This window comes from Periophthalmus magnuspinnatus, chromosome 17, assembly GCF_009829125.3.
Source record: "Periophthalmus magnuspinnatus isolate fPerMag1 chromosome 17, fPerMag1.2.pri, whole genome shotgun sequence".
Classification (NCBI taxonomy): domain Eukaryota; kingdom Metazoa; phylum Chordata; class Actinopteri; order Gobiiformes; family Gobiidae; genus Periophthalmus; species Periophthalmus magnuspinnatus.
In genome coordinates, this window is record NC_047142.1 from 4,589,479 (window position 1) to 4,728,413 (window position 138,935).

General features: G+C 40.2%; 13 protein-coding genes across 19 annotated transcripts; 10 read left to right on the forward strand and 3 right to left on the reverse strand.

Annotated features, from left to right (window-relative positions):
• The first annotated feature begins 689 nt into the window (after positions 1–689).
• Positions 690–2,619, forward strand: LOC117385045 (uncharacterized). Of its 2 annotated transcripts, XM_033982278.2 has the most exons (6): positions 690–882; positions 1,089–1,253; positions 1,332–1,589; positions 1,797–1,895; positions 1,994–2,011; positions 2,089–2,619. In XM_033982278.2, the coding sequence occupies exons 1-6, from the start codon at positions 813–815 to the stop codon at positions 2,172–2,174; spliced, it is 696 nt and encodes a 231-aa protein (XP_033838169.2). In that variant the 5' UTR covers positions 690–812; the 3' UTR covers positions 2,175–2,619. The 2 variants fall into 2 exon arrangements, with proteins under 2 accessions (XP_033838169.2, XP_055084675.1); XM_055228700.1 differs by lacking the exon at positions 1,994–2,011.
• A 688-nt stretch (positions 2,620–3,307) lies between these two features.
• Positions 3,308–5,834, forward strand: cdc20 (cell division cycle 20 homolog). 2 transcript variants are annotated; one of them, XM_055228696.1, is made up of 11 exons: positions 3,308–3,370; positions 3,554–3,783; positions 3,855–3,991; positions 4,062–4,149; positions 4,237–4,362; positions 4,432–4,628; positions 4,693–4,787; positions 4,857–5,094; positions 5,165–5,290; positions 5,369–5,486; positions 5,582–5,834. In XM_055228696.1, the coding sequence occupies exons 2-11, from the start codon at positions 3,594–3,596 to the stop codon at positions 5,758–5,760; spliced, it is 1,494 nt and encodes a 497-aa protein (XP_055084671.1). In that variant the 5' UTR covers positions 3,308–3,370; positions 3,554–3,593; the 3' UTR covers positions 5,761–5,834. The 2 variants fall into 2 exon arrangements, with proteins under 2 accessions (XP_055084671.1, XP_033838163.1); XM_033982272.2 differs by having other exon boundaries at positions 3,591–3,783.
• Positions 5,835–6,628: 794 nt separating this feature from the next.
• Positions 6,629–11,735, reverse strand: elovl1a (ELOVL fatty acid elongase 1a). The gene is made up of 8 exons (XM_033982273.2): positions 11,405–11,735; positions 10,758–10,850; positions 10,468–10,658; positions 10,316–10,396; positions 9,474–9,530; positions 9,288–9,393; positions 7,716–7,855; positions 6,629–7,629 (listed from the first exon to the last, which is right to left on the reverse strand). The coding sequence occupies exons 2-8, from the start codon at positions 10,816–10,818 to the stop codon at positions 7,321–7,323; spliced, it is 945 nt and encodes a 314-aa protein (XP_033838164.1). The 5' UTR covers positions 10,819–10,850; positions 11,405–11,735; the 3' UTR covers positions 6,629–7,320.
• Positions 11,736–14,054: 2,319 nt separating this feature from the next.
• LOC117385043 (bcl-2-related ovarian killer protein homolog B) lies at positions 14,055–21,029 on the forward strand. Its single transcript, XM_033982275.2, has 5 exons — positions 14,055–14,455; positions 15,564–15,836; positions 16,724–16,852; positions 19,680–19,843; positions 20,102–21,029. Exons 2-5 carry the CDS (start codon positions 15,614–15,616, stop codon positions 20,225–20,227), a joined length of 642 nt encoding a protein of 213 aa, XP_033838166.1. The 5' UTR covers positions 14,055–14,455; positions 15,564–15,613; the 3' UTR covers positions 20,228–21,029.
• Positions 21,007–26,031, reverse strand: thap4 (THAP domain containing 4). Its single transcript, XM_033982277.2, has 5 exons — positions 25,933–26,031; positions 22,655–22,808; positions 22,457–22,566; positions 22,238–22,341; positions 21,007–21,664 (listed from the first exon to the last, which is right to left on the reverse strand). Exons 1-5 carry the CDS (start codon positions 25,955–25,957, stop codon positions 21,545–21,547), a joined length of 513 nt encoding a protein of 170 aa, XP_033838168.1. The 5' UTR covers positions 25,958–26,031; the 3' UTR covers positions 21,007–21,544.
• Positions 26,032–26,193: 162 nt separating this feature from the next.
• Positions 26,194–28,608, reverse strand: agxtb (alanine--glyoxylate and serine--pyruvate aminotransferase b). Its single transcript, XM_033983142.2, has 11 exons — positions 28,278–28,608; positions 27,980–28,172; positions 27,805–27,869; positions 27,627–27,727; positions 27,475–27,545; positions 27,310–27,394; positions 27,132–27,230; positions 26,994–27,063; positions 26,799–26,894; positions 26,594–26,722; positions 26,194–26,516 (listed from the first exon to the last, which is right to left on the reverse strand). The coding sequence occupies exons 1-11, from the start codon at positions 28,548–28,550 to the stop codon at positions 26,409–26,411; spliced, it is 1,290 nt and encodes a 429-aa protein (XP_033839033.1). The 5' UTR covers positions 28,551–28,608; the 3' UTR covers positions 26,194–26,408.
• A 1,846-nt stretch (positions 28,609–30,454) lies between these two features.
• Positions 30,455–48,960, forward strand: kif1ab (kinesin family member 1Ab). 3 transcript variants are annotated; one of them, XM_033983137.2, is made up of 48 exons: positions 30,455–31,480; positions 32,105–32,272; positions 33,569–33,642; positions 33,761–33,940; positions 34,283–34,351; positions 34,426–34,604; positions 34,682–34,793; positions 34,969–35,046; positions 35,141–35,206; positions 35,295–35,312; positions 35,395–35,473; positions 35,555–35,633; positions 35,786–35,928; positions 36,879–37,078; positions 37,166–37,245; positions 37,588–37,663; positions 37,729–37,808; positions 37,882–37,988; positions 38,077–38,160; positions 38,253–38,433; positions 38,941–39,013; positions 39,089–39,179; positions 39,264–39,412; positions 39,886–40,064; positions 40,142–40,279; positions 40,366–40,484; positions 40,656–40,741; positions 40,845–40,974; positions 41,067–41,250; positions 41,535–41,625; positions 41,718–41,836; positions 41,926–41,981; positions 42,064–42,172; positions 42,270–42,336; positions 42,419–42,503; positions 42,578–42,683; positions 42,828–42,851; positions 42,929–43,043; positions 43,113–43,246; positions 43,331–43,392; positions 43,468–43,613; positions 43,693–43,881; positions 43,972–44,043; positions 44,584–44,693; positions 45,536–45,655; positions 45,737–45,929; positions 46,014–46,132; positions 46,585–48,960. In XM_033983137.2, the coding sequence occupies exons 2-48, from the start codon at positions 32,167–32,169 to the stop codon at positions 46,649–46,651; spliced, it is 5,124 nt and encodes a 1,707-aa protein (XP_033839028.1). In that variant the 5' UTR covers positions 30,455–31,480; positions 32,105–32,166; the 3' UTR covers positions 46,652–48,960. The 3 variants fall into 3 exon arrangements, with proteins under 3 accessions (XP_033839028.1, XP_033839032.1, XP_033839030.1); XM_033983141.2 differs by having other exon boundaries at positions 36,948–37,078; XM_033983139.2 differs by having other exon boundaries at positions 31,183–31,480; positions 43,972–44,016.
• A 3,408-nt stretch (positions 48,961–52,368) lies between these two features.
• On the forward strand, positions 52,369–56,635 carry espnlb (espin like b). The gene is made up of 6 exons (XM_033982793.1): positions 52,369–52,383; positions 52,459–52,579; positions 52,662–52,780; positions 53,638–53,802; positions 55,184–55,526; positions 55,620–56,635. The coding sequence occupies exons 1-6, from the start codon at positions 52,369–52,371 to the stop codon at positions 56,633–56,635; spliced, it is 1,779 nt and encodes a 592-aa protein (XP_033838684.1).
• Positions 56,636–57,233: 598 nt separating this feature from the next.
• Positions 57,234–62,469, forward strand: rab6bb (RAB6B, member RAS oncogene family b). The gene is made up of 8 exons (XM_033983144.2): positions 57,234–57,431; positions 58,870–58,928; positions 59,244–59,297; positions 59,663–59,768; positions 59,857–59,968; positions 60,294–60,387; positions 60,575–60,641; positions 61,520–62,469. Exons 1-8 carry the CDS (start codon positions 57,362–57,364, stop codon positions 61,582–61,584), a joined length of 627 nt encoding a protein of 208 aa, XP_033839035.1. The 5' UTR covers positions 57,234–57,361; the 3' UTR covers positions 61,585–62,469.
• Positions 62,470–64,464: 1,995 nt separating this feature from the next.
• Positions 64,465–74,901, forward strand: aire (autoimmune regulator). The gene is made up of 13 exons (XM_055228601.1): positions 64,465–64,611; positions 64,689–64,863; positions 65,425–65,571; positions 66,085–66,147; positions 66,231–66,329; positions 66,405–66,508; positions 66,595–66,716; positions 66,812–66,881; positions 69,989–70,087; positions 70,158–70,267; positions 73,112–73,184; positions 73,274–73,366; positions 74,821–74,901. Exons 1-13 carry the CDS (start codon positions 64,465–64,467, stop codon positions 74,899–74,901), a joined length of 1,383 nt encoding a protein of 460 aa, XP_055084576.1.
• Positions 74,902–91,647: 16,746 nt separating this feature from the next.
• amotl2b (angiomotin like 2b) lies at positions 91,648–98,634 on the forward strand. Its single transcript, XM_033982255.2, has 11 exons — positions 91,648–91,839; positions 92,315–93,034; positions 93,371–93,530; positions 94,790–94,934; positions 95,012–95,101; positions 95,627–95,922; positions 96,469–96,644; positions 96,734–96,835; positions 96,934–97,124; positions 97,295–97,426; positions 97,645–98,634. The coding sequence occupies exons 2-11, from the start codon at positions 92,373–92,375 to the stop codon at positions 97,725–97,727; spliced, it is 2,037 nt and encodes a 678-aa protein (XP_033838146.1). The 5' UTR covers positions 91,648–91,839; positions 92,315–92,372; the 3' UTR covers positions 97,728–98,634.
• A 6,946-nt stretch (positions 98,635–105,580) lies between these two features.
• LOC117385027 (zinc finger protein 852-like) lies at positions 105,581–111,258 on the forward strand. Of its 2 annotated transcripts, none has more exons than XM_055228699.1 (4): positions 105,581–105,672; positions 107,039–107,247; positions 109,929–110,015; positions 110,079–111,258. In XM_055228699.1, exons 1-4 carry the CDS (start codon positions 105,603–105,605, stop codon positions 111,093–111,095), a joined length of 1,383 nt encoding a protein of 460 aa, XP_055084674.1. In that variant the 5' UTR covers positions 105,581–105,602; the 3' UTR covers positions 111,096–111,258. The 2 variants fall into 2 exon arrangements, with proteins under 2 accessions (XP_055084674.1, XP_033838148.1); XM_033982257.2 differs by having other exon boundaries at positions 105,600–105,781; positions 110,079–111,210.
• Positions 111,259–111,586: 328 nt separating this feature from the next.
• On the forward strand, positions 111,587–114,771 carry LOC129457042 (zinc finger protein 852-like). Of its 2 annotated transcripts, none has more exons than XM_055228698.1 (4): positions 111,587–111,805; positions 112,807–112,951; positions 113,154–113,240; positions 113,306–114,771. In XM_055228698.1, the coding sequence occupies exons 2-4, from the start codon at positions 112,826–112,828 to the stop codon at positions 114,500–114,502; spliced, it is 1,410 nt and encodes a 469-aa protein (XP_055084673.1). In that variant the 5' UTR covers positions 111,587–111,805; positions 112,807–112,825; the 3' UTR covers positions 114,503–114,771. The 2 variants fall into 2 exon arrangements, with proteins under 2 accessions (XP_055084673.1, XP_055084672.1); XM_055228697.1 differs by having other exon boundaries at positions 111,587–111,696.
• Positions 114,772–138,935: the final 24,164 nt, after the last annotated feature.

Below are 138,935 nucleotides of genomic sequence, written 5' to 3' on the forward strand. Positions count from 1 at the left end.
GGACTAAACCAGGGCTAAATCAGGACTAAACCAGGACTACACATGGGGAATCAGTGTTTCAGTTTTATGCAGTTAAAACCTGGAACAGTTTTCCTGAATATGTGAGACAGGCCTCTACTTTGACAATGTTTAAACCCAGGCTCAAAGCGGTTCTGTTTATCTGTGCATATAACTGAAAGGGGTTTATTCTGCACTTTGCTCCTTTAGTGTTAATTTCATGATGATTATTTGTGATTATTTATGTTTTGATTTGTTGCATTGTACTTTTAACGTATTTCTCTCCTGTAAAGCACTTTAATTAATTTCAGTTACCTTGTGTACGAATTGAGCAATACAAATAAACTTGCCCTGTCTTGCCTCTTTGACACTTGCACCAGAAACAAACATTCTTACAATCTTAAACAAAACAAAACAGTCCAAGACAACAACCAGCTAAAAGAAAAACTGACTTCATGTACTTGTTGCTTCATCCTTGAGCCTCCTGTGCTCAGTGGCTTTTACTTTAGCTGCACAGTTAAACCATTTACAAACCCACACCATGTTTAACCATAACACCCAGACCTGGATCAGGCTTATAGCAAATCATCTGCCAAGCTCCTCCCCCTACAAGTGCTTCTACAGTGGCCAATCGGGTGAGAGCTTGTGTGTACATTTAAATGTAGTCCAGGCAAACACTCTGCATTCTTCGGAGACGGGTTGTGAGATGCAGTGGCTGCTCCTTTTTGCTACAATGAGATAAGGTTTTAACCAAAATAGGAAGTCGTGCAGTGCTTCTGTGACAGTGAGAGGCTCCTGCTCAGCGTGGATCTAACATGACCTTTTTTTTCTACGCTTTTGTATTGTCATTATACCATATAACACTATGCTTTACTGCTCCAATAGGTAATGTATTGTATGTTACTTACACTTGCAGAAAAGGCTCTATCTTACCAACAGTTATAGCTTAAAGTGGATATTTCCTGTTGTTGAGGATGCAGGAAACTGTTGCAATTATAAGTTCTGAATATGGTTTATGATCTCTGCTTAGAGTGAATGACACTACTTATGCTTTATTTTTGTTAACCTGCATGTAACCTTTCTTTATTTAGAAACTGTGATAGTTCAGGTCCAGGTGGGTGCTGAGCCTGTCATGCAACAGGTTTTTCTAAATGGAGTTGCATTCACGGGACAAAACCTGGAAATAAACAACATTCTTCAAAGTATGGCTGATGCAGTTCTTCCACTTAGAGGAGTCAGTCAGACAGCAGAACTAAGTAAGTATGCAATGAGGCTGTTAAACTGCCCATATTTACATGAAGAACACAGCACTAGAAGATTATGTTGTTCCCAAGGAAACCATACTGTGCTTCGATCCCGTGACTGCATTCTGGAGGGGTCTCAGCTGCACTGGACTGACAGAGTGTTTTTAGATGGAAAGGTTCATCTCAGTCTGGAGTCTTCTGATACTTGGACGGCCCATGTGCCACAAGCGCGGGTCTTAAAGGAAAAGTGGGATCAGGAAGTTGAGCGAACAAAAATGGAGAGAGTACGTCTTCAGGAGGGATGCATCCAGCTGATGAAAGAATTAAAGTTTACTGAGGAGCAAAAAGGTAACAGCAGCCTATAGCATAACTTGGTGTAGACTGATGTTTGTCAAAAAGGGAACTGTTTGCAGATTAAACAGAAGCAAGTGACATTTATACTAAGATTAGATCACCTGTTGCACTATGTCTCAGGAAACTGTTATAGGAAACACTGAATAAGATGCTCTTGTGCAGCTACAACTGTTTAGTTTCATTTTCTTGTGTTTTTCTTAGTTTCACACATTCCATTGCCGCAGTTACTGATCCCTCTTTTGGCAGTTCTGGCTTTTACTGGTCTAATTGTAATCAGTCTCCGTCTTTCCAAAATTGTGGGTGAGTAATTGCACTTTTATTAAGTTCAGCCAGATGATAACATGCCACATGATTGTGTTATGGGCTCTCATGGTCATGTGGTTTCCCTCCCTGTTTAGGTCCGAGGCAGCCTGGAGGTAAAACAACAACTCTCTCTGTGTGTTTTAGTCTTCTTTCTAATATGCTATATGCTAACTTTTCTTTTGTTCTGTAGGTGTTATTGGATCAGTTATACATTATCCAAAAGACATGCCTGAAGAAACGCATGACATAAAAGGATTTGGCTACCACACTATCTAAAGGATTATAAAGACCATCCAAAACTACAAGAAAAAGTTTATGTGTTTCTGTGTGAGGGGTCAAAGAGTTTTCAGGAGCAGTACAAGCAATGCATAAGTATTCACAAGTGTAAGAAAACGCATCAAAATATGACATATTTTCACAGTATAGCAGCACTTTATTTATATCATTATTGTTATCAACCACTGCTGTAAATGCTTTGTCTTGAATATGAAATTTTGAGCCTTTATGAATTTTAATATTACAAGATTTGTTTGACTTTATAACACACGTACTGGAAGGATACTAGAAATGTGCATAACACGGGGTGGAAATAAATAAGAATTAGTTCATCCCTTTCAAACAAAACCTTCAGTTTAAAGATATTTTGTATATGTGATACATTCAATGTGTATTCATACATTTTGTTTTCATTCTTTTCTTGGACAGGTATAAAAAACCCTCTATCAATGCTCAAAATAAACAAATTATATTTTGATTTATCAGATCTCTTTATGTCATGAGGCTGTATTTAATTTTTTATTTCATCAATACACGTTGTATTAACTCTACTACTGGATTATTGCAGATATGTTTGTTAATCTTTTGATGAAAAATAAACACATTTTGTAAAATAATTGATTTCATAAAAGTGTGTTTATCCAAACCATTGTTGAATTTGACTTAATGGAGACGTGAAATAAATATTTTTAATGTATAGTAAAAGAAAATATATAATATGTCAACAGGACATAAAGTTGTAGGAGTGAGGGAGCGACTTCTTCAGTTCTGCTCAGGTCACTGCTGAACACTGCCTTATATCTGTCTGAAGGGCAGAGCTAACTACTCTGAAACTAAAAACACCCGTTGTTTACAGTTTCTGTTTGTAGCTTGTAGGTTAAAAATTACCTAGTCTAGTTTATGTAGGTTTAATACTTAGGTTTCTTCAAGAAGACCTGCGTGCATATTAATATTTTGTCCAGCAGATGGCAATAATCGTTTTAAACAGCAAAGTGTTCTGCGCATGCGTTGTTATCCACCAATCACAACACCGCATTTGAAGCTGTTGCCATAGTATCAACAACGGCCACGCAGGAAGTGACCAATCAGCGTCCAGTATTCAGACATTTAAACCGTGTGAATGTTCCGGGAGGAGATTCAAAAACCTGACAAGAAAAGTGGCGTGTCTTTGCGAGTGAACAAGCGTTGTTTCCGAGGTAGGTTCAAAATATAATGCAGATAAATACGGATAAACAGTTACAAGCAACGTTTATGCAATAGCTTTACGCGTTGTTTACTATTTAGCAGCTATTGTTTAGCGTTAACGTTATGTCAGGCTTATTAATCTGAAGCTAGCTCCTGGGTAACATCTAATTATTTTTGTATCTGATTTGATACAGCTTTATCTTGTGTTTCCTGGTGGTTCAGAGCCCACAGAAGATGGCCCAGTTCGGCTTTGAGAACGACATTCACAGCATTTTGAAGCTGGACATGCCCATCACAAACGCCCCGATGGCGAGATGGCAGAGGAAGGCCAGCTCCTCCACCACAGCAGCAGGGAACGGCCTGTCTCCTGGGAAGTCTGTAAATGTGTCTCTGAGCTCCTCCAAAACGCCCAGCAAGACCCCAGGTTAGTCTTGTTTCAGTAGCTTGTTTGGAGTGTTTTGAAACTGCTGCATGTTCATTCAAATTCTATTTCAGGGAAGGGCAAAAAACAAACTCCTTCCAAAATGGGTGGCGACCGTTTTATCCCCATCAGAAACAGTAAACAGATGGACGTGGCCACTTTTTTGCTCACTAAAGAAAATGAACCTGACAACCCAACTACTACTTCAGCAGTAAGTACGGTAAATGCAATGGTTAAACTGCTATTAATGTTTAAACTGACCCTTTTTAACTAATGACCAGAAAGCCATGTCGGTGACCTTAAATGGATATGATCTTGAAGATGCCAAGATCCTACATCTTGGAGGAAAGCCTCTAAATGCACCAGAAGGTATTTCACTGAAACGCCTCCTTGAACTGTCTTTATCATTCTATAAAGGTTTGGCAGCCATGTTGAATGTATGACCCTGTATTACAGGCTACCAAAACAATCTGAAGGTTCTTTACAGTCAGGGTACAACTCCTGCCTCAACCAAAAAGACTAGATACATCTCCTCAACACCTGACAAAATCTTGGATGCTCCTCAACTTCGTAATGATTTCTGTAAGTAAAGTTCAAACATGTTGTGTTTTGTGGAGATGCTTTTGTTAACTTATGATTTTTAAATTGCAGATCTAAATCTACTTGACTGGAGCAGTCGAAACATGCTTGCTGTCGCACTCCACAACAGTGTTTATCTGTGGGATGCAACTCAAGGAGATGTAATTCTTCTAATGAAGCTGGAGCGTGAGGAGGATTATATTTGTTCTGTGTCCTGGACCAAAGAAGGAAGCTATCTTGCAATTGGCACCAGTGATTGCAAAGTTCAGGTACATTCAATTCTTTTTTTTTTTTTAAAATGCCCCTCAAGACTGATCACCTTTTTTGCCTTAGTTATGGGATGTTGAGAACCAGAAAAGACTTCGCAGCATGGCTAGCCACACAGCCAGAGTTGCTAGTCTCAGTTGGAATGACTACATTCTTTCAAGGTAGTGTAAAAGTACAAATGTGGTTTTTCATCCCTCTACGTAAAGCTAAGGTTTACTTTTATTTAACAGTGGCTCCAGATCGGGACACGTCCATCATCATGATGTGAGAATGGCACAACACCACATATTCTCACTGACCGCACACTCACAAGAAGTATGCGGGCTCAAGTGGTCACCCGACGGCAGATATCTGGCCAGCGGAGGCAATGACAATCTGGTGTGTGTATGGCCCCGTGTCTCGGATGGTAGTATGGGCAATGAGAGCCAGGCTGTTCGCAGTTGGAGTGAACACCAAGGAGCTGTTAAGGTCTGTACTTTTTATTTGTAAATGCTACAGAAATAGTTGAATATTTTATAGTGTGCATTTTTCTTTGTAGGCCTTGGCTTGGTGTCCGTGGCAACCAAATATCCTTGCATCTGGGGGTGGCACGAGTGACCGTCACATACGCATCTGGAATGTCAACAGTGGCTCTTGCATCAGTTCAATAGACTCTCAGTCCCAGGTAAAGCTAATAGATCTTTAAACTTGAAATGTAACTGCATGCTGCAAGAGGAAGCACTAAACTTGACGTTCTTTTCAGGTATCTTCTCTTGTATTTGCACCAAATTACAAAGAGCTGGTTTCTGCTCATGGATACGCACACAATAATGTTGTTGTCTGGAAGTATCCTTCACTCACAAAGGTGGCAGAGCTCAGTGGTGAGTTTTTTTTTTTTTGTTTTTTTTGTTTTTGTTTTTTGCGTAAACTTGGAGATATTAAATATTTACTTGCTTAAATTTTTTTTTGTCTTTAGGACATGCAGACCGAGTGCTCAGTGTAGTTCTAAGCCCAGACAACTCTACAATGGCAACTGTTGCTGGTGATGAGACTATTCAAATATGGAAGAGTTTTGAAGTGGATCCTGTTAAAAAGAAAGCCATGGATCGGTTGGTAAAACCAACAACTACTGGTTTGCACCACTCCATCAGATAATGAGTCTTAGATTTTTTTTTTTCACAGTACTAAATGAACTATTTTTATTTAACCTATAATAAACATTTTGGCCATAACTTTATGGCCTAACTTCTCCCGTTGATGGTGTAAAGGTTATTTGTTTTGGCAAGTGCACATTTAGGGGTTTATTTCACTGTTCCTTTTTAAAACCTTAACTTTTCATTGTGTAATTGAGATGATTTGCTAGGTAATAAATGTTTCTCACTTTTTTTTATTTTTTTTTTATTTAACATTGTTTGAAACAAGACATAAGTAATTTCAATGTGTAGCCTGGGAACATGACATTCTAAGCTGCCCTAGAAATGGTCTTAAAAACTAAATCTACTTTTTTGCTACTAAACTGTATATGGTGTTTTAAAAACATTGTCTCCTGTTCCTGCTTTTTTTATTTTCTTTGTTCTTGAGGATTGGCCACCTGCTTGTCTCCGTGCAGGACAATCACCCACAGTGAAGGTTAGGTCTGTTCTGTGGAGAGGTGACTTTGCTCACAGCAAAGTACAGGACTCTTTTGCTGAGCACATGAAAACGAGTAGGAGGTCGACCCCCATTGGAGAAATTCCACTTGTGCTATACTGAGCTCCATATAGGACAGAAATGGAATTTCTCAAACACCCACCACCCTCCCTTAAATAGAAATTATCTACACTTTAGAAATGTGAGTATTGAAACATAACTTCTGCAGAAATAGAAAGTTAAAACCACACTTTGGAACATTCTCAGTGGAGATGGACTTTTAAGCCACTACTGTGGAAAATTATGACCAAATGGTAATTCCATGGAGAAAAATGGGAGGCCAAGTAAGAGGTTTGTGGAGATGCAAGCCCACTCAGTCATGACTGTAATAAAATAAAATGAAAAAAATGTGCTTTTATTGTCTATTTTTTGGCAAAAAAAAATCACATACTGGGGCTTTAATTTAAAGCATTGACTGGTTCATAAGGTTAGCCATCTAACAGTAATGAGAAAATGCTTTTACATACTCGCTGGGAGTAAAACTTTTATTTTACATAAACTGCAAAACCCTCCTTGCCTCACAGGGCAAGTATGTTATTTCACATTTCAGTCTAAAAAAAAGTCCACTTTGTGACTGCTTTTAACATTTTCTTAATGAAAACATTTAGGTTTACTAATTTTATAAAACAAACTTGAAACATCATTTTATTTCAAAAGTTAAATAAACAAAAAACAATTAAAAATGTTCCGACATTCATTTGGTATTTACATGTGCTGTTTTCAGTGGAAATTGTGCAATACTCCAAAACATAAGCTGTCATGTAGTCTTCCAGTCAGAGTCAGATTCAAGCCCGAGTTTAAATTGGAGAGAAGCAACAGTTGAGTGACCAATACAATAATTAGTTACATACAATAAAACACAATTGGCCACACAGAATGCCGTTCACATACCCCTGAGGTGCACTCCACGCTCGCATGGACACAGTGCTGCTGTGGAATTTTTGGGGAGCAACATAATCTCAGGCAGTGTTAAATATGACTGTCCTAAAATAACCACTTCAAAATGTAGATTCTTCTTACTTCAAGTCAAATTTCCTTTACTTTGGCCATGAATATTTTCCCATTGCTGTGCTGGGGGACATGCCCGTTACCCACGTGGACGCCATTGGCCACAACTGTAACAGCGTCTTGTGTCGGTCCATTCATCTCTTTGGTGCTCTTTGAGGCCGGAAGTCGTTTGCCTCTTATGTAAGCTTGCACCCAAAAGTGAGAGAACAGGACAAAGAAGAAAACGCCATACATCCAGATGAGGTGAATCCACAGGGGAAACTGATAGTCACATTTTTCCATAAAGTAGTACTGGGTGATATGAACGGACACCAGGATAAACTGAATCTGTTGAGAGAAATATGACAAAATAAGATATATCTATGCTATTTTTGGTTAGTTTTATACAAATTAACAAAACATGAAGCACGTACTAGCTGGATGGCCGTCATATGCTTCTTCCACCACAGGTATTTCTGAAAGCGTGGGCCGGCGGCAGACAGTCCATAGTAGAAATACATAATGACGTGGACGGCAGAATTCACCATAGCATGAAAAGAGCCCATTCCTCCAGCTGAAAGAGAAGATATTTGAATGCATTATAATGGAAGTATATGTAACCTGTGCCCTTACAGTTTTAAAAAAAGGTAAACCTAAACAATCACAAGTGAACTGTGGCTGCCAGTGTGTAAAAAGCAAAGGGAAAATACCGGTTTTTCTCATTCTCAGTATGTGGACAGAGTAGAGCAGAAGAGGCACCGGTTAGGGATTAACTGCAGCTGCTGGACATCAGAGAAAGACTTTTTTTTTTTGGTTTAAATCACCTGGATTTCAGCACTGAACCCAAATGAGACTCATATGGGGCTCATTCTGCTTTCTAATTGGAGAATTATCTTGAACCAAAACACCAAATAAACTCCAAATTTTTTGTCATTACGAATAAATTAGCATTGCAGTTGTTAGTTAGATTTCATTTGAACATGTCTATGTCAGGTCTAAGGACACAGTTAGGTCATGTTTATGGGATTTCAAATCAAAATGTCACAGTTACAAGTAGAAATACTCGCAAAAGGCCCTATTTTTAATGCACTTTAGACATCACTTGCCCCACACAGACACGCACACAAATAGTATTAGATTGAGTACAGGGCAGAAATGATGTGGGGGAGGTTATCCAATTATTCAGTCAAAGAAAAAGGAAAAAGGAAGAGAGGAAAAGGGAGAAAAAAAGAGAAATGGATAGAAAAAAATTAAATAAAAGAGGAAGGAAGAAAATAAAGGAGGGAGAGGAAAAAAAGGAAAATAAAAAGGGAAGAAAGAAAAAGGAAAAAATAAAACAGAATAGAGACTCAACCCTGAAACTGAATGTCAAAAATAGTTTTAACGTCATAACTTTACTCACTCATTCATTTGACCTGATCAATAATAAAACATTAGCTCATTGTAAGACCCCAGTCCACCCCCTCAACCCACCCCCCTCAACAACCCGCCCCCTCAACCCACCCAAAGCTCTGACCATTGTTTTATTTCTGTTTCTTGTCCTTTGCTTTGTACCAGGTTTATCATTTTCTTGTCTGTTTCTTTGTCTCCTTTGCATGTTTATGTCTCTTGTCAAGTCCTGTTATGTTTAGTACTATACCGTTTTTTTTATACATAAATAAAAAAAAATGTCACAGTTCCTTAAACATTTGCGCTAAGATTGTATGGATAAAGTAAACAGCTTTTGTTAGTTTATATTATGAGTAATGTATGAGTTTACTGGGTGGAGCTTTCAGCATATTTTCATGTTTTGTTTCTAATTCTTACATTATTTGGTGGGTTTCACCTGTGGTAATTCAGTCAAGTGGTAGTTTTTGTGAAATTTGAAAAACAAAAGCTGAAAACTACAGAAAGTAAAGTTCTAAAAGTCTCTGTTTATCCACCAACAACCTGTTTATCCAGGTCGTTGGTCCTTCATAAACTTTTCTGACATGAAATGTGTTTAAACTGCATGTACGTCTGCTCACCAGGAGTAAGAGCGACGCCCCACCACCAACTCCAAGGCATAACTGAGTGGTGAAAAACATGGAGAAATGTTATCTGGTTTTGTTTCTTCCTTAGCACAAAGAACACCTAAAATAAAACAAACATCAGACACATTTACCACAAACAAACAGTCACAATGTTTTCCACACAGTTTACCGCTTACTCACCGTATCCAGAAGTTCAATATATTTAGAAATATAAAACATCCATGCTACTCGAACCATCTATGGAAGAAACAGAAAACAACGAATAAGCAAAAACACAATCAGTCCACAGATGTGTGTAAAGATGTGTAACGGTACTGGACACGTGAGCAGGGAAAGTTCACATTTTCAGCGTGTTGCATGTGTCCAATTTCTCAATATAGAAGGGTTCCTGAAGATTTACTTACCATCAAACTCTTTTCAGTGAAGTACTTTGACTGTCAGTGTCCGATTGTTGTTGTTTTTTTTTGTTGTAATTTAACATCATCACGTATAACTTTATATTTGGACATTTTGGTCTGATTTCTTTGCATTTGTGGCTTACTAAGGTCACTGAAAAACTTTATATTGCTGGTCTCATGTGTTCAATTCTATATTTAAACAGTAAAATCCAGACTGAAATATAAAGTGCACTATGTCACTTTCTAGGTGGGGAGTTTGCCATCTGCTTGTCTCCACGGAAACATTAAAACCATCTTGCTTTCATCCAGTTGCAGCCGTTTTTATAGCTTGGGAAAAACAAATTCTTAGCGTGAGCTGGGTCGCCTCTCCTCAGATCCGACCTGTAACTCAGCCTTGTGGCGTCTCCATGGAGATAAACAACTTTAATACTCCAAGACGTCCGTGTGATCCCTCAGTCGTCCAGGTCCGACCCACACGGACGCAGTTTAAACCTCGTCTTTTGCTTTAACACTTCAAGGCAACGTAATCGCATCTCCGTGAAGACGAGAAGGTGGGAAACTCTCAGCCAGAAAAGTTACATAGTGCACCTTTATTTGCTCAGTAAAACAGTGTTCGTGCGTTACCCTGAGGCTTTGCGGCGTGCTGGAGAGGTCAATGAGGTCGCATCTCCATGTAAATGTTGTAGCCCATCCTGACATCAAGAACTAAGAAGAAGTTTGTGTCAGATATCGGATTTGTTTTGTGTTTGTTGTTGTTTTTTTTTTTGCAAACATACCTCATAGACAATGTAAGCGTTGAATAAAACCATGGACAGATTGTAGATTATCATAGCTGCATTTAAACGGAGAGGTTTGCGGTTGGCCATGAGCTGCGGCCCGGCGTAGACAGCGAAGAAGACGTAGGTCAGCAGTATAACAGTCATATCTATTGGAGTTTGCATTAGTGGGTAATCCCGAACTCTGACATCTACAAACAAACAAAAAACATGCACATTTAAAGCTTTACATGTACATTTCTTTTGCAGTTTATTGACTTAACTGCATGTTTAATGAATACGCAACTCACCTATTTTTTCATAAAAGTAATCATTGATTTTTACAATGCCTGATGCAATTTGCCGCGACATCTTGACAAGTTTCCTTCTCTCCCAGTATCACCCTAAAAAGAACATACAAAAATACTTACAAGATTGTGTAAATATTCCTAAATAAGTCATTTCCGCAGCGGTGAGCACACAGCAGCCTCACCACCTGCTCTCTTCACTAAATAAACAGTGGGCAGATGTACGTTTGTGTTGAAAATGTTTCTACTGTCATTAAAACCGCATGTTTGGGACAGCAACAAAAGAATACTGCGGGGGATAATGGCTCATTTTTGAAAGCTTTGTGTGGACTCTTTGTGAAAAAAAGTGACAGAAGAATCAATGAATCAACGTGTGCTTTACAGAAGTTGTAAAGTTGTCAGATTAAAACAATGAAATACTCTCATGCTGACTAACAGAGCTTGTCAAACAGGTGAGGCAGAGATCAGGCCCATATGCCCAGCCTGAGCGATGAGCATGGGCAGCTACAGCGTACAGTCAAATAAGTTTCTACACCATTAGACAAAGAAAAAAAGCTAAAAACTAGTAACTGTACCTGTGTGCCCCATAAAGCACCCGCCCACGTTCACTCGCTTCTGTGAAAAACATGGTCAAGTATAAAGTGACTTACCTCCTGAGCCCTGATCTCTGGCACTATCAGAGAGCAGCTGCACAGCCAGGGTAAAGAGCACACAGTCTGTATCCAAGGACCAGTTAAACCAGGCCCGCAGTCCACCCGCTCAAATCAATGCTCCAGCAGCGCTCACAATGCAATGACAAAGATATGATTAGATTCTTGTGTTAAATGAGCAACAGGGTGGAGTGAGGGAAGGTTGGGAAATGGATGAGCACAAGTCTAAGCGATGTCTCAACTGACTGACTGAACAGATTCTACTCATTTTTAAACCCAGGGCATTACTAGAAATCTTGCTGGTTTCACAACCACACCCTGCTTCAAGGCTGGCTCCACCTTCTCACTCAGACTTTCATGGCCTCTCATTGGACTGGCAGTTCAGTGAATGGGATGGGGTCAGAGAGCTGTCCGCCCTGGTTAAAGCAACCTTGGCCCTATATAATCAACCAATGTTTAAAAAAAAAAAAGGTTGTATTTTTAAGCTTCTCTATTAAGATGTTGTGTTTTTTTTTACCTAATTGAGGAAATAAGTTTTATCAGCTTACCCAGGCCTCAAAAACACACCCAGCAGAATCAACAATCAAATTAATATTGATAAGGAAATATGTAGGGCAAAGTTGAAGTGGAGTAAATTATCATACTCCCACAAACATGACGTCACTTTCCACCCATCCCTTCCCACCCTGTGCTAGGGCTGGGTCTGCTATGTGGAGTTCTCCAGTGGCTCTGGTTTAACCTGTTTGCCAAGGGCCAGTGATGATGCTGGGCGTGTGGCCTGGAGTCTCCCAGATGTGTCTGTAGCATCGAACGGCTGCCTGGAATGAAAGGAATCTGTACTGCAGAACAAAGGGAGCAGTTATATCCGATTATATCCTTTAAACTTTGTGCACAATTTCAGATATAGAGTGATAACTGACATCTACGTTAACCCTTTACAGGCCTATTTACATCATGTCCACTTACAATATAAAATCCTGAGGCATTAACAGAGTGGAAAAACACAGTATAGAGTAGATACTTATGCCATACCTCTAAATGCATGTGAGCTTCAGTTAAAGTGGAGGGTGTGGGATGTGATGTGTTTGTCATTGTGCTATTGTTAAAATATATGCCACAGTCAGCTGTCCCACATGTCATTGTTTATTATCACATTTGTAAAACAATCGTGTTTATTGTATAGAAACGGACAACAGCACCCAGTAAATGTGAGCTATTGTCCTGCTGACATCCTCCTCATGGTTTTCAATTAACCAATTTAATAATTTAAACAGGAATTTAGCTGAAATTGACAAAAGAAAATGTGAGGTTTGAAAAATATAGCCTAATTCATCTGATATATATAAAAAAATGTCTGACCACTGGAATCTCTTTGTCACAAGCTGAGGTCCCACTGCAGGATCAAGGACACTGGAATCAACAGCTTTTTTTTTTTTTTTGTTCACTCATTTGGAAGTAATGTCCCTTAATGTTTTAGTCTCTGTGTGTAGAATAAAGAGCTTTGCAATTATTTTTTTAAAGAAAAGAGGAAAAAACGAAGAAAGAAAGGAAAGGAAAATAATAAGGGAAGAAAGGATAGATAGATAGATAAATAAATAAATAAATGAAAGAAAGAAAATGGAGACTCAACTCTGAAACTGAATGTCAAAACTAGTTTTAACTTCATAACTAAACTCATTCTGATCAATAATAAAACATTAGCTCATTATAAGCCCCCAGCTCAACACTTTTGTACTGTACAGTTAAAAAAATCTTTGCAATATTTAATCTATTTCTCTCTCTCTCTCTCTCTCTATATATATATATATATATATATATATATATATATATATATAGAGAGAGAGAGAGAGAGAGAGAGAGATTAAATATTGCGAAAATAGATTTATTTATTTAGTTTTATTTATTTATTTATATATATATATATATATATATATATATATATATATATATATATATATATATATATATATATATATATATATATATATATATATATATATATATATATATATATATATATATATATATATATATATATATATATATATATAGTAAAAATAAACCATGACGTAAACTCACCGTGACTCATGATCCAAAGATTAAACAGCGACACCATGTGGCCAAACAAGGGCATAAAGGGCTTTATGTGCAATTTACAGCATATTTCATAAGATTTTTTTATTGCTTAAGTGAAGGGTAAATTTTGGCTAAACTTTAACCTTAGTTTATGAAAATATTGTCTTAAACTCTGTTGGTTTATGCAGCAGAGGGATGTAAAGAACAACCTTATAAACCAAATGTAATGAACCTTATAGACCTGAGATAAGTCATGCTTTTGTTAGAACTGTTTAAAATGTTGAGAATGGCTCTGAATCCAAAAGGAAGTTCCCTGACTGAGCTCGTCTTCAGGTCAGAACATCTATATTGGTCTGTAGAGGATTAGGAGCGACACTTTTGGCTCCAGATCGACACACTTATGTAAACTGTGCCTCAGGTTCACTGCATTAGGAGTGCACAAGCCACGGGATATTTAGTAAAAATGAACACACCTTTGTGCCTAGAGGCTGAAAAGGGGCTGGTGTCTGACATAAGTTGAATAGATTTCGTTTTGTGGCCACGTTCAGGTGAATTTGTTGAGTTCATGCGCGCTTGGTTTAAGTTTTTGGAGGTGCTTCTTTCTCCACGTTCCCCCACAGAGCTCCACCTTCTCTGGATGCCTCTAACTTATAAACCAAACGCACCTCTGAGCGTCGATGTGAAGGTGGACCCGCAGGTAGGCGTCCTCCCCGTGCGTCCTCAGCTGCGTCCTCCCGCTGAGGCCAAGTCGTGCGCTTTTTACCCAAAGCGAGGATCACACTGAACAGAGAACTACAACAGCAGCGCCCAAAACTTCACAAAGCTTTATCTTTCGTCTTTTTAGGCTGATGAAACACAATCACCACAGCGGGGGAAGTAGACTGTAGTGATTTTGGAGCGTTTAGCACCGTGGCCCGAGCCTCTTTGGACATAAACACAACATGAACAACGCGCGTAAACAGCCCTAAAATGAAGGTAAGCGCTGATTCTTCAAGCTGAAACGTGTTAAGGTGTAATTGTTGAGTTTAGTTTAGAGACTCTTCCACATTTTACTTAATTATTCTGTGTTTTTCTCCATGGTAAATCTGTGTGAGAGTGCGTCTTGCATAACACTCAAGATGTGGAGCAATATCTTTGTCCCACTCACAACAAAAACGCCTACAGTTCATTCTTATATAACTTTGATCAGATAGATATAGAATCACCTACAAATTAATTCATCTTACAAAAGAAAACATGATTTGTACCAGATTTAGCTCCATCTCCTGTCCACCTGCGGACCCAGAGCAGGTGGACACACATTAAAACACATATTTCTTTACGATTACATTAAAAGTGTTGTGGAAAGATCACAATTCTACATGAAAAGTGATCCATTTGTGAAGCCCGGTGAGTTTTGAAATGCAAGTTTGGTTTATTCTTTGTTACAGCAGATACAGACAGGACAAGGACACCTGCCCTGGACACAGACTGGTCTCCCTCGGGGTCCTAAGTCTCTCTGAGTTTGTCTCCTTGAGCATCTCTCCCACTGATTCTTAGTTTTGAGTGTTTATTCCAGAATGACAAAGCTACGTACATTTCAGAGCAGTGACTTTTGTTTCACAGACATGAGATAGTGAACTTTTACACTTAAAGTCAGCTAAGACAACGAAGACTTTCCTGGAGGACGATGGGACAGAGACTTTGCACGTGTTAATGTCTGGTCTGGGTCTGAGAGACTGACACGGATTAAATACGTTTAACGACATATGATAAGAATATTTTCTTCACAACATTAATAAACTTCAATTTCCATCACAATAAGACTAATAAGAGATCAGTTTATCATTGGAATTAGCAGTTAAATACAATAAAAGGTGTCCAGGTCTAATACAGTATGTTTCCTACAGTGCAAACCAATATAAAAAGTCATTATGTGCAGGTTTTCAATCATCAAAGTCATGTTTTTACTTTTTAATTCTTCCATTTCTTTTTCAGCGCGGTAAACAGACCATAGATGCTAGGTATTATCACAGTATTCTGAATGTCCTGTGATGTTTTCTAAGTAAAAGATTTGTAAAAGAAGCACGCTTTTCTCCCCCAGGTGCCTTGTCTCATCCTTTGACGCTGATCTCCAGTCCGCATCCCTCTGGCATGGACGTCCTTTGGCGTTCTAAGGGCTTTGCCGCAGAGGTTCTGGATGTGTTTGACCGCTCGCTGACAGATAAAGAACTGGTGTCACAGTCGAAAGCTTTGTGCAAAGACTATATTGTTTCAAGACTTAACCAAAATGGACTGGGTTGGTCGAAAGCTGAGCTGAATTTCTCCTGTTCGAACGCATCGGTCTATGAGGCGTCTATGGTGCTTCTCTGTCTGGGTAAGAGTTAGACATAATAAAGCAGGTTAATAGCATTAGCTGGACACTGCGTTACAACAATCCGTTCTGGTGTTGGTCCTAGGCACATTACATCTACTCTCATCGTGTCTGGGAAGAATACTTTGAAAATGTGTTTAGTTACAGAATACATGGTCCAATCAGGGTACTGTATTCTGAATATATATAGAATATCTTTGCACAGAGTTGCATTTAAATTGTAGTGTAAAGACGCAACATGGTACTGTCACTAATTGGAGAAGGAAAAATCACACATACACTCTCCACACGAGCAGATTTGTCCATTTTTCTCCCCGATTATGTTTAGTTTGAAGCCTAAATTACATGATCAAACGCCATATTCTAGCCTTTTGACATTAGATTTTAGATTTCAGACTTTTCTACAAACACCTGCAACTGTTTTTAATGATTTATATGGACTTGTATGTAACAGGGCTCCCATGAAAATGAGAGTTCAACTGTTCTCATTGGGTTCCCCTGTAGAAATAAAGATAAAGAAAGACAGAAAAAAAGAAAAATAACTGTTCTGAATACCACCAAATGAAAGAGTAACTGTTACGGGAATGCAAAAAAAATTAGTACTCTCAGTGCATATTCTCATTATTCTGTCACTTCCCAACACTGACTATAACTTACTAAAGCGTTATATATATTTTTAAATAGTTTGCAACCTGAATTGGTCCCTATATGTCCTGTAATTTAAGCAACATGACATCTTGATCTTTACGAACACTAAAGTTTGTGTCTGTGTCTATGTCCAAGTCCAAACCCCAGGGCTGCGTTTCTTTTCCCCCAGTTTAGTTTAGTTTAATAATTATCACTGACCATGAACGTTGTTGCTGTCTTCTCTTCCTTCCTCTGTTGCCCAGGCGACGAGCTGGAGTGTATACAGCCCAGTTTGTACAGAAACGTGGCGCGGCAGCTGAACATCTCTGTTGCCATGGCGAACATGGTGTCGGATGCTTTCATCGGTGTGGCCACGGAGATTTTCTCAACAGGTTGGTGCTGTCATGACAAACGTACTGTAATTTTTGATGCATTAGGCTAAAAAAAAAAGAAGACTTAGGCTCATTATTGCATATTCATTTTCGGGCCTATAGCAGTAAAAGTTTAGGGTTTAGACATAAGAGGATGCTTTTTTTTTTTTTTAAATAATGAAAGGTTCAGTAGTTTGATGAGATGCTAAATTATTTTAAAGAGTCTTAAACTGGGCAATCAGGACAGCGCTGTGCTTCTGCTTTCAGTCGTACAAAGATATACAGATACTTTTGCTAACATAACATAACAAGCTCCACATGTTTCTAGGGTCACAAGGTCAAATGGTAGAAAAATAGGGACGCTGTTGAATATTCTGTGACATGAAGGGATGATTTTTATTTTTTTTATTATTTTTTTTGTTTTTATCAATCATAAAACACAGAGATTGGAAAAGCAACAGGTTCTAACATATTATAACCCTCAAAGCCTGTACTGTACCCAAAAGTCTGGATTTGTTTACAGATATACAGAATATATCCTCATTAATGTAAATGTCACTTTATAAGTCATGTGACACTGATTGAAAACGTGGGACATTTTCTAGAAACATGGAATTTATTTATTTTTATTTATTTATTCATTTATATTTATTTATTGTTATTTATGTATTTATTTATTTTTATTTATTTATTTATTTTATTTTATTTATGTTTTTTAGCACATGTACACCTAAAGCACATCTCACAATCTATTCTTACACAAGCTCAAAAAGGAGTAGGAAGAAGAAAACTTGTCAAGTCCCTCCCCTATCTTCCATCAGGACACAAATTAAACTCTTTGTTCTACTTCCTATTCACACGTCACATCGAAACTGAACAGTCGCAATTACAAACAGACTGCAATTATAACGAGGAACATAATGTCAAGTACACGCAACAAAGTATTCTGTAGGTTTGAGGCCTTTTCTCAAATACAAATGCGTCTGGACTGGATGTTTAAAATGGGAACTTCAGACAGAGTATCCTAATAATAAGTACATAAATTATGAAATATTAGTAAAAACCTGCAAACAAACATGCAAGTTCCTTTGAGATTTACAGTGAGTCTGCACAGAATTAGACATGCCCCATTGACCTGGGCCTTTTTGATGGAAAGATAAAATAGCAGCTGGTCTGATATAATGTCCATGTTCGGAGCGCGGTTGTGCTTGTTTAGACGTCACATGGATGTTGTTTTTAGACACAGCGTGGGATTCCGCATAAATAAAAACAAAGCGTTGAACTTGGACTGGCCCGGCCTTATGTGGTGGTTAAAATGGCTATAAATAGAACGCGCCGGGTGATTCGTTATACTGGAAATCTAAAATAGCTTTGTAGTCAAGACTTGGACGATGTCAGGGAGTTAAATGACTAAGATTATGTAATGAGAATCCATCATAATTATGTTCTGGTTATGTCTGGACTAGTTTGTGTGTCTTCCCTTTATCCTTTTTGATGTTCAGACTATTCTTGGCGTTCTTCTCAGTAAGGAGCGAGGCATAATTCTGTAGCCTTATTGGTCAAGGGATCTCCTTTAATCTCGCAAAGACTTCTATCTCCTTATACCGCAGCTACCTCAGACAGTGTGGGTCAGCAGCGAGAGCAAGCCGTGCTAAAGCAGGTTAAGAGCATTAGCTGGTCACTACATCCCTGACGGTCATTATAACAATCTGTTCTGGCCTTAAAATCCGGATGCCTCCAATTAGCAGAGTACATTATATTCAGGTTAGTTACATTCACTGAAATCGTCCGTGTTGCAATTGAGTTTTATGGCAGCAAATACAGATACAGATTTTCTAACTACTTGCGTCACAGCCTCCTACACACGAGAAGGCAAGTCTGGTCAAGTTAATTTGAACTGTAGCTCGGTAAGGCGCGTTATCAGCCGCTCAAACGCAGTGCTTTGTTGACTTTAACCTGGCGTTTACAGCGTATTTATGAGCAAAGATACGATGGCTGTGGTAAAATCGTATGTCAGGTCATAGCAGTGGTGGAAGAAGTGCTCAGTTTTGTTAAGTGAAATTACAGATTCCGCAGCACAATCTTCCCAAGTAAAAGTGTTAAAGCACCTGTTTAAAAATGTACTTAAAGAGTAAAAAGTAAATGTATTCACAGAAACAGCTGATTTTATTGATATATTTTTGTTTTCTCAGATTATAAACGTGTTAAAAATATACCTCTGTGCCTTTTTCAGCAGGTCTCAAAAAATATAAAAAATACTTTGTACTTTCTACTCCTTTACCTTTTTAAACAGGACTGAAAAGTAATGTACCTTCTTTCAAATCTACTGAAGTAAAAGTAAAAAGCATCCACTAAAACACATGTGTCAAACTCGAGGCCTGCGTGCCAAATGTGGTCCGCCATGTCATTTTATGTGACCCATGACAAGGTAGATTAAAAGTTATGACTGCCGTAAAATGTCAGTTTATCAGATACGCAATTATACAGCCATATTTTTTATGTTCATGGACATGCATGTGCAATATTTGTAACCCAAATAAGTAATAAAAACAGAAACAGTTAATGAACGAGTTAAAAAAAGTTGTTTATTTTACATTACATATGGCTGGCCCTTTGAGGGGAACCATTTTGTTGATGTGGCCCTTGGTGAAAATGGGTTTGATATCTCTGCACTAAAGCATCCACAATGTACTTAAGTAAAAATGGACTAAAATACAATGCTTTACTACTTTTACTTCATTATGCTCCATCTTCATACACAGTGACGTATCAGACCTGGCTTATAAAATGTAATATTACTGTTTTTTGGGGTGTTTTTTTTGCAATAATGACAGTTATTTTGTTCCAGGTGTAACATGGGGAAAGATCGTGGCCATGTACGCAGTAGCAGGGGCTCTGGCAGTGGACTGTGTGAGACAAGGACATGTGTCTAATGTTCATGCCATTGTGGACAGTCTAGGCCAGTTTGTTCGCAAGTACCTGGTTCACTGGTTGAAGCGGCGTGGAGGATGGGTGAGTACACATATTTATTTATTTATTGCACATTTTCAAGATAAAAAAATGCTGCATATGCTTTCAAGGTTGTGGTAATGTTTCAACAGGAAGTAGTATAATAATTCTATGATTCCAGAGTAATTGTTATCAACATTCTATTCATCAATGTCAAGATGAATTGAAGCTCATGTTTGTTTTTCGTTGCTCACTTACAAATCTTTGGTCTACCATGCCAGTTTTTCACAGAAGTTAAATAATTATTCATTTTTTTCCCAGATGGAGATCAATAAATGTGTGGTGAGAAAAGACTTGATACCGGAGAACCACTGGATGTATTCTGTTATAGACTCTTTGAAATACTTCCTCACATCAGTGTACGTTTACATCATGAAGGAGCCTTAAAGACCCACCAGGCCACCGTAGCCAGTGTTTGCTGAGACTGGTATCTTAGCAAAAACATGGGACTATAGAAGGATACTTCAGCTGCTGAATCATTAGCAACTGTTTCATCAGTGTATGGTGTTCTTCATAAAGTTACCAGGTGGTGTTGTTTTTCATTCAAAGAGTAATACTGAAGCATCAACTCCAGTTCCATTTCAATCCATTTCTGTCCTGGCTGTTATTGGAACAATGTTGTACCGAATATGTTGCTTGGGAGGCAGTTTTCTGATCACCTGTTAATGCTTCCATACTGTTTTAGCTTGAGCTTTGGAGGGCTGACCGTACAGTGAAAGTGTGTGTCATTTAATCAGAGGCTGATTGAGTTCAACATCTCTGTGTCAAGGGCTCATGTGACAGTTGTGTGGAGTAGTGTGATATTTCATAGATACATGTTATGAGGATTATGAACTTTGAACTCAACCAAACGAGCACAAATTGTAATCATGCGGGTACAGGATGTTGTTCTGACCAAAGATGATGTGGCAGAGGAAAGTGAAGCAAATGATGAGCTACTAGCTCTGGGCTAAATGGTACAAGCCCATTTTTATCTTGTAAATAGTATTTATGGATTTTTTTTTTCACTTTGAATGTAATTTTGCATTTGGACATTTCCTCATTTTTACAACTGCAGTGTACAGCCATCCCCAAGGGCTTGTCAGGATGATTGTGCAGTTTACATTGAGTCGCCTTTTTCAGTGTTAATTTATAACTGTGTGCGTGTAAAGGTATATTCCACAATAAACCATTCCAAATGATTTATTCACCTTTGCATTCACTTGTCAATTATAATCAAGTGAAGTAAAAAACAACTTTCATACACAAAATGGAAATAGAAAAATAGAAATAGAAATATTGTGTAGTAAAAGTACAATGAAAGTTGTACCAAAAATGTATTTCAAAGAATATTTCAGAAAATATTCACAAATCCTTTGAATTTTTTATGGTAACATTTAACAACATTTTAACATGCTTTATGAAGGTCTAGCATGTGCATAATGGTAGAAATTATACTAAAGGTGATTATCTGAAGAAGTAAGTCGTTTGGACAAAAACAAATGCTTAATTTTTATTTTCTAAGAATACACATTCACATGTATAAAGTTAAATAAACAATACACCAGCTGCCATGAGCTCCAGCGTGAGAAACATTTACGAATATAGGATAATAGTGCAAATATTCTGAAATTGTAATCAATGCCTCCACCAGTGTGATTGCAAAGGAAAGAGCATATGACTGGCCATAAGTTATATGAGGTCAGTATCTGCTCAGTTGTTGGCTCAGGAGGATGTTCGCTGATAAGTGATGTGCAAGTGCTGCGTCAATGGCTGGTTGTTTGTCGCCATAGAAACTGTCTGTTCCAACTTCCCATCTGGCTGAAGACGAAACACTCTAGAAATCTGAAAGATAAAAATAAGCATGTAATGTTCCTGCTACACGGTGGTGGAATGCATTACATGGCTTAAAAATAACTCAATTACAAGTACAGCTGCCAAATTATGCACTGAAATAAAAGTATAAATTATGAATGAAAAATAATATGCAAATACTCCTTGTTATTTTCTTATTTCCTCATTTCAGCTTTAAGGTGAATTAAGTTGTTTTAAAATGCAGTCAACATTTTCTGGCTAATCAGAGCAAGCAATTCAGTGCGTGTTTGTAAATATAAAGAGCAGAGAAGCAGAGACATCAGTGAGACAAAAGGAGCTCTTGTGACAGTTCAGACTCATGCCGCTGCCCCGTCATGCCCATCTCCGCCCAGTACCACATTGAACACTGCTTTGGGCTGATTGGGACTTGAGCTGTACTGAGTATGTCTATGATTTTACATCTAGCTGATTACAAGAACAAAACCATGTTTAAAAATCAACTCAAAAAAGTTGGTTACAGTAAGGTGAATGTTTGTGTGTTTTGTTGTAGGGGCTATTATAACACATTTTATTAATTTTATTATTATTATTAACACATTTTACCTGCTGGACTTGGGGTTCTTTGGCAAAAGAAATCCTGGACAAAGCACAGCTCTGGAGTTTCAGTTGTTTATCTGTAAGCACCCCCTCTTCGATGTCAACCAGACCTGTATATTGGTACACATTTCATAATTGATATATTATTAAGATATTAATGTTTTGTCAGTAGAAAGACATATCTGACAATGCTTTACTTAAAACAGTGTGACTGAAAATTAACACCTGTATTTTGTGCATTTATGAACGCCACATGGTTTGTGCCAGGCTTCATTCGTATGAAGCCAGACTCTCGGTGAAGAGGCTTCTTAGTTTCTATGTGAAAGGCATTAAACCTGTAGAATTTAAAAGATTATGGCAGATTATTATAGCACAAACATGCGACAAACAATGCACACTGCACAGATCTGATTTGTAACTCACATAAAGTTTATGACTGGCTGCCCAACATGGGTGAAGTGTAGTGTCTCTGTGTAACGGAAAGGCTTGATAGTTGGGAAAGTGCCCTCTCCAGGTTCATCTGACTCCCATGTCCCCAGCAGCCATTCAAGAGGAGCCACAGCTGCATTCAGTGGCACTGGGAGTAAATAAACACAGTGTGCACTTCAGATCATAAATACTGTAGGGACACACATATCCTACCGCTTGGGTTATTTATGTAGGGTTTGCCACACCAATATTAAGAAAGAAGACAAATTTGGCAAATACTTACATTTAGTTTAGTTTCAGTCATAAGAAATATATTTAATTTTGCATAACTCCTTATTGCTAAATGTCTGTGTTCACTTGATCATAACAAAAATAAACAAAATTGCACAACACAAAGCAAACTGATCGCAAAGAATTGTAATTCCACAGATACTGGTCACACAAATGGCGTCATTTGTCTATCTTTAAGTTGGAGCGCGTATACAGAAATCGTAGCGCGCAGTATCTAAAAGTGAGCGGTGAAAATGTGAAAGCAAAGCGCGCATGTGTGTGACCGCGCGCTGTTTACCCTCCAGCGCCCTCTCTCTTTCTACCTGTGTACAGTTTTTATTTTCTTCAGCGAGCGCCCGCTTTGGTTATTTTTTCTTCAACAGAAATACGTCATCAGAACAAGACTTGAACAGACGATCACAGATCCAAGTTATTGGGGAAAATCATGGATTAGGGTAAAATCCATAACAAAACTTAATTATAAAGAATTAAACCATATTTTTGGCATGCATTTGAAAGAAAACTTTTTTTTTTAAAGTTCTAAACCATGAATTTGTATTATAAAGTATATATTTGTGCACTACACCATTAAATGATTATTTTCTAAATTACATTAGTGTAATTATATTGATTTATACACAGGTCAGATTGTACTGTCTCGGCCTATTGCTTTTGTACATTGTACCTGCTGCAGCTACACACGTTAAAAAGCACAATTGTTTGATTTCATCACCAAATTCACCTTTCTGGAGTAGCCATCCACATTTACAAATATCACAATATTGTATTTAAAAAGTACATAATAAATGTTACTATACATAAAGTAAAAAAAATTATAAATGTAGAGAATATCAGATTAAAAAACACATGACTTTGGTTTAAAAATCACACTTATGTATCACAGCTGCTCTGAGGCAGATATAAAAAATACCTGATTTAAAAAAAAAAAAAAGCAGTAACTGCAGCTTACAGTATTTATGTCACTAAATAAAGTGAAGTTAGGTGCTTGTGTGTAGGTGGGTGTGTGTAGGTGCTTGTGTGTAGGTGGGTGTGTGTAGGTGCTTGTGTGTAGGTGGGTGTGTGCAGATGGGTGTGTGTAGGTGCTTGTGTGTAGGGGGGTGTGTGTAGGTGGGTGTGTGTAGGTGGGTGTGTGTAGATGGGTGTGTGTAGGTGCTTGTGTGTAGGGGGGTGGGTGCTTTATAAATAAAGTTTGATTATTAGATTGATAAAATCAGTAGATTAGTATATTAGTATTCAGTGTACTCTATCATTGCTGTAGAAGTGGTGCACATATGTTATGCTGTTTGTAGTGAGTAGTGTATAATGTCCACAGTTTTCTCTAGGTAAAGTATTTTGCAAACCTTATTAGTTTGTGATTTATATCAATGTGCACCAGTGACAAAGGCCCCCAGACAACAGCAACAACAGCAGCAACTTTGCTGTCCAGTTCTTCATCAGACATTGACAAGTATGCTGTTTTGGTTGAAATGCCCTCTTCTTTCATCCTTCTGAAAATGGTAATCTCACTAACATCTAAAAGACTGGCCACACACGTTACAGGCAAAGATATTTCAAGGAGATTTTGAAGGAAGTCAGATGCAAACACAAATTTAGGTCTTCCTCTTTCCCCTTGCTCCAAGCTAAAGTAAGTGGGACGTTGCTCATCTTCAATGGCAGACTGAACAAGTCTACCTAAATACTCCAGACCCTCAATAATGGCTTTAGGAATGTGGAATATGTGGGAAGCTGCATCAATCAGGATGCATTCTTGATTGCACGCATACTCCAGATAATCCAGATCCACAGTGGGCTGATGCAGGGCCCACTGAAGTCTGATCTTTAGCCGCTCCAGTATTCCATTAAGTATTTCCTACAAAATACAAAGTTCATGCTTTACAACACACATAGGTCTACATCTTTGTTGCAATAATCCTTTCACAAATACACATATGACATGCATACATATTGCATAATTCATGCCAGCATCAGTATCATAGCCTATCTCAACACGTAAAAGTGGATAGATCCTCTACTTTAGATCCTCGTTTTAAATATCACATGATATCATGATCATTTTGTATCTTTTTTTTTTTTAAACATGAAACTATCACATATTTCGTGAAACCATCATGTGATTTTGAGATAGTATTATGTCTAAAGTACTGCAGATGTTTGTTTTTAAGTTCAGATTTGGCAGTTATATGCTGATATTAAATTGTACAGACTGTAAAATTACAAATTCTGTGATAAAGAATAAACTTACGTTTGGGTTGTCCATGACTTCTCGATATCAACTCAACGTCTCACTTCTGAGTCTGATGATGACGATAAATCTGTGATCGTCTGTTCAAGTCTTGTTCTGACGACGTATTTCTGTTGAAGAAAAAATAACCAAAGCGGGCGCTCGCTGAAGAAAATAAAAACTGTAGCGCGCACAGGTAGAAAGAGAGAGGGCGCTGGAGGGTAAACAGCGCGCAGTCACACACGTGCGCGCTTTGCTTTCACATTTTCACCGCTCACTTTTAGATACTGCGCGCTACGATTTCTGTATACGCGCTCCAACTTAAAGATAGACAAATGACGCCATAGTTTCTTACAGATTAGTTTGCTGGGCTAAAGGCGATATGTTTTTATGCAGTAGGTGGCGCTGTGTTTACACTACAGTCTGGTCTGTGGTTTGCACAGAGGGTAAATAATCTCTATCAGTGAGTCATATCCGCTCAGATCGATCAAAATTCGTCACGACTGTGTCAGATTAATCACGTAAATAAGAAATCCAATGGTATAAATATAAATAAAAAGATAGAAGAAGCAGTGACTCCGGTTACTTTCGTTTTCAGTGTGCTCCATTAAGCTTTTAGCTGTTGCAGTGCTAACAGTAATTCAATTTTTGCCATGTTAGTTTAAAATGAACATGTTTAAACTCAGTCGTTGCTTTCTGCTCCATGTCTTAAACTCGGACAGATAAACGCTGCTTTTCACTTTCACTCGCTGTAACTTACCCGAGCTACTTACGGGACAGGTCATGGTCGGATTAGCACCAGGACAGGGCTGTGTGATGTTGACAGTTTGGAGACAGATTGTTGAACAGTTTGTTGAACAGTTGCAGGGCGAGTTTGGAGCGTAACCTGATGTGACCTGACGTAACCTGACGTGACCTGACGTGACCTGTGACGTAGTTCGCAGACTACGCTGGGGAATCTTGGGAAATGTAGTGCGAACAATGTAAACTCTGTCAGTTCATGAGTCAAAACCTTGACCGGTTGAGAAAAATAAATGTATTTATTTCCAACGTTTCAGCATTTAGCAGAATGCATTGGACACTTTGATTAGAACACAAACAGGGGATGTAAAGGCTATTAGAACACAAACAGGGGATGTAAAGGCTATTAGAACACAAACAGGGGATGTAAAGGCACACACAGTAGTTTCTTTGTTATTTTTGATAGTCTATGATAGTCAAGTATGAGTCAGTCCTTCAGGCCTTGCTCTTTTTGCAGTTCTTAAGAGCGTCTGCTAGAGCGTGCAGAGCCATGTCGGCATTATGCTTCTCACAGTTGTATCCCATTAGTCCAATTCGCATCACCTAAAAGAGAGTGGTTTAATACATTAGAGAGATGCATGTGAAACAAATGTGACTCTAAAAACTAATTTTAAACACACCATGCCAATGGATGGCCCCAGGCCCCCGGTCATCTCGATCTGGTGGTTTTTCATGATGTACATCAGCAACTCCCTCCAGTCATAGCCTTCAGGGATAGCAATGGTTGTCACTGAGGGAAGCCTCAAGTCCTGCAAAATGTATCTCATCATGTATCTGATCTTTTTTATGACATAGTGATAAAACCACATATTCTGTATGTCTTACCCTGTCAGGAATAAAGAGCTTGAGACCCAAGTCTTCCAGGCCTCTGTAAAGGTAGGCTGCCACCTCTTTGTGTTTCTTCCACGATGCCTCCAGACCCTGGTGGAGAGTTGTTTTTCTTTTAAATTCATTTTAACAAAAATTAATAAATCACTTCAATTAATCTTCGAGTCTTGCCAGGTTTTGCCTGCTACTTACCCTTTCGGCCAGAATTGCCAAACTCTCTCTTAGTGCAAAAAAGCCAGACACTGGACCAGTGTGGTGATATCTAAAGGTAAAGACACATTAGCAAAGATCATGTTTTTTCAGTGTTGTTCCTTGCTGTTGGACACTTACACTCTGGCTGGTTTTTCATCACAGCCCCAATAATTAGACAAATGGGTCATGTCAAAGAGGTAGGACACTGGTTTGTTTTTTCTGTTAAACATCTTTTGACTGCATAAATTAAGATAGAAAAATCAACATTATTGTTACAAAAAATATTGCAAGAGAAGAGAACTGTCACACAACTTACCATGCTCTTTCATTAAAGGAAATTGGTGCTGTTCCTGGAGGTGCATTTAGTGCTTTTTGTGAACCAGTGTACAGAATGTCAATATCTAAAGACAACAAACACAAAGTACATCACATGTTACAACACTGAATGTGTGTTTAGCTCTTCTTTATTTATTTATATTACTTTGCTGGTCCATAAAAATAGGTGCTGCTCCTAGTGAGGCGACTGTATCCACAAGAAAGAGGCAGTCATGTCTAGGACGATTAATGACACTTAGGAACTATATCAATACAACAACACATACAAAAATGTATATAGTTTTTAAATAATCCTACTTTCGGCAGATGTCACCAATACCATCTACTGGATGACAGAGTCCAGCTGAAGATTCCCCATGTGTGAGAAAAAACAGCACAGGCTTGTGTTTCTCAATAACCTGAAAAAGAAAAAAGGATTGAACCATGTGTTGTTGTTTTTTTACAAACTGTACTTAATTTGGCAAATAGTGCCAACCTGTTCTATTTCTTTATTGGAGAAATATCCTCCAGGAGACTTGACCATTCTATGGACATTGGCACCTGTAAAGAAACAAAAACAAATTAGAGGAAAAAAAACTGCTGTCAACCGACTTCAGTTGTTCAATTCGATTACTTTGGTGTCATGCGTAAATGTGTGCGTAAAGACGTACCCATTCTTTCTGCTATTTCAGCCACACGCTCTCCCCAAATCCCATTAATGGCAATAACTACGTTTTCCCCGGGCTCCACTGTGTTGAACACCGCGCACTCCATGGCCGCGTGCCCGGAGCCGCTCATGGCTATGGTCATGTTGTTTTCTGTCTGGAATGCATACTGTATCCCCTTCTTTATGTCGTTCATAATCTACAGTTGTGAAGAGATATGTTATGATTCAGGATGTTTAGAACTCTTATTCTTATTCTACCTACATTTCCACCTGACCACTGTGGTACCCCTTTAAAGACATACCTCATACATTTCTGGGTGCAAGTGACCAATAATTGGCCTTCCACCTGCAGCTAAAATTCTTGGAGGTACGTTTGAAGGTCCTGGTCCAAAGAGGTACCGCAGGGGTGCTTCGAGAGGCCGGAGCATACATGCTGGAGGCGGTATCGTGACAGAGGACATGGGACGCTCCTGGCGCTGTACCAGAGGCGCGCTCCTCGCGACCACAGACCCATCGAGGGCGGCAGTCTGCTGCGCCACCTGCGCGATGCGACGGAACAAGGCGCGCTGCATCATGGCACAACTCCTGCAGGTGAGCTCCACACACTCAGGAACACAAGACTGAGTGGGACGGGCAGTTTTGGGTGTTTTAAACAAACTGGTCTTTGACCCTGGGGCTGGGGCAGGTGTGCGTCACGAGAAGCAAGGGGCATAATGTCAAAAGCTGTAGTAGCATACATCATTTAATAGATAAGATTTAGATTATGTTGGTTTGACTTGTATAATAATAATAATAATCATAATCATAATCATGCTACTACTACTACTACTACTACTACTACTACTACTACTACTACTACTACTACTACTGATAATAATAATAATAATAATAATAATAATAATAATAATAATAATAATAATAATAATAATAATAACCTAGCTATACTTGAGAGGCTGCTTATTTACGTTTGAAGCCTTAAACAAATAAAAATAGCTGTACCATTAGCATGTCTATATAAACCTTTAGAAAAATAGACAAAATAAATGAAATGATCATAATAATGGTGATAGTAATTATTGGCATTTGGGAAAGTAAGTTGTAATTAGGATGTTTTTGTACTGAGGTAATATGATTAAAAACAACACATTGTCAAATATCCTACTTGAAACAAAAGGTTACTATGAAACACTAGATCTATATTCTACAGGTCCATCTGAGAGACTTAAAGACCTTTAAACTTTCTGAACTGTGTTGGATCATACAGGACGAGTGCTTATCGGCTCAGAACCAGTTCAAGTCAGTTCCATGCGCTTTATTGATTTTGTCTGTTGCCCACATGAAACGGTAACAGAGAGGTGTCTCCTCTCCAACAGCCAATCTGCTCCTTCCCAGAAGAAGAGGTGACGTCACACTGACACAAACTAACTTCAGCCAGAGCTCATGTAAGAGTTTGCTTAGGACCATGCCTCAACAGGTTATAACTGCTCTGAAGATAGTACAAGTCCCTTCACCAGTGATCAGATGTACAGCAGGGTAAACAAAGGTGCAGCTACAGTAACCAGAAAGACACTGTAAAAAATTACAATATTCAATTGGACTTTTTAATATCATGCTGTTTTCACCTGCACACAAACTCCCAGTGTGTTCATTGATAGGTTACCTTTTAGTATCAATGCTGCAGTAATACACTATTTATTCAAGAAGTCCCTTGCTATTTTTGATCATGTTATCATACCGAAACTTGATACTGCCCCAGGATGTCATCAACGTTCCTTGTGGGTAGGCCAAAAGCTAACTGGAGGCACTACTCGGTCTGAAGCAATGTTACTCAAGTTAGACTTAGCTGAGGTTTGTTTTAACACAGTCTGACCATGAAGAAGCGACTAAGTTAAAGTACAACAATAAAGCGTTTAAGTAGACAAGTCCTTTTTTTAAGATAGTCATGCTCACTCTTTTTGTTGAAAATCAAACACTAGGACAAAGAACGCTTATATTTGTTCCTGAAAATGTGTTTAAATCCATTTTGTTTGTTTTTTTCTTGATAACTAAACTCTTAGCATTAGGTAACCGTTTTTTGGTTGTGTCTGCTGTGTCACCATGGTAACTGTAGAACCACGCCCACCCCAGTTTGATGTGTAATAATGATCTGTGGCGATACCAGTAAAAAAGTAGACTATTAATTAAAAAAAAACTTATTGTTCAAATTCAAATGTTCAAATTTTCCATCCAGAACAAGCTACGGTTTTAAAAATTTGAACATGAAATATGCCCCTCTATATAAATTAGCCTACATAAAGACACTAAGGCTAGCAAGAATGTCCAGTAGGCTAATAAGCTAATATGCTACAAAACAAATGGTTCAAATTGTACTTTGTCTCTTGGCTGGTTTCCTCAGGCATGTTGTTACTTTTTTTTCAGTGTGCTTGTGTAACCACTCCACGATAAAACTATCCCCCTGTGAGCTCCAAACGAGGTAAATCATTACTCTTTTTCTAAATAGTCTGGATGTGTTGCAGCCCACTGGCCTTTGCTCCGGACATTAGCACAAAAGCTAGCTTAAAGTGCATATGACAGCTTATCATGTTTTTCTAACTGTTAGCCTACTTGGTTAATGGCGGGATAATACCTGTGGCTAATATTTATCATAGTTTTACATCAGTTAAGTGGCAGTTTGTGGGGGAAAAAAAGTTGATAAGAAGCGTAAAACTACAAAAATACTACCTTTATCTTTGTTATCAAGGCTTTTTGACACCACATGGTCTTAGTGTAATGCTAGCTTACTATTCTTAGGCGTCTTTATGAGCTGTTATCCTTTAACCAAGTTTAATTTAACAGTTGTGGCAAATATTTATCATAGTTTTACATCAGTTAAGTGGCAGTTTATGGGGAAAAAGTGTATAAGTAAAGTAGGCCAACGAAAATACTACCTTTACCTATGTTATAAATGCTATTTGACACTGCATGGTCATAATGTAATCCTAGGCTACTATTCTTGGGTATGTTTTGTGAGCTACTAGCCTATATCCAAGTTATTTCACAGTTGTGGATCAATAAAGTTGTTCCCAGCTCGGCAAACAAACCCCGTGTGTTTGTGCTGTGTGTCATAGGCCCGTGTGTGCAGCAGTGCTCGGTGCTGATGATGCTGATGCTGATGTCACTACCGCCTCGCAGCATCCCTGCCTCAGCAGCGCGGCCATTTTCCTCATCTCCAGATTGACACAGTGACGACGGGCGGCTGGGGCGTCCTGCTCCCATCTTCGGCTCGTTCATCCGTGTGCCTGCCCGCTCCTCTTCCCTCCTACTCGCCATTTTTGTGAATATTGACGCATCACACATCGCCGGCGGATGCTCCATGTTTGGACGCACCTAAAGGACCGATGCTGCTGTGGGCTGAGCTCTGACTGGGAAAGGCGCATTCACCGCTGTCCGCTATAGGAGCCTGTTGGATGAGGTTGTTTTGAATGGCCACTGGATTCAGCTCCTGCGCTCGAGTCTGAGTGTTGAGGTAAGGACGATTCTTTTGTGGACATTGTCGGAGCATAAAAAAGATTTCACGCCTTGGAAATGAACGAGCATCTGTTATTAGGCCGAGACTGAACGCGACGTCAAATATTGGCCTATCTTTGGTAACATTTTGGTTTATATGCTGTTATGTAGTTGTTTCTCTAACAATCTTCAAACAAGCGCAGATTGTTGTGTAAAATGCAGTGATTAGCTTGACCTCGTTTCTGACGCAGTATCAGTCTGTACGTACAGGGGACTCAGGTGTTTGTGTTTACAAGGCCTGTTTTGAGGTGTGGTCTGCAAGAGATAGCCTAGATATTTCAGATTATTTCATTTAGCATATTTTCATGTATTTATTTGTGAGAATGTTATAATGACTTGCTGAATCCAGTCTCTGTTGCTCAAGGCCTAATGATGCTTTGTCTAAAGCAGGCTTACAGTACACATACAGGCCTAATTAAATATAGGCTACTGATGTAAGAGCCAGGCCAGAGGTAGCCAGGATGCTCAAAGAATAAGCAACCATATGAGTAGAGAAAACAGTGATGACGGATGCTTGAACACATGATGTTAATGGTTCATTAAACAGGTCATACTGTATTTTGCTGCGTGTGTTTGTGGGCAGGTGACTGGTGTGTAGCTCCACAGATCCCATCACTTCAGCTCGCTCTCTCAGCCTCAGTCATCATGGCGGGGGCTTCTGTCAAAGTGGCTGTGAGGGTCCGGCCCTTTAACTCCAGGGAGATTGGGAAGGAGAGCAAATGCATCATCCAGATGTCAGGAAACACAACAAGTGAGTGGCATTTTTCATGACAATTATGCTGTTTGTGGTATTGTAGTAAACATAGAAAATGTGAATGTGATGTATGAGTGAGAGTTTGGTGGTGGTTGGAGGGGTTGATTGCTCAGATTGACAGCCCTCGATTTCATCACTATACCCCCAGGGCAGCTGTGGCTACAGAATTAGCTTACCACCTCATATGACGTGAATGAAAAGAGACAACAAAGTAGCGCTTTGAGAGGCTGTAAAGTGCAATACAAGTGTAGGGCATTATTTTTTTCCCTATATTTTTATATGAGCATAAAGATAATGAATACTATTGGGAAACGTTTAGTTGTTCTTTGTTGCTGATGTGAAAATATATTGTCTAAGAAACACACATTGGAGCCTTCATACCCTTGGCACACATGTAGGCCTACTTCAGTTTGTGTGAAATAAATCTATAGTCACCACTCAATATCCACTTTCTGTAATATGACACTGTAATCACTGCACAAAATGTGGGTCAATCAGAGCATCCATAGGTGCGATTCCATTATCACTGCACCATTTCCCTTTTTCTTTTTCTTTTTTTTTTGAGAACAGCACAATCTGTAATATATGACTGACAATACATATTACATAATATATGTATGTTCTCTAAATATGTTTTGGTTAAACCTTTCTCCACTATGTAAACTCTGTAACCTGCATAACTTGGCACTGGCCTGTAGTTATTTGTCATGCAACAGTGGTGAATGGCTCAAAGCCTCTTGTTAGTCGGGGCAGTGAACAAAAGCCTCAGTCAGGCCTGCCCCAGTGAAGCCTGCTCTGTGTATGGGATCTATCAATCATTTCATTCCTCAACACACAAGGTGCACTGAATCAAAAAATGCCTTTTGTCAGGGTCAAAGCTCAGCACATCCATATGTTTACAGTGAATTGGTGAAAAACAATGTACAAGTTTTGGTCCTTTCTCCAATTTATACATCACTGATGTTAGATCTAGGCCAAGAGGACACATGGTTATATGTTTTTGATTTGTTTCCTAATTCAGAACATGCACAATGTTATGATTTTCTTTATAGATGCTGGATGTCTTTCAAATGCTATTATCTTTAATTATCTAGCACCTTTAATAGCACACCAGTTGTGCACATGCATTTGCACTGGCAATGCCTCCCTGACTCATTATGCAAATTTGATAGGCAATAATAGTTTTTGGGTGTTTTTTGGAGCTGTGACCACCATAAGCCCTCATTTGTAGCCCTCTTTGTGGAGAAATGCTTTTCTAAATGCCATGTAACCTGGTCTATTTTCTCTGTTCAGCAATCTTAAACCCCAAACAACCAAAGGAAAACAAGAGCTTCAACTTTGACTTCTCTTATTGGTCGCACACAACTGTAAGTTTATCAACAAAACTGGACACTGCTGTTTTTTATACATTTAGACAATTCAGACTTCACTTTTACATTTAGACAATTCAGACTTCACTTTTTTTCTTTTTTTCTTTGTCTGCAGCCTGAGGACATCAACTATGCGTCACAGGTGCAGGTGTACAAAGACATTGGAGAAGAAATGCTGCTCCATGCATTTGAAGGGTACAACGTGTGTATATTTGCATATGGACAGACAGGAGCAGGAAAGAGCTACACCATGATGGGACGCCAGGAGCAAGACCAGCAGGGCATTATACCTCTGGTAAATGAGGCTTCAAAATGTCTTTGAGCTTAATATTATTCTGCCATTAGCTTAATATAATACTGATCCAATATGTGTATTTTATTGATTTATTTATTTTTTTATCATTTTACTATGATTAAGTTGATTCAGTTTACTGTACTTAGATAGGATAGGCAAAATAAGCATTGATTCAGCCTAGTCTAGCCTAGTCTATACTCTTAAGTCCAAATTCAGCATTTATCATAACGCTGCAGTAGTGAATTCATGTCCAGTTGTTCTTTTCTGGCACCAGTTCCTAAAAGTATAATTAAACTGAAACAGCAAAAATCTAATTGTATTGAAATCTTATGTCTTTTCAAGCTCTGCGAGGACCTCTTCACAAAGATCAGTGACAGCAATAATGATAATAACATGTCATATTCTGTAGAGGTAAGTTCATCTTCTGAAACACAAATCCCAAGAGTAGGACTTCTTTTTGTAAGTTGCTTTTTCTGATCTTCCAGGTGAGCTATATGGAGATTTACTGTGAGCGTGTGCGTGACCTGCTGAACCCCAAAAACAAAGGAAACCTGCGGGTCAGGGAACATCCTCTGATGGGACCCTATGTGGAGGATCTGTCCAAACTTGCAGTTACCTCTTACAATGACATTCAAGACCTAATGGACTCCGGAAACAAAGCAAGGTAAAGAAATTCAAACAGAAATTGTATAGACCTCTGCTTAACTCCCAATAAGCAAACTTTTTTCTGTCTTTTTTAAGAACGGTGGCTGCTACCAACATGAATGAGACAAGTAGCCGCTCTCATGCTGTGTTCAACATTATCTTCACACAGAAGAAATATGACTCTGAAACAGACAACACATCAGAAAAGGTTGAATACATTTAAGAGCAACATATTGCTTCACTGTTTTGATAATTATATAGTCATATTTTTAAATAAAGATAACCTCATGGTACCTTCTGGCCTCACATGAACATAAATAAGTAGTTTGAACTGTTAATATTTACTTTTCAAGAAGTATCAATTTGCATGCGTGCCATTGCAGGTTAGCAAAATTAGCCTTGTGGACTTAGCTGGGAGTGAAAGGGCTGACTCAACAGGAGCAAAAGGGACCAGACTGAAAGTACGTGTGGATTCAACTTTTTTATAATGTGTTGGCAGAAATATGTACGAAGACGTTATTATTTATTTAGTATTGACAATTTATGCTCTTGTAGGAGGGAGCAAACATCAACAAATCACTGACTACATTAGGAAAAGTTATTTCAGCTTTGGCTGAAGTGGTAGGTCTTTTTATATTTTTTATTTATTTATGTTCTGTTGCAAATTATTGTTATATTGTTCTAATGTTGGTGTTTTTTTCTGTTGTAGGATTCTGCACCAAATAAAGTAGGTTTATACATAGTTCATATTGTAAACACAAACAACACGTCTATGACTTTCAATTGAATACAACTTGTATGTTGTGTAGAACAAGAAAAAGAAGAAAGTGGAGAGTTTTATTCCATACAGAGATTCTGTGCTGACTTGGCTTCTGAGAGAAAATTTGGGTATGTAAAATTGAAATAGAAATGACAAACAATATAGTTATATGTGATTGTTAATATGAACACTTGAATGGATGTCCATAGGAGGAAACTCACGTACAGCTATGGTGGCTGCACTCAGTCCTGCAGATATTAACTATGATGAGACACTGAGTACTCTGCGGTAAGACAAACATCAATGAAAATCAATCTATTAATTTTACTATAATACGAGTCAACAATATAGAATTAGAAAAGGCCATTTTAATTTGCATATTCATGAATGTACAATTTAAAAATCCTCTTTCCTCATCACCTTTTGGCCTTTTTCTGTAGGTATGCTGACCGTGCCAAACAAATCCGCTGTAATGCAGTGATCAACGAGGATCCCAACAACCGCCTGGTGCGTGAGCTGAAGGAGGAAGTGGCTCGTCTCAAAGACCTGCTGTATGCACAGGGCCTGGGAGACATCATCGAGAGTGAGTCCCTCTGAAGCATTAAAGCACACATACCAGACAATATACGCAAGTTTTTCAATTTGTATGTACCGTAGTGTGATCCAAGATCATATTTTGTCTTGATTCGGTAAGTGCAGACAGAGTAGGTGCCTCTCATGTATATTGTCTTTTCTCTGTCCTATTAGCATATCGCTGTCCCGGCCCCATCATCCATGGTTTGAAATGTGTGTAATGAAAACAGCAAGCCTCTGCTTTGCAACTAATATTTATCATTTTGAACATTTTCAAGCCAACAACAGAGAAACTCACCCCAGGAAGCCAACATGAAACCTGAAACCAAATATGTTTCTCAATATGATTTTCTTTGAAATAGTAATTTAATTTCAATTAAAGTCATATTTAGAAATTAAGTTAACAAACAAATGAACAAAAGGCCTTTTATTTTTAGTCTAAATTTCCATGGTAACTCATAAAGCCTGGAAGAATAGGCCAGAAATATGGACGCCATTTTAGATCAGAACATCCTGGGTCTCTGTGTGTGGAGCTCAATGAAGCCATGAGTCAGGTGCTGAGCCACTGCCAGGAGCCACTCTGAGGCTGAACAGCTCATACATGATGCATCATGCACCACAGTTAATATTCATTCTACACATTTATTTTATTGTATTTAGTTCACCATGCCAGTAAGCCTGCTGAATGTGCACCTCTTAAAGTATCAGAATAGACGCCTTGAACATTCTTTTGTGAATATCAAAGCTTATTTTTACTTTGAAATGGCTTTTAAAGCTGCTTATTTGACATCATTTAAATTTCTCTTCTTTTTGTACTCCCCGATGTTTCCCTGGGTTTCCTTTTTTTCCCTTTAATCCTTTTTTCGTGTATGTTCCTTAATCCCTTATGTATTACTTCTCCGGCGTCTGCTCCTACCTTTTCTTGTGCTGACTCCCATGCAACGCCTCTCTTTCTGACAGACCTGTGCGATTACAAAAACTTTATGAATAATCGCCAGGCTGTCAATCAAAGGGGTGATCTCTCCACAGTGACCCACGCTATGACTGGAATGAGCCCATCGCCGTCACTGTCGGTCTTATCCAGCCGCGCAGGGTCCATCAGCAACCTCCATGATCGCATTTTCAGCCCAGCCAGCGAGGAGGCCATCGAACGACTCAAGGTATCAAATCATTATGAAGTCAATTTAATGCAGAGTCTGAGCATAATAAGCAAGGGTTGTAAAATGTTTGTATGATTATCTGTACAGGAAACTGAGAAAATTATAGCAGAGCTTAATGAGACCTGGGAGGAGAAACTAAGGCGAACAGAAGCCATTCGTATGGAAAGGTAAACCCACTGCATTCATTATGGCATATCCTAGAATGTTTGTCATCAGATCGTTTGTGTTTCCAAAATATATTTTCCTAGTGCATGTTTTTGGCCAAGGTATATTTGGCTAAATATACCTATAACAAAACACCGGGAGTAGTCCCCGGGAAAGACCTAGGACATGCTGGAGGGACTATGTCCTTCAGGGTCCCACCAGAAGAGCTGCAGGAAGTGTCCCGACTTAAACTGCTGCCTCTGTAACCCAGCCTCAGAGAAGCAGAAGAAAATGGATGGGTGGACAAAACAGTTCAATATGGTTTCTCTTAAGTTTTGTTTCTGTTTTTTTATTCACATTTGCAGAGAGGCCTTGCTTGCTGAAATGGGTGTGGCTATGAGAGAAGATGGAGGCACTGTGGGTGTCTTCTCACCTAAGAAGGTAATATTGTCTTTTATGATGATGATGAATAGCATTTCTTAATATTAACTTTAAAATTCTTGTAGACGCCTCATTTGGTAAACCTGAACGAGGATCCACTGATGTCTGAGTGTTTACTATATTACATCAAAGATGGCATTACCAAGTAAGATTTTTGCCTTATACGTATAAATATTATTAGATTTTCAGGTTAACGTGATTATCTTGTCTTATTCCAGGGTTGGCCGTGAAAATGCAAAAACTCGGCAAGACATCGTTCTTAGTGGCCATTTGATTAGAGATGAACACTGCACCTTTGGAAGCACAACTGGCCCACAAGGCGAAAGTATGAGCTGGCTCTCCACGAAATGACCCAGAAAATTATGATGCTTGTAACTTTTGCATTATTATTATTTCATTATTATTTCAATCAGGTTGTGTCATCTTGGAGCCTTGTGAAGAAGCAGAAATATATGTCAATGGAAAAAGGGTGACTTCTCCCATTGTCCTAAGATCAGGTAGGAGCTTAAACTGTCAACAACTAGCAACACAAGAGGACAAAGTTAAAACATTATTCAATCATCAATTTAATATACATACTTTTGAACAGGAAATCGTATAATCATGGGAAAGAGCCATGTGTTCCGCTTCAATGATCCGGAGCAGGCACGTATGGAGAGAGAGAGGACACCATGTGCAGAGACGCCTGTGGAGCCGGTGGACTGGGCCTTCGCTCAGAGAGAACTCCTGGAGAAACAGGGCATCGACATGAAGCAGGAGATGGAGCAGAGGTGGGGAATAGCTAATGTAATGTTAATATGCAGTTAATTTGACTAGTTTAAAGGTACAAAAAATAATATTGAAGAAGACATGTTGTTCCTGAGTCTACTATATAGTTATAATTTATGACACCACATGGATATTTCACATCTCACCAATTAAGAAAATAAAATTGGAGAACAAAGTAAGTACTGAGCAGTGGCATTGAAAACGGGGGTTGATTGGAACTAGCTCCGTCAACCGAAATTTCGGGACCTGGGGAAAGAAACTTCACATGGGTCCCCCTCTAATATATATTAATAGGAACAGGGTCCACTTCTGGGTTCCAAAGACCCTGGGGCCCGGGACAACAGATCCCTTTTTTCCGGGGGGTCCCCATTTACTCCCCTGACTAGATAAATGACATCTTGAATACAAGAGTGTCAAGATTATTCAAACATGCATGAATCACACTAAATACAACTTATATATTGCACTTTATCAATGAATACAACAATATCGTCATTCTTACTCTACAGACTGCAAGAGCTTGAGGATCAGTACAGAAAAGAAAGAGAAGAAGCCAGTAACTTACTTGAGCAACAGAGACTGGTAAAGTTTAGTTATTTTTTTAGATATGAAACAATAAATCACTCTATTGACAAATTTGAATGTAATTTCCATTAGGACTATGAGAGTAAACTAGAAGCTTTACAAAAACAAGTGGACTCTCGGTACTTGGAGTCTCCTGAGGAAGAGGAGGAACCAGAAGAAGAAGGTCACTAGAGCTATTGACTTTTGTGTATTTTTGGATAATTGACTCGCTCAATGTATTTAACCTTGGATATGTTCACACTTTCAGTTCCATGGACGAAACATGACACCGAGTTGGCTCTGTGGGCCTTCCGAAAGTGGCGCTTCTACCAGTTCACCTCTCTCAGGGACCTTCTGTGGGGCAACGCTATATTCCTAAAAGAAGCCAACGCTATCAGTGTGGAACTCAAGAAAAAGGTTTTTGTCAAGAAAATAGTAGAATCATTGGTGAACAAGTAGCTGTGTTTTCTGTTTTATTAACGCCAGCTGACTCTATACATATTTCATTTTGATGCCATGTAATAGAAGAAAAAGTTTGTCAGTTCATGGGAGAGACTGTGAAGTTGTTGGTGGCTATTGAGGGCAAGTTAACTAACATGTAGGAGTTGTACTTTGGTGCTACGCCATGGAGAGGAAGCCACAGGAAGCTAGAGACCTGAACACAGGACTTATGAGCTCGTACTTCCTGGTTCTTGTCAGAATCCGAGCTGCAGAATTCTGGAAGTACTGAACGGAGCCAGTCTAATTGCATTTGAATTAGTGAGGGTTTCTTGAAAAGTCTTTATTTATCCAGAGACCTTTGTGATCCAGCTGGGATGTAAATTATTAGAACAACCAGTGAGCAGCCAACAGTGAATTCAGCATCTCATGAGCGATATTCTTGTCCACAGGTGCAGTTCCAGTTTGTTCTTTTGACGGACACACTCTACTCCCCACTGCCTCCTGACCTCCTGCCCCCGAATGTGGCCCAAGAGAGGGAGAGACGACCGTTCCCTCGCACTATTGTCGCGGTGGAGGTACAGGACCAGAAGAACGGAGCCACACATTACTGGACTTTGGAAAAACTCAGGTAACAAAATTTTTTCATAATGTATTAACATGTATGGTTACTTTTGCGTAATTGTGTTTTTCTCCTGGTATATGCAGGCAGAGGCTGGACCTGATGAGAGAAATGTACGATCGAGCTGCAGAGTTGCCCAGTAGTGCAGTGGAGGACTGTGATCCTGCTCTCACAGGAGGGGACCCTTTCTACGATCGCTTCCCCTGGTTCCGTCTGGTTGGCCGGTTAGTGTCCAGTGCCTGGTTAGATTTAATACAGACCTCTGTAGTGCATGAGTGGTTGTGTGATTCACTCCTATTCTTGTCTTTAGGGCATTTGTTTACCTGAGTAACCTGCTGTACCCTGTCCCCCTGGTTCACCGAGTGGCCATAGTCAGTGAGAAAGGAGAGGTCAAAGGTTTCCTCAGAGTCGCTGTGCAGGCCATATCTGGTAAGTTATCAGTTGTTATGCACTTTCTGTCACCTATTGTGCTTGTGCCTGCTATATAGTTGTAATCTATGACTCCCGTGGATCTTTATGTTATAATTTGCACATTTTAATATGAATTAATATTAATCTAAAATGACTTAATAAAAGAAACAATTAATGACTGTTTTTCAGCTGATGAGGAGGCACCTGATTATGGCTCAGGTGTGAGGCAGTCAGGCACTGCCAAAATTTCATTTGAAGATAAACAATTTGAAAAGGTACATTCAGTACTTTATTTTATTAATCTCATACGGCATAAAAAGAAACATGACGGTGTTGCAAGAAGGATTTAAAATACCTTGTTTTGATTTGCCCTCTCAGTTCCAGACAGAGTCATGCCCCAGTGGTCTCTCACACTCGTCTCAGGAGGAGCTGCGAATTGTCGAGGGAGAGGGGCAAAATGTAGAGATGGGAATTTCAGCAGATGAAGTCAACAACAATACATGTGCCGGTAGAACAAGAATAAATCAAATAAAAATTACTATTATTTAATTTCAATTATATATCAATTTATACCTCTTTTTGTTTCGTCTTGATTTTTAGCCGAAGTGGAGCCTCCTCGGAGTCCTGCAAAGAGCCTGGGCTTAGGCCTGGACCTCCCTCTGGACCTGTCCCCAGAAAAGGCTCTGTCCCACCTTAAGATCGGCAGCACATTCACCTTCAGGGTCACAGTCTTACAGGCATCCAGCATCTCCGCAGAGTACGCCGACATCTTCTGTCAGTTTAAGTAAGTCTCTCTTTTGTAATAGTCTACACTTCAACTGTATAATGGTCAATGATTATAGTCAAATATTATCAACACGGTAGTGTAGTTAAGATTTACAAACCCATAAGCTGATGAATGGATTCTTGCCATCTGCATGTTGTGTCCTCTGGCAAGACACGTCACCTCCCTTGTTAAGTACGAAGGGGTGTGTGATTGATCAGAACTACCACCACTAAGAGTAGGAAGTGATTATTGCAATTTAAAGATTTGTGTGACTAATACAATATCTTTTTGTGTTATTTTAGTTTCATCCATCGTCATGACGAAGCATTCTCCACAGAGCCTCTGAAGAACACAGGCAGAGGACCACCTTTGGGCTTTTACCATGTACAAAATGTAAAAAGATATATATATATATATATATTTATTTTAACATTGAATATGTTAATGTTGGTTTGATTTATATTAATTATTGTTTATCACATTAGATCACAGTGGAAGTGACAAAATCCTTTGTAGAGTACATCAAGACTCAGCCCATAGTCTTTGAGGTCTTTGGTCACTATCAGAAGCAGCCTTTCCCTCCCCTCTGCAAAGATCTCATCAGGTTTGGATGTTGTTGATAAAAATGTAACAATATGTTCAGTTTAGACATCAAATCTGAATACATTTTCACATTTTCTTGTGTTTACTCAGTCCTTTAAGACCTTCCAGGAGGCAGTTTCCCAGAGTCATGCCACTATCCAAACCAGGTTAATAGAACATACATTTATTTTTGTTACTGTGTAAAGTGTAAGTGTTTAACTATCCTCTCAAATGCACTTTCTCTTTCAGTGCCAGCCACCAAGCTCAGCACTTTGACACGCTCCACTGCAGGACCTTGTCATGCCAAATATGACCTTATGGCTTTCTTTGAGATCTGTGAGCTGGAGGCCAACGGAGAGTGAGCAGAATCTTAATGTCGACCTAAAATAGAATACACTGTACACTGTGTTTTCAATACCCGTCTAACTGTGAATGAAATATTCTAACTTTCTTAGATACATTCCAGCTGTTGTTGATCACAGGGGAGGCATGCCTTGCCATGGGACTTTCCTTTTGCATCAGGTAAACATATTTTTGTGTTTTATGTGTGTGTATTTATGTATGTATTTACATTTACATTTATATTTAATGTTGTACTCTGCAGGGCATTCAAAGGAGAATTACAGTGACAATTGCTCATGAAAATGGAAACGACTTTGAGTGGAAGGAGGTCAAAGAGTTGGTTATTGGTGAGTTGAAAAAACCTCTAAGCCTAACCTCTTGAGTCACTGGGCTTATGTCCTTATGGCCTGTCTGTGTTTAGGTCGCATTCGAAACACTCCAGAGGCCGATGAAACAATCATAGATCCAAATATCCTCTCCCTCAACATCCTGTCTTCTGGATATTACTGGCCAAAACATGACGACAAGTAAAACCTTTTTATCTATATAATCTGCTTTTCAGTTTAAGTTTACATCTCAATATTTTTTTTGTTTTAACTGTCATTACAATAGAAATGCATTATTTGCCACACTAATACCTTTTGCTAACACACTGTTTTCCATATGTGCAGCATCTCCTTGGGGGTTGATCATAGGTATACTCACATTTAAAATGTCAAGTGGTGTCATGCTCGGTAATAGCAAATATTGAGCTTTTATTTTCTTCTGGCAGAACATTTTACCGATTTGAAGCAGCGTGGGACAGCTCCATGCACAACTCTTTACTCCTGAACAGAGTCACTCCTTATGGAGAAAAGATCTACATCACACTGTCTGCTTATTTAGAGGTATATTATTAACTGTGTAAACCAGAAAAATGTTTGTTATGGTTTATTTACACTGTAACTTTAACCTAGATGGAGAACTGCACTCAGCCGACTGTAATCACCAAAGACTTCTGCATGGTGTTTTACGCACGAGACACAAAACTGCCAGCCTCTCGCTCAATCAGAAACTTGTTCAGCACTGGCTGCTTCAGGCCGTCAGAGAGGTAAAGTGTTACATCATCCTGTTCACTAATATTATTAACTGACACACTTCACTGCATATAACACTCTCATTTGAACATCTTCAGTAATCGTGTCACTGGAGTCTATGAGATCACTCTATGCCACGTGGCAGACAATGGCAGCCCTGGTGAGAGAAACAGTTCTGTAAAACATTTCAGCATAAATACACAGTGCTTATTTTAAATATTGACGTGTATTGCAGGTATGCAGCGGCGTCGCAGGCGTGTGTTGGACACCTCTGTGGCTTATGTCCGAGGAGAAGAGAATCTGGCTGGATGGAGACCACGCAGTGACAGTCTTATCCTTGACCACCAGTGGGAGCTAGAGAAACTCAGCCTGCTGCAGGAGGTTAGCTGTAGAGAACAGATAGTGTTCAAAACAATGCAGATGATTTGTTTTCTTAAAGCAAACCTGTGTTTGTGCTCAGGTGGAGAAGACTAGGCATTACCTGCTGCTCAGAGAGAAGCTTGAGGCCACTTTGCTCGCAGGACAGGACGCTCTATACAAGAGCAGTGACATAAGTGACTTAGCGAAGAGCCCTGTCCTCAGCCAAAGTCCAGTTTGCAGTCCTGCCCCAGACAGTCCCAATCAGAGGCAGCGCGAGCTGGCTGCTAAGGTGACTGTGCATTCTCAGCAATACTTGGTTTTCAGATATTTTCACGTTTTCTACACTGAAAATCTTCTCCCTCCTATGTGCTTTTTGCAGTGTCTGCGCCTGCTGATGCACACCTTCAACAGAGAGTACAGCCAGGTGAGCAGCAGTGCCAGTGAGAGCAAGGTGAGCCCCAGCCTAGCCCCCTAACCACCCGCTTGTCCTGCTACTACAAAGCCCCTCTGTCCACATTTCCCACATCTCCTGTGATTAATACCTCCCGCTCATGACTAAATACAAACAAACAACTGTACTGTCCCCTGCCATCCATTTGGAGTCTTATTGCCATTCCATATTATTGTATATTCTTTTCTTTCCTTATGCTGTCTAAAGTGATGCCATTATTAATTCCAGCTTTTGGTTTGTGGCACACTTAACACAGTTTTCTCTGTTTCCCCTTGATCTTCCCACCCTTTAAACTGACGCTCCCTGCATGTCCTTTAACACACTGACCAGCATGGGGCTCCTAGATAGAACAATGTTATGTGTGTTCTCAAACTGTAACACACAATGCTTAAGATTCATGTGTCTAATGGAACTGTTCTTTTGAATGCATGTGTGTGTGCTCAACTGTTTGCTGCTCTGTTCTCCTCTGTGTCTGTCCATGTTGTGTTTGGACTTGTTTGTGTGCTGCTTTGCGCATGTGAACGTGTGTGTGTGTTTTAGCTCTCGGATCTGTCTGCCTCGTTGATGAGAGAGTCGTCTTCCTCTGGACTTAGCACCTTAACCCCATCCTCCACTTGTCCTTCGTTGATTGAGGGAAACTTTGACATCAGGTATTGCACCAGTTTTAGCTGTTCATACAATTCAGTACGATTTTCAACTTTTACCTAGAACAGTTTAATGGTAAATCAAATTGATTTAGATTAATACCAAAACCATCCTCAGTGTATTTCTACAAGTTGAAAATTTTGTCCAGTGGTGGAAGAAATATTCAATTTTGTTACTTAAGTAAAAGTACAGATATTGAAACAAAAAAATACTCAAGTAGATTTTTTCATGTGATAATTTTACTTTTAATTAAGTAGAAGTATTAAAGTACCCCTTGAAAAATGTACTTAAGGAGTAAAAAGTAAAAGTATTATAGATTATGTAATAGTGATTTAGTGATTTTGGTAAAGATTTGTGCTGAATTATGTTCAACTGAAACAAATGAATCAATAGTTTTTTTCTAGCTGTTTTTATTTGTATATTTTTGTTTGCTCAAACTACAAACGTGGTAAAAAAAAATATCAGACTTTTCAGCAGCTCTCAAAGTAAGGTAGTAAGTAAGAAACTATACTTTTACTCTACAGTCCAGTTCAAAAATGTAGTGGAGTTGAAAAAACAGATACCTGCTGTTCCTGTAGAATTTGAGACCAAATTTGAACTTACAGTAAAATACTTTTACTTTATTATGTTCCAACACTGATTTTTACCTTTATGCTTTGGAAATGAATATTTTAAAAAAGAAGTATTGTTTATAGAGTAAAACTGAATTTCCACCAAAGATTATTTGGTTAAATGCTGGCTCAATATGACCTACTGACTGTAATAGCAGAGTGCACCGTCTTTATCACTGGATGGGTTCATTTTAAAACCTTCTGTTTAATCTGCACTTCTCATGCATTATGTGTAGACTCACTGAGCCCAGCTCAGGGGCTTCCACTCCAGACCTGGACCCCTACAGTCCAGTCGACCGAAAGAAAGTCCTTCGAGGCTACACCTTTGTTCCCGACATTCAAGAAATCCGTGTCAGGTAAAAAAATAGTTCTCATATTTGAATCAATACAACCCTTCAAAATAATGGCACTTATTGACTGTCAAATGATGTCTTTAGCCCAATTGTCTCAAAGAAAGGATACCTACACTTCCTGGAGCCCCACACTAGTGGCTGGGTGAAGCGATATGTGGTGGTACGTCGACCCTACGTCTACTTGTATCGCAGTGAGAGGGACAGTGTGGAGAGAGCTGTCATAAACCTGTCGTCTGCCAAAGTCGAATACAGTGAAGACAAACAAACCTTACTGCGGGTATGACCACGCTCCACTTTGAATAATAAAATCCTGCACAAAGACCTGAGTCACAGTTAACCTCAGATTGTCTCATATTGGCAGACTCCTAACACATTCGCTGTGTGCACTGAGCATCGTGGGATATTACTCCAGGCCACCAATGACAAAGAGATGCACGACTGGCTATATGCGTTTAACCCTCTGTTAGCTGGAACCATCAGGTAAGAGTTTGGATCAGCCATAAAGATCCTATATTACGCAAAATGGAGTCTTCTCTTGTGAACTTTAAGACATGTTACAATGCTGTTACCTCCCGCAAAACATGTGTGGAGTTGTGTTTTGTTTCACACATTTGATTATTAACCCTTTATTATTAGTCTTGTCTACATCTCCAAAGCTCAAAAATGTTCTGTTCCACCTTGTGATGTCATGAAGAGGTAGTTTTCAAGTTAACAGTTGTCAAGTTTTACATTTTGAGAGACAAACCCAGCCTAAATATGCAGGGTTTTTGTGTTAAACATGTGCGAATGAAACAAAACACAACTCCAGGTCTGTTTTTGAAGATGAAACAACATTATAACATAGATAAAGTTTGTTTGTTTTTTCAAATCTGAGTAGAATACACTGAGTAATGTTATAGACACATGTTTTAACAGTTTAATATTGTTTTTAGGTCAAAGCTGTCAAGAAGAAAGTCTGTGCAGTCCGCTCCCCCTGTGGCATCTCCTCAGAGGATTTAAAGTTCTCGTGGAAATTTTAAAACCTTCATTCTGGAACCTTTCTCTGTAATACAACCTTATACATGAAAAAGAATACTAACCTACTCATGACCTAACCCCAAAAAACGTTCCTGTTTTGCAGTTGTCCTCAGTACCCCTGCATGGTCTTACTTGTAGATACATAAGGCGAACTAACCACCCAAAGTGTATGTAGTCTAATCATATGTGTATAGAGATAGTGGTGCACACTACGTGATCAACCTGACCTAATAGTCCCAGTAAATATCACTGATACATGTATTCTTTATAATATAATGCCAACAGAAAATAGGAAGTAGGCATAGAGCGATCTGCTTTGTAGCCAACAAGCGGGATGGTTCTGGGAGTGTAAAATACAATAACAGCATTGCATAATCCTGTATCTTTCACATACTGTTACCTCAGTTTGTAATGGCTTGGTGCTCTACTGGTCATTTAACATAAAGTAGCATAAGCATTTTGAAGGGGTAATTATTGTTGTAATGTGCTCAGAAATACTGCACTGTTGTTTTTGCCTTGTCTTTAATGTTAAGATTTTTTTTAACGCAATCTTGTGTGTATATTTGAATGAAAATATTTATTATAGCTGTACACAGAGGTTTTGTTGCATGGCACTTTAACATATCAGTTTTATTATTTATTTTATTGTTTTACCAAAGGATTCTTTTAATGTCGGGTTATGTTGGCAGACCCTTGACGCTATACCAGTTGATACGAGGTCTGTTATGAAAGGTGGTTGTTTACGATGAGCCAGAATGTGGAGAAAAAAAAGATGAAGCACTTGTTTACTTTAGAACATGTCAGTGGAGGTTATTCATGAGTAGCAAAAGACGAAGTTTAAATCTGTCAACTGGGCAAATCATTGTAAGAGTGAAGACGTTTCGCTGCTCATCCAAGCCGCTTCTTCAGTTCTGAGTAGCTAAATGAGAAGTCGTTGGACCTTATGTCGTTATGGTGTAACTGCTTTGGCCATTTGTGTTGTCCATGCACCAGATAGTGCCTCCCTTTTATCATTATCGTTTAGCTGGTCCTAAATATATCACTGTTTGAAATCAACAGAGAAAAGGATTTGCGTATGAAATAGGCTGTTTATATTGAAGATTAGTAAAAGTCTAGTTCATGTTATGTAGTGCGTCGGTATATGTGAAATACTGCACCCATGTCTTACTAGTAACGACTCCCCTCAAACATTTAGAATTGAAGCTGTTCAGTTTTGCTTGTTATATCGCTACAATTCAAAAATAAAGAAAAGATGATAATAATAATGCAACTTTCTATCGACGTGAGGATAAAACATGGTCAGCCAGCCATTTTATTTTTCCTTCTTTGTCCTAAACATTTATGAATTTTGGGCTGTGTTTCTCAGGCCAGCCAACCTGCAGGACGATATAGCCCAAAAAGCAAAATTATTTCTCAAATTATTTCCATTAAAAATTGACACAGTGAGTCGTATGACAAAATGCTTAGAATTTGATGACCAGTGTGTTGGATAAAACGTTTTTGATAAATATTGTTTCGAAATACCGGTAATAATGCCAGGTTAATGTATAAATACTTTTTTTGTGTGTTTATTATTTAGTAGGATTTTTATTTCTGAGAATGTAAGAAAAGACAGTGAGACTTTGTGAACTGAAAAGCGAAGATTTTTTTGCTAACTCAATCAAAGCTCTGTACCAATGTGCAATGTTTCTAGCTGATGCTTTGCTACATGACTTAGTTTTCCATGTAAAGCACGTAATGGGACAGTTATAGGGCACTGGCCAGTTAATAGCTAAAGGGTTTCATTACTTTTTTGGCTGCTTTCTAACTGTTATCGCTTTGGATCGTAGCATGTGGGTCCACTTCTCTTGAACTGTACTGTTTTTAAGTCCCTTTTCCTGCCTTATCGCTTGCTAATGACAACAGCTCCTTACCCTGAAGTGCTACTTGTAAGTATTATCCCTGACCCTTGTAATGACGACTGACTGAAAACCTCCCTCTCGGCTCTGTCTTGTACATAAATAGAGATTTCTGTGTTGGTTTGTTCTCACAGACGATATCAGGTCTGTGTTTACCCTGATGTAAATGACCCACTGCTTTGTTGACTGTCAGCCTGGATAGTGTGGACCTGGGTGGAGCCTTGCAGATTCTAGCACAGTGTGGTGAAAGTGGGAACTGTACAAGAAAAGATGAGGTCCAGCCGGTAAAGACATCTCACCTTTCTCTTTGGAGTGTTCTTTCTCATGTCTGTGGACACATAACAAAAAGTTGTTAACGAAACTGCAAATAAAAGAGTATGTGTTTAAACCTCAGCTAGGTCTCGTGTATCGTGATTCTGCTTTGTTTTCTTTTTATAAGGGTTTTATATTTTAATTTATTATTATTATTTATTATAATATAATTATAACTAAACAAACAAAACATTATTACTTTCACCAGGGGAGTACATTTCTGTTGAAGGGCTTGGTCCCATAATGACGTTCACCATTGAAAATATAGGACATACTGTATTTTTCAGATGATAAGTTGCACTTTTTTTTATAGTTTGGCCAGGGATGCGACTTGTATGTGAAATATAAGGTTTTATTGTTCATTATTATGCATTTTTTGGCTGGTGTGACTTATACTTCGTTGCGACTTATACTCCGGGGAAACTTATACTCCGGTGAAACTTATACTCAGGTGGGACTTGGACTTATACTCAGGTGGGACTTATACTTCGGTGCGACTTATACTCCAGGGCGACATACTCCGGTGCGACTTATACTCCAGAGAGACTTAAACTCCGGGGTAACTTATTCTTCGGTGCGACTTATACTCCGGGGCGACATAGATTGGCGACAAGGTTTGCGGTTCGAATACTGCTCTCGATGTGGAAAAAAAAAAAATCATTGATAGAGTTAAATCCATTCACCTATAGGTTGGCGGTGCGATTCCAGCTCTTGATATAAAGCGAGTGTTTGAGTCTTGAAGGTGGCCATATAAAAATGAAAAACCTTTATCAAATGACACATTTACAGTAGCAAAAACTGTTAACACGATTTATGTTACGTAATTCCCTCTACAAAATGTTACTAAATGCTGTTAAACACACATGTGCACTCTGAAGTAATTCACACTTTAAACTCCTGCCTCGTCTCCATCAGGACTGTAACAGAACACACAGATGACCCTCACACACACACGGTGATCATCTGTGTGTGCTGTAACAGATTGTACTGGAGCTCATATGGGAGGCTGTTCTGCGGCATTTGTACAGCCCTCTATTATTGATTGTGCACTCTCCACGTACTCAGATGAAGCAGGGCCGGTCGGATTAGTCCAACTCCACCAGAAACAGGAGAAAGGCAGAGGGAGAGGGCAGCTGTGTCCAGTCAACAGCCGGAAAACGTGAAGAGGTGTGAACTTCGGACACCAAAGCAACCCGTTTCTGTCTATTTCTGACGCAGAGGGTTTTTTTTTTATGTATTCTAATGGCACTCCGACAGCTGCACCATCTGACGCAAAGGAAACTCCGCCAATTTTTGTAAATGTCAGCACCTGCACCTGTCTTTAATGTTTCATATGGACTTGTATACTGTTTGTTTTGTTTGTTTTCTGCTTGAATTGTATTTTAAGTAGGGCACCCATGAAAAAGTAGTCCCAAGTGATCTCAGTGGGTTCCCCTGTATAAATAAAGAAAGAACCAGGAGGTGGTGGTGGTGGAGGAGGGGCTGATGGCGCAGACTGGCAGCCTCATACCAGACTCTATCAGGGCAGCTTTGGCTACTATAGTTGTTTACCACCTCTGGGTTTGGAGTGAATGAATAATACACCGTAAAGCGTCTTTTAGGGTCCAAAACAAAGCTAAATAAATCAAATGCATTATTATTATTATTATTATTATTATTATTATTATTATTATTATTATTATTATTATTATTATTATTATTATTATCATTATCATTATTTATTTATTTATTTATTTATTTATTTATTTAGTTAGTTAGTTAGTTAGTTAGTTATTTATTTAGTTATTTATTTATTTTGTTATTTAGTTTATTTATTTTTAGTTGTTTTGTTTTTTTTTCCTTGGAATGAGACGGTGTTGGTCCAGTCATGTGCCATTCACAGTTTTGGAGATGCCGCATGCAGTGATGGAAAAAGAACAAAATTTTGTGACTTAAGTAAAAGTATGGACACTGGAGCATATAAAAAACATAAGTAAAAGTATCACATAAAAAAAATAAAAAATATCTACTTAAGTTAAAGTATTGAAGTACCTATTTAAAAATGTACTTAAAGAGTAAAAAGTAAAAGTATTTCGTGCAGATTTTGAGGTCTTCAAATGTGATTTTGATGAAGATTTGTGCTGAATTTTGTTCAACAGAAACAACTGAATCAATAGTGTTTTCTAGCTGTTTTTATTTGCATATTTTATTTGCTCAAACTACAAACGTGTTAAAATTAAGCGTCTCAGCCTTTTCAGCAGGTTTTAACCAATCTTAAAAAATACAAACTTACTTTTTAGTCCAGTTAAAAAATGTAGCGGAGTAGAAAATACAGATACTGCTCTCAAATGAAGTGAAATAAAAGTACAGATACCTAAAATGTGCATTTAAGTACTGTACTTTACTAGTTTGTTACATTCCTCCACTGGCAGCACGATCGCAGTCTGAACCTTACAGCTTTTCACAACCCGTCAATATTTGTCATTTTTTTCCAACTTCTTTCTGCAGTCCGTGACAGCAGAACATGAACTGTCCACTCACTGCACACACTTTCCCTCCAGTGCACAGTATATTATCACTCACATACATTCACATAGCCATACTTCCACATGTAGGTCACCCAATCCCACCTTTTCAATAATGCACACAAAGAAAGGACCCCCATCTGAGGTTTGGAGCCGCGCGCCGCTGCTCCAGGATACAGGGGGTTCTTCGGCTTCCACCTGCCAAAAGAGACACAGCGAGATGTTCAAGTTATGTTTTTTGTTTTACACGCTTTTGTCCAACTGGAAGAGCTGAACAGATAATCTAGCAATGTGAGTATGCTTTAAATTACTTTGAATGGATGGAGAGTACTAGATTTGTGTTGTAGCAGGAGATTTAACAGGTATCACGAGTCGACTGACCTAACGCACACCAAAATATCAATGTTTTTTACAATAACACAGCAGTATATTCATTATTTTTATGTGTTAGACTTAAAAACTCTTATACAAACGTGAATAATTGAGGGATTATTTAGTGAATCTATGAAATAATGTGAAACTTTGAGTGGACACAGAATCAAAAATACACAAATGCCAAAAATATATAATAAAAATGTCTCATATGAGTTTAATCCTGTTTAGTGCACAGTGAAATCATCCCTTTTGTTACTGTCAGTGAGGACTCAGATTCCTAAATGCCAGGTTGTTCAAAATGCTCTGAATCATTTGAGGTTACCCGACGCAGCATATCCGATGTCTCCAAACTCAAACATGCTTTCTCCAGCTCTCTGTGTGGGCTACGCTACATTCATTACATTGGCTTCCTGTTTCACCATTTTGTGTATTCTTCTCCGTCACTACAGGAGCATTATGTATGTTACTGACAGGGAGGTCTGTGACTAAAGTGCTGTTAACACTCATAGGACATGTGATGCTGTGTCAGATTTCTCCACTGCGGGATGTGTTTTAGTGCAAATATTGTGTTTTTGTTTGTTTCAGATAAAAGACTAATTCAAAAATCCACATGGAGAACATCAAGGTGACCAAATAACTAAAGAATCGTTTCAGTTTCGTGCTAAATATTCCTCACCTATGTTGTGTTTGGTGTCCCTAGCAGCCGGTGAAGGAGGTGCCCCCCCTGCCTCGGCTTCCTGTGACTTCATCCTACGGGAATCCTGCTGCCGGCTCCAAAAAACACCCAGGATCCCTTCAGCATGTGCAGGTGGCCTCATCAGGTGAGTCTGTGCTCATTTGAAGCACGTACAAACATAGAAACATGCTGTAATCATCTGTCATCTCCTGAACACATTTACACAGTGGTATCATCGTTCAACTATTTGAGACCTCCGGAGAGAGATCTTACGCCAACATCCCACATGAAAGCTGTTAAGTCCATGAGACAGGCAGGACTAACAGCAGTTTTTACCGGACAAAATGTAAGTTTTAAACCCAAACAAATGCATAATCACATAGAAGTGGCAATATTACAAGTGAGAATAAATAAAAAAAAGTGTGAAGTCATGATGGTTTTGCACATAAATTAAACTGGCTTTTTATATTGAGGGGATCCAGAATACACACTTTTGCAATACTTTACAAAGATGTGAGTCTGGTCACAGGTGAATCTCCTCAATTTCAAATGTTTGTGATTGACGGGTGGATTAGCCAACTGAGTCCCTAAAAAAATAAAGGAAAAAATATCACAGGGGGCTGAAAAACACTGTAGAGTCAATGGACAAAGCACCAAACACTGAAATAAATGTGTAGATCATATGTGACCAATGAGCTCCTTTATTACACATGTGTCACTGAAAAAAAACCTGATTGCACGATCACCTTTGACCGAGCTTAAGACGCAGTTGAGGCTGTGGGGACCAGACTGATATCAATCTGTATAAGAAATACAGAGAGAGATCGTTCTAGATTTGCCAAGCACGTTGAGGAGTACAATGTTACCACTATTTTTTTTTTCTTTGTGCAAATATAAAACATTAAACATACTTCAAAAATCAAAGGCTGGAGGACAAATACGTTGTCTGTTCATCCTAAAAACATGACACTGATTGGATGTTTTGTCTATATCACCGATTTATCGACAAGTCCTAATCTTTAGACATTTTAAGCCTAAATTGTGAACCGTCTATCTGCGTAACAGTTCAACATTTGCTTCTATACAGTGGGATTTTTACACAAATGAACGCAGTTGTTTTAAAAAGAGACTTCATTAGTAGTCTCACTATAAGCTCGTCTTAATCGCCTGTTGTTTGCTCTGCAGCTGAGGTCTGGTGATGAGGAGGCAGTGGAGAAGACGCCCGTCCCTGATGTGATCCTCGGGGACATCGATGCCTTGGTGCCGACTCACGATGAGGCTGGACTTCCCATCGTGGAGTGGAAGAGACAGGTGATGGTGCGACAGCTACAGGTCAGGCTGATGGACCAAGAGGAAGACATTAAACAGGTACCAGGAGTCCTATACCACATATATCTGCTTTATAGATATGTACGGAAATAGGGATGGGGCAATAAACAATAAACAATCATATTTATTGTGATATAAAGGAGCGATAATCGTATAATCGTAAAAATCGTCATTGTATCACGAGAATGTGTAGAACAAACCGGCTTATTCATAGTGTTCTCCTCTAGGTCATAGTTGTTTTCACTGATAACAAAGTACAATTATATAAAAGCTGTTTATACATGGAACTTATTCATAACATTTAAATTATAATTAGTAAGTATTCATGACATCTTTATCAAATTGTATAATTTTTTTGGCATAACAATTAAACTATATACAAACAAACATAAACATAACAGAACAGCTCCAGGACAAAAAGAAGAAAACAAAACAGCCATGAGCATTCACACAGACAGTGGCTCCCTCTTTTCTGCATCACTCGAGGAAAAACTAAAACTAAAACACAACTGTGCCCACACCAGTGCATCTTTCCCACAATCAGGGAATAATTTAGCTCCATAAAATGCTTCTTTATAAAGGAAAAGTAGATATTTATATAACTAATACAGTATAAGTGTATGCAGCACTTGTGCACATCTGTACATCCACATTAAACTTAGACTTAGACAAATTTTGATAACAATATGACTTAACCACTCAGTTGCGTTTTGTACATATCACAACAAGGAGGCTTTAAGATCAGACATGGGTTGGTTCCAGGGATGAATAGTTTTCTCTTTTGTGCGTGCGTTTTAAATAAACATTATCGATAAATGACATTGCCCTTTGGCGGTGAGATAAGGAATGAGTGGGTTTCCATCCGACTGCAACCATTTTTTCGCAGCTGTTTGGCCACATTCAAAACATTTTTAAACTTTCAGCAGCTTCAGTCATTATCGGTATATTATCGTTAATCAAATTTATTTAGGCCATGATAATCGTAATGCAAAATTTCAGTAATGTCCCATGTCTGTACAGCAAATACTCTTAAATATTTTTTATCCTGGATGCAAATCAAGGACATAGATCTAAAGCAACACTGTGTAACTTTCCGGAGGTGGGACGTCATCAGCTTGATTCCATGGAGAGTTGAAGCCATATTTTGGAACGTTCTCCATAGAAATAGATGCGTTTTGTGCAATATTGTGGAACATATATATATTTATTTTTAAAAATGGAAAATCATGCTTTTGTTTTAGTTTATTTTTCTGCTAAAAAGTAAAAATGAAAAATTTTTAAAAGTGTCTATTTAAGGAGGCAGTACACAAATGATGGATGATGATGAAAGGCGATATTGCATCACAAAGCAAAACCAGTAAAGTAAAACAAAAACTGAATAAGAAATATCCTAAATTACATTCTTTTCCATTTATTACAGAGCACGACATCTACCCAACCTACATTTGATGACTATAAATACTCTGAAGCCCACAATGCCGTCCTGGGTCCTTTTGGCGAGCTGCTAAGTGAAGATGACATCGTCTATCTCGAAAAACAGATTGAAAACGTCTCCTTCCAGAAGAGCTGTCAGGTCTATGAGCTGGAGCTGACCCGGCTAACCAAAGAGCTAAAGGCCATTTTCCCCGACCCTATCGTCAACATTTCCCTCAACACAGAAGCCCTCCAGCAAATGGACGCCGAGGGACGCCGCACTCTGCAAAGTTGGTGCAGCCGCGTCTCTGAAATGGTCAAGAACATTTCGCTGCTTCTCGCTCATTTGAGTCAAATAACTGAGGAGAAAGACAGAGAAGAAAAGCAACACGATGGAAAAGACAGTTTAGGAGCAGAGCGAGGAAATGTTGGGGATCTAGAAGGTCAAAAAACAGGTCAAAGTGGTTGTAGGATACCCCACATCGGCATGGTGACAGCGTTCAGTCATCGTTTAGAGGCTAAAGCCCAGAGGGAGAAGGTGCAAGAAGAAATCCAGCAGTCTGGCGTGTCAGTGAGCAGTCTCCGGACCAACTTTGAAGGTCAGATCGGAGGTTTGTATCCCTTCGCAGGCGTTCTGAAAGAAGATACGGGAAAGAGTTATTCACCTGACATGAAAAACATACCAGTGATGGAGAGCAGCAGTTTGAGGAAAGAGCGAATTGTCGTGTTGTTTCTGAGTCACTGGAAGAAGTCGGCTTATGCCATATCAAAGAGATCGGCCAAGACAAAACAGAGTAAACATCAAGGAACCACACAGCAAAAAGGGAGCTCCATGCTGCACTTCTGTCAGCAAAAATGCGCCGTTGACAAGATGCTGAACTCGTGGAAGACTAGGCTAGACATCAACGCTACCCACAGGACACATAACAACAAACTCCCATCTGTAACTTACTCTCCTGAGCAGTTCGTACCGGATGCGAACGGCGATGTGGTGACCTACGACAGCTTAACCCTCGATCTGTTCATGCTGGGGTACTTCCACATCCTCGAGCAGCCGCTGTCAGCAGAGGAGAGGAAAATGAGGCATCTTCTGTGCTTTGAGGTGTTCGATCACGTTGGAGCGTTCCCCTGGGAGACGGTGAGAGACTTCCACAAAGCCGTTCTTCACGAGATTCAGACCGGAAGGCGACAATGGTGCGATGGGTTCGACGATATTAAAGCTCACTTCTTCGGGGACTCCAAAGCGTACTGCTACCCTGACATCTCGGTGTTGCAGGAGTCCAGGCTGGTGCCCAGTGTGAGAGTCCACTCCTCTGGTCCCGATGAGCGCGTGGGCGGCGCAGACGTGTCCTATTACAACAATGAAGAAGACATTTGTAAATATATTGATCGGAGCTTCGCCTTCTGGAAAGAGAAGGAGGCAGAGCTGTTTGACTTTGAGCATACGACCAAAGGGTAAAAGAAACATTTTATTGCAGTGTCTTAGTCTGATTTTGTAACTTCAAACCATAATAAAAATGTTTCTTTATTTAAGTGATACTGAGCTGTACATTTGATCCCATCTCTAGTTTCAGATGCTTCAACTCGAAGAACAGTTTATGATTAGAAAGATTGTTTTTAATTCAAGCCTTTCCTCTTCATTTTTGTCTTTTTTATATATTTTGGAAAGCAACACAAACGTCTACATTCATATAAAATGTGTCTGATGGGAGAAATACTGCTGTTTTCCAACTTTAATCCTCTGTGCACAGCTCCCAAAAACTAAAAAACAAGTGTTACTTTTCCTCCCTTTTAATTTTCTTGTAAAAGGTTTAAAATAACTAATCTAATCTTGGGAAGTTAGCAAAAGTTAATATAAAATATGTTTGATGGAAAAAATGCTGCTGTTTTCCAACTTTAATCCTCTATGCACATCTCTGAAAACTTTCCCACTTTTTCATTCTCTTGTAAAAGGTTTAAAATAAGTGATCTAATGCTGCTGTATCCACTGAGCCCCTGAAAGGTACAGAGACTTGCAATAGGTGAGGTCGCGCATGCGCAGTGCCGGTGTAAATTGACAGGAGGATGCTGAGCTGCATTCCCATCATTTTGTGAGGAAGATTTCTGCGCGCACTACAACAACCGACGAGACGCAGAGCCACTGGAAAAACAGGATAATCCAAGTTGAGGCTTTTTATCCAGCGCCATGTCATCTGGAGGAGATCTGGGGAACCCCCTCAGGAAATTTAAACTCGTTTTTCTGGGAGAGCAAAGCGGTGAGCATCGTTGAGGTTTGGTTACTGACGCTTAACATACGTAAGCTTTACAGTGAAGGCCATTTGTGTTGGAAAATGTGGCTGTGATTGTGTCCAGGTGTGAGCATTTCTGGGTTTTTTGGTTTTTTTTTTGTTAGACATCAGTGACACTAATGTGGCTGGGACATGATTAAAAGGAAAAACATTTGGATAGAAACGGAAGAGGAGGAAAGATAAGGCGCGTGCAGACACAAATGAAGCCTTTAATTATTCAGGATAAGCATCATCCCTCAAGGACAAACACAAATGATGTCGTATAGCCACTTTTCTCTGCGCAAAGTGTCACATTTGGCTCGAGATGATGCTGCTTTGAGATGAAATGTTTGGACGCTTGCTGCAGTGACTGACGATTACGCGCGTCTTTTTTCCTACTTTAACGCCCGGATAATAGCTTAAATCTTGTGTTTTAATGTTGAAAAGCGTCTGTGGTTATACAAGGTGTGCCATTTTGGGAGGTCTGGAGGAGATAACGCACGGTTCCCTCCATGTGTCAGCTCGGGACACACCCTAGGCTCCGGCTGCCAGTGTCTGTAGCCTCTCCAAAACATCGCACCTTCGCTTCCGTCCCATAAAAAGACAAATCAAAGGGACCTGACAGCGCCACAGCTTTACACAGCACCCTCAATAATCCATGTATGTTGTGGACAGGCGCTGTGTACGTGATAGCACAAATTCAGGATCGATAGGTCTTAAAGCTGCTTCACTATCTTGACATCCAAGGTGGCAGCAGTGACATAAACGCCATAAAAAGCAGTAAAAACCCAATGGTATCGCTCTGAAATGACGAATGTGGAGCTGTGGCATATAGATGTGAAGTGTGTGTGTGTGTGTGTGTGTTTGTGTGTGTTGCATGTGTGTGAGGGAGGCTCGTGGGGGTTTGTGTGGCCCGTGGTGCAATGTTGCTGTCCATGGTGCTGAATCGAGGCCTGGCCACTGCCCATCTCTGGCAGGCAGCAGACACGCAGCCTCCGACCCACTGTTTTCGTAGCCTAGGCCACAGAGAAATGCTTTGTTTTGACGTTTACTTTAATTTATGAGTTGAAAATGTAATGTAAAGAATGTAAAAAAGGCGTTAATTGCTGGGAATATCACGTAAACCCGTTGTGAATAGTAATCCCCAGTGTTGTCCTTGTTCTACTGTCCATTAAAACTGCGAATATTGCTGTCTGCCCTTGTTGTTTACTAAAGTTGTTTGTAGAACCTTGCAATACTACGACAATAGAATAATCACTAATGTTATCCTCGGTTAAATCAGCTGTAATTTTCCAGATTACTCAGGATTTTGGGTGTATATTTGTATAGTCTTCCTGCTAACAACACTTTCCTTTCTGTGCAGTGACTGAAATAACAGTTTGACATCGTAACGACGTGGTTTAATCATGTTTGCCTTCCTTTTCAGTGGGGAAAACATCGCTCATCACCAGATTCATGTATGACAGTTTTGACAACACATATCAGGTAAGAAAACTGAATGTGACACTCGTTTATCATCCCAGTTTTATCGTCTATTTAAAGCATTCAATGTACATTTAACAGGTTGTTTTTTCAGACCACGGCTTAATCCGAGTGGTCACGTGATGTCTATTAAAATAAATTAACATAAAACCAGATGAAATTGTAGTAATCGTCCTCCACTTTGACACGCACCACAAGCAAATTGACCGACTCCTAACACAACGTTTTCACTCATCATATCCTCCCCTTGCAGCTACCATAAGTTAAATTATCCTTTTCATCATAAACGCCTAATGATCCCATCTCTTCTGACCACAGGCGACCATTGGAATAGACTTCCTATCAAAGACGATGTACCTGGAAGACCGAACCGTAAGCTCACAATGTTTTCAACCACTTCAAATTAATTAGAAGCTTTTAAAGAGTAAACGTGTCTAGTGAGTCACCCGAAAAACGCTGCCACGCCACATCTTTTGGCCTAATCCTTGATTTGATTTGCCTAATTACAGCTCTCTTCACAGGCCAACACGATTATGCTAAGGTTATTTCTTGTGGTAATCGCGTTCGTATTTCTAACCCTCGATGTCTAAGCCTTCTGTGTGGATCATGTGCTTTAGCTGGTGTTAATACTATTACTATGTCGGGATAATGTGGCGTTTGAGGCTCCATACAAACTGATACGGGCTTATAAAGGCTTTCATCCGGGCTTACGAGCGTACAAATATGTGTTGAACCAGGTAAGGCTGCAGCTGTGGGATACTGCGGGACAGGAACGCTTCCGGAGTCTCATTCCCAGTTACATTCGCGACTCGACGGTGGCTGTGGTGGTCTACGACATCACGAGTAAGAGGAAACACACAATTAGCTTTTGTCGGACTTTGAAAATGTGGCCGTTTGCGTGTCAAATGAATGTTGTCGCTCGTCTCCGCAGATGTAAACTCGTTCCAGCAGACTACCAAGTGGATCGATGATGTCAGGACAGAGAGAGGAAGTGATGTCATTATTATGCTCGTAGGAAACAAGACCGATCTGGAGGAAAAGAGGTAAGAAAGTGACTCAGAACGACAGGTTTTCATGCGACATAGCTGTTAATGTGTTTTAAAATAAGAAATGTCATTCACTTTGAGCGTTTTTAGATCGTGTATAAAGACGTGACCTTTAAAACTCCTGACTTCTAACTTCAGGACTGTGTAATGAAATGAAATACTGATGTAAGTCCTGAATAGTTTCAAAACAGTTGGCTGAAAATAAAGGCTTTTATTTATATTTGGATGCGGTTGTTCGAATATTTATGAGCCAAAACGTTCATATTTAGAAATGAAACCGTTTGAACAAAGAGACATTGAGTTTCGTCTGTCTTTTTCTCAGGCAAATCACGATTGAAGAAGGCGAGCAGAGAGCCAAAGAACTGAATGTTATGTTCATTGAGACCAGTGCCAAGACCGGCTGCAATGTCAAACAGGTGACCCATAACGTTTTGACCACATTCCACTGTTTTAGAGACGTTTGGCACTGTTATGTTTTGATTTAAAATGCAAAGAGATCATTTTCTTTTATGAACCAGCACAGATGCAGTACAGCTACTTATCCTTAGCTTTCAAAACGCAGCTTCTTACGTTCTTCACAACCTTTATTTCTTGTTTGTTTAGCTGTTTCGTCGCGTCGCTGCAGCTCTACCGGGCATGGAAAGCTTGGACGATGCAAACCCTGAAGGCAGTATCCTTTACACAGTGAGACACAAAGCTTATTTTTAATCTCTTAGTGGTAGCTGGCGTTGGGACAGATCCCTCCGCTCCCGTCCAGACTCAGCGCCCAATAAAACCCACTGAGCCAAAGAGGTACATAAGGTGGAAATAAGCCTGTCACGATAATTACAATATCGACTTACCGCTCAATATATGAAACCTGGAACAGTCGTTTTTGGGGGTCAGTATTTATCATGGTTACTTTTGCTTTGCAGTACTGGGGAAATTGAGCTGTAAAAAGTTGAATTATGAAGTTTTATGACTCATTATAGATACAAACCAACTGCTCAAGTGTTGCATATGGTTATTAATTGATAGCAGCTCATATTTTTAACAATACGGAACATTTCAATCGTTTATCATCTATATTTACTTTGATATATCAAACTTATCGTACATACAGACACGAGATCAAGTCACATTTTGTTCTATATTTGTCCGTAAATGTGTCTTTAAAAGAGTTTTGAGGGAGTAATTCTGCTTTTACAGTTTCAATATTATCGTTTATCGTCTATAGTTACTTCAACGATTTTTCAGACTTATCATGACAGGTCTAAGTGGAATAAAGACACAGGCTCAAGTCGCGTATTGTTCTATATTTGTCCGTAAATGCATCTTTAAAAGAGTTTTGAGGGAGTAATTCTGCTTTACAGTTTCAATATTATCGTTTATCGTCTATATTTACTTCAACGATGTATCAGACTTATCGTGACAGGTCTAAGTGGAAATACAGACACGAGCTCAAGTCAAATATTGTTCTATATTTGTCTGTAAATGCGTCTTTATGACAAAACGCAGTACACCAAACCCATGAATATTCGATGTGCTCCTTAACCCTGCTCTTTTCAGTGATTGACATAAAGCTGGACAAACCGGCAGAGCCCGCCGTGCCCGAGGGCGGCTGCTCGTGTTAATGGCGAGCTGTGAGTGGACAGTTCTCTTCGCACCATAGGCTTGTTGTGTTGCTTACTACTGGTTAGCTTCCAGTTGACTTCTCTGATTGGATATAGGAACTTGGCCTTGTATCTGATTGGACAAATCAAATGTTACCTTTCAGTCTTGTTCAGTTGTAAGATATTGTATACTTTGTCAATATGTAAGTGACTGGAAGTAAGAAAGATACCGAAATGCAAAATTGATCAAAAAGGGAAAAACTGAAATGACTAACTCTTCTTTTCTTTTTGAACTGTTATGTTTTGTATTTTTTTATATTAAAAAGGGAAAGCACCAAAAATGATGCCTAAACATAGAGGAGTAATACAGTAGTGGTCAGCCATTTTTGTGGAGGTGGCCAAACACGTCTGAATGTCTACAGCACGCATGCACGCTGATCTGACCTTTGACCCTCTGTGGGCGGGGGGGGGGGGGGGGGGGGGGGTGGCTGTCTTAGAATGTTTTATAGCATCTCTCTATAGCATCTCATGACAAACGTATCTCATTTGATATTACCACAAAAATCTGTAGGTTCACCAACCGTAGCTGTGAAAACGTGGCACTCTTATCGCTCTATGGGTTTAACTTTTATAGAACAAGCTGTACTGTGGTTGAAAAATAAGTAACAAAAAAAAAGACAACTTACTCAACAACACTGTTCCTCCTTCTGACCGCTCCTCCTCTCTACCTTCTTAACCCCTCTCCCATCCCTCCATCCTGGAAATACACATATAACGATCCACTGTAATGCACTGCACTGTATATAAAATGTAATATGTATGTTGTGAACTGTAGAAGTGGTCCTTGTTCACCAGTATGAATAATGTAATAATGTTTAATGATTAATAAATTACAAATGAAAGGGCTTCACTGTCTTAACCATCACCACTCACCTCACAGTTTACGGCATTAATGCAAAATAAATTAACAGCACTTTTTTATGGATCAAACTGCTAAAAATGAAAGTTACGTTCTCAGACTTGACCATGTTTGTGGGAAGTCAGTCTTACTCGCAAACATGGGCAAGGTTCAAATGTTACGCAACAATTACACAACTGTTTTTAGTTAACCGATGCTTACAAATGTTAAGGCAAGGCGAGGTAAATGTATTTGTACAGCGCATTTCGTACACAAAGTAATTCAAAGTGCTTTATAGACATGTTAAAATCCCAATACAACAAATAAAAACATAAATATTGGCAAATATTCATGCAATTTACACTAAAAGAGAAGAGTATAGAGTAAAAACCATTCAGTCGTACGCACAGCTAAACAAAACTGTAGATAATTTCTTACTGTCGCCTGTTGGACTGTGAGAAAAAAGAGTTTGAGGTAATTGTTAAGCCTTTTTCATGCCTAGCAGGGGTGGATCTGATTGTACTGACCCTAGTTTAAGTGTTACAGTGTATTAAAGTAGCACATAGACCAGCTTTAAGTCCTGTTCCATGTTTATTGGCCTCGTGTGTACAGTCTACAGTGTGTTCTCTTTGGCTGTTAGCTGCAGAAAATGAATGACCTGTTAATATTGTGCTAATAGTAATGGTTATGTAAACGTAAGACCTTGAGCTGTTTGTCAGTCTGCTGCATTCGACACGTGAAAAGGCTGTAGTCTATTGAGAGAAATACACTGACAAGTGTTGAGCAAAATGAGCGGAGCCCCTTTATGAGGCTGTAATCAACCTGCCAATCACTCGTCTGTTTACTGTTTGTTCCCCGCTGCCTCGGCTCACTCATAATTGAAGCAGTGATCACATGTTCCCTCTGAGTCATGGTCTGAAAACTTGAAAGTTAAGGGGAAGTTGAGGTGGAAAGAACCTTTTAGGAGCAAAACGGTTTAGTTCAGCTGTGAGAAGAGAGGTATTCCCCTGCAGACACAAGGCCATCTGATCGTTACACAGGTCAAAGGTCAACTGTCGACGTTGAACTCCATAGAGACACATAAGGCTCACTGACCGTTCAACCCTTTTTTTCTTCTTCTTTTTTTTTTTTGCTAAACTCTTATGCTATTATTATTATTATTATTATTATTATTATTATTATTATTATTATTATTATTATTATTATTATTATTATTATTATTATTATTATTATTATTATTTTTGTTATTATTATTACTTACATTGAATTCTACAGTAAAATTGAAAATACCTAGCTGGTAAAGGTACAGTATGCAACTTTTTGGAGGTGGCATGTCATCTGCAGGATTCCATGGAAACAGAATGTTAAAACCATACTTCGGAACAATCTCCATGGAGATAGATACATTTTATGCCGTAATGCGGAATATTATAGGAACAACATGTCCAGGGAAACAAGCAGGTTTGTAAGGATGCATGTGTTTTATGTTTTCAGTGCAATAAAATCAACCAAAATGGAAAAGGTTGCATAGTGTCGCTTTAAATTATGGTTTTAAATTCATTTCAAAGTGAAGCAGACACTTTATGCACATGAGAAAACACTTTACTTCACAAATATTTTAAAATGCAACTAAAAGAAGATGGTTTTGTTCCGTGTACATCTGTATTTCAGGACACATCAGCAGAACAATAATGACTTGAGATTTGAGGCTTATTTATAATTAAAATTTTTAGTTGTGAAGTCTTAAAACAGCTAGAACAGAAAACAACTGTTAGTCCAATCTTATTTAACAACCCAGATAACTACATAAAATCCAAAACGTCTTCATAACTGTCGTCTTTTGTTGCTTATAAAATAACACGGTATCAGAGCTGATCTTTTTAAAACCAGGATGCATAAAGTCTAATATTTCCAAATGAAGACACACCTCCTTCGTGATTATATCTGAGGCCCGGTCTGGTAAGTGCAAGACATTTTTTATTCCATTCACAAAAAAGCAGATCATGTCCAGAGCTCAGCCGTACAGCAGAACAAACCTCCGCTGTCTGCTCAGAGAGTCTCGCACTGACATCTCCATGGCAGTGGACGACCCCTTCCCCCTCGTCTACGGCTTAGCGGACAAAAACATCATCAGCGACCTGCAGCTCAAGGTGAGGAGGAGGAGGAGGATGTTGGAGAAACATATTTTGGGAATCAGACAGCTGGTGTTCACTTTGGCTTTGTGTAGGAATCTTTGGAGAAACAGGCAGGAGAAGGCGTCCACAAGGCCATGTACTCCCTCCTGTCCTGGGTTCTAGAGCAGGACACAGCCAAAGTGGAGGATTTCTGGAAATGTTTGAACAAAGACTACAACCGGGAGAGTTATCCAAGACTCAGGACACTGCTGGCCAACCTGAAGCTCAGTAAGATGCGCTTAACTATAACCTCAAATGTGGAATTGTGTCTTAGTTTTATAGGGAAACGAGTGATTATGTGGAAAGGGCACCGGATAATACAACATTTCTCTCGTTTTCATCCAGTTTTTGCTTGTTTGACTTTATAAAATTGTTGTTAGGCCTGTCAGGAAAGCAAATTTTGAAGTGTGATATATTAATAAAGAAAATATAGATGATAAACGACTGACAGAATAACCCAAAAGCAGATTTGAACCACAAAAACGAATCTAAAAACATCAAAAGTTGCAATAAGTACGTAGCAGAATGAAACACTTTCGTACTTTGTTTGCATCTGTAATGAGTCATAGAAGTTGTTAATTCAAACTTTTACATTTTAAATCTTATTGTATAGCCAAAAAATAACAAAAAACATCCCGGTACTGCATGCACGATTAATGCTGACCCCAAAAATACATAGTTCCATTGTTCATATACTGAACAATACGTCTAATTGTTGTCACTGTCTTTCATATTCTATAAAATCAATATGTTTTTTAGTACTAATCATTTTTTATGTGTGTTTAACAGAGATGGAGACTCCAGCTTCAAGATTAGAAACATCATCCCCTGAAAGTCACAGCAAAAGGAAGAAAAGAAGTCATGAAAACAAAAAGGCGGCTACCACAGCACAGAGCCAGTACTCGCACTACCAGGCCAAAAGTACTGACAGACCAGGTACTGCACGGACCAAAGAAGTCACACGTTTTGAGGCTAAACTGAAGTAAAAGTAGTAAAGTACTGCACTTAAGTATACATTTTAGGTATCTGTACTGTTCTAAGTGGATACCTTTTACTTTTACTTCACTACATTTCATCGCAGGTGTCTGTACTTTCTATTTCACTACATTTTTTAACAGGACTGAAAAGTTAAAGTATTTTTTATTATAGTTTGAGACCCGCTGAAAACCCCGAGGTTCATAATTTGAGCAAACAAAAATATACAAATAAAACAGCCAGACAAATTCAGCACAAATCTTTATCAAAATCAGTACATTTGACGCTTTATTAGAGCTTTAAACAGGTACTTTATGTGATACATTTACTTTTACTTGAGTATTTTTTACCCTGATAACTGTGATTTTAAGCAACAAAACTGAGTACTTCTTCCATCACTGCAAACTGTGTAGTTATTTTCAGATGCACAAATACAAATATACGTTATAATTCACAGTCTTTTTGCATCCACAGGGGGAAAAGTCAAACTATTACGAGTGAAGAACGAAGCTCTTCTTTCACAGCAAACTTCAAATAGTAAGAATATTTCATAACTCAGTAAAGGTTAAAGAAATTCAGCCTATATAATAATGATAACAGCTGTTATATTTTATCTGTAGGTGTGATTCCCTTAGTGCAAAAAGCCTCATTATCCTCAGCATCCACCAGTAAACAAGCACTCAGCTACAAATCTAGAGAAAAGACTTCTACTTCAGAGGGTGAGCGATTCTCCTATTGCCAATATGAGCACATGAATCTTACGTTTTTCCTTTTTGTGCAATTATATTTGGCAGGCATCTCTTTAAAACAAGTAAAAGTTGGAGAGGAAAACTATTTTTGCAGGAGTAAAGCTGCAATTCCGACTTTCAGCCACAAGGGGGAGTGCTTCAGCAGCCTGGTAATAGACTTCAGACAAGTTTAAACTGGAAATCCTGTTAAGTTTTAAATTAAACTATCCCAAAATGCTAACTTGTTTGTGTTTAGGGCCACCGTAATGACGACGAATGTGCCGTGTGCAAAGACGGAGGCGAGTTGATCTGTTGTGATGGATGTCCCCGTGCTTTCCACCTCACCTGCCTGAACCCCCCTCTCACCTCCATCCCAAGGCAGGATACTCACTTTGCTCTAAAAACATCCTCTAATCTAATCCCCGTGTCCAGAAACTGATATAAGAAGCTGTGTATGTGTGTTTAATCTGCAGAGACACGTGGCAATGTGACGTTTGTTGTGGGAAAATCATGAAAGAAGAGGAGACTCCACACCTGACACAAGTGAGTAATGAGTCCCAGTTTTGATCCTTGTCGAGCCCAGAAGATTTATCCCAAAACACTGACACTGATTTGCACCAGTTTTATCCAAGAAAAATCCCAATTGTCCCTATTTTTGACAAATTTGATACCTGACAACAGTAAAAAGGGAAATATATTGTCATTTGTTAAACTAAAATGTGCAAAAATGACCATAATAACACAAAAACGGTCTGTTGCGCTGATTGAAATATCTCAGATTATGACGCACAAGTGAATCGAGAATGGACAATATTTTTTCGTTGTTTTATTTAGACAAACCAGTCCAGTCCAGGTCAGTTCCAGTTTTTTATTTTGAAAATCTGGACGCTCTAAATTAGCCAGGACTGTGTAATAAAATACTTCAGAGTTCATTACTGTTACCCATTACCAGTGGTGGAAGGTTATGAAGTAAAAGCAGTAAAGTAAAGAAAAGCAAAGTAAAGTAAAGAAGCATTTTAGATACATATATTTTTACTTAAGTGCATTTTAAAGTAGATTTTTTTTTTACTTTTACTTCACTACATTTGAGAGCAGCGTCTGTACTTTTTACGTCACTATATTTTTTATTGGAGTGAAAAGTAAAAAGTACTTTTCATACGATTTGAGGAGTTATTTTGACCAAGTTTGTGGAAACATCATGAATAAAGTTTTTGATTTCAAACTTCAGCTTTGAGCAAAACAAAAATAAATACTCAAATTTTATAAGAAAAATGAAGAAATTGACTCGTATTGTTGCTGTTGACTTAAATATATATCATTTTTTAATCAATATCACATACAAATTAACAACCCTTGTGGGAAATACTTTTACTTTTTACTCTTTAATAATAATAATAATAAATAATAATACATTCCATAGAATCTCAGAGCGCCACAACAAAATAAGAACTTTAAACCAACACTAAACTGCTAAACGCTAAAAACATCAACAACAAGCGTTTCTAAATAAAAACGTCTTTAGATTTGTACTTTTGTTTAAGTAGTTTTGTAGTACTTTTACTTTCACTTAAGTAACTTTTTACCACTGTATTTGTACTGGGAAAATGACTCTGGGCCTTAATTATAAATAATATCATGAGAACAATTTAAGAAAAATAATGATAGGCTGTTAAAGGTACAGTGTGCTTGGCTTCTTGTTATTTCTTAGCCTGGAATGTTCCGCAGTGTGGCATTAAACACATCTGTCCTTCATGGAATCAGTTGACAGTAAAACAGGCTCAAAATTGTAACTTATTGCTCTAAAAAACTGTGTGAAAGTGATTTTTTTCCATATCGTCCACCTGTTTTTTACGCATCTAAAGTGAAAAAAAAAAAAAAAAAAAGCGATAGTGACCTTAAAGTATTTACAGTCACATTTAGTTTACTTTTATCAGCCACATAAAAGTATAAGGCGGGGTTATAATCTGATAATGCGGCTGTAAAAAATAGATGATCACCTGCTGTGGCCTGGTGTCATCTCAGTGCAGATAGATACATTTAATGCCATACTGTGGAACATTCCGGGCAAACCAAGCGCATTCCCTCGGAGACAATTTACATAATGCACCTTTATGGGTCAGCGCAGGGTTAGAATGGAATTGTGAAATGAGCTAAAAATGTATTGTTGTGTCTTCAATGTCACGGGCGATTGCGTAAGCCGTGTATTGTTCAGAGTGCAGAGTGAACAATGTGACAAAAAGTGAAGCCAAACAGTAATAAACTACTATATTTAAGGACAGATTTTAAGTATTTGTACTTTCTACTCCACTATATTTTGAACAGGACTGAAAAGTAAAAGCATTTTTCATTATTGACCCGTTAAAAAGCCGGTTTATTCACTTGTTTCTATCAAAATCTCTGCATTTGAAGCCTCATAATAACTTCAAAATATGCACAATATACTTTTACTTTTTACTCTTTAAGTACATTTTTAAACAAATACTTAAAAACTGTAAAAACTTGTTGATTTGAGCACAGCTGTATTGATGTATAAGGCATAAAATCATAAGCTCCTCTTTGTTTATAGATGTTTTTTTCGAACAGAGAGAGTCAACATCAGCTTAGACAAACAGGTAGATTCAAAAAAGTAAGATTAAACCAGTAAAAACATAATTATATTTCTTTATTTTATTTATTTATTTAAATCAGGACATACATAGTGAACATACTTATACAATAGTGACAAGTATAAGACACATAAGAAACACCAAGACGTACTAAGACATAACATGGTTTGTAGAAGAAACAGCTATTTACGATTGTATGTGACAAGTGTGTGTTGTGTTGTGTTGTGTGTGTGTTGTGTGTGTTGTGTGTGTACCTGTGTGTGTGATATTTACGTGATTTTGGAGGGGGGTAAGATAAAGAGAGTACTAGTCATTATATAGAGAATATAGATGGGAAGAAAGAAGAGAGAGAGAACAAAATAATAAATAAAATAAAAAAATAAAAAATAAAATAATAAAATAAAATTAAATAAAATAAAATAAAATAAAATAAAATTAAATTAAATTAAATTAAATTAAATTAAATTAAATTAAATTAAATTAAATTAAATTAAATTAAATTAAATTAAATTAAATTAAATTAATAAATAATAATGATATGTCACTGTATTTCTGTTCGAGGAGTTATTCTGTGAAATAACCTTGATGATCAATTAAAAAGCTCCTACACAATAGAAGCATTTATAAAGAGGTACAGTATTAAACATCACTTTTTGACTCAGGATTGATTCATGTGAACTGCTGTGGTTTGTGGTTTGTGGTTTTTCTTTTGTTTACATATTGAGTCATATGTTTTCTTGGTATTGTTGTGCGTTATTATTAAATAGGGTTAGGCAATATAAGTACATTTTACTTCAGCCTTAACCCTTTTGATCATGATATAAATGTTTAATTTTGAACGTAATGCCCGAATAAAAACTATCAGTTAAAATACTTTTTCCTTAAGCATGCTTTTCCACGTGATACTTTTACTTTTACTTGTGTATTTCTTTGCTCCAGTGTGTGTACTCTCACTTAAATGACTAAACTGAGTACTTCTTCCACTATGTAACATTATTATACCCTGACAAACTATAAAACTTTTGCGTTTCTCATTTACTTCAGCTCCATACACCCCAACTCCAGAAGATAACGCCCCATTTCCCGTCGCTCTCCGCCCTCTCGCTCACGACAGCAGACGTCAACACAAAGGAGCCCGACCAGGTAAAAACAGCTCCACACACTCATACCTGTTGTTTTTGTTGTTTTAATTATTTTCTTTCTTTGTGATCAGTGCCCAGAGCCCGTCGTGGAAATCTGTGCAGTTTGTCATCTCGGAGGAGGAGACCTGACACTTTGCCTTCAGTGTCTAAAGCGCTACCACAAACACTGCCATTTCTCCAAGTAAGACACGTTAAAGCGACATTTTATGCTTTTTTCTGATCTATACTGTTGTTTTCTCATCGCAAACAGAACTGGAGTTGTGTTTTGTTTCATTTTCACATGTTTAACACACAAATCCCGCATATTTAGGCTGAGTTCGTTTCGCAAACCGACAAAAAACTTTGTTCCACCTTGTGATGTCATCATGTGGCGATACAGGAAGTGCTCCGCTGTGTTTTTAAACTCCACAAACCTTCATTTCTAGAATCATTTGGATAATTTCAGCCCTGGAATTGCCAATCTACTACTGAACAAAAGGTAAAACATAGCTGTTAGCTCGAAAACTACCACTTCATGACATCACAAGGTGGAACAGAGCATTTTGAGGTTTGGAGATGTTACAGACTATTCAGTTCAATTCAGTTTATTTTTGTAAAGCCCAAAATCACAGCAGCAGCAACAATGAAAGAAAAAGAGACAAGGAGATCAATCAACAGGAAAAAAAAGCAAACGGAGAAGTGTCACAGAGCAGAGCGCCCCCTGTCCTTAGACTCTCCTCCTGCAGGAAAAACTAAAAAAACCCAGGGGGAAACTAGAGCTACAGGTCTAAACTAGAGCTAAACCAGGACTAAACCAGGACTAAACCAGGACTAAACCAGGTCTAAACCAGGACTAAACCAGGACTAAACCAGGACTAAACCAGGACTAAACCAGGACTAAACCAGGACTAAACCAGGACTAAACCAGGACTAAACCAGGACTAAACCAAGGACTAAACCAGGACTAAACCAGGACTAAACCAGGACTAAACCAGGACTAAACCAGGACTAAACCAGGACTAAACCAGGTCTAAACCAGGACTAAACCAGGACTAAACCAGGACTAAACCAGGACACACAGGCTGCAGATGTGTCCAGGACTTATGCTCATCCATTTGCAGACAGAGTACAAGTTTGTAGGGCCAGAGCCACTCAACTAAGAGACAGAGAGAGGCCCACCCATGGCAGGACGGGAGCCACCCCAGCCAGGCACCGGGTCATCCAGCCAGGGGAGGGACGAGAGGGTCCGGGTCCACAGAACAGGATCAGGCACAGGAGGAGCATCTAGGGACAAATAATGAATGATTACTCAAACATGTGTGAATGAAAGGTCTGTTTTCGATGAAGTAACAACATTTAAACATGACTAAAAGCTCTCAAGATCCATTTTGTGTAATATACTGTAGCTTTAAACTGCATTACTTTATGAGATGTACATATAGAAGTAGCACATAAACTAGACGCCCAAAAGCCAAGTCCTATTTCAGCTTCATCATCTGTACATTACACAGTCTGCAGATGGCTTCCTTCCTCTAAATTCTTGTGAGTATTGATCAGCGTTGTACATTAAAGCTGTGTGCTTCTGGTCGCTCTCTCTAATGGTGACTAATGGACTGTAAATGGATCCAGGCCACAGGGAATGCATGTGGATAACTCATTTAACATAGTGAACATAGAAGGACCGTTAGACACAAGGAGCGCTCTCACTTGACTGTGTAAAAAGAGCTGCACAAAAGACATGTCTTCGGTTTTGGGTTTTCAGTTTTAACAGCACAGGTTTGTTGCAGTTTTCATCCCTGCCACTAGAGGCTGATGCATTTTTCTTCTTAGTGAAACATCACAAACAGAATGAATGAAATTACTAGATACACTTAAACAGCATTGTACAGCAGAAGTAGGATCTTTATGCCACACATGAGCAATACGATAAACAAATATATGACACTTGTATTATTATTATTATTGTCATGTATATTGCAAAAATCCAATACATAAAGCGACTGGAGCAATATTTATTTTATTGTGGTTTAGGCCTAACACATGAGTTTATATGTCTATGTCCAGTGGTGGAACATAACAAGTAAAAGTAGAAAAGTACTATATTTAAGTACAAATTTTAGGTGTCTTACTTTTACAGTGGATACTTTTTACTTTTACTACATTTCAGAGCAGTATCTGTACTTTCTACTCTACTGCATTTTTGCACAGGGCTGAAAAGTAAGTGTTTTTATTACAGTTTGAGAGCTGCTGAAAAGTCTGAGAGGTTTATTTTTAACACGTTCATAGTTTGAGCAAAACTAAAATATACAAATAAAAACAGCTAGAAAAAAAACACGATTGATTTAATTGTTTCTGTTGAACAAAATTCAGCTCAAATCTTTATCAAAATCACTGCACTAGACAAATACGGCAACTGGGACATTACTTATTTATAGTGGTGGAACAAAGTAAAAGTAGTAAAGTACAAATTTTAAGTATCTGTACTTTACTTAAACTAATTTTAACATGGATGATTTTTACTTTTACTTCACTACATTTCAGAGCAGGTATCTGTACTTTCTACTCCACTACATTTTTTTAAACGGGCTGAAAAGTAAAAGTACAAGCAGACAAAAATACACAGATAAAAACAGCTAGGAAAAATGATCAGTTTAAGTGTTTCTGTTGAACAAAATTCAGCTCAAATCTGTATCAAAATCACCACATTTGACACTGTATAAGACTCAAAATATGCGAAAAAATACTCTTTAAGTACATTTTTAATTAGGCACTTTAATACTTTTACTTAAGGTTATTTTTTCATGTGATACTTTTACTTTTACTTGAGTATTTTTGCTCTGGTATCTGTATTATAAAAGATTAAATTAAATTGGATCAGACCTGGACGACTGACTTTTACTTAAGTAACAAAACTGAGTATTTGTTCCACCACTGTCCATGTCCACCTGTATGTACCACTTCATTACAATCCCTGATCATTACTTGCAGCTCTTTTTGGCCCATGACTTGAGTGTAATGCGTGTCACTGGTGGTGTTTGTCTGTTAGAGGCAGGTCCGTCTGCTCGTCCTGCTCCAGACCGTGGTTTGGCTCCACTGAGGGGGAGGCTAAGTGTCTGCAGGTGTGTACACAGAATACTCATTCATTCAGTCTTGTGTAAGCTGGGAACAAATGGAATAGTTAAAATACTTGTAATTGTGTTCTTTATAGATCACTCCTGCAACTCAGCACGCACAAAGTCAAACCTGCAGTGAACCTGATGTCGCTCTCCACGGCACAGACCTCGACTCCATCCTCGCTGATGTGAGTGTGTCTCAGTCTGTATAGTTTATTATATATTCATGATAATTATCAACAGACTCTCTTTACACACAAGTCGTTCATTTATCTTTTCCCTCCCGCTCCTCCTGTTGGTCTCGTTTATGCTCAGAGTAAGTGTCAAGAAGAAGAAGAACATCAATATAAAATCAAATCTAAACTTGAACTTGTCCCAGAAATAAACAACTGCTCTAGACAAGTACTGCAACCGGGAGATTACTGCTTTTACTTCGTTACACCACTGGAAATAAGTAAAGTACAAATTTTAAGTGCCTGTACTTTACTTATGTTCACTTTAAAATGGATACTTTTTACTTTTACTTCACTACATTTGAGAGCAGTATCTGTACTTTCTACTCCACTACGTTTTTTTTTAACAGGACTGAAACGTAAACATGTTTTTATTACTATTTGAGAGCTCCTGAAAAGGCTGAGGGTTTATTTTTTAACACATTTGTAGTTTAAGCGAAGAAAAATACACAGATAAAACAGCTAGGGAAAACTGTCAGTTTAATTCAGCATAAATCTGTATCAAAATCACTACTTTAGAAGCTTTACAAGACTCAAAATATGTGTGAAATACTTTTACTTTTTAGTCTTTAAGTACATTTTTATAGGAGTACTTCAATATTTTTACTTAAATAGATTTTTTCATGTGACACTTTTACTTTTACTTGAGTTTTTTTTTGCTCAGGTATCAGTACTTTTACTTAAGTTAGGGAAAAAAAGGAGTACTTCTTCCACCACTGGTTATTTCCCACTTGACTTTCTTATATATCAACAATCTGGCTGAACTATTGACTAAAGAAATGTGAAAGTTACACAGATTCACCGAACCAGTGACAAATGTTTACGTTTTATGTGGTGGTTACGGATGTTGTTGTAATACGTCAGAGTTTATATTGTGCGTGGGAAGTGAGAATCCCTCCATCAATCCATCGTTCTTAAGGAATAACAAGTTCAAGCTGCGTTTTAAGACATTTTTTTCCAAATCAGAGGTGGGAAAATGGCAAAAATTCCGTACCAGTTTCTTGGAATGCAACTTTAAACCTTGACTAGGGGCAAACCAAGTCTCAGGAGTGAAAATGAGCAAAACCCAAGCGCAGGAATCGTGTTTAAAAGTGTTAAATATGCCTTAAGAAAATTGAAATACAAATTATGATGGGTGTGTTACTCTCTCGAATTAGTACACTGTCAACAAAATTATAATTATAAATATAGTGACTACGACTAAAGGAATTTACAACCTCATTTGTGTCTCTCAGAGTTCACTCACATAGCTTAGTTTTGCTTTTAACCAGCCACATAAAAGTCCCTCATAGGCGGGGCGATAATTTGATAATGTGGCAGTAAAAATAGTCTTGTGGTGAGATCAGCGCCGTGGGTCAGGTGATGTCACTGGAGGTGCTTTGAGTTTCTCCGTGTTTTTGTCTCCGCAGGCCTCTTTCGATGGCATCTTACAGTGGGCCTTTCATAGCATCTCCAGACCGCTCCACGACTCTCAAGGCTGCCTCCAGTGACTGACCGCCGGACCTGCACCATCACCAGAAACATGTAGAAACACAGATAAGCCCGGACAGTACACAGGGTCAATGTGCAGATCTGTACAGGCTGTGGTAAAGAAAGAGTTTGAAAAGAACAGACAGATCACACCGGGGCAAAGTGTGTTTTAATTCAACGACGCTACCCCCAGAACTTCACGTGTTATTATCATTTGATTATACTTCTATGTGTTACTGCTCACATAAAAAAACAATATAATGTATGTGTGTATAATGTATAAAACAGTAAAACATTAAATGCAAAAGAAAAAAACTAACATGCAGAATGGAAAAAGCCTTTACATACGTTCCTCAGACAGTATAGACATGAAGGATTCACACGGGCCTCCAGATGGTTTTAATACAATGACGCATTTTCAGCGAGAAATGCCTCTGTTTAGCAGGAATTCCATGAAGACTATCACTTAGATGTGGAATGTTGTTTTTGTCATGGGATTTAGAGTTTTAGCATGACTGCAGGAGTCAGACACGGGGCCAGGCTCAGCACACATCCTTCTACACGTTTGGTCTCTCATCGCCATAGCAGCCCAAACAAAGGATGATAAACATGTTCTGTCTTTGTGCAGAGAATGTTTTCAGGTATTCATGAATGCATTTAGTTAGTTCTCTCAGCAAAGGACAAACGTCAAAGTGCAGGAGTCAAATATTTCAGCTGCAATCAATCATATGGACTGTGAAACTTTTTTTTTTTGACGCAAATAACTTCATTTATCTATTAAGTTGCATCATCCTTTGAGACCAGCTTATACAAACTGCAGCAATTCCCACCATCACTAGATGTCACTGAAGCAAGTCCTGAGTGAGCAAAGAGTCGACTGCCCCACAACGCAGCATTAAACTGTTGAGCAACTCACAAAATGTTTGGGTTTTGAGTCATGTGGTAAAATTACTCATTATTTATGCACACCCCTTGACAACCGCTGTTAACAAATGTGTAATTCTTGAACGATAATCAAAAGTGTCTCCCACACTGTGTCTTGAATCTTTACCTTTTAGTCATGTTTTAGTCCTGGGCTCATTTCCAGGTGTTTCTTTCATACATGAGATGAGTGAACGTCTGAGGAAGTGTCGCCCACTGTTTCCAGTCACTCTCTCTTCGTGCCATTGTTGTGGACAGGAAATGGTCAAGAATGCAGCTTTTTGTTTAGCGTGGAGTTGTGGAGTTGTGTTTTAAGTAACTCTGGGGGCCCTTAAAAGAATTCTTCAAGAGAGGCTAAATCACCATGTTTCTATTTTAAGAATTCTTTTTTTTTTATTTTGTTTTTCAGCTCTTGATTTAGCGGTCAGTCCTCTTCCAACATTCCTGAGTTGCATAAGAGCTTCAAGGAGATACAGTGTGATGTGGACATGTTAGCTTAGGTCCGCACTCACCCATAGCTTAGTTAACACAGCTGTGTCACATGCCCTTCCTCTCGTTTTCTGACCCCTTGTCTAGTTACTGACACGTAGTTTCCACTTTTAGAAGAATGTCAATGTCATCGTGATGTTTGTCTAATCTGGATTCGCTTTAGTCAAAATCACGGACGAACGCATTCCTTTAAAAACCTTCAAACTGATAAAACGTAACGCAATTACATTATCCAACAGTTTGTGATGACTGTAGCTTTAGACACATAAGGTCACTGTCGATGAAACCTTTTTCTATTTAAAGCTATTTAGCTCATAGGCGAATTTAGAGGGAAGTGGGGTTGGAAGAGACATTCAGAAACTTTAAACTTAAACTTTAAACTATATCAGAACTAGTATATATTTGTCTATTTTCTGTTAAAATGTTGTTTCCTCGTCACAAACAGACCTGGAGTTGTGTTTTTTGTTTCCCTCACACATGTTTAACACAGAAACCTGCATATTTAGGCTGATTTCTTCTCTCAACTGAAAAAAAAAACACTTTGTTCCACCTTGTGATGTCATTATGTGGTAATACAGGAAGTGCTCCAGTGTGTCTTTTAAGTCCATGCACCTTCACGTGAATCATTTGGATAATTTTAGCCCTGGAATTGCCAATATTTTCTGAACTAAAGGTAAAAGGAAGGCGTTAACTCTAAAACTACCACTTCATGACATCACAAGGTGGAACAGAGCATTTTGAGCTTTGGAGATGTAGCCAGACTAATAAAAAAGGGTTAATCAAACACGTGAGAATGAAAGAAAACACAAGTCCAGGTCCGTTTTTTGAGGAAACAACATTATAACATGACTTAAATCTCACAAGAGTCAGTTTTGCTTAATATAGGACAGTTTTCATTATGATCTGGATTAAGTATTCAGCTTTTTCCGTGTCGAAATCAAGTCTTTTATTATCATGAGAACCATACTTCAGCTACAGCAGTACTAGACGATCATGCAGTACTTGTTAAATAACTTAAATTTACATTTTACAGTCTCTACTTTTATGAAACTGGGGTTGCAGAAATGTGTCGTTGGGAGTATGAGAATATCCGCTTGGACTCTCACTGTTTGCGTCCTCAGAGGAGTCGGGATAATCATACGCTGGCATGGAAGATTGTAGGGTTACTGTCGGACTGGAACTGTAAACAGCACGGACAAGGCTCATTAGGACATTCCAGAGAGATCCTCAACTGGGAATTCTTGGAAGTGCTCCTCTGCTGTTTGCATTCTTCTTTGGGACAGCATTGCTAACTGCGCCGACTGTGATCACGGCCCTGTCCTGAGTGGGAATTATTGGCGGGAGGAATGAAAGCGAGCAGATGTGGAACGTTCCCCTCTGAACTGTAAATATGCCAGCGCTGGGACATCCGTGGGACACTGCACTCTTTGAAGTTTGACATTCAGGATTGGTAGGTACAGATCTGTCAGGAGATTCCTTTTCCTTTCATTTTCCTTCAATAATCCCCCGTGGCTGTTCCATACATCATACATCGTCGTGTGATACAATCTCACTTTAAGTAAATATACGCATTTTTATGGTGAACGGACACACATTATACAGCATTTTTTTCCACTTTCGAGCCACTCAAAGCGGTTTGCATCAAGGAATCATTCACCCACTCACTCACTCATTCATACAGCAGTTTACGCAGACACTGGGGGCGAGGTGGATGTCTTGCCCAAGGACGCAACGACAGTATTGAAGTATTTATCTGTGGGAGCTGACGCAATAACTCACCGTCAACCTGTGAGTCACTGGATCTTACTATTTTCCCATTGATGTTTATGCGAAAACGGGATTCGAACCACCGTCTGAGCTACAGTCCCACCAGTCTATCCACTATCTAGTCCCTTTTAAGACACCCAAACTCTACAACACTACGGCACATCGCACACCACATTCAGTGTCTTGCCTATGGACACATCAGCAGTTTGCACTAGAGTCTCTGCAGCCTCTCTTTGGCACATGATATCCCCAGTGGTCTCCCATCCACTAACAAACCAGATCTGGCCTTGCTTAGCTTCTGACAAACAGACATAACTACAAATGATGTTAATTTAATTCAATACACGGTAGATTAATGTAAAAAAAAACCAATACATTTGTACTTCTCAGAGGAAAAAGAGACATTGTAAGTCTAAAGATGGTTTGAAGCTGGTGTTTTTGTGTTTTGGAAGCTGTGATGTAGTTACAACAACAGATTTTTCCATATGAATTTTGATTTTATTTTGTTGTTCTAGTTGTCATTCCAATAATAAATTAATGTCACTACGTTTTACCTTTTAAATACATTGTCCTACTGTATTATTGCGTTGTCAATGTTCATATTCTCCCACTGATTGTCAACACACTCTACAATTCCGAGTCTGGCCTTACAGGGGTCGGCTGCAACGCCTGTGGTACTTTGGATTAGTATTTCATAAGAAAAAAAGAAGACTTGCACGAACATTTGGATACTTTTATATGAAAAATGGGAAAACAATGTGAGAATAATGATCAGATTGTAAAGGACTGTGTTATCAAAGTAGGTCAAAGCACTCTATGAACTGAATATGGGGCAAATCATATTCTTATTTGTGACTCTTCATTTGAATTCATCTCAGAATAGATATTTTTCTTGAGCTGATGTAAAAATAGTCCAAGATATGAGACAATGGTTCTCTATTGCCCCTACAATACAGCCTTTATTCGCCCTCAGACGCGTTCAGGCTGGAGGTTTTGTCCATTAACATGTCTCACGGCTGAATCACGCTCGCTTACTGGTAGTCAGCTGCAACATAATGATTTTTTTAACCAGAATTCAGATTTTGAAATTCTTAGAACGCACTTTTAATAATACACGGGCACTGAGCCAAGGACAGAAACTGGTTCCCTGTTTGTGTGAAGAATGTGTCGGGTGATCAGTGGTTCAAACAGGGACATGAAGATATTGTGAACAGTTCTGAACTGTCTTTGTCTTGTGATAAATGTAAGATACTTTTAGCATAGAGGGTGACTGAGTAATAGGCTAGAACACAAAAACATTTTACTTGCTTGAAATGGGTGTATAGTAGTGGAGTCAGTACAGTATCATTCTGGTTTTGATGCTGTTATTTTGAATGTATTAAGAACTAAAGTTTCTACATGCAACCTCTGACCCGTGGCATCCCCCAAGGATCCCTCTTGTCCCCTTTGTTTTTACTGATAAAACATTTTTTTCTATATGTACAAAAAGCCATGCCACCTTGAATTATTTATTTATTTATTTATTTATTTATTTATTTATTTATTTATTTATTTATTTATTTATTTATTTATTTATTTATTTATTTATTTATTTATTTATTTATTTAAACCTGTGAGAATCTCTTTTAGTATTATATTTTTTCATGAATGATTAATAATAATAGTTTATTTAACCTGTGTGGAGTAAAAACCATTTGGGTTAGCAGTACACTGGGTTTGTAAGCTTTTACTGCGCCCACACAACTTTGGAAAACCATTAGCTTAGGTGTAACATTTAGTAAGCTTGTCTAAATTAAAAAGGCCACAGCCAGTTCACTAGATTCCAGGTGAATCTGTGTAGCAATCTATATGACCCTGGACCCTCTCACCACTCAGCTCTGTTTTATCACACCCTCGCACATGCCAGCCTACATTCCCTTCATTGCGGGTGGACCGTGGAAAGCCCCTGGTACATTTTCAGCACTGAGCTCATAGACACAAACCCCTCTCTCTCTTTTTCTACTCGCCGTTGGCCGGAGCCATCAGATCACATGCTATGTGCAGCCTCAGCAGCACAGGCAGAGCAGGCTGGGGCCCAAATGAATGGGTGGCATTTGGGTGACCTCCCGGGACAGCAGTGGCCCTCTGGAAGCCGGACTCTTTTAGGACAGGCTGACTGGCTAACTGCTGCCGGGTCAATTATTTGTTATTATGTTGTGTTTGTATTGTTTTAAAGCAAACTGTGCCCCTTGTGAGCTCTAGTCAGTTCTTATCATTATTTATTGACATGGTTTAAACAGTTTTCTAGACGATGGTACGTTATATTCTCGTTTTTACTTATGTTCTTTCAGCTTTTTGTTCCCTTCAGTTAAAACGCATTGTAAATTTAGCCCTTGTCTAATCTGTTTGTTTAGTTCGACATATCTAGGACTTTTATGGCCATAGTTGACCCTGCTGGTTTGCACAACACAAGTCTCACCTTTCCGTGTTGACATTCTTCTCTGGATGACTCTATGTCTTTGTTTTACCACTTTATATCAGCTTATCATTTCATCACTTGATAAATTTAACGTGTCAGAAATGTAAACTTTTGCCAAATGTGTATAAAAAGATTGATGAATTGAAGAAAAGAGTGAAAAGGCTACATGATTACAGTGACACTAAAGTATTTGCCGTCAGCACTGTGTGAGTGATGCGTCTGTACCGAGCAGAGGTCAAGTATTCAGGGTGTTTTGAGAATATAGGAGGCAGTTATGTTCTTTCAGTAATGTCAACATAAGTGCAACGCAACAATCCACGCTCTCCACAAGTCTTAAGAGTTTTATCGAAAATCATTCATCATTTGTGCCGTTTTATGTCGACTGCTCTTTACAAAAAAACAGAGGGGCTGCTCCGCTAATGTCAACAAGCTCAAGTGAAGACAAACATTCAGAGAACATACATACAGGACGTGTTTGTCGTGCTCTTTTTCTTTGAATCCCATGAAGCAGGACCTATTATCCAACGCTTTTCATTTTGTGTAGTAGCAGTAAATAGTAGCTCAAAGGTAACAGCTTTTGGTCAAAGATAGTTTTGCAAAATCAACATTATTATTGTTTTAAAGGTACAGGACTGAAGGCTGAGTGAGCCCATTCTTCACTAATGATCTAGATACAGTAATAGTTTAGAACAGCTGTCTTTTGTCTAGTATTTTTGGAGTTTTAATCTTCACAGAGAACTTCAGCCTCATGTTAGTTCTCTTTTTCAAGCTATGGCATGTCCGTGTCTTTCCCAAAATCTATTTTAAGCTTGAGGCCTCGGTCGACGCTCTGACAGTGATTTACTGTATATTTCCTTTCTTGTGGAAGATGATAAAACAGACCCTGTGTCAGGTATGATCACATACATCTGTTTTGTCATCTCCGCACTGAACCCATCGGCCAGTTTTGACTCATGTCTGAAGTCAGTTTGCTCTGAACCTTTGGAAACTCCCTCCACTACGAGGGTTCGACAGGCTCCGACAGGCCCTGATTTCTCCCCTTTATCTTTAATAGGGAATGGGGAATGGGGAGTGTTTTTTTTCTTTTTTCAGAGGTAAATTTTCAAGCCAAGTTTTTCTTTTATGAGTCAAATATAACAATTTTTCCCACAAGACACATAATCCGTCCATATCAAGACTGTTAAAGCCACAGTATGTACCTTTTAGCTAAAAAATTGTCGTAACGGTGCGGATAGGACCAAAGGATGCAGACCAGAGCAGTTTTAACAGTGTTTATTTACAGCGGTGAAAATGCAGTCTTTAAACAGGTCACAAGAGCAGGTACAGGAACCGGGGAGCGGGAGACGGGTCAGGCGGGTGCGGTGCAGGTAGAGGCGGGCAGGACAGGACCAGGACGGGGATAGAAGCAGGTGCGGTACCAGGGCAGGCGGATCAGACGAAGACCAGAGCGGGGAGCGGGTGACAAACCAGAGACCAGGACCGGACAGGAGACGAGACGAGCAGGAGACGAGACGAGCAGGAGACGAGACGAGCAGGAGACGAGACGAGCAGGAGACAAGACGAGCTGGAAGCGATACCGGGACTGGAACGTGGCGGCAGGAGCTGGGCGAGTAGAGGCAGGAATCTGGAGGGTGCATAAATCCAAATGAGCATTTGCCGGAAAGTACCATATAACAAAGCTTAGCAAGAAACATTCACGTTTTACACGCGGACGGTCTGGCACCGAGTGTAGACTGCCAAGCCTTCTTGTACTCAGCAGCAGGTGGTGGTGATTAGGCTGATGCACCCCAGGTGTGCACGGGAGGAGTCAGGCACTCCACCCAGCTCCAGACACACAGGTAGGGGAGGGGGAGAGAGCACGGGAGGACAGGGAAACTGACATCATGACAGTACCCCCCCCCTAAGGTCCACCTCCTGGTGGACCCCCAGGCTTGTCAGGATGAGCGCGGTGGAAGTCTCTCACCATGTCGGGGTCCAGAATGCGTGCCCTGGGCACCCAGGATCGCTCCTCCGGACCGTAACCCTCCCAATCGACGAGGTACTGGAGGCCCCTACCACGGCGACGAACGTCAATCAGGCGGCGGACGGTGAACGCCGGGTGGCCGTCAATGACTCGGGCGGGCGGTGGGGGATCGGCCGGAGGGCACAGGTCGCTGGTCCGGACTGGTTTAACCTGGGAGACGTGAAAGGTCGGATGAATCCGGAGAGACGGGGGTAACTGGAGGCGCACCGCCGATGGATTTATGATCCTCATGATCTTAAACGGTCCCAGGAATCGGGGGGACAGCTTACGGGAGTCCGTCTTCAGCGGGACCGTCTTGGCGGAGAGCCAAACCATCTGGCCAGGTTGGTATACGGGCGCCGGGACACGGTGGCGATCGGCCGTCGCCTTAGTGCGCGCTCCAGCCCGAAGAAGGGCCGCCCTGGCCTTCTTCCAGATCCGGCGACAGCGCTGGAGATGGCGCTGAACAGACGGGACGGCGAGGTCCCTCTCCTCCGTGGGAAAGAGAGGGGGTTGATATCCCAGCGATGCCTCGAAGGGGGACATACCAGTGGCGGAACTCACGAGGGAGTTGTGAGCGTACTCTATCCAGGGTAGGTGAGTACTCCAGGTCGCGGGGTTGGCGGAGGCTGTGCACCGTAGGGCCGACTCCAGGTCTTGGTTGGCCCGCTCCGTCTGCCCATTAGATTGTGGATGGAACCCGGACGTGAGGCTAACCGTGGCCCCCAAACTTTCGCAGAAAGACCGCCATACCTGAGAGGTGAATTGGGTCCCTCTGTCGGACACGATGTCCACCGGGATGCCGTGGAGTCGGAAGACATGACTGGTCAGCTGGTCGGCAGTTTCTTTGGCTGTGGGGAGCTTAGGCAGGGCAACGAAATGGGCGGCCTTGGAGAAGCGGTCCACAATGGTGAGAACCACCGTGTTCCCCTGGGAAGGGGGAAGGCCCGTCACGAAGTCCAAGGCGATGTGGGACCAAGGGCGACGAGGAACTGGGAGAGGATGCAAGAGACCAGAAGGGGGTGAGTGGGAGGCCTTGGCCCGAGCACATACCTGGCAGGCGGCGACATAAGCCCGGGTGTCTGTGTCCATCGTGGGCCACCAGAAGCGTCTCCTGAGGAGGGAGAGAGAGCGACCGGCACCAGGATGGCAGGCGAAACGGGAGGCATGGACCCACTGGAGCACCTGAGACCGGACAGAATCGGGAACAAACAGTTTATCTGGAGGGCCGTTACCTGGGTCGGGGTCGTTGGTCTGGGCCTCTCGGACGGTGTCCTCGATATCCCAATGGACCGCGGCCACCACACACGAGGAGGGGATAATTGTTTCTGCGGTGACCGGGCTATCCTCCAGGGCGAACTGGCGGGAGAGGGCATCTGGTTTGACGTTCCGAGATCCGGGGCGGTAGGTGAGGAGAAAGTTGAAGCGGCTGAAGAAGAGGGACCAACGAGCTTGACGGGGATTGAGGCGCCTGGCGGACTGGATGTACTCCAAGTTTTTATGGTCGGTCCAGACGATGAATGGTTGCTCCGCCCCTTCGAGCCAGTGGCGCCACTCCTCCAAGGCCAGCTTTACGGCAAGGAGCTCCCGATCCCCCACATCATAATTGACCTCGGCCGAGGACAATCGCCGGGAAAAGAAGGCGCAGGGACAGAGGCGGTTGTGGGGGTCGAACCTCTGCGAAAGCACGGCCCCCACTCCCGAGTCGGAGGCGTCGACCTCCACGATGAATTGCCGTGAAGGGTCGGGCTGGTGCAGGATGGGAGCGGAGGTAAATAGTCTCTTAAGCTTCTCGAAGGCTGTCTGCGCCTCAGGAGACCAGGCAAACGGCAAAGCAGGAGAGGTGAGTTTAGTTAAGGGCGAGATAACCCTACTAAAATCCCGGATGAAACGTCTATAAAAATTGGCAAAGCCGATAAATCTCTGGAGCTGTCTCCGGCTGGTAGGAACGGGCCACTCAGTGACAGCCTGGATCTTTTCAGGGTCAGCTCTTACTTGGCCCCGCCCCACAATGAAGCCCAAAAAGCTGACCTCCTCTGCGTGAAACTCGCATTTCTCAGCTTTCACGAACAGTTTATTCTCGAGGAGGCGCTGGAGAACCTGGCGAACGTGCTGATGATGCTCCTGGGGGGACCGCGAGAAAATCAAGATGTCATCCAAGTAAACAAAGACGAATCGGTTAAGGAAATCACGGAGCACATCGTTGATGAGGGCTTGGAATACGGCAGGGGCGTTGGTGAGACCGAAGGGCATAACCAAGTATTCGAAATGTCCCAGGGGTGTCTTGAAGGCCGTCTTCCATTCGTCTCCCTCCCTGATGCGCACCAGGTGGTACGCATTCCGCAAATCCAACTTTGAGAAGATGGTCGCACCGTGGAGGGGCGTAAATGCCGAGTCCAGTAAGGGAAGCGGGTATTTATTCTTTACGGTTATATTGTTCAGACCCCGGTAATCAATGCAAGGCCGCAGGGATTTGTCCTTCTTAGCCACAAAGAAGAACCCCGCTCCCACGGGTGAAGTGGACGGGCGGATGATTCCGGCAGCCAGGGACCCACGGATATAGTCCTCCATTGACTCGCGTTCAGGTTTAGACAGGTTATATAGCCTGCTAGATGGTAGTGGGGCACCCGGCAGGAGGTCAATGGCGCAGTCATATGGACGGTGGGGCGGTAAAGAGAGGGCCTTGCTCTTGCTAAAAACCTCCCCCAGGTCGTGATATTCAGCAGGCACCGAGGACAGATTGGGGGTGTCTGGGGACGGATCAGCGACAGGAACAGACCTCCCGGCCGGAGGGAGGGCGGACCGAAGGCACTTGGCGTGGCAATCGGGACTCCAGCCCGAAACTCCGCCCCTGGCCCAATCGAAAACAGGGTTGTGGGCGCGTAGCCAGGGGTAACCAAGGACCAGAGGAGAAGCGGAGGAGGACAGGACATGAAACTGACGGTTCTCTTGGTGGTTGCCGGACAGAATCACGGTGACAGGTTCTGTGATGTGAGTGATGTGCCCCAGAAAACGTCCATTGAGCCCCTGGGCATTTAAGGGGCGTTCGAGGGGCTCCAGGTAGACCCCGAGCTGCTCCGCGACTTGGGCATCAATAAAGTCCCTCTCAGCCCCGGAGTCGATAAGGGCGGAAACGCATAAGGTCTCTGTGCGAACGCACAGGGTGGCGCTGAGCCGCAGTCTATTAGAAGAGTCCAGGATGTGTTGCTCGCCCACCAGTACTCCCAGTGCTACTGGTGGGCCCCCCCTTTTGGCCGAACTGGGCAAGTGACCACATAATGTCCGCGCTCACCGCAGTAGAGGCAAGCCCCGGCCAGACGACGCCTCCGTTGACGCTCCTCGGTCGACACAAGGGTCCTGTCGAGTTGCATGGGCTCATCCGGCGGGGGCGGGGCAGCGCGTGGCTCCGGCGGGACCGGTGACCGGCGTCTCTCTCGGCGACGAGCCCGTAGGCGGTTGTCTATACGGTGAGTGAGGGAGATGAGGGTCCGCAGGTCGGGGGGTTCGTCCCGGGAAACCAATTCATCTTTCAAAGTCTCGTTCAGGCCCCGCACAAACACAGCCCGCAGCGCGCTGTCCGTCCAGTCCAGCTCCGCCGCATGTGTCCAGAATTCAATGGAATAATCCGCTACCGTCCTGGAGCCCTGGCTGAGAGTCAATAACCGGGAGGCAGCATTGTCCTGGTAGTGCGGGTGGTCAAACACCAGCTTAAACGTGGACACAAATTCATTAAAATCCAGGCTATCCACAGACGTCTTCATTAGGCGCGCCTCTGCCCACTGGAGAGCTCTGCCCCGGAGTAATCCACATATATATCGGATCTTGGTGGCCCCCGAGCTGAAACGAGAAGGGCATTGCTGGAACATGAACTCGCACTGGAACAGGAATCCGCGACAGAGGTGAGGTTGTCCAGCATACGGCTCCGGATCCGTGCCTCTCGGCTCCGGGAGGCATGGTGGCGCTCCAGCTGCAGCAGGCGGGGTGACGAGGAGCGCGGCCACCTGGTGGTTAAGCTGTGCCACCTGCTGGGACAATGTCTGATTTAGCTCCAATAGAGTTCGAATGGATTGTTCGTGCTGACCCAGCACCGCCTCGGGGTGAGAGTGCGTGAGGCGGCGCATCTGGTCCGGATCTGAGCCTGCTTGGTCCATAGTGGCCAGACCGTTCTGTCGTAACGGTGCGGATAGGACCAAAGGATGCAGACCAGAGCAGTTTTAACAGTGTTTATTTACAGCGGTGAAAATGCAGTCTTTAAACAGGTCACAAGAGCAGGTACAGGAACCGGGGAGCGGGAGACGGGTCAGGCGGGTGCGGTGCAGGTAGAGGCGGGCAGGACAGGACCAGGACGGGGATAGAAGCAGGTGCGGTACCAGGGCAGGCGGATCAGACGAAGACCAGAGCGGGGAGCGGGTGACAAACCAGAGACCAGGACCGGACAGGAGACGAGACGAGCAGGAGACGAGACGAGCAGGAGACGAGACGAGCAGGAGACGAGACGAGCAGGAGACAAGACGAGCTGGAAGCGATACCGGGACTGGAACGTGGCGGCAGGAGCTGGGCGAGTAGAGGCAGGAATCTGGAGGGTGCATAAATCCAAATGAGCATTTGCCGGAAAGTACCATATAACAAAGCTTAGCAAGAAACATTCACGTTTTACACGCGGACGGTCTGGCACCGAGTGTAGACTGCCAAGCCTTCTTGTACTCAGCAGCAGGTGGTGGTGATTAGGCTGATGCACCCCAGGTGTGCACGGGAGGAGTCAGGCACTCCACCCAGCTCCAGACACACAGGTAGGGGAGGGGGAGAGAGCACGGGAGGACAGGGAAACTGACATCATGACAAAAATACACTAAAAGCATGTTTGTTTTTTTTGTTTTTTGGGTGGTTTTTGGTTGTGTTGCACTAAAAAAAACAGAGAAACATACGTCTTTACTCTACGCAGGCTTGCATCTCCACAAACCTGACTTATTTGGCCAAGAAGGGTCTCCTCCTACTTGTTTCTGTGGAAAAGCTGTTCCTTCGGCTTTAATATTTCACTTTAAGGCACTTGTCTACGTCCGTGAGCAATGTTCTGGAGTTCTGAAAGTTACACACTGTGCCTTTAACAAACTAAACCCGGATTGAAAAGTAAAACAACTTTTCACCAACAGAAAATGTCCCAAAAAAAACATAGACGGAGAGCTTTATGTCTAAATGCAGATCTATAACAGAAGGATTAAGATGAATCCTCTGAGCCTTTGATTTCACACCGAGCTTTGGGAAACTCAAAGACATGGGAAGCGGGTGGTCGGAGCGTTCCTGAGAACAGGATACTGCCGGAGCGCACTGCACCTTGTCCTTGTCTATTGTGTATTGTGAGACGAAGGAAGCTGTCTGTGGATGTGAGAGGAATCCAACACTATCGCTTACATTCCTCGTCAGGACTGCCCTATCAGATGACCTTGGGCTTTATTTTGTCTCACTTGTTCCCACACTGTCCATCTCTGTCAAAGACCCTCCAGTCTCCCCAGTACATCAGTCAGATTAGGCCCAGTTTAACCTATTTTCCAAATCCTGCTTTTATGCACATAACAACAGAAGAGTTACAAAAGAAAAACACACAAATAAAGTCAAATATCTTGTCTGAACTTATCATTTATTTGTCATTTATCTAAAATATGACGACATCTCTGCCTAGATTAAACACATTCATGGTTTACGAGTGATGTCAACAGTTTGTGCCAATATAAAACCACCAACTCTATAAACGAAATTGAACCAACCACCCAAATTTAAGGCACATACTTAAGTAATGAGTTATCGTACAGTAGAAAAGGCACCCGCGTGTCTTGAAACAGTAAAGATGTAGTAACCAAGCTTCCGATATTCTAGTTCAAGGGGAAACGCTGTTGTGGAGTCATAACACATAACATTTTATATCACTATTGATCACACAGGTAATCATTTATCACTCCAGACTTGTCTCGTTATTACGTTTGAGTTGATTTTCTGCTATGACCACCATGACATTAACCCTCAATAACATACTTCACAGGAATAGCATTGTTCACGGGAATCTAATATTTGATTTACTAGAGAGAAAATGTTAATAGAGATGACAAGATTGACATGACATCAGTAGGATTCTGTATGGTCAGACATTTTTTGGTTGGAGGAGCTAAGGAAATGCTAAGTTTTCATTGTGGATGCTCACTTAACATGTCAGGATTTGGGTTTTCAATCAAGAATTCACATGCGAGTAGAAAAGGACCGAGGATCCAACACTCAGGGCCAGATCGTCACGTCGTCTTCATGTCACGCTCCGGTTTACTTGCTCGTCTATCCACCGTGATTCCATTCCTACCCTGCACTTCCGTTTCCGACCCAGCTCTCCATGTCCGGTATGAACACCCCGGCCTCTGACCCTGTGACCCACGACCCGCTCCAGGACTTCTGCCTACGACACCGCTCCCGACTGTCTGTTATGACGACCTTCATTCAATTTCCTATCTCTACAAATAAACTCTTCTAACTGTCTCCCCGAGTCCTATCTCTTTGGTCCCCCTTGTCAGTCTTTACGACACATGTACATTTAGAGCCTTTTAACAATGGAGCGCACCCCTTTCTTTTATTTTTATAGTAGTTTCATTTTGAACACAATACGTTTGCCTTTTAAACATTTATAGTTGAAATTGGATGTGTGAAATTGGGGTAAAAATCTTTGGGGGTGCTATGGGAGTGCATCAGCCATCCTAGTATCCCCCCATGGCACCACCCCTGTGTACAGCACCTTCAAAATTCTACATATTGAGCCTTTATTTATCCTAGGACGTTACGTTAAGTTTCAGTATCTGACAAAGTAACGTCTTATGGTCCTAAAAATAGTTCTACCTCATAAGCGCACACTCATTTCTTTAAAAAGATATTTTTGCAATGTCTGGTTTAAATTTAAACACAGACTGTTTCCAATTCAGAAACTGGTAGTTTGACTCCACATTGTCTCGCGTGTGTCATGTTTCCACCAAAACCTCAAAAGTACCAACAGAGCAGTAGTGTCTTCATTTAAAAGGTGTCCTCAAGCCGTCGCTGCACTGAGGCCTTTTCCCATAAACAAGGGGATTTTATTTAGAAAAAAACACTCAGACTGGGTTTATGTAGACATTTGGGAATTTTGTGGCCCACTATTTTAGATCTTCTTCTCTCGTAATGAGTTTCTGAACGGGTCTGCTGTTTCAAAGGGGTCTGCATTCTTCTGAAGGTTAAAGAGGAAGCGTGTTACAATGAATGGCCGGGGGCACTGACCAGAGAGGAGCACAGCAGCCACAGCCAGAGAGGAAGTCATGAGCTGGTGTTAAGTGACCACGCAGACTTTAGAGAGGTGGGACTTGGGTGCAGGACAGTGCGGATGTGACAGTGAAATGCAAACATATTCCAGTGTGCTGCTGACCGGCCGCCCGCATGTGAGAGCCGCCCCCAGAGACACAGTGTCTGCGTGTTTTTACCAGCTCCTGCTTTGGGACACATCGCAAACATGACGAGAATGTGTGTGTGCTCACTTAAGGAGAGTCAATCAGGAACATGACAGAGGACGTACCGCTGGGTGGTCGATAACCAATTCACTGGGGCCTATAGATTTTTTGGGTTAATGAGATAATCTGCCTAAGGCCACTGGTCATGGAGCACAAGAATCAATAGCTGTGACCTCTTTGGTGCACTCATTTCTGACGCTTTGAGCTTTGAATTGGGACAAAACCCCTGTAAATGACACATTAGTAAAGGTGGTAAAAGAAAAACTCAAATCTGTCAATCAGACAAAAAGTTGTAGGAGTGAAACGTCTTTACTCCTACAACTTTTTGTCCGGTTACTATGGATCATACCTGGATAAATGAGGGACTACACAGACATCAATAAATATGAATAACAATAGAAAAGTTAAAGTTTGCAGCAGTATACATGGACACCTGCTAGTCAGAGGCCCTGGTCTAAAATGACTCCTAGTGGATAATAAATACCTCATCTTGTCTTTTGGCAAAAGCTTATCATAAAGACTTGTTTTCCACCTTGAGGCAGAAAGATTATCTCTACAAAGGAACACAGCTTAAATCGATGATTTACCCGTGTACTACTTATGTCAAACAAACTGTCATTTATTTGCAACGTCATGAACAATTCACCACAGCCATAATACTCTCAGCAGAGTCTCTCTTTACTAATAATACTTTAAAGCTAAAAGCAGAGAACTCCAGCTGCATTTTCATCTATTTCTATATATAATATGACATAAATTCATTGCTCCAAGATTTAGCACTCTTTCTGCAACAAGGCTTTGAGCCAGTCAATTTTAAGCCAGATGCCATTCCTGCGTGTGGCATCTCAAAGGCTCAGTTTTGCAGCCTGGAGTGTGTCACTGGATACAAAGCCCGGGTGTGTTGGGAGCACAGACCTACACAGACTTCAGATTCCAGAGGACAGCTGCTGTGCACCACACCAGGACACATGCTTCTGGCATGCAGCGCATTCACATCTAGTCCTTTTACACACCATCACTGACCTGCAGTGAATGTTCTCAGGGCTCAGGCCTCTACTGGCAAAATATATAGTACTCCTTTCTAAAAAAAAATGTTATTGCACCAAAATGGCTCGAAAAGGCTAAAGATAAACTTGGAGAAAGGCCTAATATACCCACTATAGCAGGTTATATAAAAAAGAAATGAAGAAATGTGCATAGACAGTATGGTGCTGCAGGGTTTACACAACAACAAATACAGGCCTGATTTTCTCTGTGCATTTGCCACAACCACTGCCAAGTTCATCCAGAGTCTCAATGACAGCGTGTTTCCCAGAATAGTTCCTTCACTTGGAGTTACATTTTATATTCTTATTCTCTTCTGCAATCCCAATGTATGCACTAAAATTATTTTACTATATAATAAACTTCAGGTTAACCGTGGGCAAAAAATAAATTATAATCCAAGTACAATTGTGAGCAACGCATGAGCCAGAGCAGCCTGCGCCCCTCCCCCGGACTCCCTCCTCCCCCGGCCTCTCCCCCCCGGCCTCCTCCTCCCTCTCTCCCTCTCTCCCTCCCTCCTCCCTCCTCCCGTGTGGTTTTACGCTTTTGATCCCCGAGGGAGCTCGCGTTTTACATTCCTGTCATTCCGGCCTCAGTCCCTCCTCTCCTCGGTTACTTATTATCGCGGCTCTTTCCCTCCACAGTCATTTCACCGCGAGGCAGGACTAAAGCTCTACGTCTAATATGAGACACGTTTAAATTGGGATTACTCCGGAATAACCACATTTACTCAACAAAAAGGATATTTCCAGGATGCGCGCGTGAGCTGGTGAGAACAATGTTTTACTTTTTATCCAGGCGCAACTTCCCGAGCTGAAAGAAGAGTTTAAACTGTGTGAACGAGGCCAATGTACATGTAGTTTGACTAAAAAATTAGTCTGAAGCCTCGAAACAAGTTCAGAGCCGCTCGTGATTAAAAAGTGAACTCTTTTCTTGCTTTTTGCTCGTGCGCTTTTGCTCCCCGTGAGATTGGAATTTTTGGCGCATTTACGCTGCGATGGAAAAAGTGTCCACATGTCTGCACTGTCGCTGTTGGGAGAAGTTTCATGCCTGATTGCACATTAATTACAGATTTTAGCTCGTTTATGAATTTGGAGGGAGTTTTTATGGACGTACAGCTTCCAGTGTGTATTTTGGTTACTATGGCCACAGTGTTTATTCTAAAAACAGCATGTGTGTTTATTTGTGTATTTATCAATGTCATATCATAGTCATACTAATTAACTTTCTCATTCTCACACAAGTTTACAGAGGATCTATTTGAGACTTTGGATCAGTCCCATAGAAAGAAAAGAGAGCACTATGTCATCCACAGAGGAGCCTTCTGGCACAGTCCTGCACAGACTCATCCAGGAGCAGCTCCGATACGGAAACCCCACAGACACACGCACCTTATTAGCCATCCAGCAGCAGGCCCTGCGTGGAGGCAGCGGCAGTGCACCGAGCAGCGGAGGGGACATGAGCCGAAGCCCCCGCTCCTCTTTGGAGAGTCTGACCCTAGAGGAGCCGTCATCCCCTCAGCTATCAGCCCGACAAGAGCCTCAAGGCCAGGAGCATCAGGGGGACTACCAGCACTCAGAGAGCAACTTCCAGCTTTTCCAGCTCCATGGTGAACCGCTGCCGACATATGACCAGGCAAAGGTCCACTCTCAGTACCTGGCCTCACACTGGGACCCCACAGGTCCTGTCCCGCAGCTCCATGAGGGGGCCTTCCACGCAGAGGCAGACCACATGGACCTAAAGTGCAGCCACGCTCGATCTCTGAGCGAGCAGCGTATGCAGATGTCTCTTGAGAGGATTGAGACGGCCAAAGCAGAAGCACTCAAAAGCACTTCTCACAGTTACCCGGAGCTGCCTTACTACAGCCCCCCAGGCCAAGACAAACGCTGCCCTCCTCCAGAGTACTCAAGTCCCATTCAGGGCCAAGGATTTATCCCTCACCAGTTCCAAGAGCCAGTGCAAAGGTACTCACAGACCTTACTCATCTTACACTACTTCATCACCAGCATCATCAGAAAAATGTCAATGCAATCCGTGAGGCGTAGGAGTCGAGTTTGTTTCACACGCAATAAACACCTCATACCTTTAAAATTAGTCACGCTGTGTTTCATGTGAACCAATCAGTTTCCTTCTTGAAATTACACTCAACCAAAACAAGCACAAGAATGTCTGTAATGCTCTGCTCATTGTAACACGAGAGCTTTAGATGCCGCTATTGTCTGGACCACTAATCTATCATTATTTCTTATGTGATATCATGATGTCATTCTAATTTGTCTCTTTTTTATTTCTTTGTCTAGGTTTGAGCAGCCAGGTGAGGTCCCCAGCTACAGCTCATTACACAGCCTGCCACCTGCTGGTCTGGAGGAACCCAACCAAGTGGAGCTGTTGCTGATGGAGAACGAGAGGCTGAGGCAGGAGCTAGAAGTCCACAGAGAGAAAGGAGGGCGTATTCAAAAGGTAAAAAGCATATCATCATAGTCTTTTTACCCACCTGTCCACAAAACACAACCCCAGCGAGCAGTTGTCAGCTAATCCTGCAAACACATGCTCATCTGGAAGGGCAGAGGACACCCGCAGCTGCCACATTTCATACCGGGGGCGACTGTTTGTGCTGTTTACACACTGCCCTTATTGTGGAGCTGACCTAGAGGCAGCCAAAGTATGTGCGCTTTAGTTTCCATCACAGTCATAGCTTGTCACTCAATAGCCATTTGCTGTCACTCTATTTCTCTAACCGCCTTTCGCTATCAGTACTACACGGGGCTAAAACATGATGTCCTGCCTCCTTTTGCAACATTTGACACCGTTAAAGGTCTTACATTACTCAAAATGCACTTCTGTGAGCTTTAAGCCATGTTATAATATTGTTTGGTAGTTTTTAAGTGACCTTTTTTTACGTTTAGTTCGGTAAAGATTGTCAGTTTTTGGACTGAAATCATCCAAATGTTTCTTGTGAAGGTGTGAAGGTTTGTGCACTTCCTGTATCACCACATGACATCACAAGGTGGAACAGAGTGTTTTCTTTTTGAGGACTTTGACTTTGACTTTTTGACGAGGAAATAACATTATAACACAGATCAGAGTATAGCGTCATATGGGTGCTTAAAGCCAGTCGGTGTAAATCTTATTGCACTGCGCTGGAGTTATGTCACATGGTTCTGCCTGGTCTCAGCCTTAAAGAATGGTAATTGCTGGGGTTGGAAACTTTTCCCCGTCCGCCGCAGCCCTGAGTAAACATGCCTGTGTGACTGCTGTAATGGTGGGTGTCTCTTTGCCGTCTCCACAGCCCAGGCACAGGCATGTACACCTCCACGTGCTGGCAGCCGTCCCAGAATCCTGTTACAGTGCATGTGCGTTTGTGCGTCTCTGTGTGCGTGCATGTCTCTGAGTGTGTTTGTGTACGTGTGTGCTTGTGAAGTTGTGTTGTGTACAAGCTTTTTTATGGACTCACACCTGGAACATGAGCTATCAACCTCAGGAATGTAGATATAAATCAGTCGCACAGGGAGTGGTGCAAGCTAAAATTCCTTCTCCAAATTATACCGCAAACATAGTGTACATACTGGCTAAGTCCCCTATATAAACATGTAGTGTGTGTTCTGTTAAAACATGGAGCAAAGTTCCTCCTTGGCATGTGAAGTAGACTAACCAAAACTGTCCTCTTTCTTTCTTTTTCTCTCTTTTCTATTTTCGTTTTCCTTCCTTTCACTTCCCAGTTGGAGCAGGAGATCCAGCGCATTTCTGAGGCCTATGAAACCCTAATGAAGGGCAGCACAAAGAGGGAGACTCTGGAGCAGACGTTGAGAAGGAGGCTGGTGGCTGAGGTCAGAAGGCTTCAGGATTTTAACAGAGACCTAAGAGGTAGAGACTCTAAAGAACGTTCACTCACTGTCGGTTTAAAAATTGGATTTTCTAACCAAACTCCAAATTTGTCACAGAAAATTTGGAAAACGCCAGATCGCACGTCGCAAAAGAAGCACAGGCCGCAGACCACAACCAGCACATCATGGCTAAACTCCTTGAACAAAGTAAGTATGCCGTGTTCACTGTTATCTTCATTATCAACATGCATCATTGGATTGTAGCAGAGTGAAGGAAGCTCATTTGTAGTTCAGGACTCGCACTCGCAGGAATTCCATTTGCATAACCTCAGCTTGTTTGTAAGAAGGCTTAAAAATGAGGAATTCAATCCACATGGCCCCCCTGAGAGGAAGACATTTGAACTGAAACAACCGTAAAATGAGCTGCTATAAAAGTGGTAAAAATGATGTTCCCACCTGCGATTCATTTTGTGTGTTAAAAGCAGGGAAGCTGTGTTTGTGTAGTTTTGACAAGGAATGCTCAGTGCTATGTGGGTCAAAGTGATAGGGCAGCTTTCACCGCCTCTTCTGTCTTCCTCTCAACATACCACGAGTTCTTCGCTTAATGAAGAACACTGGGCTCCATGTTGGGGGCTCTGGTTCTTATCACCAGCTTCATAGAAAGGATCAGTTTTGTGCCATGGGAAACGACAATTTGTTAAAAACGCAGCACTGTTTTTGTCTTTTTTGTAGATGAAGAGCAGAACAGCGAACGTGAGCGCATGGATCGAGAGGTACAGCGTCTGAGGGCGACGGCGGAGGAGCAGACCCTGAAGGCGAAGCGGTTGGAGGACGCTCTGGAGGCCGCGCTGGGCCGTGGACGACAGCTGGAGGAGGAGCTCAGACGGAAGCGGGCGTACGTGGAGAAAGTGGAGAGGCTGCAGAGCGCGTTGGCACAGCTGCAGTCCACCTGTGAGAAACGGGAGAGCCTCGAGATGAAGCTGAGGACGAGGCTGGAGCAGGAGCTGCGCACCTTGAGGGCACAGCAGGTAAAGCAAAACACGAACAGCATGATTTAATGTAGAGCCTTAAACTTAAAGCCATAAACAGTGGAACAGCAGGTTGGCGGTGCGATTCCAGCTCTCACAGATGAATACCGTTGTTTTGTCCTTGAGCAAGACGGTGAAGGTGGAAAGGCGCTGTATAAAAATGTGACCAATCCTATTTAGAGTAAAGTAAATCAAAGCAAATGGTAAAATACCTGGAATACCGTGCAGACCTGACTCGTAACTTGTCTTGGAGGAGTTATCTGCTTGTCTCTAAGGAGATGTTGCAGCTTAGGTTTGAAGAACACATTTTGCTGTAATGCTGCCCTGCCTTTTCCATTTATTTTTCAATTATAGTGTTTTTAATTTAGAAAAACAGCTATTTTATAAACCCTCTGTCTGCTACTCACTCATAAACATAAAAACACAATAAAATAGCATTGTCAGTTTGGAGTTAGAAGAGTATTTGATATGTTTTAGTTTGTGTGTCAGGTCAAATTTTGGCTCAAAGTGATCAATAGTTTTAAATCTTGTGCGTCTTTCTCATAGAGGCAGACCCAGCCCCCAGGAACAACCATGAGCTCTCTCCAAGAACGACTTCAGGAAAAGGAGGAGCGGATCCTAGCCCTGGAGGCCGACATGGTGCGCTGGGAGCAGAAGTATCTAGAGGAGAGCACGATGAGGCAGTTTGCTATGGAGGTGGCTGCTACTGCTGCCGCTCAGAGGTAAGAAAGGAGTCTACTTCCTCCGTGGCGCCTTGAAACATATACTTATTTTTCACCTAAATTAACCTGTAATTTACCGTTGATTGCAGGGACACAACCATCATTAACCACTCACCTTGCCACTCCTCCAACAATAGTTTTAATGAGGACCTACCGCCTGCAGACTACAGAAATCAAGAGATGGAAAACAGGTGCATATGAACTTAATGCTTCTGTAACGTTGAGAAATTATGTTAAGTGTTGTTCAGTTCAATCAAAATGCCATCTTTTATCTTATCTTTTCTTGTAGGATTCGTGCTCTTTATGCCCAAATTTTGGAAAAGGACGCTGTAATAAAAATCCTCAACCAGCGCTTACACCAGGACCAAGGGAAACGGGAAGACTGTCCCACAAAGCTCTACATTAGCACAGGAGCAGCTCTGCGACCAGCCTCCTCCACTCCTGTGATCAGCGTTGGCACCAGCAGCACTAAGAGCAGAGGTGAGCGATATTATGTTGCCTTGTTTGAATCATTTATGGCTGATGATACCAAAGCCATGGCCCACTGTGTGTTTTACATTACCTGGTCATTTTCGTACTCCTTATTACAATTGAACCATGTCATGTTTGAGTGGTTTATTTACACGGCCTTTTCAATGATCGTTTTTCAGGGAAGAGTCTTTCAGATGATCAGACGTTGCCAAATAGACAATTCTCTGCACAATCTGAACCGGGGACTTTGGAGCGACCTGTGACAGGAACTAAAGCCAAACTGGCTTCAAGTCTAACAAAGCTTAACACTGGTAAGAGTTGATTCTGTTTTTCTCTACACACAATGTAAACAAACGGCATAATAAACAATATGTGGATAACATAAGTGCGTTTACCTCAGGCTCTTGAATGTAGCAGGTCATGGTCCATATTGTAGACTAATGAATGTACATGCTTTGATAAAAAAACATTGTTATTGTGTTTGTATATGAACAGTGTTTTCAATACTTCTATTGTCTCTATTTTTCAGAGAAGGTGCCTAAAAAGTTTCTACTAAACCCATTCAAAGGCTTGGATGAATTGGAGACAGAAGCTGTGGAAATCTTTATTTAAATCATCTGGAAATGGACATTGAGCAAGTGTCTGTGAATGACAAAAGAAAGTTTGAAAAAGGACACAAGTCTCTGGGCCAGGGCTGTGCTCTGTCTCACCTTTGACCTCTCTCCTGGCTCAGCAGCTGCTGGCGGTCTGTGCAGCTACAGAGAGGAGACACATCTGAGGTACTTGGACAGTATTGTGGAGTGTTATAGGACAACATGTTTTCTCAGAGTGAATGCCAAAATATTTATATTCTCTACAGTATATATGTGAAAAGTTGCTGCTTTCCCCATCCTTAAATATTATTTCCCAACTGAAAAAGCTAGATATTTATTGTGGTTTCTACATTTTCTAAAATATATAATTTATGTGGAGCATAGACTTGCATTCCCCTCTTTGTCAAGTTCTAATTCTCTGTCACCATCTCAGATCTGGAATCTATTCCCATGATTGATAACGTGATAACACTTATTTTATTTGCTCCTGCAGTTTGTCATATTCCTTCAGCCTCTGTAGCAGGTTCTACAGAGGTTTATGGCTCTGTGACCAGAAGGTGCCTATTATATTAAACAAAAGTACTTGTTGACAAAATGTTTGCATGTTTGATAGTGTGAGAGTAACATGGCGCTCTGCAGGTCGGAGCGCCACTGGAGGAGGAAAACTACTCTGTGTTTACTGTGAGCTTCTAAACTAACAGGTTAAGTTTATTAATATATTGTTATATATGTATTTTTACAGATATTTGTATTATTTTAGATATTGCATTGAGCAAAATGCCAAAGAGTTATGTTCTGACAATCACGGTCTTGTCTACCTGTACACAAGTGTTAACTCCATGTGACATTTCTGTGAACTTCAAAACAATATGAAGGTTTTTACAGTTGAATGCAACATTTCATAAACAATAAAATGTTAAAATATACCTGTTATTTCTTTTATTAGTTCAGCATAATCATAAACGCTGTGGGAAGTTCTTTCTTGGTGCCCTGTGTCCTCTTGTTCCACCATTAAGGCGAGGGCTCTTCATTAATGAATACCAGAGCTACATTCTTTCGGGTTCAACTTTCTCGAGTGGCCCGCTCTCTTGTTCTCTCTTGCCATCAGGAGCATACTTAACATAGATCACATTCTCTGAGGGACACGTAACCTTATATGTGACAAAGAAGTTTCTCCCAGATTAAGCCGCTAATGCCTTTTCAAATTCCTGCCTGCTGCCGTACACCTTTTCTAAACAATCAACATTCCTATTAGTTTGTTAAGCGTAACAAAAACAACTAAACATGCAAGTGGAAAAGTTTGAATTTTATCTTGTTTTTACATCATACCCTGAATAATAACATTTTTATATTTTTAGACTGACTTAGAATGAACAGCACATGGCAACAGGTCACAGAAAATATAGATTACAGCAATGCACTATGTTGAAAAAAAAGGAAAGGAAAAATTACCCAAGAGCTGAAGTGATGGGGAAACAGAGCAGGAAATGGTGGTATGCAGTGCCATCAATCGTATGAAGTCTGCTCGTCTTATCTGCAATACTTACTGACATTGTGAAGTCTTTGCCAACATTCCTCTGAGGATGTGAAAGGCAGCTGACATGTTTGGGCTCCACTCCTGTTTCCCAGAAATGAAATGAAGAAGGATGATAGGACATAAATGAAAGTCAAAGGTTAAATACCTTAAAGTGAAGATATGACTCCTACTACAACACCATATATTCTGCTGGTTCTACTACTGGATCCCACAATCCTTCATCCATCTATTTCTCTCTACCTCTCCCTCTCCCCCCCTCTCTCTTTCTCTCCCTCTCTCTCTCTTTCCTTCTCTCTACCTCCCTCTCCCCCCTCTCTCTCCCTCCCTCTCTCCTCCCTCTCTCTTCCTCTCTCTCTCTGTCTTTGTCTCCCCCCTCTCTCTCTCTCTCCCTCTTTCTCTCTCTCACTCGCTCACCCTTTCTCTCTCCCTGTCCCTTTCCCTCTACCTCTTTCTCTCCCTCTCTGTTTCTCGCTCTCTCCCCCCTCTCTCTCTCAATCTCTCTCTCTCTAAATCCCCTCCCTCTCCCCCCTCTCGTTCTCTCTCTCTCTCTCTTTCTCTCTCTGTGTGTATTATAGTACATAATGTGATGACAGGCTCGTCTAACTAAGGATTATGAAAAACATTTAGCTGCTCAAGAAATAAGTATCCTGTATTAAACTGTCGTTTTAATCCATTCCAGGTTTACTTCTTGAACTTGGCAGTTGAACTAAACATGATGGACACAGAGTAAAGACCTTAGAGCGTAATAATCACTTAAAAGTCCTATGTTACACAAAATGGATTCTAGATATGCAGGAGCTTTGAGTTAAACACGTGTGAATGAAACAAAACAAATCTCCAGGTATGTTTTTGATGAGGAAACAACATTATAACATTGACCAGAACATTATATTTATATTTTATAAGTCGTCTCACTCCTTCCCAGATGATGGCGATAAAACACATAGACACAAGAAGTGCAAGATGTGAGGACCTTAGTGAAGAGTATGGTGTGATATGAGGACCATGGTGAGGACCATGTGAGGACCTGATGGAAGCACATATACACTGTGGAGTTTATTTCCCATCAAGGTTTTGTTTTGTCAAAGGACGTCCAAGAAAATGATCGTCCAAGAGAACAGATGCTGGGGAACATCGGACGGGCATTTACGCTTTGGAGAGACATGTGTGGCATCCTGAACAGATGGCCGAGCCACCTCAGCTGGCTCCTCTCGACGTGGAGGAGCAGCGGCTCTACTCCGAACTTGAGCATGAGATTGACAGAAGGATCATTGCAGCGTTGCTGTATTGAATTGTTGTGGTGAAGAAGGAGCAGAGCTGAAAGGCAAAGCTCTCGATTTACCGGTCAATCTTCCTACCCTCACCTATGGTCGCTGGTTTAGTCCTGGTTTAGTCCTGGTTTAGATCTCTGGTCCCACCCTCACCTGTGGTCATGAGCTCTGGGTAATGACCAAAAGGACAAGATCTCAGATACAAGTGGCTGAAATGACTTTCCTCCACAGAGTGACTGGACGCTCCTTAATGTTTGATATTTTTATATTTTTGTGTTCTATTTCAGTTTACTTATAAGAATGCCAAAGTAAAGCGCTCTCCTTTGAGGCCTGTGTACCAGCCGTCTGCTCCTGATCAAAGGTTTATTTTTACCTTCCTGCTCTCACTGAACCTGCTCTGCCTCTGTCCAGACGACAATGTGAAACTGGTGACTCTGAGTCAGATAATTGATTCATTGTTATTTTACAATTTAATTGGTTGCTTTTATGTTTAATATATTTTAGGATTGTCTGTTTGTGTTTTCAGGTTTTGCTCACAGTGTACAGCGTGGGGTTCAGGCTGGTGTCTTTCTGATATATACGATATGCAAAAAGCCTTTAAACTTTAAACAATTCTCTTTCTTTCTCTTTTTCTTTCTTTCTATCTTCATCCTTTAAATTATTTACAGATTTCATTTACGACCAATGAACACTGAGAAGTTTTGAGGCACGTCAAAAACATGATTATTACTTTACACACTGGACACACTTGAATTTGGACATTTGTGCCACAGTTGAAAACATATTTTGTACTTTGTTTTGTTGTGATGAGAGCACTAAGGTCTTTTTATATCGCTGATGTTCTGCATCTAGTGTTGACGGACGCCCCATGAGGTGACTCCAGTGTGAAGTGGCCTTAAATGTGCTCAAGTGAATATTTTATGAACATCACAGATTTCAAAAGAGATTACTGTGCCTTTTTGTTTTTGTGACTGGGCAATGAAACTAAACAGCTCCTAGTTATCTTCTATTTTGCTGCTGCATACTGAAGGATTCTTTGATCTAACCTTTTACACAATTATAATTTAAATATACATGTTGCAGTAATACATGTTTTGACACAGACTTGTACATTTCAGGTTCAGAATCTGGATAACTTAAGCCTCAAGTCAGAAGCATGTCAGACACAGTAGAAGTAGCTCTGGAGGTAAGACGTTTCTGTTCTACTGCTCCATTTGTGGCATCATGAAATAGTTGTTTATGTTTCAAGTTTGACCAAATGGAAGATGATGTCAGTGAGCCAAAGGTATCTGCTTAAAGTGATGATGGAGGTGATGTTTCAGAGGAGGAACATTATTGTAAATACGGCTATGCCACTTTTAAAACTAAACTGGACAAACTTGAACATGAGGAAATCCACCAAGGCCATACAAATGTCTTGACTGAACAATGACATTCACCGCAAAAAAAGAACAAAAAGCCTATTGAAAAACAACAGAGGCCAAAAGAAATCTATATGTGACAAATGTGGAGCTGTATTTCTAATAAGGAACTGTTTACAGAGACATGAAATGAGCAGTAACAGGGGTCCTGATAAAACAATCAAACAGTACATTAAATATAGAGTACATTAATATGAATACTTTATCATTATTGTATTATTTAAAGCTGTGTCAAACTTCTGTCCACACTTTGCACTATACCTAATAGCAGTTCATCTTTTCTGGATCTTAAAGCCTTGTCAGGGGTGACGGCCCGACAGTAAGGAAGTTCTACATTCTCTTTGTTGGACTCTTTATGCTTTTTGTGAGATCATTAGGGAGTTTATCACAGTTAACAGTAGAATGGCTTTAATAAAGACACAGTTATTAGGCAAATACAACAGGTTATAGACCAGAGGTGTTAAACTCATTTTCACCGAGGGCCACATCAGCAAAATGGCCGGCATCAAGAGCCAGATGTAACTGTGCGGCAGGATAAATGTCACTAAATATAAACAAATGTCATGTAAAATAAATGTAACTACTTTTAAACTTGTTAAATAACTGTTTCTGTATTTATTACTTATTCAACTTGCAAATATTACGTGTCTGTGTAACTCCGTGTAACAGTGTATTTCCTGATAAACTGACATTTTAAAAGTGTGTATCTGGTCAGGACCTTCAGCACTGCTTCAAAAATAGCCTTTTTTAGCCTTTTAATTATTGGACAATTAGTTGTTTTTCTTGAAGGCTAACTTTTTCATACTTAGCTCCGTGTTTGGTGTCAAAATGTCGACGTCGATTGTACCGACCCCGCCTCAACACAAAAAACATACAGATTTTCTCCTTAAAGCACAAACTTGTATTCACATTTAGCACCTTTCTTGAAACTTCCTTCCACGCCGACAATTTTCCTCTTCCTGAACAATTTGGGATGATTATTTGCAAATATTTCTCAGAGTGACTTGTTGGGAAAATCTCATTAGTGTATTGTCAGTGCAAACATTAAAGCAGTATAGACTTATTTTAAAATGACAGTCAAGCCTTAATTTACCTTCTCGCGGGCCACATAAAATGACGTGGCGGGCCGCATTTGGCCCCCGGGCCTTGAGTTTGACATATGTGTTATAGACTGTTGTTGGGGACGCTCCACTAGATCTGAAGTTCCATGAATAAGTCAATTATTGATTAGCATCCAAGTTTCGAGGGGAGCAAAGACAATATTCTTCTAACTGTTATTATTTTACCCACTAAAAATGAGGATGCAATGACTCGGGCCTGATCTAAACTGCTTAAAGTGGAACTAAACACTAAATCAACTTGTTTTTGCCACTAAACTCATCATCTATGTGGTGTTTTAATCATATTGTCTACTGTTTCTTGTGCTTTTTTGTCATTTTAGTGCAAACCGGGCCAGTTCTAGTCAAAAACATAAACACACATCTGTCCTGGCTCCAGTAACCGCTGCAGTGTTAAGTGCTTGGTGACATCACGCAAGACTGCCCTAATTACAGCCAGGTGTTTCTGATTACAAACACCTGTTCCTTATTCCTCCAGAACCTGACCCTCCTTCTCCTCCTCTCACACTCTGCTGAAGTCCACAGGCATTGTCCAGTTTAGCAGCTCTATCTAAAATGTGACTGTGGTATCTGATGATGAATGACTGTGTGGCATTAGGCCTAAAACACATTTATTTTGTCTTGAGATGAGATGTAGGGAGCTCCTTGTGCCTTTGAGTATTCTGGTCTAATAGCGGCACCTGCTGGAAAACACCAAATTGAGTCATTTTTCTAGAGGCAGACTGTAAATCAGCCAGAAATACATGTTACAGCAGCAGCACCACGTGACTGTTCTGGATTAGACCAAATCAAAACTAAACTGGAGAGGGTAACTCACAGAAGTGCGTCATTTCTTTAAAAAAAAAAGTGAGTATTACCCAGCTCTGAACTCAACCTTTTCTGTTAAACACAAGCATCTCAGGTCAGGGCAAAGGTAGTTGTACAGTAGGGGGCAGTAATGCTCCTATAAACTATGACAAAAGTAAATTATTTTAGGGTGTTTCAAGCTTCTTTTTTTTTGTGAATATGCAAAAAAGCCTCTGTCTGACTTGGTTGGACAACATCTGATGATGTCCTGTTAAAGGTGAATCATGTAACTTTTGTGTGTAGGGTCTGACACTTGCTTGTCGTCATGGAGATTTCTTTGCGTGTTTTATAATGTTCCTCAGTATAGAACAATCTTTCTATCTTGCATCGATTGAATGCCATTTGTTTTACAGCTAATAATTACAACTGCATTCATTCTGACTGTGAGTGCGCTTGCCAATCCATAGATCTGACCTGTAGCTTAGCGGTACAACCTACTTATCTCCAAGGAGTAGAAGTTTAATGTTAAAGTTACACAATGCACCTAAAGTAATGAGTAAAAATAGAGTTAGTGACAGGATAAACAGCTAATGGAGCTTTTGATAATGTTTTTATTGTTACATCACATTTATGGAGCTGGATATGTGTAATTTATATAAAACTCCTTGTACTTAGAGATTTTTGATTGAATGGATGGCAGATTCGATGACGAATGAGAACGCGGTGCTGCGGGGATTTTCACACTCATTTATTCGATGCGTAAAAGAAAAAATACGGATGGATGTGTAAAATAGAAGTAGTTGTGTGAAAAAATGCAGTAAATTCTGATACTTCGTTTAACATGATTTTTATGGCTATAAAAAAGACAAAACCGTAATCAACATGATTAGCTCTGTTATCGCTTTCAAACGAAAAATGCAATTTTACTCCTGTCTGTCAGAAGCTACTGCCCGAACTGTGCATCCCTCACTGATTCCATTCAGTGCAAGTCAGAGCAGTAATCATCATTCAAGTAATTATGAACATGTAAGAAGTTCAGTTGTGTTGTGCAGTATTATCTCATGACGTTGTGCAAAGTACATCAAAATGCACTGTACATGTAAGAATTCATAATACATTTACAAATAAATAGATGTTTAACATTTTTGTATTAGGTGGTAGATCTTTCAGACACGATCATTTTAAAAGTAGCTCACATACTGAAAAGGTCTGAGCACCCCTGATGTAACTACTTTTTAACTTATTCATAAACTTTCTGTATTTATTATTTCTTCAATTTACAAATATTGCATATGTATTTCCATAGATGTAAAAAAAAAAAAAGCCTGTATAACTTGCTATCTCCTAATAAACTGACATTTTAAGACAGTCATACCTTTTAATTTACTTTGTTGTGGGCCACATAAAATAACATGGCGGGCCACATTTAGCCCGTGGACCTTGAGTTTGACACATATTGTAGTGGGTTTTTTTTTTAGATTATGCATAATTAGAAAGGGTAAACACACTCTCAGTTGAACCATTTTAAACGTATTGAAGCCTTAGTCGATTCTCTGTGATTAGTTTGTTGTTAAATTCGTTAAAATTAGTTCTCAGGTTGGCTTCTTTCATATAAATACACAGTAAAAGAGCCAGTCTTTTGAACAACTCTTTGAAATGAACGGATCCAAAAGATTCGGATACCCTAAAGGAGCCGAAAGTCCCATCACTTGTTCCTAGACGTGAGTTACCGCGAGAGGACGAGATGTTACCGCCTTTGGAATGCGGAAGTCTGTGTCACAGCCTCGGGTCTGGTCTGCGCGAGCTCACATTAGAAAGGACCAAGACACAGGTAAACATGACCCAGACCAGTGCTCATGTCCATGTGTAGAGACCTCTGCGCTGGGGACATGTTTGGACTCTAAATCAGACCTGGAGTTCGCCATTTTGGGGCTGAATTCGTGAGTTTTTCCTGTTTCCATGTGGGCCTTTTGTCAGCGTCTGTGCAGCAGTTAAACACTTTTACTGTCTCGATTCAACAGTTATTTCTCCTAAACATTAAAATAACCAAGAAGCAATTTAAAGTGCACACTATAAATTACACTATTAATTTTTTCTAAAACATAGTTAACGTGATTATATTTAAGATTTGCCTAGTCTTTTCTAGTTTTGTAACTTTGGTGAAGTTTATTATTGTACTTTCAGGATGGACATATGTAGAGCCATGTTACCTAGCAACCATTCTGTTAACAACGGCCAAAACGTGTTTAAATTACACAATAGTTATGGTTTGACAAGTAAAAATAATTCCAACACCTTTTATTTTTTTTAATAAATGTTTAAACTGTCAGAAAAGCCTTCCTAGAGTGGAAATTATCCCTGGATTTAGGATGGAAGTGATGATAGTTGATGAGGGAAGAGAGATTTCGTTTTAGAACCTACAGATACTTCCTGTATTTCACAACTTTTGTTTCTACTTTTTCTTCACAAACTGTCAGTTATGTGAAATATTTACCACAGGTACTTTCCCACCAAACCAAATAATAATTAAAGTGCATTTGACAGATTAATATTTTTTACGTCTAACATGTTGAGTTGCTCGTTGGGGGTAACTTATTGCCTGACCAGCCATCAGACCATGGATCGTGACAAACCTCCGTCCTAACTTGAGACGGTCCAATCACAGCCGCTAATATCTCTCAAATGCAAAAGACCTCTCTCATAAAATCTTGTATTATTCAGAACAAAATGTATAACTTGTTTTACCTGAGATTAATAAGAGTTTGATGCTTTGATTGTCGATTCTGCAGAAATCTGCGCTCTTATATTTTTTTCTCCTTTTTTACTCCTAAACTCCTCCTACTCCAGGTTTGTTTTTATCGAAATGGAGCATGAGTCTCTCGGGATACAGTTCGAGACCCACACGTCTTTGTAAAGTTTGGTCAATGCGTGTGGTTCTGGCTGGACAGGTAACACAACTTAGACAATGAGAGAGAATAATGTCACCTCAGTTAATGGGAAAACTCAACTTTTTAAAAAATTTTCAAATCCTTTTATTATAAGACTCGATATCATCCATGATAATCTGTTCTATCTCAAAGTAGGTTATGGTAAAAAAAAGGTTACACGTGTATTTAAAACATTTAGGGTATCATTCTTCCAAAAATCTAGATACTTTTAACTGTGTCAGCAAATTTTTTTCATTTGACCTTTTCCAGCTGTTTTGTCAAGACCAGTTCTCCTCGTACTGGAAACGCCCATCTGCACACATCATAGGATACATCACAGTGCATCAATGGCGATGCGTGAAATTGAGCCTTACATCTTCGATCCGGAGTCGGAGTCTGAGTCAGAGATTGAGGTTGAGGTGCACAAGGAACCAACGAGACGATATGAGTTTTCAGGAGCAGGCAGGACCTTTTACTGGGTGAGTGGTCACATGTGTTTTAAAATCTGATAACTTTGATTCATTTCCCTACGGTGTGTATAAGCCAATGAAAAACATTAAAACAAGTTCATCTCATCTATTGATGTCACAATGCTAAAATTTCAAACTCAATTTCAATACTAAGTAAGAGACTTGATACTTAATACCAGCTCTGATATCAATGGTGATAAAAACACACTTTCTTTAGACAAACAATTAGATTTTCAACATTGAACCATAGTACCGTATTTTCTGGACTATATGTTGCTTTCGAGTATAAGTCGCACCAGCGAAAAAATGCATAATAATGAAGTAAAAAAAAAAAAAAAAAAAATATATATATATATATATATATATATATATATATATATATATATATATATAAGACTATAAGTCACATTTTTGGCAGAAATTTATTTTACAAAATCGAGACCAAGAAAAGACATTTTGTCTTTAAAGGCAAGTTATAATAATAATAAAATGGAGAACAGGCTGACACTCTAACACAGGGGTCACCAACCCATGTTGCCCCCAAGCCCCACATGAGTCGCCCGCAGACCGGCTCTAAAAATAGCACAACTCACTAATGAGCTGCATCTAAAATTTAATTTTATTCTGTTGCTATATATATATATATTTTTTATCACCCTTGCATTTATATAGATTTAAAAATGACAATATCTTAAACATATGTTCATTATACGTGAAGTTTAGATAAGTTAAGGTGAACTTTGACCTACTCACTTCAAAGGTCAGTATTGTGCACGTGACAAAACCAGTGCTCCGCTCTGCGCTGTGAGGATGCGCTGAATGCAGTTTCTTACTCCAAAACATGGTAGAAAATAAAGAGATCACTTTCACAACAATTTAAGACTGTAAAAGAAACCTGTGCGTCTCTCATCTGCGGAGCGACTGTGGTGACGGCAAAGCGGCGCACTATGGGCAGAACAAGCCCAGAGCTAAACGCAGTTTTGGGTAAACAACAGGCTTTTTTCATGACACTGGTGAAAAAGTCACACAACGCAACCGAGATTTATTTAAAAATATGTAAGCTTATTTTCCTTTAACATTACATAATTGATAACTTTATGAAACATGGTGCAATGTCTATATTTATGTTTTGTTAAAAAGGTTTGTCAATGGATAGTGAAAATGGGACACTTCCTATGAAATGTAGTGATGTAAGTGTCATCTGGAAATTTAACAATTACTAAGATTAGTAAAGTTAAAGTGCTGAATACTGATATCTGTTTCCCTCCTTGCTCATTGTTGATAATTATTTTTGAGAAATCATTAATGTGATCAGTGTCTTGCCACATGATCAGTGTGTTCACATAGATGATTATCATTTATCATTATTAATAATGTATAACCTAAGGCAAACTGAGAAAATGTGTTATTTCAGAAGAGCGTCTCAAACTGGTAGTCCTTTGTATGACTCAGTGCCCATAAAGTAGCTCTCAGGTTAAAAAAGGTTGGTGACCCCTTCTCTAACATAACACATAGACAACAAACTGTCTGGTATGTTTACGTAAGATATTTACAGTTCAGATTACTACAGGCTAACATAACATATGCTGCTTGTCCACAAACACGAGAGACACAAGAGGTTTTTTTTTTACTGTTGTTTACTGTGGTCTTACTTCTTCATCACAGTCACACCGTAGAATCAAATATAACATAAGCTCTGGCTCATATTACATGTACACACAAAACTGCACATGAATGCATGGAAAATATACATACCACGTTGGCCTGCTAGTAAACAAGCCGGTGAACTGAAAACTTTATATTTTACTTCTCAATTGTTTGTTGGGTAAGACTTTGCATTAGCGTAAAAGACTGAACCAGAAAACAATAAGTAGTTTTCGTGACCTTTAATTAGACTTATGATAAACTAAACATTTAAAAATATTGTTCCAAATGAAAAAATATCATCTTTAAGGTCTTATAAATGAAGGGGAGAAAATGTAAAGAAACTTTACTTGACTCAACAGCACCATCTAGTGGTCAAACAAGTGAACTGTAACATGTATAATCAACCGTTACCTAACACCTACTAAACACTTACATGAAGCAGATCAGATTTTTACACTAAAGCGTAAAAAACAAGACAAACAAAGACAACACTCCAAATCACTAAATCCATTGAATTCTTCATCCTCGGTGTTGCTGCTGAAGAACTCCACCTGCTCCAGAATTAGATGGCTGTCATACTGGTACACAAGCCGAGAGTGCCCTCGCACAGTCAGTGTGGCAATAATGAAGATTATAATTAATTATATATTTTAATAATTACACATATAAGTCGCACCCCCGACAAACTATGAAAAAAAGTGTGACTTTATATATAATAAATAAAATAAAGTACTTTCCTTTATTTAGCATGTGGTGTTACATCTGTGTAATCCTTCAGTTGTCCAGGTCAGATACATAGTGGTCCATGGACGTATACTAGTAAAGATACTCAAGATCATTCTAAAGCTATTCAGGAAACATTCATTTCTGTCCTGTGAATGTGACTTTAGTATCAGTACTGCTCACATGAGTATCTAGTTACTTTTGTTTGTTTTGTTTTAGTATTGATTAGTGTCTGATTTTTGGTATTTGATAACCATAATCTCAACCAACTTCAACGTGCTGCAGTAACATTTGTTTTGACCTGCGTTTCTGCATTTCAGGTCCAAAATGGTGATGAGTTCTATCCTCAGTACAGAAGCATTTCAAACTCTTCATATCACCCTGGAAGCATAGAAGTTACATTTGAGGTAATACATTTTTGTTTATGTTCAATATTTTGCCACTGATATAATGTCTGTATGTTTTTTAAGCCTGACCAGACAGAAGATTGTGTAAGTGAGCCAGAAGCACCTGCTCAAAGCGATGAAGATGAAGATGAAGAGGAAGTTTCAGAAGAAGAGCAGGAAGGGGACATGGGTCACCGGAGTTCAGATGAGGACTGGCTTCCTCAGACTTTGACAGAGGAAGGAAGTGAAGAAGTGAGAAGAAACACTTCCTCAGAGGAAAGTTCTGACGATGAGGAGCTCGATGACGATCAGAAACCTCCTCGTGAACCGAAGAAAAAGCAGCTGTGCACAGAGTGTGGTGCCTTTTATTGTACTCCAAAACACATATGTGAGCACAAAACTAAACCATACGCCTGTAATGTCTGTGGTAAGAGATGTGTGACTCAGCTGTCTCTAAGATTACACAGCAACGTTCACAGTGAAACATATGAACATTATTGTAAATACTGCTATGCCACTTTTAAAACTAAACTGGACAAACTTGCACATGAGGAAATCCACCAGAATCAACCAAGGCCATACAAATGTCCTGACTGCACTGTCACATTTACCAACAACACAGAACGCAGAAAACACTTGAAAAACCACAGAGGCCAGAAGAAATATATATGTGATAAATGTGGAATTGGATTCCTGGCAAAGGAGAGTTTACAGAGACACGAAATGATCCACACAGGAATGAAACCCCACAAGTGCTCAATATGTAAGAGAACATTTACCCAGAGAAGTCACCTAAAGTCACACATGCGCGTGCACACGGGAGAGCAGCCTTATAAATGTCAGCACTGTGACAAATCTTTCAACCACAAGGTCAGTCTGAAGAGCCACATCCAGCGCTACCACTCCCTGGAGTCTGGGGAGAAAGACAAGAGTTATGATGGTGTGACTGACACAAATGACAATGTACAAAACCAGGACACAGAGAAGATTCAGAAGAAGCTGAAGGGAAAACAAGGACGGTATTCTTCTGGTCGACCTCTAGGGAGGCCCAAAAGAAACCCACCTGTAAGCAGCGAATGTTCAAAATCATCTGAGCAGTAACAGCGGAACTGATAAAACACAAAATCAAACACGTTACAATTTTGCAACACACACTTGTTATATAAAATGTAGACATGAAGTACCGTAATGTGAATAAATATGTGCCTGTTGTGTGAAAACTGTGTCAAGGTTCTGTCCACACACAGACATGGCACCTTGACTAATGGCCATTCATTATGTTTGGAACTTGTTGTCGGGGGGTGACTATTGGGGTATTCCATAAAGGGAGCTAAAGTGGTAACCCTGGCTTGTCAGATGCTCAGAAATGTGCAAATCTTGTCACTCACTTTGATGGAACAGAACTATTTCACTAAAACTCCTTGTGCTTAGAGGCTTTTAATTCAATGCCATGTCACTATTTCCAGGAAAACATAAGCTCACACAGTCTGAAGTTCTGCAATGGTACAGCATCCACAAACCAGATTTAAAAAAAAAAAGACCTGGAGAGAGTAAAATGTAAGAGTCTATGGTTACAATTAGTGAGATATCGCGAGAGACTGGCGCCTTCAGAATGAGGAAGCCCCTGTGTGAGGCTCGGGTCTGGTCTGCAGCTGCACACATTAAACAGCGACAACGTGACCAGCACAGGACCAAAACACAGGTAAACGTGACCCAGATCAGCGCCTGTGTTCATGCGTAGAGCCCTCTGCGCTGGGGACATGTCTGCACTCTAAATCAGACGTGGAGTTCGCCATTTTGGGGCTGGATTCGTAAGTTGTTTTTCCTCTTTGCATGTAGGCCTATTGTCAGCGGTCTGTGCAGCTGCAGAGACATGCACAGGTAGGAACGTGCACAGGTAGGAACATGCACAGGTGTCAGTCCTACTCACATTAGTCCTACCAACGTGACATTACCATGGATCATTCATGAGATCACTCTATATGGTCCAACACATAAAAAAATAGATGGAACAGTATTTTTTGCATGTTAGGATTTATTGTCAGCCTCTTTTCTTTGCACTAGGGGAGGATTTTTTGTTTTTGTTTTTTTTGCATTAAGATTAGATTTGAGATGTATAAGGTTTAATTACTAACTTAATAACCTCTATGACTCATTATAGATACAAACTAATGATTCAATTGTTGCATTCTGCTGTTTATTCATTGCAGCCTATGTGTTTTTTTTTAAACAATATTGTTCATTTAGAATAGTTCTTTTGGGGTGATAATTCTGCTTTAGGGTTTGGTTTTAAAATTATGATCTATATTTACTTTAGGAATATATTGCACTTCAATATTTGTTATTGTGACAGGCCTTTTTAAGTTTTTTATTTACATCTATTGCCATTAGGAACTAGGAACTTAATTTGGTGATGATAAAGTGCAACATAAAAACTCTGAATAAGTACAAATAAGGGCATGCATAAAGTTAAAAAGATATGCTTAAAAATAAAATAAAAATACTTAGAGGTATATGTATTTAATCATCTGTTGTAAGTCAGAGAGCTTCAGGGATAAAAAAAATAAATAAATAAAAATCCCTTTTCCTCCTAACTCTGCTCACAAGACTGATATTACCCATGACAAAAAAAAAAACAAAAAAAAAGTTCAAACTCACATTCTTCCTGGAAATCTAGATGCTTTAAATAGTTTGTGAGTCAGTGCACTCACCAAATAGTTCTTTTAGATTGCATTTTTCAGGTTTATTTCATATTTGCATTTGACCTTTTCCAGCTGTTTTATCAACACCACTTCTTCTCCGCACGTCACAGGAAACATCACAGCGCAACAATGGCGATGCGTGAAATTGAGCCTTACATCTTCGATCCGGAGTCTGACTCTGAGGCTGAGAACGAGGTGCACGAGGAACCAAAGAGACGACGTGGTGTTTCAGGAACAGGCCAGAGCACTTACTGGGTGAGTGGCTTCTGGTTTGTCTGGTGGTTTGTAGAGCAGTGGACCAGGTCAGCATGCAGAAGATACATAGGATTTAAAAGGTGATAACTTTCATTTAACCCTGATGTGTAGAAGGCAGTGAAAAACAATAGAACAAGTTAATCTCAACCAACTTCAACGTGCTGCAGTAACATTTGTTTTGGCTGACATTTCTACATTTCAGGTCCAAAATGGTGATGAGTTCTGTCCTCAGTACAAAAGCATTTCAAACACTTCATATCACCCTGGAAGCATAGAAGTTACATTTGAGGTAATACATTTTTGTTTATGTCCAATGTTTTGCCACTGATGTAATGTTTGTATGTTTTTTTTAAGCCTGACCAGACAGAGGGTTATATGAGCGGAACAGAGGCACCTGCTCAGAGCGATGAATATGAAGATGAAGAGGAAGAGGAGGGAGGGGACAAAGGTGACCAGAGCTCAGATGAGGACTGGCTTCCTCAGACTTTGACAGAGGAAGGAAGTGAAGAAGTGAGAAGAAACACTTCCTCAGAGGAAAGTTCTGATGATGAGGAGCTCGATGACGATCAGAAACCTCCTCGTGAACCGAAGAAAAAGCAGCTGTGCACAGAGTGTGGTGCCTTTTATTGTACTCCAAAACACATATGTGAGCACAAAACTAAACCATACGCCTGTAATGTCTGTGGTAAGAGATGTGTGACTCAGCTGTCTCTAAAATTACACAGTAACATACACAGTGAAGCATATGAACATTATTGTAAATACTGCTATGCCACTTTTAAAACTAAACTGGACAAACTTGCACATGAGGAAATCCACCAGAATCAACCAAGGCCATACAAATGTCCTGACTGCACTGTCACATTTGCTAAAAATACAGAACGCAGAAAGCATATGAAAAAACACAAAGGCCCAGATGAATTCAAATGTGACATTTGCGGATTGGCAATTGGGAAAAAGCACAAACTCCGACATATGATGATTCACACAGGAGCAAAGCCCTTCAAGTGCCCAACGTGTGATCGAACTTTCAACCAATCAGGCAATCTTAAGTCTCACATGCGCGTGCACACGGGAGAGCAGCCTTATAAATGTCAGCACTGTGGCAAATCTTTTAATCACAATGTGAGCCTGAAGAGCCACATGCAGCGCTACCACCCCCTGGAGTCTGGGGGCGAGAAAGACACTGACACTAAAAGTTCAGATAATGTGACTGACTCGACAGACAGTGTCCAAAACCAGGACACAGACACGATCCAGCAGGTGAAGGTTAAGCATAGTGCTGCTGGCCGACCCCTGGGGAGGCCTAAAAAACCTCCAACTTTAGTCGGAGAAAGCTCCTGGTTCAGATTTGAACAAAATGAAATTGGCTTTAAAGAGTTTGATGAAAGTCAGGACTTTAGAGATGATGACAGTCACTCAGTCGATTTACACAAAGAGAAACAAGAACAAAACAAACTGAAATCTACATCAGACAGTGACAATGACTATGACCCAGAGAACGAAACATTTAGTTCTGGAAAACAAAGGGGACAGCCAAGGAAAACATAGTTACTGATAGTTATTAAAAATTTCTATGTAAAATTGATTCTTAACGATATTAACGATCATATCATCAGTGCTCCAGTCATGCATTATTTTAAGTATGTTAGTTTTTTTTAATGTAATGTAGATTAAAACCTGTAAGAATAACAACACATAGACTATTTAAACTGAATCAACAAGTGTTTGACAAACCAGTGACAGTAAATGGTGCCATAACCTCCTGTTGAAACTGAGGATGTCTGAGTCTCTAATAAACCACAGGCTGTACTTTTGTGCAGTGGCTCTGTCTTTGTTCTTCTCCTCTTTAATTTAGTTTTCAGAGGTGATGCTGAGTGAAGTCGTGCCAGCTTTTTGAATATGTTATTTCAACACAAATGTCCTGATGTTTTACTTTAAATGGCATATCCAGTTATGTTAAAATACAAAACTCTTAAAGATGCATTCAAAATTCAAAGCACTTGTCATTATGCAAATAATTATGCAAGCAGAAATAATCTAGACCTGCTCCTTTTCGGTAGGTGGCGGCATTCTGGAGATGGTTTACCTGAAAAGAAGGACTATCACAGAAATACCAAGGATTTTTAAAAATTACTATATTTAAATAATGAGTCATACCTATAGACCGAGCGCTCTGGCCCCACCATGCTCCATTCACTCACTTGTATTTGATTTAACTTAAATTTGTCAGCATGTGTCTTTTATGTGACCACACTGAACTACAGTTTGTTTGTGTCTCCTTTGACCAAAAGTCCAGTCCGTTCTGTCCATTTATGTGATACAAATACAGTCTACTCTGGTGTAGCCATGTGGCATTCAGGACTATAGTGAAATTATCACACTGATTGTCAGAAAATGATCATGTTTCCTTTAACATTTATCTAAATTGTGCTTATATTTTCAGTCAGACAGACAGCCTACATCACTCTGAGGTTTCTGCCAGCTGCAAAGAAGAAAATGAAGCTCCCTGTATAAATGATCAAGGTACTACTTCAGAGGCAGATTGGCTTCCCATCAAGAAGCCTGCAGTAAAAAAGGAGCGCATAAAGAAGGACACTGAGGTGGGAGCAGATAGTAGTGATACTTCAAGTGGGGATTTTGTTCCCATTAAGACACTGCTAATGCTTAGAGGTGCATATAAAGAGAGAAAAGGACACAGAGGAAGAGGACAATGAAGAGGACGCTGAGGAGGGTTCTGAGGAGGACTCTGCAGAGGGCATCAAAGTGCCAAAAGAAGACAGACCACCTAATGCTCGTATTACAAAGCTTTGTAATGAGCATGGGCTTTTTTACAATCCCAAAAGGACTCACATATAAGTGCACAAAATTAAACCGTATGCCTGGGACACATGTAGATAAAGATGTTGTACAGAAGTATCACTTAAAATCGATGCCCTAATTCATGACAGCAGCAAAATACATAATTGCAAGTTCTGCTGTGCATCGTTTAATACAAAACAGGACAAGGTCAAACACCAGGAGACTCATCAAGACTCACAACAGCCTGCCACATTTCTGCTGCTTTTTTAAAACTGCTTAGAGACCTCCAGATGACCCACCACGCACCAAGACAACACAAATGTGAACACTGTGACATTACGTTCTGGAAGAGACATGTTCTTCTGAGACACATGGTAGTCCACATTGAACAGAAAACTCAGTGTGTGAGCGTGGACTTGTCATAGTGCCAACACTATGACAAGTCTTACAACCACGAGGTCAGTCTGAAGAGCCACAGCCAGCCCCACCACGGGAACAAAAGATCCAGTAAAATGATTGATGTAAGAGGAAGTGATGACACAACTGATTCTGACAGTGAGACTGCTGATGAAGAAGCTGCAAAAGACTAATATGAAAAGGTACTTATCCCACAGACAAAACAGAAGGCCTGGAGGAACTCTGGTGAAAAATCTACCCACAAAAGGGAAAAAGCAACAGACTGGTGATCAAAGTGAAGAAAAACAAAAATCAAAAAGACGCCAGCCAATTTAAAGGCTCTACTGGTCCTGATTATATGTCAGAAAGAAAGAATAGCAATAAAAGTTAAGCCGTTTTAGGGCAGAAACAAAGATTTAGTTCGACTTTTAGACATGTCCACCTGTTATTTATGCTGTATTAACACTGTAAATTAAAGATTGTAAATTGATAACTTTTCTATAGATTCTACAAATTTCAATTTCATAGTATATAATTAAAACTAGTAATGACTGATCACGGATATTGTTTTTGGTCAGTTTAAAATAATTATAAACAATGTCTAAATGTCATGTCTAAATTTGTCTTGCAATCTGTGGGTTCACCACTAGATGTCTCTATTGCACTTTCACAGACAGATTAAGGCGAATGTTTCTTAAAAAAAACACTCAGGACAGACATGCAAATTCATCCAAAAATTCTGAAGTCTGGGTTATCATTTATGCCACCAAGAAGAGGCTGAATCTGTTTCTTATTGTGTGTGTTTTTGTACAAGCTTAAAACTAACACTTTGCATTTCAGCCTAGTTAAAATGTGCCTATGCTCCACGTGGGACCAACTTTTGGACAAGTTTCAAGTAAGTCCTCCTATTTATTGAACATTTTAAGTGCAACCAAGTCTTTATACTTATTATAAAGACATATAACTCATATTTTTGCTATTTTTGTAGATGTATTACAGGGAAGGAGTTACAGCAGCAGGACTCCCACGCCTCCTGGAAAACCTGGAATATGATTGTCCTGTTTTCCAGAGAAGGGAGACACAAACCTCCTGGTCAAAGCCTTATCTCATCAGGTCTAAGAAGCTGAGCAAGGCTGTGTTTGGTGAGTATTTGGATGGGAGACTGCTGAGAATGTCATGTGCTATAGTGTCCCAGTGGTGTAACTTAAGCCTTAGGTACCCCCCCACACTGCCCTGTATTAATATTGTGTGTGTGTGTGTGTGTGTGTGTGTGTGTGTGTGTTGGTTGATGGCACAGATTGGCAATCTCTAGTTTCCGTCAGTCTACCCCAGGGCATCTGTGACTACAATAGTAACTACCCCCACAGAGTGAATGTATTGAGTCTGGGAAAAGTGCTGTATAAGACGATGCAGCATTATTTTATTTATTTTATTTTTATTTATTATTATTATTATTACATTTTTATTTTTTATATTTATTTTTTAATTTAATTTAATTTTTTTTCTTCTTATTATTATTATTATTATTTAAACAATGTAATTACCATATAGTTACAAAGAGCCAAAACATTTACTCTGGATTTGATTACTTTGATGTATGGACTTCAGCCACAAGGGGACACTATTGGCACAAGTATTGTCTATAACTATTGTCTTACATCCCTATGCGTTTCCAATGAGACATGAGAGACTTAAACTGTTAAGATGCACATAAATTATACCATGATTTGAGCTCGTCTCCCTCGCTGAGCCGTCACTGCGGGGAACGTTGATGACACGTTGGCAGGATCTGACATCTGCTTCCTGATCCTCTCCCATTACAATCACAAGAAAGATACTGTAATCAACCTCTTAAATGTTAATCACTCTGCCATTTCTGTGTGTGCGTGAGCAGTGTGACAATAAGAGAGGAATAGGTGACAGAAGAGCCTTTGGCATAGAGAAACTTATACAAAGCTATAGTGCTGCCATGTACTATTCCGAGCGAGTGCACTATCCCTCCAGGAATGGTTTGCACACTGATCTGTTGCACTAGCTCAGCACCTTCTCTCACAAATCCTAACTGGCATTTCATTGTGTTTGTCATAGTGAATTATTTAGTGGCCTATGAGGAGTCGACAATCTTGTTACTAGGTGCACTGTTAATCCCAGACATTCAACATAATGCATTAAATAATATGTCAGATTTGTTTTAAGTAGCTAGATAATCAATTTAAAATGATTTCTTTTGCTCCTTGTTCTTTGCATACTTAAAGGTTGGAAGTAAAAGCACAGTTCTTTTTCATTGGCCAAAGAAACCTCCTCTAAAATAGATGCACAATCGTTATTTAAAGTTTTAAGGCCATGTCACTGCTGGGTGTCGTTAGTATTTAGATTGAAATAGGGTTGTTTAAAGTATCGAAAATCCGATACAAATTGACACTAAATGAAACTAGATACTCATTTGAGCAGGTATTGATGCTGAAAAATCACTTTAACAGGACAGAAATTAACCTTTCCTGAATAGTTTTAAAATGAGCTTGAGCTGCATCAGAACAAGTATAAGACACACAGACGAGTGTACAACCATGGACCACAACGAAATCTGCACAAATTTAAGGCCACATGGTAATATAAAAGGAAGTACTATGATTTAATGTTGAAAATCACATTCTATTGTCTAAACCAGGGGTGTCCAAACTATGGCCCGGGGGCTAAATGCGGCCCTCAGACTAATTTTTATTGGCCCAATCAGCACATTTTACGGCAAATTTTTTAGTTATCCTACCAAAATAACCTAAATAACATCACACTGCACACCTAATGTTACTATTTCAGGCCTTATTTAAAGTATGAAGTCAAAACTATGTTAAATGCACCATCTGAATTATCCACTGTATTGACCACAGGCCTCTGTGTCGAATATTTTTCAAGATATGGCCCTCGGTGAAAAGAGTTTGGGCACTGTTGGTCTAAAGCAAGACTGTTTAACATCATGGTATTGGAATCGGTATTGAGAACCCAGTCAAATATTAGTATCGTGACAACACTAGATGGGAGACCGGTGGGAATACTAGGTCGCTGTAGTGGAGTAGCTCTATGTCGTAATGCTGGTGCAGGTGGGACCAAAAAGGTGCAGAACGAGGAGAACAAGGAGCAGGGTGCGAGCCAGAGAGCAGGGACGGGAACAGGGAGTAACCAGTACCGGAGCGGGAGACAGGACCAGGGGCGGAGCCAGAGGCAACGGAGCAGGGAGCGGGAACCAGAGCGGGAAGCGGGGTGCAAGCCGGGGTCCAGGACGAGACAGAGTTGTGAAGACAAAACAGACAATACCGGAGCAGGGACGTGGGGTCAGGAACGGAGCCAGAGGCAGAGGAGCTGGGACGGTCCAGGGAGCAGGAATGTTTGACATGCGGACAATCTGGCACCGAGTGTCTGGTCCTGGCTCCTCTTATCCATGGCAGGTGGCGATGATTGCGCTGATGGGATGCAGGTGCGTGCGGGAGGAGCCAGGAACTCCGCCCAGCTCCAGATTCAGGCAGGTGAGGGAGGGGGAGAAGCACACAAGGAAACAACACAAGAAACAGAAATACGTGCATCGTGACACTCTATTGTGTATCGCTGTTGTGTCCTCACTCATACACTAGCATCTACAGTATATAAGTCTTATCGATGCTTGTGTATAAGTAAAAGCTCAACCCACGGCTCCAAAATGATGTGCGTACAACCCGTATAGTCTTGACCAAATAAACAAATCGTAATTATAAAAAAAAATAATAATAATAACGAAAAAGAAGTATGTAGTTTGAAGTGTGTGAATTAATTATGTTTGTTATAACTGAATAAACTATTTCTGTTTTGTATGGACTAACGTGGGACATGGAAGTTTTAAGATGATTTTTGTCCACAGATTCGAAGGTTGGCGACTCAGATCTCGCTCTCGACATAAACAGCTCCCACAGATGAATGCTGTTGTTGTGTCCTTGGGCAAAACACTTAAATATGAGCGTGCGTGTGAATGGGTGAGCGGTTCCTTGATGTAAATCGCCTTGAAGATGGAAAAGCGCTTTAGAAAAATGTGACCGTTTACCATTTACTTACATTTACATTGCAAGGTTGTCTGACTATAAAACAAGTGTCAGGTGGGGGTCTTATCTAGTCTGTATTCCACAACCATTGTTTAAAATCGCTTTTATTTGATCCATTACGATGTCTCCTCATGGTCCACTGTTGGCGTCTTCTCAGGAAAACTCAACTCTGACCTGGCAACCCTGCGGAGCTGCGGAGATGGAGTGGGGCATTATGATCACCGGAACAGCATCTCCGTCATCCTAACACTACCATTCAACCAAGGACGAGGCGGACATCTTCCTTAAGAGACTTCACTCACTCATCGTATAAAACAGGTATAACGGCCATGATGGTGTGTGACAAGTGCTTTATAATGATGATCTGGTTGATGTAACACAGCGTCCTTATGTACTTAGTCACTCGTACAGTAGAGAGTTTCTGCAAAGTACCGCACACCGCAGCCTATAAGAACTAAAATATAACGTATAGCTCATGATCTGCAGGAAAAAACTCCCCTTTATTCATAAACATATATAAATAAACTTGATTTTTCTTGATAAGAGCTATTTTGGTGGGTAATTGTTGCTATAGATGCCAGAAAAATAACATTTGGGCACAGACATGAGGAAATATGCAAACCGACTAGCGCATTTGTGTCATGCGTGTGAGTAATTGATTATATAACTGTAAACGGATGCTTGACTGAGTTTATAACAGGTCTCAGATCTTGTCCTTCAACACAGACCCAGAGGAGTGGTCCTGTCTAAGAGGGAAGAGTGCTAGAAGTCATGTTTGAAATGATAATTTATCTCGCACACCAAAGGATGCACTTAGTTTTTACTTGGATGTCAGTGACTGTCGAGATGCCGGCTTTGATCATTTTCGAAGTTAAATCTTCAACTTTGAAAGCCCTGTGTGAACGTGTGGCACAAACAAAGCGATTTGACTGGCTTGTTGGCAAGGAAAGGACTATTTGTATAGCGCAATTTGTACACGAAGTAATTCAAAGTGCTTTACAGAATAAGAAACACAGTCAAAATATCAATGCAAACACATCAAAACATAACATTTAAAGAGATGAGTGCAGAATAAAAAACCTTTCAGTTGTGTGCACAGCTAAAAAGAAGCGTTTTGAGCTTGGATTTAAACATTGTCAAAGTAGAGGCCTGTCTGTTTCAGGTTTTAGCTGCATAAAACTGAAACGCTGATTCTCCATGTTTAGTCCTGACTCTGGGCACCAGCAGGAGGCCGGTCCCTGAAGTCCTCAGAGTGTGACATGGTTCATATGGCACTAATATGTCAGAGATGTACTTTGGTGCTTGGCCAGAGTCTTGTACACAAACAGAGCTGCTTTAAAGTCTATTCTCTGAGCCACAGGAGCCAGTGCAGAGACCAGAGCACAGGACACATGTGTGACCCGAACAGCAGCGTTCTGGATGTACTGCAGCTGGTTCATGTTCATATTTGTTTGGTTTGTGCTGTACAGCCTCTAATTGTTTTATCGGTTTTGCATCCCTATTTGAAAATCTAAGTCCACAATAGAATATTACAGGTAATGCAGGTTGACAGTGATAATACAGTTGTGCTTATGCATGCGCAGCCAATCTCTCCACACTTCTACAGCAGGAGCACATTTTTGATAAGAGCCATGTTTTACATAAAGTGTTGCTGGTGGGGGCGGAGTTAATGATGCCTGGCAAACCACTAGCAGGAGGGTTTTAGGGTGACAAAAATGGCTAAGTGGATTAAGAGCTTTTACGTGATGAAGGCGGAGAGAGCAAACAAACAGGCAAAACTAAAACATTTAAGAAGTTCGAGTCAGCTTAGGAAACTATCCTCCTGCAGCCTTCTGTTTGGCTGCAGTGCGTCCCACAGGGCAGTTCAAATTTATGCAGCGCCAGTGCCCTCAGCCAGAGCTTTAGCGGTGTGCTGTGCTGGCTGTCAGTCAAGCCAAACACTGGGGGAGGAGGATCATAGGTGGAAAGTAGAGCTCCTTTAATTATGTTCTAGAGCATAAAGCCATGTTATAAAGCAGTGTTCACCTGAAACACACACGCAGAGTTCTACAATGTACATCTACAATCTTCTGTTCCACCTTGTGATGTCATGTATTTGTCATTTTCAAGTTACCTTTACCTTTAGTTCAGTAGAGATTGGCAATTCCAGGGCTGAAACGATCCAATTTATTCCAGTGAAGGTGTTTGGAGTTTAAAAACATACTGGAGCACTTCCTGTATCACCACATGACATCACAAGGTGGAGTGTTTTCAGTTTGAGGGAAGAACTCAGCCTAAATGTGCAGGATTTGTGTGTTAAACAAAACACAACTTCCGGTCTGTTTGTGATGAAAAAACAACATTATAACAGATCAGAATATAGCGCAATATGGGTATTTACTGAGAAAAAAAACAACCCTTAATCTTATTGAACCTATTTTTATATAACTTGTGTTCCCAGGGAGGCCATCAAGTTTGATCCACAAGCAGCAAATATATTGAGTAAAAATAGAGTAAACGTTTTTGTGCAATTACCTCTCTGATAAAGTAGCAGAGTCACACAGTTAAACACCATGAACTTCGAATCCATTAGCTTCTATTATCTTTCCTTCAGCATAAGGTCCCTCACGGACACAGTCTCATACAGTATTGCTCTGGACAAGCCGCTGGCCGAGAGATTGATGGGGCACTTTTCAAATTCAGGGCGAGGTGCGTTGCCAGGGGCGTTGAGGGCATACATACCCCTCTGTTCCCGTGTGCCGCACTATACCACTCCATTACCTTAATGATTATTCAGCTCCGAGCCAGGAGGGAAAACAGGGCCCAAGACGATGAAAAGTCGCTCTAAATAGGCAAGGTCAGTTCTTAGCCCGCTCCTTTTACAATGATCTGGTGGCATTATGAGCCCTATTGTTCCGGGGGGGTCACCTAGGTAAGTGCCTGACAAGTTGTTCATGAAACTAAATGGACAATAAAAAGCAGGCGTCGTAAAGCCGGAGAGAGAGGGTCTGCTGCGGCGTCATAGATCTGAGGAACTTTCTGTCGGCCCGTAATGAAAAAACAGTTGTGGCAGAATGAATTCCTTCCGGTTGGCTTAACTTAATTGCTCTCTACTTATTTCACTGTAGCCAATTTGTAAGAAGCCATGTCTGCTGGAAACTCGCTGTTCTGGGGCCATGCTTCATTTGGTAATTGGGCGTCGTACCAGATTACTCTCACTGCGTATGATGATTAATATGTATATTATTTTTAATTTATGCACTTATTCCTGCTTCTGTGAGCTGGGTCAACTGCCGAAGATTGTTTTTTATTCATAAGTTTCTGTTTTAACATTATCTAATTCAAAGATGGTCTCATTGGCACAGCAGCTGAACAGTCTGGCTGCTGGTTTTTATGATGTTTTGCTCTTTTACTGTAATGCATTTAAAATTGTGCTTCTTTTGCAAAACGATTGCTCCGCTATTTTTAGTGGAGTGTTGGACGAAAAGCATCTATATATAAACAGAATGGAAGAAAGAAAGCATTCTGTGACTCTTTGATCTTTTGATGTAAGTAAAAAACGTCTTGGCTCAGTTTGTAGAGCTTTCTGCCCACGCTGTCTTTTGAAAATCTGAAGCTGGATTCTGCATAATGAAGCATATTGTCATTGTGTCCTTGGGCAAGACACTTTGGCTTTAAATATTTTCACAGTGGAAAGTATTTTGAGTGCCATCTGTTGGATTTGGATCATTCTTTACTTTCTTTCAGTGGTAAAAGTGATACTCGGTGGCGTAGGGGCAGACTGTCTACAGTGTCATGAATGCTGCAGTTTTTAAAGGTATTTACACTCTTTTAAAAACTAAAACACATTCACTTTCTCTTGCCAGTGCAGCACGGCAAGCCTCTTAAATAAGGTCCGGGATTAGAGTTTAGGGTTAAAGTTAGGGCTTAGGGTTGGGGGGTTAGGCTTAAGGGTTAGGGTGTAGGGTGTAGGGTGTAGGGTTTGGGTTTAAAGTTTATGGTTAGGGTTTAGGGTTATGGTTTAAGGTTAGGTTTATGGTTGGGGTTTCAGGTTAGAGGTTAAGGTTTAGGGATTAGTGTTTATGGTTAAGGTTATGGTTTAGAGTTAGGGTTTAGGGTTAGAGGTTAGGGTTTAGGGGTTAGTGTTTAGGGTTGGGGTTGTGGTTTAGGGTTAGGGGGTTCAAGCCTCTCCTAAAAAAGAGCAGTTACCAAGCCATCAACCCCATCTGTTTTTTTAGCCAAAGTCCTTGAGAAAGTTGTTTGCCAACAGCTTTTTAACTTTCTCCAAATGAACAACTCCTTTGATGTTTTCCAGTCAGTTTTTTTTCTGAAAACTGATGCAGGCAAAGAGTCAGTCTTGATCCTGTTAGATCTGAGTGCTGCCTTTGACACTGTCAATCATGAGATGCTCTGACTGAGACTAGAAGACTGGGTGGGCATCTCTTGTACTGCGCTGAACTGGTTCAAGCCTGCTCACTGATCTCTACAAACGAGCCTTAAGACATCTGCAGTACATATGGAACACTGCTGCTCAGGTCCTGACTAGAAGCAGGAAGTACTTCACACACGTGTCCTGTGGCTCATGTCTAGAACCAGGAAGTACTTCACACATGTGTCCTGTGGCTCAGAGAATAGACTTTAAAGCAGCTCTGCCTCTGAACAAGTCTCTCTAAGAACCAGCACCAAAGAACATCTCCCACATGAGCCACATGAACCATCTCACATGAGGAGGGCTAAACCAGGACTAAACTAGAACTAAACCAGGACTGAACCAGGACTAAACCAGGACTAAACCAGGACTGAGCCAGGACTGAGCCAGGACTAAACCAGGACTAAACCAGGACTGAGCCAGGACTAAACCAGGACTGAGCCAGGACTAAACCAGGACTAAACCAAGACGAAACCAGGACTAAACCAGGACTAAACCAAGACGAAACCAGGACTAAACATGGACTAAAACCAGGATTAAACCAGGACTAAACCAGGACTAAAACCAGGACTAAAACCAGGACTAAAACCAGGACTAAACCAGGACTAAACCAGAACTAAACCAGGACTGAACCAGGACTGAACCAGGACTAAACCAGGACTAAACCAGGACTAAACCAGGACTAAACCAGGACTAAACCAGGACTAAACCAGGATTAAACCAGGACTAAACATGGACTAAAACCAGAACTAAACCAGGACTAAACCAGGACTAAACCAGGACTAAACCAGGACTAAACCAGGACTAAACCAGGACTAAACCAGGACTAAACCAGGACTAAACATGGGGAATCAGCATTTCAGTTTTCTGCAGCTAAAACTTATAACATTCTTCCTGAAGATGTGAGACAGGCCTCTATTTTGTCGGTGTTTAAATCCAGGCTGCAAACGGTTCTGTTTAGCTGCATATGAATGAAAATATGACTGCATATTATTCTGCACTCTTCTCTTTTAATGTTAATTTTATGATGCATATTTATGCCTTGAATTGTTTGCATTGTGATTTTAATATCTTTGTTATTCTGTAAAGCACTTTGAATTACTAATTGTGCTATACAAATAAACTTTCCTTGCCTTAGGGTTAGGGTTAGAGTTTAGGTTTACGGTTTGCCTTAGTGGAACATAAAGTTATTCGTGTTTCAGATATGTCCTTGGTGGGTCTGGGAGTAACTTTTCAAAACACAAAAACTATACATCTGGACCATTTAAAAGTCAGCCAGAACAGCATGAAAACTGGAGGACATCCATTTCCATTGTCATTTGTTGTACAGGAAGCTCATTACTGTCCTATCGGCTGCACACGGGATCAATAGCTGTCTGGATTCACTTCTCTCTATTGTCTGATCGCGGCGGAGCGCATGTAGGTGATTCGCACACTATTTCCAAATTTTAAATGACAGTTATGGTCACACTGATCTTGCGGGCGTCCCGGTGGGAAAGGGGGCAGATGAGTGACAGCCGGGGGAGGAGGGGATGTTTCGTGATCAGAGTTCCGACTCGTACACGTTTAATTAAAGGCCTCATTAGGACAGTATTCAGTGGGTGTGCGGCAGTGGCCTGTTTTTTTTCTTTTTTTTTTTTTTTTTTACTGCCTCCAGCCGCTGTCAATAGTTAGTGCCCTTTATTGAACTTACCAAGGTTAACAAACGAGGCACAGACGCACATGCACTTTTTACTACCAATATTAATACTGCCATGCCATATTATAGTACATTTGTATCCTTCTAATTAGCGAATTTATGCAATCATTATAATTGACTTTAAGCAATCACACAATACATTATTTCTTCACAAACAAATATTTTTTTCTAGTAATTCCTTTGTGTTATTTTCAGGGGGTGAATGAGGTTCGATGTGGAGTTTATTGAACTGCTGAGTTTTGCGTGACGTCACAACTTTCTATTGGACAATAACATTTAATACAGTTGTGGGCAGCTCAAAATCTAAATCTAAAACTTTCCGTATGAATAGCTTCCGTGAAACATTTAAGATTTCAGGGAAACCTCTTGAACACGCAGTAGTGCTATTGTCCTTTAGGGGGCAGTGTTAATACAGATGTTAAGGATTGTGACAAAGTGCTAATAGTTTAAATCTGTTCAAAATTCTCCGTCCATGGAGAGAATATATGTATTTAGTCATAGGTCACTGAGAGGGTCCTCTGGTGAGTGCACGGCTCTAATGAGGAGAGCAGAGAAGTATTCACAGAGTTTGTCACTAATGGGTTTGGTAACCTTTAGCGAGCCTTTCATTTTGTTGTGCTAAAATGTAAACCTATATTTAGTCTTCTTTAATGCTGAGGCTGAGTGCATTACAAAGCATGTTCAGAGGGAGAGACACGTCCAATAGATTAGAAAGCTGCTGACGAGCCCAAGTTAATCAGTCATATGCGATCTTTATTGAACATATTTTCACTGCGTATGCCACATGGAAATCGAAAATGTCATCAAGGTTTAATTTTGTCTATATTTGGCAAAATAAATAAATAAATAAAATAATAATAAATAAAATAACATAATAATAATAATAATAATAATAATAATAATAATAATAATAATAATTTAGAGCATAGATAAAATGATATACCTTTGCCCCATCCAAGCTAAGAGTCTTTAGTTCTCAAGCTTTCATCTCCTTAATTTTATGTTAAAACCACCATATGTAACTTTTTAGCCTAAAGTAAAATCATATTTGTTTTGTTTTGTTTTTGTTCCATTTTGGCTGTGTTTATTGCGCTGAAAAACTTACAAAATGAGCCACCTTTACTGTGACAAAGCTTGCATCTTCACAAACCTGTCTCTTACTTAGCCTGGAGGATGGTCTCTTATGTTTCCCATCGAATCATGCCACCTCCAGAAGGTTTCATACTGTCCCTTTAAATAAAATGAATGCATATATTTAAAGTGTAGCCCCATATCGTGACAGCTGGGTATCAGCAGTAGTGACATAATTTGAATGAAGATTTGGAAAAGTCTAAATCTCTATAGTGTCCTGGTCTGTGCTTTCTTTTATTTTGTCAGCCTACATGCTAAGTAATACTGTAATGATCTGATATTTTGTTGTTCTTTAATTGTTTTTAATGTCTGTTTTTGCATGTGACACTTGGTTGATGTGCAGTTTCTTTTCGTCAGTTACTGGTCTGTTTTGGAGACTGGCTGGAGTGTGTTGAGACAGCTGTTGTTTTGCTCGTGTTTTGGCGTGTGTTACGGCCTACAGTAGCCTTTGTGTTCAGAAAATAAACAACCAGGGGAAATTCGGCATGTTTCCTTACACCAGAACACTAGAATATATTTAGACACCTTGTAACCCCATGCAAAACAGTGTCTAATTAAAGATAGAGCTTTAGGCAAACTTTTATTTGTGTTCAGAGCGACACCCGGGGACAGAAAGCGCGATACTGGAAAAGGTGCTAAATGTAGTGGAGTGAGGGGAAAACAGCCTGGCTCATTGACTTGCACTGACGGTCTCTACCACTGAAATATCAAGTAAGTGGTTTGTGACTTTTTTAAACAAGATTTCGGGACCAATCTACCTGTCCTCTGCAGCCTCAAAGACATGCTTTTAAAACCAGAGGATCATTATGCTGGAGGTGTCACCGTGGTTAACGAGACACTCCACTTTGTGCTCTTTCATGCATCCTAAATAGACATTTTGATATTTAAAATGCATGTTTAGTTGGTTATATTTACAGTTGGCTTGAGGCTATTTGTTCCCATGCAGGGCCGTCGACAGAAGTTTGGGGGCCCGGAGGAACAAGCTTCACATGGGCCCCCCCTTTAATGAAAATGAAAAGGAAGACGGTCCAATTCTAGGCCCGTAAGATGCTGGGATCCCGGGACAACAGACCTCTTTGTCCCCCTGTCAACTCCTCTGTTTGTATCTCTTCCACTTAGTTAGTTGTCATTTTTTCTTTTTTCTTCTTTTTTTTTAATTTAACCTTTATTTAACCAGGAAAGTCCCATTGAGATGACTAATTTCTTTTTCAAGGGAGTCATGACCAAGACAGCAGCACAGTTACATTTCAACACACACACACAGACATTTCAACACATCACAAAATGATTACAAATCATAGACTTAATTTCCAAACCTTTCAACATAGATTTAAACTGAACTATTGAAGTCAGGTCTTGTAATTTCAAGACCTTTTGTAAATTATTCCATGTTGAAGGCGCAGAATATTGAAATGCCGGAAGTGTGACTATGAGCACTTCCTGTTTGGAACGCAGAGGCTAGCAGATTAGCTATGTCCATTTATATATACAGTCTATGTTTTCGCCTGTTTGTCATGGGGCAGCTGTGACCAATTGTAAAGTGACTTTGACTTTGTCCTTAACATTAATACAAAGACAATGTTTAGTGGAGGTCTGCAGTGTACTTTTATGATATTAATAGGTTGCATAGGGCTGTTTTCTGTTAGTTGTCAGTTCTTAAGTGGCACAATTTGTTTATTTGCTAACTAATTATTTTATTTGGATCATAAAGTTCTATAGGAACGACAGCAGAAAGAGAAAGCGAGTGAGTTGGAGTTTTGAGGCGGTATTGGACAGTTTTTGTGCGAGAGTCTAATAATTTTGTTCGATTTTGCCACTCCATTAATTCCTGCACTTGGCACGTATTTAGTCAACCCAGAATTTCTTTAGTTAACCATATCCAAGTTATTCAGCAGTGCTAAAACGCAGGGATTTACTTGGTGACCTAAGTCTGCTGTCTGTCTAAAGCCCCACTGGTCCCAGAAACTGAACGCATACATATTTAAAGATCTTTTGTAAATCCAAACTACAGGTCTGTCCGGGAAAGTGTGACTTCCGCTGAGATTTATTCAGAAAAGACGAACCAACTAAAAGGACTACAATGCCACATTCCTCATTAAAGACATGCTCTGTAACTTTTCTGAAGGAGGTTATCTGCTTGTCTCCGTAGAGATGTGGGAGCAGGTGTTTATTTAGCTAAAATACCTTCCAAATACAGTATGCATTCTTACCTCTCCACAGATCTGAACTGTAACTTAGCCTGGGAATGTCAGCCGCGTGTCTCCGTGGAGAAAGATAAGTTTAAACGGAAAATAATGACATCTCCGTGGAGACGTGCAACCGGCCAACCCTCCACTTGAAAAATATCTGTGTAATCTCTCAGTCATCCAGGTATTCATAGCAAAAGAAACATTTAATTACGTGAACTGGATAAAAGTTTAAAGCGTCAGTTCGGGTCAGATTGCTTTTGTTTTATATGTGTCTGAATTGAGGAGCTACGCTGAAACTAACACACACATTTGTACAGTTTATTTGTTGGCTAGGTCTGTTGAACTACACTGAACTACGCCGGAGTCATATTTTGCATAATGGTTCAGGGCCCTAATGGGAGCTCTCACTCCTATTAGCATACGGGCTGTCACCGTTGTTTTCCTTGTTTTGATTTAGGTCTGAGGATGGAGTTATACATCAGAGATAAATGTGAGGCTTAGACATCATTTATCCAGAAGCCGTTTGGATGAGTGGCGAAAGGTCTTTACTCTAAAACTTTTGTCCGGTTGACAGAGGTGACTTTTTCTTTTGCTCCTCTAGAAACGTTACATAAGTTCCATAATTGCACCTTTAAGAAAATATTGTCCTGACTCTTGTGTAATCTGCGTGAATCGCCCGAAGTGACAGTAATGCAAATAGCAGCTCAAGGGCAGAGTACAGTAGGAGGGGGCACGTCATGTTGATTAAAAGGCATCTCTCCCTCACATTTTCTCTCAAACACACTCACTCGCTCTCCCTCTTTCGCTCTCTGCCTCTCCCTCTCTCTCAAACACACACACACACAGTTCCACACATGATGCTACGGTTGATGCTATCCAGCAGCTAGCGTCCACATTAATTACAGCGTCCCACATGAGAGCAGAGTTTTGGCAGTGGCCTTGACGTTTGGCTCCTCCTCCTCATTCTTCACCTCACCAGCACCTCTCTGCACCCACAGCCGCAGGAGCACTTTAATCACCCGCTCTCCACTGCTCTTAAAAATAATTTGACTCCATGGCAGCACTGGACCAGCGACCACCCATCATCTGCAAGTTTTCACATACAAGATTTTTTGGTTGAAATTGAGCCTGGAAGTCATTTCAGTTTTTGTGCTTATTTTTAATATTGTAATTTCGATAGATTTCAGTTGCAGGTGGGTATTACACAGAGGGTGGGCAACATATACTGTGTTTTGGATCGTACAGCGCTCCACCAATACTACACCAATACTACACCGATACTGTTACATGGCATTTTCCGAACTGAACTTGTGAAGCTTCGTTTTAAGAGAATGTGACGTGAAAACATTTGTATTTTTTTGGACTTTGTTGTCATAAAACTTTGATATATTGACAACTAGCCAGGGGCGGCGTCAGACATTTTTGGTTGGAGGAGCTAAGGGGGTGCTAAGGTCTTCAATGTAGGAGTCTCAAACTCGCGGTCCCGGGGCCAACTGCAGCCCGTGAGATGATATTTTGTGGCCTGCAGGACAATGTGAAAGTTTAATGTTGTGTGTAGAAGGTTCCGTCAAATCGATAAAACCCCAAACACACGTGTCACTCGCGCTGTGTACTCGTGTCACAAAAGATTCAACAAATAACGATGATGTATATTCATAAAATCCACAACAATTGGCGTATTTCGTCATGTATGTTGAAAACAGCGATGACGTTTGAGAAGATTTGAACATTTTAGCTTTTTTTGTGGAATACCTGATTCACCCAGACTCTACCTCCTGCGGCCCCCAGATAATTTGAGTTTGAAACCCCTGATTTAGAGCCTTTTAACAATGGAGTGTACCCCATGCCATGTTTGCATTCTGTTTAAATGTAGTGATTTATAAAAGCTAATATGGATTCTTTTTATTGTAGTCTCAGTCTCACTTTGTGGTTGCCATTCGAACAAAATCACTTACACTATATTTAATTGGATTTCAGAGATAACTTTCTTCTCTATTTCCTCATTTCATCTTCACTGAACAAATTCATCTCCTAATTCTTTACCATTAGACGGACGGAGAAACATTTTCTAACAAAATTAAATGCAAAACAACATTTAAATCTGTACTTTCCTCGAGGTCTGCTGACATATCCACGACACAGAGCCGCGTAAACCCGTCAGAAAAGCGTATGTTTTAAAGATCATCTGTTTGATTTTGGTGAGTCAGTCATCCCTTTTGGCTCTGTAAATGTAATTGCTTTGAGCAGGTAACAGGCCAAAACACAACACACACATCTCTGCTCAGCCTTGGAGTGGAAGAGCCCTCCGGCGTAACACAATGCCAGCAGGAATCCCTCTGTTTTCTTCCACTCCAAAGGCAACACTCAACCCTCCTATAGCCAGGTTTGTTCTCTCTTTTCCTGTCAAAAAAATGGAAACGACATCGTAGATGTGTTTTGTTAAATCAGCAATCCCACATGGCTTTGAAAGTTTGATGCTAGGAAAGTCAAGATGTTTCGATTCATTGATAATCATGATATTCAGGTCAGGGGATGAGTATAATGGTCAAAAAATGAGTATGCTTCAAAATAGTAAGCGAACATGTAAAGAACTTTTGGCTTTTTATATTTTTGATTCAGAAAGTTTCATTTGATTCTATTGCACTTCTGATCTGTTAGACAATGTGAATATTTAGTTTAGTTTGGTTTAGTTGTGAATAACTCTCAATGCAGTGTTTCATCTCTTAATAATTGGTCTAACAAAATGTGATATCTTGACATCCCTATAGCCTCCGGGGCCGTGTGTTTTTCTCTTAGGGTTACATGGGGTGTGTGAGGAGCCATAAGAGCAGCTTCCCTCCCACGCGTCCTTGTGCAGAGCTCACCTAATTACACATGCAGACAAATTACAGCCATCTCCAGAGATGAATCTTCAGTCAGCACTTCAGCGAAAAATGCTAATCAAGTCATATAGGCCTCATTCTTCTGTCATATAGACCTCTCTCTTCTGTCAAGTGGAGTCATTTTCTTCCTTTTCCATCACGAGTCATATTGTGACTGCTTAAAAAGATTCTTAAGGTCAAATATAAAATACAAGTCACCAATTGGTAAGTAGTCATATTTTTATACAGGCAAGGCAAGTTTATTTGTACAGCACAATTCATACACAAAGTAATTTAAAGTGCGTTACAGAATAAGAAAGACATTCAAATCAGTCCTGGTTTAGTCCTGGTTTAGTCCTGGTTTAGCCCTGGTTTAGTCTTGGTTTAGTCTTGGTTTAGTCCTGGTTTAGTCCTGGTTTAGTCCTGGTTTAGCCTTGGTTTAGTCCTGGTTTTTATTCTTGGTTTAGCCTTGGTTTAGTCTTGTTTAGCCTTGGTTTAGCCTTGGTTTAGCCTTGGTTTAGCCTTGGTTTAGTCCTGGTTTAGTCCTGGTTTAGTCTTGGGTTTAGTCCTGGTTTAGTCCTGGTTTAGTCCTGATTTAGTCTTGGTTTAGTCTTGGTTTAGTCTTGGTTTAGTCTTGGTTTAGTCCTGGTTTAGTCCTGGTTTAGTCCTGGTTTAGCCTTGGTTTAGCCTTGGTTTAGCCTTGGTTTAGTCCTGGTTTAGTCCTGGTTTAGTCCTCAGAGTGTGAGATGGTTCATATGGCACTAACATGTGGGAGATGTTCTTTGGTGCTGGGCCATGGAGAGATTATTTAGCGCTTTTACATCTTAAAATCACTCAAAGCACTAATTATTTTCCATAGTTTGGATCTAAACAAATCTGAACAGATATTCCTAATTGTGCTAATAATCCTTGTATTGAATGTGCAACTTTCTGGGGAAGAGTTCTGTGCCCGTCTCCATGGAGATGTTGTTGTTGATTGGACAGCAGTAGTTCAGTTGGTACAGCGTTTGGCCACTGATCTGAAGGTTGGCTCATTATTCGAGAAGTCAAATCCACTGACCCACAGGTTGGCGGTACGATTCTACCTCCCACAGATAAATGTTGTCACGTTGTCGTGTTCTCGGGCAAGACCATTTTGCCTGGAACATTCCACAGTACGGCATTAAACAATCTATTCTACATTTATTTCTTTATGGGTGTTTAATTGCTCAAAATCCCTTAAAAACCATGCATCCCCACAAAGAGCGAAGTCGCCTTTCTAACCTTTCACTCAGCCTCTCTTAGTCGTCTTCGTGGAGATAACGTTAACGCCATTTGGGACCAGAAATGTTCCTCAGTGCATCTTTAACCACATACTAGAAAGAAGAAAATGAATTGGTGGAAAGCTGCACCTTCTCTCAAATATTTGCAAGCATATTTATTCAGTAAAACGCTTCACAAACTCACAAACCATGGTAAAGTAATCGCTGTAAGTCTGTTCTGTGTAGAGATCCTGTATAATCAACTGGTCTATTCAGTCTGTGTCTGCCTGCTACAGCCGCTGGCCTTTGATTAATTCGTAGTTGGGCGCAGAGCTAACCTTGGGCTCCGGGATGTCCTTCCTTGCTCACCCAACCATTCTTCCACATACACCTAATGGTTAGTTGTTTTGGAGTTGTGGACTTTATAGATCCCAAGTGAGGCGCAGCGAGCTTACCATAAAAACAATCCTCTTTCAGTGTAACTCAACCACAAGTACACACCTGTATCTCTGCATATTCATGTTCAAATGATTCCTCAGTGTTTATTTGAGTCAACTTGAGCAAATCGGTGTAAATTCACGTCAAGACTAAGCTCCATTTTCCACTTTTCTTGCCGAAATCCCATGTCTTTGTCACCAGAGCGTTCGGAAAGTGAGTTAGTCTGAGTTGGAATGCAAACATATGCGCAGTTTCCCATTCCTGATAAATCCAGGGAATTAATTGGCAGATAACAAAAAAAAAAAAATCAGAATTTGCCTCATTGCTAAAACTGCTTTCCTCAACATTTGTGATATCAACATCTTCTGGGACTATTTCATTTAGCGACTGAAATAATTAGAATGTGTGTACTTGTGCGTAGGATGTGAGGTCCATGAGAATTACATCATGATTTTTTTGTGCTGTACTAAACTGCGCTGACCAGACCTGATTTAAAGCATTTTGTCTAACCTGGTCACAGTATTTGGGAGATTGCCTGGGCCACTTTTGTTCAGACCAATCACAGGGCAGGATTGTGATTTAGCCAAAAGCTGAAGGTGAAGCGCCCAAACGAACCAAAACAAACATGGTGATGCCAAATGGATTTAGGCAAAAACACAGACTGTTTTGTTTGTGCAGTAGGAAGTACTTGATGCGTTTGTGGATGGGAAAGATTACTGCGCATTTTTGTATTTGACAAGAGTTTGATTTTTCATTGTGGTGCTTTGACCAATCAGGTTGAAGTATTTATCCTCACATTCTGTCTTATCCCGTTTGTGAATAGAGACTGATTAATGTGTTGAAATCGGAGCGCTGCTTTAGTCAGGTTACAATGTGCCTTCTTATGTGTCTCTTTGTTGTTGAGCACTTGTCAGTTTTAATTTTGAAAAGTCCAAATGTCATTGTTTCAGTTTGCACCGTTCTAGTCTATCTGTTATTAAAGTGTATGGAAAACATAAGGTCCTGCTGATCAGACGTATCCAGACACTGAAGCTGTTGCTCTGTTTCACTTTTCCCCTACAGGTTTAACCCTCAATTAGAACATTCTGCTGATATCCAAATTTAGCCTTCTACATTCACTGCTGACTAGCCTTGAAAGTATAGTGCTGAGATTTTGAGAGAATGTATGGCTCTTTTTATATGTCTCCATTGAGACCGACTTAAATTACAGAAGAAAGCAGCAGCAGCAGCAGCAGCAGCAGCTAATGTCGTGTTGCATTTTGTTAGACAAGACAAGGCTGCTTTAAACTTTACAATGGAGTTTATTGAGTTGTATAAATCATCTTTCTCATAAATGAAAGTAAATAGTGTGACATAAAATAAAGGTGTTTGTTGTCCAGTTGTGCCTTATTAGACAGAACTACACCAGTAAATGAGTTTATTTCACTGTGATGATTTCATAGAAAGACTTTTGTCTGCTCTGCACATAAGCTTTTGTTTACCGGCAGCCGCTCAGCGAGTGAGCAGCGGGATCTCAAAGCAAGTCAACACTATCACAGCAGATGTGTGGACATCCTCTGCATGTACATCAGAAAAATGGAAACAAAGTGTAAGCAGTGTATCAGTATTCCAAAATGTGAATAATGAGGATTTAAAAAAGTAGCACATATTTGACAAAACTTTGCCAGTGTTGTACCAAATTTTTTATGACCTATTTTCAGTGTACAGGCAGTGCCAGAGCAGGTGCTTTTCACCTTAAAACAACAGCATCCGCAGTGAGCCGCTCTTGAACGCAGCTAAACAAGTTGGTGTATCAAAAGACAAAGTGCCTAATCTCCTCTGGGGTTACCAAGCCCTTAATTATTCATAGATTAATAGAGTGTACAAATGTATGAGTCCCTAGATAGAGCTTTTCTGTCCAGTGGCTTTAAGTAGCTATTTTTCTTCAGTTGCTCACCAGAAAATGGAAAATGCTCTGTTTAAGAAAGCAGGCGTCTCATCAAAGAGATTTATTCACTTGGCCGAGAAAAGGTTGTACACGAAGCCCGACCCAAAGCAACACTTACAAAACAACACTTACAAACTATACAAATGTGTGTTTATACTTATTTTAATTATTTTGTAGGAGGCCTGAGGAAAAAAGAACAGAATCCACAAACTATAAATATATAAACAATCATCGGTGCTAAATTCATATGACTGAACTGGAAAGTGCTGGAATAAACAGGGATTTTGAGGTTGCATTCAAAGCAGCTGGAACAATCAAAATAAATAAATACTCACACCACTCAGACTTATGTATTTTGCATGTGTAATTGCACAAAGTAGTGATAGGAACTAAAAAATACATGGCATCTTCAAGACACAAATCCAACTGAACTTGCTAACAAAGTCAACACAAACCAAATGTATTCGTCATCTTTATGTTTAAATTTTAATCTTTAATCATTAATTTAACCCATGCAAATATAACGCACATGCCTAGAATAGATTTACCTTTTTACTCACCTTGTCTGATGTATAAATGAGTCATTGCAGGTGAATAAGTTCAAGACTCAAAGATGCATAAATAGATTGAATTTTAACATCCTGGAGGGTAGTGTTTGGTAAAGTACCAGTTTACTCCTCCCGTTATAAAGCCACACCATAATGCTGCTTGCACTAATTACAGTAAAAATGGCCCTGTTCTATTTAAGCGCTCCAGTGGGTCGCTACAATGTGAAACCAGCGCACCGGCACCAGAGCTAAATGGAATTCATCCTTCATTAACTTTGCCAATCCCACCTGCGCTTTTCAGACTGTGACGTGACAAAATGTCTGCTGTCTCTTTGCCTCTCTGACCTTATTTCAACTTCGACAAGAAACTAGACGGAAAGGATTTCAAACAGGAGCCGAGCCACCTCCTTCGTCATTGTCTTTCCTACTGCCTGAGTATCATTATCCGCATCATTACCGAGTGTCGGCGCGAGCTCGAGAAAAACTGAATACATGCTAATCTTCCACATCACCACTCCAAGGTAAACAACAGGTGCAGGTGAGGAAAAAACAGCTTAAGTAGATGGATCACACATTTGGAAGAAAGCGGCCGAGATTGTCAGGTCTCTCTCTGTTCCTCCAGCCTGATTTTCTGTGTCAAATACATCGCCGTTTGAAACCTGTAGATGCTCTGACAACACAGCATCCATTATCAGATCATTTTCCGTGAGCTTACCTCTCTCTTGCTCAACTAAGCTGCACAGAAAGTACGTATATTTCTCTTAAGTCTCTGCCTGTATCGTCCTGATATACACCACCCACAAAGACGTGTAAGTTGGAAACACCTTAACCCTAAAACTTTATAACTCTAGTTCAGCTTTGCTTTGTCAGTCAACTGTCAACTGAGCTATATTTCGCCTGCATTCTTTGTATTATTCGCTTACTTCTCGCTAAAAAAATCTTACCAACATTAAAAATTATACGAGGCTAAATGCTAAAAAGTTCTGCATCTACAATTTTTTAGCAAATACCAACTGTAGACTCCAAAATTCAGTCGACTGGAGCTGTTTTTGAGTTTGTCCTGTCTGTGCAGATGACAACAACTATTCTTAGATTCTTAGAAATGAGTCTTATTTTCCCATTAAAATGATTGCGAATAAGAGGCTCTCGTTGCTGATTATTAATTGGCATGGGTGTTTTTCTTTTGATTGATGTCTAATTGTTTTTCTTCTCTTCTTTTACCCTTTACAAGTTCACTTTCTTTTTTCTCCTGTTGTTTACCTCCAGGGACATGTTTCTGGTCTGTGCTTTTTACACCTTACATAATCTGGACTCGTTTCGTTTAAAGGTTGCGACTCTTGTATGTTTTTTCTTGCAGTGCAGCACAACGCTCGAATGTAACCGGTTCACATTTTGCTTTCGGCTGTCTCTTGATATTTGCATGTCTGAGTGCGGAAGTAAATATAGACGACAAACGATAATATTCAAACTAATTTATGCCACTGATGCAACAACCCAAGAGCAGATTTAAACCACAAAAACTGTTCTTAATGCACAATATTGTCAAAAATCATGAGCTGCAATAAATAAACAGGTGAATGAAACACTTTAGTACTTTTACTTTAGTTTGCTTCTGTAATGAGCCATAGCAGTTATTTATTCAATGTTTTATGGCTTAAATCTTATCGTTTTGCTAAAAAATAACCAAAAAGTTAATAAATATCGTGACAAACCTACTTATTATTGTCATCATAGTGGCTTTACTGGCTCATATCTTTCCCATAATGCATTTAAAAGCGTTACATTTTACTGTCTCTATGGTTTTCATGATATCACATTACAACTTAGAGAAAGAGGAAAATTATACGTAATAAACACACGTGAATTGTTCAAATGCCACTGTGCACCTGTTTGATTACCTTGCTTTCCTGCATTGTAATCTGCAAAAATATCAGAGCAAAGAATTTGACAAGATAACAGAAAACAGAAGCCCCATCGCTGTGTAAAAATACAGCTGAAATGGATGGAAAACGAGGACATGCCACATACTCTGGTGTTGTCCTTGTTGCCATACTGACAGAGGTGAGGTAATACGTTTGTCCTACTTTGGGTTTCCATAATGGGCTAATCTCATATGTCTTGTTTGAACGCAGCTATATAAAGTAGTCCAACGACAACATCTGGGAATGGGATTTGGGGATAACTGTCGGAGAAAGTTGTACAAATGCGCTTAAACTGTTAATGGTGTCGGTTCACAATGGATGAGACTTATAAGTAAAGAGATTTGTTATATGTGCG

What these genes read in the sequence shown, in the direction of transcription:
- rab6bb (XM_033983144.2), top strand. Translation starts at nt 57,362, where the DNA reads ATGTCATCTGGAGGAGATCTGGGGAACCCCCTCAGGAAATTTAAACTC. An exon ending in TTTTCTGGGAGAGCAAAGCG is followed by an intron (nt 57,432 to 58,869) that starts GTGAGCATCGTT and finishes CTTCCTTTTCAG; the next exon opens with TGGGGAAAACATCGCTCATC. An exon ending in CCGGCTGCAATGTCAAACAG is followed by an intron (nt 60,388 to 60,574) that starts GTGACCCATAAC and finishes TTGTTTGTTTAG; the next exon opens with CTGTTTCGTCGCGTCGCTGC.
- kif1ab (XM_033983137.2), top strand. Translation starts at nt 32,167, where the DNA reads ATGGCGGGGGCTTCTGTCAAAGTGGCTGTGAGGGTCCGGCCCTTTAAC. An exon ending in GACTCCGGAAACAAAGCAAG is followed by an intron (nt 34,605 to 34,681) that starts GTAAAGAAATTC and finishes GTCTTTTTTAAG; the next exon opens with AACGGTGGCTGCTACCAACA. An exon ending in TCCTTGGGGGTTGATCATAG is followed by an intron (nt 42,852 to 42,928) that starts GTATACTCACAT and finishes TTCTTCTGGCAG; the next exon opens with AACATTTTACCGATTTGAAG.
- cdc20 (XM_055228696.1), top strand. Translation starts at nt 3,594, where the DNA reads ATGGCCCAGTTCGGCTTTGAGAACGACATTCACAGCATTTTGAAGCTG. An exon ending in AACGCCCAGCAAGACCCCAG is followed by an intron (nt 3,784 to 3,854) that starts GTTAGTCTTGTT and finishes ATTCTATTTCAG; the next exon opens with GGAAGGGCAAAAAACAAACT. An exon ending in AAAGGTGGCAGAGCTCAGTG is followed by an intron (nt 5,487 to 5,581) that starts GTGAGTTTTTTT and finishes TTTTGTCTTTAG; the next exon opens with GACATGCAGACCGAGTGCTC.
- thap4 (XM_033982277.2), bottom strand. Translation starts at nt 25,957, where the DNA reads ATGACCTGTCCCGTAAGTAGCTCGG. An exon ending in CTGTCCCGTAAGTAGCTCGG is followed by an intron (nt 22,809 to 25,932) that starts GTAAGTTACAGC and finishes ATTTACTCCCAG; the next exon opens with TGCCACTGAATGCAGCTGTG. An exon ending in CAGCCAGTCATAAACTTTAT is followed by an intron (nt 22,567 to 22,654) that starts GTGAGTTACAAA and finishes TAAATTCTACAG; the next exon opens with GTTTAATGCCTTTCACATAG.
- aire (XM_055228601.1), top strand. Translation starts at nt 64,465, where the DNA reads ATGTCCAGAGCTCAGCCGTACAGCAGAACAAACCTCCGCTGTCTGCTC. An exon ending in AAAGACTTCTACTTCAGAGG is followed by an intron (nt 66,330 to 66,404) that starts GTGAGCGATTCT and finishes TATATTTGGCAG; the next exon opens with GCATCTCTTTAAAACAAGTA. An exon ending in AGACTCCACACCTGACACAA is followed by an intron (nt 66,882 to 69,988) that starts GTGAGTAATGAG and finishes CATTTACTTCAG; the next exon opens with CTCCATACACCCCAACTCCA.
- espnlb (XM_033982793.1), top strand. An exon ending in CAGTTTTTACCGGACAAAAT is followed by an intron (nt 52,781 to 53,637) that starts GTAAGTTTTAAA and finishes TCTGGTGATGAG; the next exon opens with GAGGCAGTGGAGAAGACGCC. An exon ending in GCTGCTTCTCGCTCATTTGA is followed by an intron (nt 55,527 to 55,619) that starts GTCAAATAACTG and finishes GGGATCTAGAAG; the next exon opens with GTCAAAAAACAGGTCAAAGT.
- agxtb (XM_033983142.2), bottom strand. Translation starts at nt 28,550, where the DNA reads ATGATGCAGCGCGCCTTGTTCCGTCGCATCGCGCAGGTGGCGCAGCAG. An exon ending in CCAATAAAGAAATAGAACAG is followed by an intron (nt 27,728 to 27,804) that starts GTTGGCACTATT and finishes TTTCTTTTTCAG; the next exon opens with GTTATTGAGAAACACAAGCC. An exon ending in AGCTCTTTATTCCTGACAGG is followed by an intron (nt 26,723 to 26,798) that starts GTAAGACATACA and finishes TACATTTTGCAG; the next exon opens with GACTTGAGGCTTCCCTCAGT.
- LOC117385027 (XM_055228699.1), top strand. Translation starts at nt 105,603, where the DNA reads ATGCGGAAGTCTGTGTCACAGCCTCGGGTCTGGTCTGCGCGAGCTCAC. An exon ending in TAGAAAGGACCAAGACACAG is followed by an intron (nt 105,673 to 107,038) that starts GTAAACATGACC and finishes GACCTTTTCCAG; the next exon opens with CTGTTTTGTCAAGACCAGTT. An exon ending in GCATAGAAGTTACATTTGAG is followed by an intron (nt 110,016 to 110,078) that starts GTAATACATTTT and finishes ATGTTTTTTAAG; the next exon opens with CCTGACCAGACAGAAGATTG.
- LOC117385043 (XM_033982275.2), top strand. Translation starts at nt 15,614, where the DNA reads ATGGACGTCCTTTGGCGTTCTAAGGGCTTTGCCGCAGAGGTTCTGGAT. An exon ending in TATGGTGCTTCTCTGTCTGG is followed by an intron (nt 15,837 to 16,723) that starts GTAAGAGTTAGA and finishes TCTGTTGCCCAG; the next exon opens with GCGACGAGCTGGAGTGTATA. An exon ending in CACGGAGATTTTCTCAACAG is followed by an intron (nt 16,853 to 19,679) that starts GTTGGTGCTGTC and finishes ATTTTGTTCCAG; the next exon opens with GTGTAACATGGGGAAAGATC.
- LOC129457042 (XM_055228698.1), top strand. Translation starts at nt 112,826, where the DNA reads ATGGCGATGCGTGAAATTGAGCCTTACATCTTCGATCCGGAGTCTGAC. An exon ending in CAGGCCAGAGCACTTACTGG is followed by an intron (nt 112,952 to 113,153) that starts GTGAGTGGCTTC and finishes TCTACATTTCAG; the next exon opens with GTCCAAAATGGTGATGAGTT. An exon ending in GCATAGAAGTTACATTTGAG is followed by an intron (nt 113,241 to 113,305) that starts GTAATACATTTT and finishes GTTTTTTTTAAG; the next exon opens with CCTGACCAGACAGAGGGTTA.
- elovl1a (XM_033982273.2), bottom strand. Translation starts at nt 10,818, where the DNA reads ATGTCGCGGCAAATTGCATCAGGCATTGTAAAAATCAATGATTACTTT. An exon ending in TTACTTTTATGAAAAAATAG is followed by an intron (nt 10,659 to 10,757) that starts GTGAGTTGCGTA and finishes GTTTGTTTGTAG; the next exon opens with ATGTCAGAGTTCGGGATTAC. An exon ending in GGGCGTCGCTCTTACTCCTG is followed by an intron (nt 7,856 to 9,287) that starts GTGAGCAGACGT and finishes CTTCTCTTTCAG; the next exon opens with CTGGAGGAATGGGCTCTTTT.
- LOC117385045 (XM_033982278.2), top strand. Translation starts at nt 813, where the DNA reads ATGACCTTTTTTTTCTACGCTTTTGTATTGTCATTATACCATATAACA. An exon ending in CAGTCAGACAGCAGAACTAA is followed by an intron (nt 1,254 to 1,331) that starts GTAAGTATGCAA and finishes GTTGTTCCCAAG; the next exon opens with GAAACCATACTGTGCTTCGA. An exon ending in GTTTACTGAGGAGCAAAAAG is followed by an intron (nt 1,590 to 1,796) that starts GTAACAGCAGCC and finishes TGTTTTTCTTAG; the next exon opens with TTTCACACATTCCATTGCCG.
- amotl2b (XM_033982255.2), top strand. Translation starts at nt 92,373, where the DNA reads ATGTCATCCACAGAGGAGCCTTCTGGCACAGTCCTGCACAGACTCATC. An exon ending in GCACCTTGAGGGCACAGCAG is followed by an intron (nt 95,923 to 96,468) that starts GTAAAGCAAAAC and finishes TCTTTCTCATAG; the next exon opens with AGGCAGACCCAGCCCCCAGG. An exon ending in GCTACTGCTGCCGCTCAGAG is followed by an intron (nt 96,645 to 96,733) that starts GTAAGAAAGGAG and finishes CGTTGATTGCAG; the next exon opens with GGACACAACCATCATTAACC.